Raw genomic sequence first — 101,487 nt, 5'->3', positions numbered from 1 at the left:
CCAACTATTATAGAGTCTTTTTCGATAAATCGCGATAGTGTCACTGTTAATTTAAGTTCTGCTACAATTTCCATCTAGATTTACTACCTTTATACAACTATCAGTAGTAGAATAAATAATAAATAACATAAAATAAGCTCCGTAAAGACTGACAAATCCTCAAAATTTCAAATCAAATTCAAATGTGTCAAATGAATCGTCAAACAGAACTGTCAAGGATCCCCACCCTAGAGAGTTATGGTCCTTTTTCCGCCCACCATGCATGAATACATGGATAGCATTATGCTCCTTCCTTAGTCTTCTTATTCAAAGTTCTAGTGCTAAGAGGACTCTAAAGAACAAAACTATAAATTTAAGTGCTTTATGAATGCGATATTATCACAGAATTATTTTTAATTTTTGTTTTGTTGCAACCAAAATTTTTCATAAAGGAATTTATACATCCGGCCTTTTCAGTGAAAAAAAAACTATTTTGAAGCGATAGCTCAAAATACGATAATTTTAAACCAGCCCTAGAGCTTAGTTGGATTTTCTGAGAAAAAAATATAGAGAACTGAATTTTTAGGAAATTTTGGCTGCTTTAATTTTGTACAGAGGTATTAATTCTGAAAAAAAAAGTTTGGGAGTTTCAAGCAAAAAAACCGCAAAAGCGGTTTCGAAAAATATTAAGGAAATATTAAGTTAGAACTACCTCAAAAAAATACAATTTGGCTAGACTATAAAGAGAACTTAGTTTTAAGAAATCACAATCAATTGCCATTTCTGAGTATCGTAAGCGCTATTGCACCGTTCCAACGTAATGCCCTTAATATCGTTATGGCGCGTATCTAAACATAAAGGTAATTTCGAATGCCTCAAGAGCCCGTCCGGGTTTATGAGCTGCCACATTTGCCATTCCGACCCGTCACACAATCTCATGACAGGCTGAGATCCTTTCATATAGTTCACCAACGTGAGGCAGAGGTCTTGATGCTTCAGTAGGCCCTCGTTGGTTAAAGTCCAGTCTTGGTTGCCTAGAATAGAAAAAATTAGTAAAAAAATAATGTAAAAAATATTCACCTATAGAGAAATTAATAAAAGTGGGCCTGCGCATCATCAAAACGTCGATATTATTACTAAATTAAATTTGTAATAAAAAAATTTACTCTAAAAAAGTCTCTTAGGTATTTGGCCACTTGCACTGTGAGAAAATCTACAAAATAAAATAGTTATTTTAAGATCGACAAAAAAAAGTTTTTTTAATTTCACTCAAAATGAGTTATTTGGGTCATAAATGACCTAAATACAAAATATTTTCATGGTGTCTGTCTGTCTGTCCGTCTGTAACACGATAACTCAAAAACCGCTAAACCGATTTTAACCAAATTTGGCACAAAAATACTGTGGCACACACGAATCTGGATACTAGTTTTTGGTGGGGGTAGAGGGTTGGTAAGGGGGTATGGGAGGGGGTTAAACATTTTAAAAATCGTAACTCCAAAATTACAGTAGCTAGCAAAACGCGGTTTTCAATTTAATATTGGGAATAATATTTGCAACAAAATTTGTAATAACATCAAAATCGGCCAAAGTCGCAGTTTTTGAGATAAAATAAATTGGAAAAATTCCTTTACTTTTAAACTAAAAGAACTGCCTACCAACTTTTTATTAACATATTTTAGTATGGGCCCCATATAATACACAATATCCGCAGGATATTCATAGAATATCGAAATATCCCACTACAAGATCATCCTATAAAAAACATCTATAGGATATCCTCTAGACATCCTGAAATCCTGTAGATGTCTTAGAATAGAATAACCTATAGATATATCTGTCTTATATCTTATGTACATCCAGCTGAGATATCCAATTATGCTCAAGATAATAAAATATCCTAACAATATCGTCTAGATATTTAGGAAAAAATAAATAATTTACTACTTTTTATGTTACATAAAATGCAATAAACCATACAAATACATATATATTATGTCAAGACAACAAGATCCTGTTGATATCTTCTGGATAATCTGGATATTCATGAGCTTGGCCACTCCCAGTAATACACAGAATTTAAAACGCCGGCGCAAATTATTTCCCACAATCCATCTTGACAGTTGTTTGTTGTTTGTATTTGCATTTTGCATTGTGTATTTAGCATTTTGATTTAATGAAATTCGAGGTGAATGGCGAATTCTGTTGTTTGTCGATGTTAAATGGGCTTTAAAATGACTAAAACGAACAAAACTGGTTGAGTTTGACTTAGTTTTTTTATACTCATACTTCTAGCCTTGTTATAGCAGCTGAAATTCTATTCTAACCTCAACTAATGTCGAAAAACGACTCAGGGTCTCGCAATGAAAAAATTGTAACAAAATTATACGTGAAAATTTGTCAAAAGCGCTTATTCTTTATCCCTGAACCCATTTTCGTGTTTGATCTATTCGAACAGAAATCCGATTTTTGTGTTTGAATGGTGAGTTTTTGGAATTTGTATTTGTGGTGTTAGAAATTATACCTGTGTCCCCTGTGTGCTAACTTTGATGTAAACTGTTGCTGCTAGATTCCATAAAGGGTAGGCCTCAGAGGTGGCTTTTGGAAATGAAGATCGCTGTTATATTTTGTATGTAAAATTATATGAGGAATAGCATCGATCGTAATTTCCAAGCTAACTGGACGCCTTTTTTTCAATCATACGGTATAACTTGAAAGCTCTTTGACGCAAAATTCAATGTCATAATATGTAGGTATTTTGCAGTGGTTAATAAATATATCCAATGAATAATTTCAAAATGTGGCTGAATAAAACTTGAATAAAAGAATTGCGAACGTTTTTACTACAAACTAAGAATGCAGTAAGTATTGTCAAACAACAGTCCTATTATAATCGAGTACAGAGGTACCTATAGACATTATTTTTAAATAAATATTAGTTTGAAACTTATTAGAGCGCAGTTTTTTCGTTTCCTTATAATTTTGTATCCTGGTAAACAAGGATTATATTAAGTAAACGAACTGGACAATAAAAAAGGTTTTGTGTTTTGTACACCAACCAAAACAAATAATAATTGTTGGCATGAGTTCATCATCATCATCAACCAGCCACTAAAGTCCACAGCTGGACGTAGGCCTCCTTCGTTTGCTTCCATAACTCCCTATCTTAAGCTATTTGTATCCAATTACTGTGGATACGCCTTGAGTCGTCATGCCATCTGGTTGGAGGATGGCCTCTGCTCCTGAATGCATCGTGTCTTGGTCTCCATTCTATCATTTTCTTCGTCCATGCCCAATTCCATTTCAATGTGGTTATTTTCTCTATGGCATCTGTGATTTTTGTTCTGCCTCTTACTTCGATATTGGGTAGTTTGTCTCTCAGAGATAGCCCCAACATTGATCTTTCCATTGCTCTTTGCGTTGTTCTGATTTTGCTTATAGTTTTCTTGGTTAATGTGAGCGTTTCCGCACCATACACGTTAGAATAGGTAGTACGCATTGATTGAATATTTTTCTCTTCAAACATGTCGTCAAATTTTTTATAAACTTTAGTATTTGGCATATTATACAGGGGTTGTTTTTTACCTTAATTTTAAAACACCCTAAAAAAGCAAGTATAGAAAAAAACTGACTACGCCATTGGATTGTGCTTAAAAAAGTGCCTTAAGAACGTTTTTACAGAATTTTATTATTCCGCGAAATACAAAAGTTATGGGCAATTTTCCAAATGGTAAAACATTCAAAAATACCCCGTATCTCAGTTGGCAGTGAAAATGTCAACAGGCGGTTTACACCATTAGACGTGTCTCAGAAATCGAGCCCATGACATCTATGTCGGTTTGCTCTATCCAGTCAGGAAATATGTTTTCTCTGTTAAAACAGCCCAATTTCGACCACCCTGTACACACGAAATTAATGCACAGGATGTTTTAAATTTAGGATAAAAAAACCCACGATTAACCCTGTATAATATGCCAAATACTAAAGTTTATAAAAAACTCAGTTTACGAATTAAAGTTGATATAATTATATACAATTTGCTAAAAAATTCATGAAAATAGGGCTAAAAATAACAAAAATATAACACTTTAAAAGTATTTGTAGATGTATTGCATCGAAAACTGAAGTGAAGGATCTGTGACAAAATTACAAATTTTATTTAAGACTTGTCAAAAGTCAGGGAAAAAAATTAGCCGTGGTAACATAGCGACGTGCATTTGTCAAATATTTTTATGATGTGCACGCCAACTTTAACCGAGTTTCCTATAGCTATTTTCCGATGTACATTTTTATTACCCTGCGAAATTGTTTTATTACCTGCTGTGTGATGACACTGGTAGATACCAACAGTGCCATCTAGTACATGGCCTAGAGTGTCCAGGCAGTAGGAACCCTGACGAATTTCTCCTGGACGAGGAATGGTGGAAGGAACTGTAAGCTCTGGATACACGTTATCCAGGTACCATCTGAAAGGCTTACATTGGAGCCTCCTCCTAATTTCCAATCTGTCGCTAATACTGAAACAATACATATTTACGTTATGAGTCCGGTAAATCACAACATTTACAGTATGAGTGAGATGTTTATTTCCTAGAATTTCGGAGTGAGTAATGACGTCACCAATCTCTTTCATCTGGTTGGCAAGTGATTGAGAGAGTTCGACAATTTCTGACGTGACGTTGAACGATGGCTGAACATTCTATAGCAGGGGATGTCAATGAAATTCTTGTAAATTTATTGTATGTGATATTAACGATGTAAATAAATTGTTAGAGAGTTACAAATATTACGAAATATTTGTCCATTTTCATTTTATTTTATTACTCACAATCTCTATTGTATTGGTTGTTACCAAACACATCTAAATAAAGGGAGACAAAACAAGTTCCGCAAAAATCGATGATGACAGATTTACGCGGTACCTATGTGATAGAATACGGTTCCAGTTCCAAATGCTATTATTGTTATTAATGTTTTTTGGGTACCTATAGAAACGTTAAACTAAATGTCTGTATAGGTATATAACTTTAATTAATATACATAGATTGTGCCAGGATTATACCTTTGAAATTATTTTTAGTTTTCTAATTAAATTATATTAGGGAAATTACAATGACAACTAGCGGCATCGCTGTGGATTCATCTTTACTACGAAATTGTCGAAATCTGTAGGAATTACGCTGACAGTTGACGTTTTCATTTGTTTTCATTCAAATTGTATTTGACAGCGCGCAGTTGTGAGTTTTCTGCGGTAGTTGAAAGTTTCTGTAGTTTTTGAACAACTGTCTAATAAGTATTAGTGTTTATTGCAAAGAAAACTATTTAAAGTAGTTTTTAACTATCTACGATGGTTCGCCAGTGCATAGTTTGTAAAAAGGTGGACTATTCTAACCCGGAATTGATATTTCGACGGTACTTAAGTGTCATTACGTTTTTTTGCCTTTAGCCATGCTTACACTGCTTACAGTAGTGTATTTAGATACTTTTAGTTATAAGTAGATTATTACAAAAATACCTCTCCTCAGGCAAAACTAGTTATAATGGAAAATTGGTCTGAGACAGTCCCAATCAATTTTTAATAAAATTCATCAATTTTTGATAAAAAAAACATCACGCCACGATAGAGCCAAATGACAGAAAGATAGACGAAACTCAACCGTGTTGTCATATTTATGTACCCATCTCTTTTTAACTCTCATAAAAGTGTCAAACCATGTATGATTCTAAAAAATTGAGTTTTATGAATGGAGTGTTCTGTCTACCCATTTAGATGTCTTTGGATGTTACCAATAAGAGGTAAAGGAAGTTATGACATCTTAATTCCCGTTAATAATGTCCCAAACCCTAAAGGGAGTTATAACTCTATGATTAGCGTAACCACGACGATATAAACTTATATTAATTCAGGAAGAAATTAAAGGAATTTACTTATTCTAAAACAGAAGATAAAATGGTGTCGATAAGTACTGAAAATTCGAGTCCAAAAAAGTTATGAAAAAATCTAACGGGAAATGGAAATATAAATCTTCGGATATGAAAAGTTCAGTTAGTCTTCAAAAATTTTTGTTAAACTTACTCTCCAAATGGTACATTCCTAGCTAATGGCACAGCCGAATAATAAAAGTTCTTGTATTCGTCCATCCATACTTCTGCAGCTCTTCTAGTGTTTTTTGCGAATACTGATCCACTCCCGCCAGGAAAAGTGTACGGATGCTTCTTCCTGAAAACATGCCCTACCTAAAAATAAGAAAACAGTTAATACAATAATTTAATAAATTTAGTGATTATTACCCTGCTGCATGGTATTATTTCTAGACTGCCACCGCACTGCCAAACCCTGAAAGATATTTCGAAGTTTTCTGCTCCCCAAATGTCCATCTGCATATCGTATTTGCCCAGTTTGTCGAAATAAGCTTTGTTGATCACGAACAAGCCACCAGCTATCATTGGAGTCTTAATTTCCTAAAAGGAACAGTTTTATTTAATACGCCTATATCTGAACACTCAAGAGAGAAGTGCGAAAGCGAAGAACTGATATACCGATATTATGAAATATGTTTAGCAAAATTTACACTTTTTCTGTAAATTTACAGTTTTTCTAAAAAAAATTACCGGTCGGATGTTTCTATGGTCCGGGATTTTCGGTATTTATTTTCCCAGCCAGCAAACACCGATAGAATTATTCGGTATGTTATTCCAAGCATATTTCATATATAGGGTTGTTCACCACATACGACACGGAGTATTGTAGCTAAACGATTAAATTTTTGCAAATTTAAGTTTTGGGTTTGTTGAAGGACTATTAGAGCTAAAATTTAAAAATATTTTTACAAGATTCAGAGTGTCCCAAATAAGTAAAAATTATTATAGTTGTATTTTTTTAAATGGAATATCCTGTATATTATTCTATTTTTACATTCTACGATTGAAATAAAGGTAAATTTCATTAAGGTTGATCACACTTCAACCTTACATTTTTTTAAATATTTTCAATTTTATGAAATTGCAGTAAAAATTTTAATGCTTCATTCTCCAAGGGTATCAAAGTTTTTAATACTAAATATATACTGAGGTTTATTTATTGATCATATATTGTTTTGCAATAATAACAATATTACTCCAAAAATTTATATTAAATAATTACTAGTTTTAAATGGCAATAACTTGTTTAATTTAAATGGGACACCCTGTATATTTTACGAGAATAAGATGCACAATTTAATTGTCTATCAAACTATATTATACTATTTTTTACCTATCTCTTCAAGTTTTCGTAGAAAATGCATTTTCTTATAATTTAGACCTCATTTAGCAATATATCCATGGAATATTGACATTTCAGATTATTTTTAAAGATGTAACAAATTTTTAAAGAGTTCAAATACTAATATTGTGGATATAGTTCGTTTATTTCTTTAAAAAATATAAAAACTGTTTAAAATTAATAATTAAATATTTGTTAAAGGGAAAAGTAACACCTTATAAATTTTATTTCATTTTTTGGCAAATGCTTATTTATAACAGCAGAGACGTTCATTTTCATAACGTATTATTGTATTGATTTCTGAGTCAAATCCACATTTATTTGGAATAATTTATTAATTAAAACAATTAAGTATGTAATTAACTAATTTTTGGGTGGAAATAATGGTGGTATATTAATAAATTAGTAATAATTGGTATGCTCTTTTACAAAGATTTAAATAGTTTTCTTTTTGTAAACAAATGGGCTTGCAATATTATTATTTTTACCATCTGTACATTTTGTGCATATGTCGCTTTAAAAAAAATCTGAAATGTCAATATTCCATGGGTATAGTGATAAATATGGTCTAAATTATAAGAAAATGCATTTTCTACGAAAACTTGAAGAGATAGGTAAAAGATGGTATAATACAATTTGATAGACAATTAAATTGTACATCTGATTAACGTAAAATATGCAGGGTGTTCTATTTAAATTAAACAAGTTATTGCCGTTTAAAGCTAGTAATTCTGTAATATAAATTTTTGGACATTCTCTATAAGGTAGTATAATTTTTATTATTGCCACACAATAACTGATCAATAAATAATATTCAGTAAATACTTAGTATTAAAATCTTTAATACCCTTGGAGAAATGAAGCCATACATCTTTTACTACAATTTCACCAAACTGAAAATATTTTAAAAACGGTTTAAGTGTGATAAACCTTTATGAAATTTACCTTTATTTCAATCGTAGAATCTAAAAATAGAATAATATACAGGGTGTTCCATTTAAAAAAATACAACTATAATAATTTTTACTTATTTGCGACACTCTGTATCTTGTAAAATTATTTTTAAATTGTACCTCTAATAGTTCTTCAAAGAACCCAAAACTTACAATTTGTAAAAATCTAATCGTTTAACTACAATACTCCATGTCGTATGTGGTGAACCACCCTGTATATGTAGGGGGAATTTTCCGATGTGTTAAGGCGGAAAATGCCCTTATTTTTCCAGCGATAAAAATATTTCTATTAGCGAGAGATGTTAATAATGTGCAGTTAAGAAAAAAATAGTTTAGCTGATATGTGAGAATGGGTAATAGTCTAACAGGTGAAAAATTGGATAAAAATTATTGAAACCATTATTGCCCTTAAAAAAATTCTATTATTCGCCCCTCTAAATTCGCATATATCAGGTTTTGGGGGGACGCGGACGGGCCGACTTCAATAAGTCAGGGCTCGTACGGAGAAGGGCGGCGGGGAGTTCCGATGGGTTGAGGCAGAAAATGCATTAGAAAATATACTGCACTTTTTTTAGTGAGATGTGTTGGTGCAGTTAAGAACAAAAAAATAGTCTGACTAATATGTGAGAGGGTCTGCCAGTTGAAAAATTGGATAAAAATTATTGAAACCATGGGCCTTGGTTTCGCAGTTCTAAAAATTGGTTGAAATATTCGTTTTGATACAATTACAGCTGCAAATATAGTCTGTTATAGTTATACATTTTATGACTTACTTTGGTTGGATCGCGTCGTCTGGCTTCCCTCTGAGCAAAACTTAAGAACTCCCATTTAAACACCATGGTCCAGTCGAATCCGCCTCGTAAATCGGCGGATGCACCGATATATTGAAAATTGTCCATACTAATAACGTCGATAACAGGCGATACCACCCTAGTTGGATCCTAGCAAAAATTACCAACTTAAACAACATTGATCAAGGACAAAAACAAATAAGAAACATATTTTAATAGCGATTCAATTGGTTTGGTTTGTATATTTTTGGAGGAATGTATAATAGGGTGGATCGAAAAATCGAAGTTTTGAAAATCGTTTCGGAATACTGCGCAAAAATTGCCAATTGGTATTAGAAAACTAATATCTTTTTAAAGTTTTTCAATTTTTTTTTTCATCTTTTGCCCTCTCCCGGGCTTCAAAAAAAGTAAAAAATATAATAGCCTAAATTTCAGGTAATAAGTTACTTTTGTAGTTAAAAATAATATATCTTATTGAAATATGACATTTTAACCCCCCTACTCAGTGTACCCTATGTACCAAGTTCAAACAATTTTTTTATAAATACCCAAATATTTACACACTTTAACAAAGAGTTAAAAATGTGTCGAGCAGAGCACTGCACTTAGAGCAGTTTTTCGCTTGTTTAACAATATTTTATGTAGGTATTCAGTATTGTTAAACAACCCAGAACTCACCACGGGGTGGTAATTGCTCGGCGAGTTCCATCCCACCCTCCCTCATCCATTTATTTTTGCTCACTTATTGATTGTACACTGAGAGAAAAAACGTTGTAAAATCAAAAATAATGCTAATGAATCAAATAAAATCAAACATGTTTTGGCCTCATTAATGGTCATAATTGAATTAATAAGATATCTATTGATTTTATGCATATACTCGTATATAAAACATACATGATCATTGTCATTGTTAGTGGTATATCAGATTTAGAATAAAAATGCTGCCTATTTGATTTAAAGAAATATACATTTGTTTATTAGTGTTTTCCTTTGTTTTTCAAATACATTCCTTTTATTTCAAGCTTTTCTCTTTATATTTTCAAATGCAATGCTTAATGATTTATTAATATGTCACTTTGTTTAAAACTTGAGTTGATTTTAATCGAATAGGATCAGTACTAACAATTTAAATGAAATAAATATCAAATTTATTAGGAAAATAACTTTATTTCGGAATTAATCTTTTGGTGATAAGTAGGTAAATACAATTGTATTGAATGTCTTCCAAAATAAAAAAAAATAATAGATATAAGGGTATCCTGGTGAATTTTGTCTAGTGACGAATGGTTTTTGTAATGTCCTGGAATTGATCTGTCTTTATTAGATTCCTTCAAAGGTCACAGAGATTCTAAAAAAGAAAGCAACGTTTACTTAAATATATGATATAATATTCTCCATCTTAAAACTGGAATTAACCTGAAACAGAAATGTTTCTATACAGGGTATACAGGATTTGCAGGTTTTCTGAATCGTATAATTGCAAAAAATAGTATTTTTTAGGTTCCTAACGCCTCTATAGATGAGAAAATCGCGCTATGTTGAATTTAAAAAGTGGGGTTCTTAAATTTCTTGAAAAAAAAATTCTTCATTCTTTCGCGAAAAAATATTGTCGTTGGGTAATACATTAAATTTTCCACCCTGTACAAATTTCTGTTCTGTACAGGATGAGTCAACGATAGAGTAAAGTCCATTATCTCAATAATTGTTTGGAAGTTTACAAATAAATGTTAAATACAAAAGTTATAGGGAAGGTTAAGATACACGTTTTAAATTATTGTAGAATATATTTGTATTGTATATTTTTTTGTATTGTATATTATTTGTATTGTTATATTGTAGAATATACTGGGTGCTTCATAAAGTAAAAAAAAATAAGGAAGGTTGGAAAAAATATATTTTTTATTTATTTATTAATATCTCTGATATTATCGAAATATATTTACTCATATATAATATATTATGTAAAGTGGTCCAAAAGGAAGCCAAAAATCCAATAATATACAAGGTGTTCCATTTAAAAAAAAACATACCGATCCACTTACACATTTTTGAGCCACCCTATAGAAGTTGAAATATTTTCCTGAAATACATCCTCGTATATACTTTAGGTCTGAACTAATCAAAATTGTGAAGTTTATTATTCTAGGAGCTACAGATGCCCGACGCACTACTGCCGGACCCTGTATATTATAAAAAAATATTATTAGATAAAAAAGTTATAGAATTTTACGTAGAATTTAAAAAATAAAATAAAAAATACGGTGTTGCATTTAACATGTTATATCCGCAACACTTTTTTGAAGCACTCTGTATATTCTACAATAATTTTAAAATGTGTATCTTAACCCTCCCTATAACTTTTATATTTAACATTTTTTATAAATCTCAAAACAAAGGAGATAATGACCTTACTCTATCGTTGACTCACCCTGTACATTCTGTAATGTAATAATCAATATATTTTTTTACCTTTTATACTGGTACGAGCTGTAGTAAGTTCCACCTTTTTAACAATTTTGCTAGCTTGACTTCGTATTCCTCTACATCTGAATTTTCATCATCTAGTGAAATATTACTTTGCAAATTTGAATTGTTGAATTCGTCCAGCGTTAAATTCAAAATCGCAATGCATCATTTCGGCCGGCGTCGTTTCCATCACTCTTCAAGAAAACCTTTGGCCGCCATAATGCTACTGAAATAATATTAACGTTTGATCATTCTAAACAACTACTTAAACAACACATTACCTGTAAACGATACAGTTCTCCTTTTTGTCACTAACAACTGTCATATACAATAAATATCATTGTAGGTACTATTCAAAATCATGGAACCCGACAAAAATCATACAACAACGTGTGGCCTAATCGGACTTATCCCGTCAATACCGCCAAACACCATCTTTCGATGTCCACCTCAAATGCATGACTTTCTATTGGAAAATATTAATCACGTGGCAAAAGCCTAACAGAAATGTTAGCAATTCTTATAGAAATAAAATACTCTCGTGTTTAAAATAAATTTATTATAAGGATGTCTTATCCCTGCGTTTTGGAATTCCATACAACGAGTTAATTATTTTAACGTGATTTATTGTGCATTTTAAAATGTATTTTTTTTCTGAGTGTAGTCTTTTTTGACTCAAATTGTGGCATAAGTTTGCGCGAATCTATTTTTGTCTTTATATATAAAACTGTCTCTCTTTTGTATGCCTGCAACTGATAAAGATGCGTCGGTTACAAGTTTTATGCATCTCTCTATTGATTGAGTGTGATAGGGAAAGGCAGCGATGGCGATGATTGTTTCAGAAGAACTAAAAATCATATTTTTTAAATCATCTACTTCCAAAGTTTGGAATAATGGGGGACAAGTTATTTCATTTTTTTGCCAATCAATTAGATCAACACAGTCATCTGCGTCAAAATTAATTTGTGGGATTTGTGGCAGACCAATCTTTGTAAAGGGCGTTCTAATTTTAATTCTAATTGAGAAATTGCACCATTTTTTTTCCTGTATTCACCACGGTTCCATCACATCCTACTGCTACTAGTTCTTCTAGGTTATATTCATTACTTTCGAAAAAGGTCACAATACTCTGACAAAATATAGAACCCGGCTCCTTAAATAAAGAAATATGTTCTTCAAGTACAGTTCTTCTGTGGGACTTGCCTTCAATATTTTCAATAACATAGGTTTTATCTTTCCTTCCGTCAAAATAAATGGCCTTCAAAGTTTCCGAGGAGTTTTGCTGAAAATTGTTTCTTGTGTGCTCTCTTGCTCTTCTCAGCTTACAACGATCTGTAATGTTTTTTTTATCGTCTTTGGTGACAATTCCAAGGTCGTGTAGCACTGCCGTTGCCACGTTGCCACTGCTTCTGCAGATCTATCTGATAGTCCATAGCGGTCACAAACTTTAGCCAGGGTAGGAAGTTTGACAAAAAATTTTGTACGCTGGATTTTTCTTTTGATACTGTCATAGGAAGTGGAAGGCTTTCTTGATAAATTGATGTTGCTTTCATGTTGGATGGATTATTGTAGTTCTTTCCGTTGCATATATTTTTCTCTTCTGCTGGCCTTGTTTATCAGCTTTGAGGTTTCCATTATATCAATTTTCCTAATAACCATTTTTCTAAGCCCCCTCTGATCTATCAAAAAATCCTGTTCATTTTTAGGTACCTTTTTTTTCTTTTCGCAAGAACATTGGTCAAAAAATTCGCATTTGCATGCGCTGTTATCAAACAGGCAAGTATTCTAGGTTTGAAATTCTTTTTTTTTTCAATTTTTAACAGCCGGTAGAGGGCAGACGACGTGATTTAATCAAAAATATTTAAATAAACTTTTTTATCAACATTACTAAAGGTAACTTTTGGTAGATATTCCAAATCGATCTTTCATTTTTTAAGGGCTGGTAGAGGGCAGAAGATGTGATTTTATTAAAAAGTTGCAGTAACACTTTTTTATCAACATTACCAAAGGCAACTTTTCGTAGGTATTCCAAGTCGATGTTTAAAAAATTTTAAAATTTTGAGATTTACGATCCACCCTAATGTATAAGCCTTGTATAACTAAACAGTTCAGAATATAAATTCTTGCAAATATTCCATACACCTATTTTAAAGCATGGCGCTAGATATTGACTATACAATGTGGTCCAGAAAGTTTAAAAATATATAACATTTATTTTATGTTTTATTTTTTAATGGGACACCCGGTATAAAATTATCCCGACTTTTTATTTGTATTTCGCATATCTGTAAATACATATATGTATTAATTAAACAAAATGTTCAAGACTGGAGTTTTTACTAATGGAATCCCTAGAACAACAAAAAGTACAGAAAGGATTAAATTGCAACAGAGATGCAATTTTAGGGGCTCAATATGAAAGTTGTGTAAAAATTATGAACTCTCCTGATATATTACAAAAAGAAAGCAACATAAAATTAAAAAATGAACGGTTTTAATAGACGTATGGTATAACTTCTGCAGTCGTCAGAAACAAAAAGACAAAAATATATATTTATGTCTAAAAACTATTCAGAGAACACTTTATATTTTAGCATTATTTTAGCATTTTTTCTGTGTTGTTTTTTTATGAGCGTCTCAAAGATGGCTCACCCCTATAACTTTTTTATTTTTTCAGATAAAAAAACGAGATTTGGTATGTTAGTATATGACATAAATTAGGATTGACTGACGTATTCAATTATTTTCGGCCACTTCTTGTTTCACCGGAAATGACTACAACTTTATTCGATAGAAAATGACACTGAATAGAATGGCATATATGGCAACTTTTGACATTTTTGCTTAAAAAGAAACCGAATTTTTAAAATTCAATCTAGAGTGTAATGGTGTAATGGTAATGTTAATTATAATCTAAAAACGCATGGCGCTAAAAACACTAATTTTTAATCAAAAGGCCTTGGAAAACTAGATTTGATCATCCAATGTTTTCAGTGTCTTGTCCTGGCAGATTAAAAGCTCCCTAAATCGTATTTTCAATTTTTTTCAAATGGAACGAGGGTAGCTCATTAGCATACATATTTGGAAAAAAAAAATTTTACGAATAATTAGGTACCACCATAGACTTAAAATAAAATATAGACTGAGCATCTCATTCATAAATAGCTGGAACATGCGGTCAGACAATGTCTTGTTATTGTTGTGTTATTGTTTTAGGTTATAACGAGTGCGACACGAGCGATAGATAGGTTGTCTCTGTCGTAACGGTCGTTCCCGAACGACTCTGACGAGAAACACAACACTGTCTTTCGTTTCTCAAGTACACCTGAACTCTCTGTATCATAGCCGGGTAATTTGTTTGTTTTAATGAAGCTATAATTAAATTAAAAATATATCGTATTTAAACTTTTTTATATTTTATTAAGATTTAGGACAGGTTTTTTTAAATAAAAGTTTAGAAAAAATGTCTTAGAGTCCAAAAAGGATAAAAATAATAAAATACACGTTATAGAAGAAATTTTATAATCGAAATTACGTAATTTTTGAAATTAATAATAAATTATTAATTTTAGTCAAACATTTACAACCCCTAATATTAATTAAAACAGGATCTATTCCACAGATATAATAGAATCGGCGACAGGGAGAGAAAAAGAAATATATGATTGTTGAAATTTTTTTTCTGGTTAAGTGATGTCTTATTATGTAAAATAGAGAAACTTGGTACTGTCTTTATTATACCGGGTGCGTCCCAAAAGTGGCTCGTCCCCATAATTTTTTTATATTTTCAAATAAAAAAACAAGATTTAGTATGTTAGTATATGACATAAATTAGGATTGATTGACGTATTCAATTGTTTTTGGTCACTTCTTGTTTCACCGGAAATGACTATAACTTTTAATTTTTAAACGGCACCCTCGGTATATTTCTACTTTATTCGATAGAAAATGACACTCTGAGTAGAATGACATATCATATGTCAACTTTTGACATTTTCGCATATGGTTTAATTGTAATTGCTAATGAGTCACCCTTGTTCCATTTGAAAAAACTGACATATGTATGATTAAAAAATCGATTTGTACATCTTTTAACCGGCCTAGACAAGACACGAAACCTATTAGACGATCAAAACTATTTTTCCAAGGCTCCTTGATTAAAACTTAGTGTTTTTAACAACGCCATGGCACCCTGGATTGAAATTTAAAATACGATTTGTTTTTAAGCGACAATGTCAAAAGTTGACATATGATATGTCATTCTATTCAGAGTGCCATTTTTTATCGAATAAAGTAGCAATATACCGAGGGTGCCTTTAAAAATCAAAAGATGTAATCATATCGGTGAAACAGGAAGAGACCAAAAACAATTGAATACGTCAATAAATCGTATAATCTAATTTATGTCCGGGGACATAGCGGCAACAAAGCTTTACCGCACACGTACGACGCGTACTACAAGGTAATAAATGAATGAATAGGCTCCCTCGCCTCTAATCGGTGTTGTCATATTGTAAAGAACTTATCCTTTTTAAACAGTATCCGACTTATAATTTAGTAGTATAAGGACTATTTAATACATCTATGTAATATTAAAACCTACTTTATTAAAATGTAGTATTAATATCTCAATATATGTGTATAACAAGAAAAAAAATAATATTAAAGACGTGACAACATAGGCTGGATGAGGAAGGCTCGGTCGACTGTACACAGAACTAAACATGTGTACAAAAAAGATTGTTTGACCGCGTTGAGATGTAAATAGTGTAGTCTATATTTTATTTTAAGTCTATGGGTACCACACACCACACACTTAGTATTTCTAGTCAAATTGTCGTTACGAACCGAATGTAACAATTTTAAATAAACCACATTCGAAAATGTTAAAAGTTGACATATGACACGTCATTCTATTTAGAGTGTCATTTTCTATCGAATAAAGTAGGAAAATACCGAAATCAAAAGTTGTAGTTATTTGTGGTGAAACAGGAAGTGAGTGAAAACAATAATTGAATACACCAATCAATCTGAATTTAGGTCGTATACTAACATGCCAAATCTCGTTTTTTATTTGAAAAAATAAAAAAGTTATAGGGGTGCGCCACTTTTGAGACGTATCCGGTATGTATTCCTTATAACAATCCATACATTAAGTTAGGACCGGCAGTAAAAAAAACTAAAAATATTGTTTTACAGACAGTTCTCGTGTTGTTTTACAGTTTTTTTTATTCTTAGGACAATTATATAAAAAGTAGATACCTTATTCCATAAACCCTTTAAATAAATATTTGCATGCGCAATCTTTTTGAAAGCAACGGTGCGAGTTATTAACGAAATAGATGTTGAAATTAATAAGGCCATTCTAAAAGTATACGTTATTGGTATAATGGATTGCCAATTCTCCAAATGTTAGAGATGATTCAGTGGTGAAGAATTACGCAAAGCATGAAAATACTTTTACCATTTTTTGCTAGCGCATCTTTTTGTTTCTGTTGAACTTTTAAATTAATAATACGTGATAATACGTTACCTCGGCCACTCTCTCCAGTAACGGTTCTAGCCAATTAGCGTTACATTCGCAATGGCTGTCTAAAAACGTCAAAACGGTAGCTGTTGCTGCATCCGCTCCCCGCACCCTTGATCTCATCAGCCCTTCTCTTTTTTCGTTTCGGATTATTCGCACTTTCTGTATCTTTGCTAATTCTTCACCGTCAGCAGCTGAAAATAGTTTTATTAAATGTTAAGATCAATGCAAAAATACAGCTTAAAAGTAAAATACAATGTGCGTTTATTAATATAAAAATAAACACATTTTTTCAGATATTTTAAGAGTCGGTATTTGAATAAAAATTTAGGTGTCTATATTTTGCCAAGTGCTTTAACATTTGACTTTCACAAAAATCAGGGAAGAGTACGGGAAGGGTGAAAACTACCCCCACTCAGTGGCGTAGCTACCTAGGGGCTAGGCGGGGCAGTGCACTCAGGGGGCCCTCGAATCCTTACCAGAAATCTCGATCGAGCAGAACTTTTGGAAATTTCTCCCATTTTCAAAATTAATATGACAAGTTGCAACCCCACTTTAATCATGACAATTCATGCAGTTGAGAGAAATTAAAAAGTTATGCCTAGGGAATTCCCCTAAATTCTTTCTGTAGGTTGGCAGTGTTGTCAATTTGACGGATAGTGATATGTGCGAATTCATGCACAGTGTATTGAACGACATCAATTATGCATCCAAAACTTTACAAAAATGCGGCATCAATTTGGACGAGGCGAGTAAAGTTTTAGCCAGAGACCAAAGCAAAGTTGCAAATTTATAGAAATGATTTCGAATTATTCAAGTGCAAAACCAGTGAATCTGCGAGAAAATATGGATACCCATTTTCAAGAAAAATGGCAAAGAAAAGTTAATAAACATTTCGATGAATTAGCTGCTTATCACCGATTTCCAAACCGAGAAAAAATATTTAAAATTGAGATTTTCAATAATGTACTAGACACAGTAATATCTCAATTAGATACACGTTTTATTGGTATAAGTGCAGTCTGTCATATATTCGATTTTCGAACATTCGATAACACCAACATTTTTATTACATGTTGATGAAGCAACTTTATTACAAAAATGTGACGAATTCCAAAGAAAATATTCAGATATAATAGGCCCTAGTTTTTCGCTTCTATTTACTAATACGAGGCATGTTTTTTAAGTAAGTACCGTTTTGGAATTAAAAAAAAACGTGCAAAGATATCGCAATAATTTTATTTTTACATGAAAGCCTGTACCTTAATCTACTTTTTTACATAATTTCCGTGAATATTGAGGTACTTGTCATAACGTGGCACCAGTTTTTCAATACCCTCCTCATAAAATTCTGCCGCCTGACTGGTTAACCACTGTATCACAACTGTTTTGACTTCGTTATCGTCTTGAAGACGCTGACCGCCCAGGTGTTTCTTCAAGTGCAGGAATAAATGGTAGTCACTGGGCGCCAGATCAGGGCTGTATGGTGGATGATCTAGAGTTTCCCATTTAAAAGATTTGATGAGATCTTTGGTCCGATTAGCCACATGTGGACGGGCATTGTCATGCAGCAAAACAATACCCTTACTCAACTTGCCACGTCTTTTGTTTTGGATTGCACGGCGCAGATTGTTCAATGTCTCACAATAAGATGCTGCATTGATTGTCTCATTACGAGGCAGAAACTCCACTAGCAATACTCCTTTTCTGTCCCAAAAAACTGTGAACATGATTTTCCGGGCAGAAATTGTTTGCTTAAACTTCACTGTTTTGGGTGATGATGAATGTCGCCATTCCATGGACTGTTGTTTCGATTCTGGTGTGACGTAGGAAACCCATGTTTCGTCACCAGTAACAATTTTGTCTAAAAAATCTTCACCTTCATTGTGGTACTGCTCAAGGAAAGTCAATGCACTGCCTAAACGTTGGGTTTTGTGCAAATCCGTCAACATTTTCGGAACCCAATTTCCGGTAATTCAAGTTCTCGGTCACAATGCGATACAAAACACTACGAGAACATTGAGGAAAGTAGTCGCACAATGATGAAATTGTAAAGCGTCTGTTTTCTTTCACCTTTTCGTCCACTTTCTGCACCAAATCTTCATTAACGACCGGAGGACGCCCACTCCGTTCTTCATCATGCACATTTGTGCGGCCATCTTTAAATGCTCTCACCCATTTCCTTACCATTCCATCACTCATAATGTTTTGTCCGTAAACTTCACAGATCTCACGATGAATATCGATCGGTTTTACGCCTTTAGCACTAAGAAATCGTATGACAGCCCGTACTTCACAATCGGCGGGGCTCACGATTGTTGGAGGCATCTTAAACACTCAATAAACAACGTATACAATGAAGAATCAGACTGTACTGGCGTCTGTGCATAGACAAGAGATGTAGGTAACCAGCGCGCATGCGCGGAACGCCGACCGTAGCGCTGCGGCGGCGGAATCGAAAAACGGTACTTACTTAAAAAACATGCCTCGTATTTACCACCTAGTTTTACCTCAGCTAACTCAAGCAACTGTTCACCAATTATGTAAGGAAATAATGAGCAAATATGGAGTGCTAGGATGCGACCTAACGGAAGTATTTACAGCAATGTTATTATTCTTTACAATTCCTGTCACTTCTGCAGTAGCTGAAAGGTCCTTTAGCAAATTAAAAATAATAAAAAATTATTTAAGAAATAATATGGGCCAAACTCGACTCCGACATTTATCGCTAATAGCAATTGAAGACAAAACGACATCAAGCCTGGATTTAAACGAAATCATTGATACTTTTACGAAAACTAATGCTAGGAAAAAATTATAAATATAATTGTTATTTAGTCAGTTGGTTAGGCCCGACCTTTATATAATGATCCCTTAATCTTCTCTATTTCGTTTTATTAGCCAAACCTACACCAAGTATTAATTGTAATTTATGTTGTTACTGTTTAATATTTTTATTACCTGCCCTGCAGCGCACAAAAAAGGGCTTAAGTAGCTTAGCAATTTTTAAAGTATTTTTAAAGTATATTTCATATTTATATTTGATAAAACCTAATCAGTTTACATAGAGGTGGGGCCCCATTTTTTAATTTGCCCCAGGGCCCTTGGTTACCTAGCTACGCCACTGCCCCCACTCTACACTAATACAAAACTCAACCGACGACCGATCTTTTTTTCGTAAAATGGCCCTTCTAGTGTTTACTAGATTTTTTTTCTCTTGTAAAAAAATGCCACCACGCATACTTTTTGAGGAAAAAATACATTTCCAAAGCTGACTTTAAGATAATGTTTTTTTGTCACAAGCTTTGGACGCGCATAAAATCTATTATTATGCTCTAATAATTTAGTTGGCGAAAATATATAATTTTATGTTAGTATCACAAATTATATTTAACAATAAGCTTCATAAAAAGCTTTAAAAAAATTGGCGCCGGGAGGCACGTGTAGCCGCCTATACTAAAATATGTTAATAAAAAGTTGGTAAGCAGTTCTTTTAGTTTCAAAGTAAAGGATTTTTCCAATTTTTTATTTATCTCAAAAACTGCGACTTTGGCTGATTTTTATGATATTATTACAAATACCGTATGATCGAAAAAAAACGGCGTCCAGTTGACTTGGAAATGACGATCGATGACATTTCCCATATAATTTTACATATAAAATGTCAGCGATCTTCATTTCATAGCCATCGTTGACGCCGTTTTTATTCGATCGTACGGTATTATTCCTAATCTTAAATTGAAAACCGCGTTTCGCTAGCTAGTGTAATTTTGGAGTTACGATTTTTTAAATTTTTAACCCCCTCCCATACCCCCTTACCAACCGCTCACCCCCACCAAAAACTAATGGCCAGGTTCTCGGGTGCCACAGCATTTTTGTGCCAAATTTGGTTAAAATCGGTTTAGCGGTTTTTGAGTTATCGTGTTACAGACGGACAGACAGACAGACAGACAGACACCATGAAAATATTTTGTATTTAGGTCATTTATGACCCAAATAACTCATTTTGAGTGAAATTAAAAAAATAAACTTTTCTTTTGCCGATCTTAGAATAAATTTTAAATAATTTAACGTTCGGATTTATTTTTTATTGGTGACCTCTAACGGACAAACGCAGCACTTTTGTATAAAGGTAAAGCATGTCCACGGAATATTGGAATTCCCTGTATATTTTATAGATCTGCTGTGGAAAAATAAATTCTCCAAATTTTTTTTCTCAAAAGCCATGCGATGTGGCGTTTTTCACAAGAGATAAAAATTGTAATAAATACTAGAGGGACCATTTTACAAAAAGAAAATATGTCGTCGGTGGAGTTGGAATATTTATACTGAAATTTATGTAGGGGTGGAGGTAGTTTTTACCCTTCCCATACTTTTTCTTGATTTTTATGAAAGTCAAGTGTTAAAGCCATAGACTTAAAATAAAATATAGACTGAGCATCTCATTCATAAATAGCTGGAACATGCGGTCAGGCAATGTCTTGTGATTGTTGTGTTATTGTTTTAGGTTATAACGAGTGCGACACGATCCGACTTATAATTTAGTAGTATAAGGACTATTTAATACATCTATGGAATATTAAAACCTACTTTATTAAACTGTAGTATTAATATCTCAATATATGTGTATAACAAGAAAAAAAATATTGATAATATTAAAGAAGTGACAACATAGGCTGGATGAGGAAGGCTCGGTCGACTGTACCCAGAAGTAAACATGTGTACAAAAAAGATTGTTTGACCGCGTTGAGATACGCGTTGTTTGACCGCGTACAGTACGTCTGTCCGTTCTGTAGCTACGGGGTATACGTGAGAGGGGAAACGATATTCTCTCGATGTTTTTCGTAAAAAAATAGGCGACGCGTCCCATCAATAAAAATTCAACAAATTTGCAAGTAGCCAATAAAATGAGTGGGCGGAGCGATTTGCGGTGACGCACTCGTCAAATCGACGTATAAAATATATTGTTGTTTATTTAAATGTTTTTTGTCCGCATTCCTTTCATAGACACAGATCCAGCAGATGTACTGTAAATAGTGTAGTCTATATTTTATTTTAAGTCTATGGTTAAAGCACTTATCAAAACATAGCCACCCAGAAACTCGTTCAAATCGGAATAACGGTTCTTAAAATATCTTAAAAAATGTGTTTATTTTTTTGAAGTTTGATGCCTCCGAAACACTTTTGTATAGAGGTAACTTGTGTCCAACGAACTTATTTTGGCCACCCTGTATTCTCTACAGTATTTCCCCTGATCGTCTTTACAAGATCAAAACTAAATTATGAAAATTTGGAGTAAAATACATTTCTCGTAAATGTTTTTGCTTGTCCTAAAATAGCCAATCTGGTTTATACTATATGATCGAAAAAAAAGCGTCCAGTTGGCTTAGAAATGAAGATCGATGACATTCACCATATAATTTTTATATATAAAATGACAACGATCTTCATTTTACAGCCATCGCTGACGCCGTTTTTTTCGGTCATATTTTACAAATAAAATCGCATTTTTAATAATAATTGAAAAATTTGATGGATAATATAATAAAAAAAATCCATTAAATTTGTAAGTATATCTAAACATCTATCTCTTAATCAGTTAAGTTCTCTATTCCTATTTTAATACAAGACAATATTCTACTTACGATTATCACTGAAATCGTCTACTAAAATTATTTCATGGATAAGATGCTCTGGACTTCTATTGAGTACACTGAAACAAAAAAAAAATAAACATTGAAAATTAATTTTAAGCCCATTGTATCCCTATATTATGTATTTCCTTTGAATAAGAAGACTAAGGAAGGAGCATAATGCTATCCACGTATTCATGTATGGTGGGCGGAAAAAGCACTCTAGGGTGGGGATCCTTGACAGTTCTGTTTGACGATTCATTTGACACATTTGAATTTGATTTGAAATTTTGTGGATTTGTCAGTCTTTACGGAGCTTATTTTATGTTATTTATTATTTATTCTACTAATGCTAGTTGTATAAAGGTAGTAAATCTAGATGGAAATTGTGGCAGAACTTAAATTAACAGTGACACTATCGCGATTTATCGAAAAAGACTCTAAAATAGTTGGTTGTGTAGCGTGCGGTAGATCTCGGCAAAAATTGAGTGAAATAATGGAACAACTTTTCGCTAGTAAGTGACTATATAATATACATACGTGTAGTAAACCGATCATTTATGAAATTCACTTAAATTAACAAAATTATATATTTTTCTTGCATTTTAGCTTTTATTTATTACTTGTCAAAGATGATGAGGTTCAAGTTAACGTCTCCTTTCTGCTGCAATGGCTAAACTGGACGGGACCTACTTGTTTACGCGGAATCCGAACCGCGGTCCTCGGCCATATCATGGTCAATGGCCTACCGACTTAGGAAGTGCCTAAATTAACTCTTACTCACGAGATATCCGATCTCATCCGGCCTTGAACCGGCGTGAATGAGCAGTGTGTATCAATAGATTTTACACTTTTCCCTTTTGGACAACAGCACGATGCAAAGTTTCGAACCGGTCACCCGTCCATCCACTAGCATCGCCTTACGTCGCTTAACTTCGGTGTTCTAATGGGAACCGGTGTTTCGACGTAGCTGGGCCGTTGCCCCTTGTCAAAGATTAGATGTCAAAGAATTTAGATACGTTATTTTGACTTACCTGCTTCAGTAGCGTATCGGATGTTTGTGTCAATAAATACTTATTATAACTTATCTATTTTTATTAGAATTATATATTTTTATAACAATTTTAATAACTACCAACATTTATTCACAACGTAAAATAAAACAACAAATTATTGAGTCTACCCCACGTCTACCCTACATCATAGTTTTACATTTTTTAAATAAAATTAGAACGACACTGATAAACCGGAATTTAAGTCGGCCATATTTGAGGCCCATCGCGGTGTACCTAAGATTTTTGATATGCTCCTTCCTTAGTCTTCTTATTCAAAGTGTATTTCTATATATACCGGGTGCGTCTCAAACGTGGCTCACCCATATAACTTTTTTATTTTTTCAGATAAAAAAAACGAGATTTGGTTTGTTAGTATATGACATAAATTAGGATTGATTGACGTATTCAATTGTTTTCGGTCACTTCCGGTTTCACTGGAAATGACTACAACTTTTGATTTTTAAACGGCACCTTCGGTATTTTTTTATTTTATTCGATAGAAAATGACACTCTGAACAGAATGACATATGATATGTCATCTTTTGACATTTTCGCATATTGTTTATTTGAAATTGTAACATGCGGTTCATAACGACAATTTGACTCGATATGCCAGGTATCAAATTATTCGTAAAAAAATAATTCCTTTCCAAATATGCTAATGACCCCCCTCGTTCCATTTGAAAAAAATTGAAATATGATAAAAAAATACGATTTGGACATCTTTTAACCGGTCAGGACAAGACACTAAAAACTTTAGGCGATCTAATCTATTTTTCCAAGGCTCCTTGACTAAAAATTAGTGTTTTTAACACATCCATGGCAATCTAGATTGAAATTTAGAATACAATATGTTTTTGAGCGAATATGTCAAATATTGGCATATATGTCATTCAATTCAGAGTGTCATTCTCTATCAAATAAAGTAAAAAAATACCGAGGGTACCCTTTCGGTTAAAATCAAAAGTTGTAGTAATTTCCGGTGAAACAGGAAGTGACTGAAAACAATTGAATACGTCAATCAATCCTAATTTATGCCATATACTAACATACCAAATCTCGTTTTTTTATCTGAAAAATTAAAAAAGTTATAAAGGTGAGCCACTTTCGAGACTCACCCGGTATATTAAAACAAAAAAAAATATTATCAAAAATAAAACTATTAACTTTAGCAATGTTCTTCATAAAACAAAAAGACCTACTAATTTATAACCAGAGGCAACTGAAAGAGTTTCTGTCCATTAAAATATGATTTTATGGCTTTGATTTTGATTCCCACAATGCTTGCTTGAGCGGATTATAATTGTCGCTAATAATTTCACTTCTCTTTAATATTATTGTCTGAGAAATGATAATCGTTTATTTTGAAGCCAGTGAAATGAGGCAAATCATACTTTAATCATTAGCGACAATTAAAAGAAAAAAAATGCGACAATTTGGAATAAATTATATATAGTAATCGTTACAGTTATAGTTAATACTTAATCGGAAATATATAGCACTTGACAGTGACTTATATATTATAAAAAGTGTTTGTTAATGATTTAGAAACATTTTGTAAAAGAAGTTTCTGTTCAATAAAATCATTACACATACATTACTTTTCAGAATTAATTCTTGTGCTGACTTTTAAGCCTGAGAAATAAACTTTATTAAAAATTTTATTGCTTCCTTAAATGTATACAGGGGTATCAAAAATTGTTGGTCTATTTTAAATATTTATTTTACATAAAAACACTCATGTATGTATTTTTTAAAATAAGTCGAAGCAAATTTATCTGCTTTTCATCAAACTATATTAGAGTTTTCAATAACTGTCTTATTCAGATATTTAACCTACTAAAAATTGTTTTAATCTTTTATAGATTTTATTCAAACTCTAATTAATGCTTTGACTTGGCAGTGAAGTTTGACAAATACCCTTGTACTCTTTCAAAGACCACTCACTACTGATTGAAAGATAAACAAATATATTTGATATTTCAGTAATTGAGGCGACGACGACTAAGTCAGAAACATCTACCTATTCTTTTATTAGTGTGACCTTCTGTGGCATTTCGTAATGCCAAATCGCGATTGCACCCAAGACCTTGACTTTTACAATAGCTTGCTGATTGAGATTTCATTACCTTATTCTTTATGATATTGAGTGTAATATTTAGAGGTTAAGAAATAAAAAAAAATATATCACTAGGTAATTTAATTATTTAAATTTAAAAAAAGGCGTCTATTATTCCCAAAGAGACCTGGTTTATAAATTCAAAAGAAGAAAAAAAGACGCAAGGTTTCAGTCTCAACATTTAAATTTATTAATTTAAATGTCTTACTACTAAATACCTACTTTTTACTACTAATTTCAATTGTACAGGGTGGTCGAAATTGGTCTGCTTTAACAGAGAAAACCTATTTCCTGACTAGATAGAGCAAAACCGACATAGATGTCATGGGCTCGATTTCTGAGAAACGTCTAATGGCGTAAACCGCCTGTTGATATTTTCACTGCTGACTGAGATATGGGGTCTTTTTTAATTTTTTGCCATTTGGAAAATTGCCCATAACTTTTGTATTTCGCGAAATGATAAACTTCTGTAAAAACGTTCTTAAGGCACTTTTTTAAGCACACTCCAGTGGCGTAGTCAGTTTTTTCTATACTTGCTTTTTTTGTCAGAAATAATAAAAAATATAATTTTTTAAATGGAAATCATAGTTGGCTATGAACTTAAAAAAATACTGGCGTTTAACCCTTTCCGACGACATAGAGTTATGTGTATTTATTTCTAAAAATGAGAGAAATATTACGTTTTTAATCTTCACCGCAAATCGCTCCGCCCACTCATTTTATTGGCTACTTGCAAATTTGTCGAATTCTTATTGATGGGACGCGTCGTCTATTTTTTTACGAAAAACATCGAGAGAATATTGTTTCCCCTCTCACGGATACCCCGTAGCCGCAGAACGGACAGAAGTACTGTACACTAGTTCGCGTAATAAATCGTTGTAACTCTGTGCGCAAAAGATGTTATTGTGTATTCAACAAGGAGATGCTCAGTTTGATTTTTTTAGAAAACTATATTCGCCACACAAAAAATACGTTTTTTTATAGTCTTGTTCTTTGTTTATTGTATATATTTCAATTTTCAATTGTAATTACTAATACTAATATAGAATGTTAATTTATATTTCCAAAAGTCTTTAATTATGCAGATAAACAATAATATTGAATATTATATTGTGATAAAAAATAATTAGGAACATAGGTTAACACAAAATCAAGGATTGCTTCGGTATAAAGATAAAAAGCTAATAATTCTCTCATTTTTAGAAATAGATACCCCTAACTTTATATCATTGAAAAGGGTCAAACGCCAGCATTTTTTTAAGTTTATAGCCAACTATGATTTTCATTTAAAAAATTATATTTTTTGATTATTTGTGACAAAAAGAGCAAGCAAAAAAACTGACTACGCCACTGGATTGTGCTTAATAATGTGCCCTAAGAACGTTTTTACAGAATTTTATTATTCCGCAAAATAAAAAAGTTATGAGCAATTTTCGAAATGGCAATAAATTCAAAAATACCCCGTATCTCAATTGGCAGTGAAAATATCAACAGGCGGTTTACGTCACTAAACGTGTCTCAGAAATCGAGCCCATGACATCTATATCGGTTTTGCTCTATCTAGTCAGGAAATAGGTTTTCTCTGTTAAAACAGACCAATTTCGACCACCCTGTATTTTAATGTACTGGGTGGTGCATCGTCGTTAAAAACACAGGAAATCGCATGCCAATTTTAAACTATTCAAATATTCGTTCCTCTATTTAATTTACAGCGAAATCGTATACCGGGTGTGTCTCAAAAGTGGCTCACCCCTGTGACTTTTTTATTTTTTTTTGATAAAAAAACCAGATTTGGTATGTTAGTATATGACATAAAGTAGGATTGATTGACGTATTCAATTGTTTTTGGTTACTTCTTGTTTCACCAGAAATGACTACAACTTTTAAATCCCAAATGGGATCCTTGGTATTTTTTTGCTTTATTCAATAGAAAATGACACTCTGAATAGAATGATATATCATACGTCACCTTTTGACATTTTCGCTTCAAAAAAAGCGTGTTTTAAATTTCAATCGTGTTCTAAATTTCAATCTTCTTCAATCAAGTAGTCTTGGAAAAATAGATTTGATCATCTAATGCTTTTCGTTCTTGTCCTGGTCGGTTAAACGATGCCCAAATCGTTTTTTTATCATATCTCAATTTTTTTCAAACGGAACAAGGATGGCTCATTAGCATATTTGGAAAAAGCATTTTTTTACGATTAATTTTGTACCACACGCTTGGTATTTGGAGTCAAATTGTAATGATCCGCATGTTACAATTTCAAATAAACCATATGTGAAAATGTCAAAAGTTGACATATGATATGTCATTCTATTCAGAGAGTCTATAGAGATGTCATCTTCTATCGAATAAAGGTCCAAAAAAAATACCGAGGGTGTCATTTAAAAATCAAAAGTTGTAGTTATTTCCGGTGAAACAGAAAGTGACCCAAAAAACAATTGAATTCGTCAATGAATTCTAATTTATGTCATATATGAACATACCAAATCTCGTTTTTTATCTTAAAATATAAAAAAGTTATAGAGGTGGGCCACTTTTGAGACGCACCTGGTATAGGTATTTTAAAGGTCTGCTTAGTGCTTATGCTGACCACAACAAGGCTACAACCCATATTTGAACAATTTTGGACAAGCAGATTTTGAGTAATTTAAGAAAAAAAAGCGCATCTATTTCTAAATTAAAAGTGAACAGGTAACAAAGCAAAACCAGGCAAATGCCAACGTACCTTAAGTCATCCTATAATATTGCCAATGTCTTATTATTGCTTATTGTCATCCTATAATATTGCCAATGGCAAAAGAATACTTTTCTATTTTATTAATTTCTTTTACAGTGGCGAAAACTCCAGACTCTTTCAAGAAATAATATTTTTTTCCATAGCAACTGTTAAAATTGCTTTATATCTATCAAAAATAGTACTTTAACCGCAAGGGTAGATTAAATGATACTTTAACAGCGAGGATAGGTTAAAAACTTCATTTCTTCTCGCACGTTTTTTAATTGCTTCCATTTTTGAAAATTTTTGTATTCCTTTTCATAAGTTATACGGGATTTAAATGGAAGTAGTTTGGATATGGCGTTTGTCGTCTCAGCCTGAATATCTGTTGGTAATTTACTTACTTCGTTTTGAGCCATTTCTGGCTCCAATTCAATCAGCAATCGACACGAAAGAGAATTAACAAATTATTGACTTAAAACCATAGACAAACAAATAAAAAGAGACTGACAAATACCATGGTAAAGAGTGGGACCGCGTTCCCGTAGCGCAACTCTGAATAACAATTTTGGAACCAATTAGCAGGACCATGGCAGGACGTACGTCTTTATTGCTATCTTTCTTTATTATGTGTGCTTCATATGAAAAAGAAAGAGATAGGTATAAAACGTATCGTAAGACATTATAGTACATTCTGGCTGGCGGAAAATTTAAATTAGCCTTTATTAGTAGTATTCTTTCATTCTGAAACTGAACATTTTCACTTAAACTGATTTATTGGTGGTGTAGGGAATAAATCAGTTTAAGTGAAGATTTGCAGTTTCCTTCAGAACGAAAGAGTACTACTATTATAAGAGAAATGATAAAAAAAGCAAAAATTGTACTGTTTTATAAACATATTTATTTATACATAAAAATAAATAAACTTTTTATAATATAATAACAAAAAATAACAGTGTTTATTCCACCCACCTACCAATTTTAAATGCAGAAGAACTGACTGTTGCAGGAAACGGTCGGCCAATTTTTTTAAAGGGCATTAAAAATCTAATTTTCGAAAAAACTGTTTAATTGCAATAACAAAGTGAATATCCAAGCAAAGAAGACTTTACGAGAATCATGATCCTGAACCATTTTCAAGTACAGTTTTAATCCTAAAACAAAAGTAAAATAGGTATATTAATAAAGTTTCTGGTTTGAACTATAAATCTGGTATTTTACTATAAACCAGCTATAAACCTACCCAAAAAATGAAAAAAATTAATTGTATTAATTTGTTACGTTAAGAGAGGTTCGAAATATTTTTGACACTACTACTTCTACTTTTTTCTTAATAAGATGATAAATATAACTACTTACTTTTATTTTACCGGGTGTCTAACATATCTATCAGAGAAAGGGGGCACCAATACATATAAAAAATAGATGATACTGGCTCCTGCAGCAAATAAAATAACAAATAGTATAACCGAAAATTATAAGTAACAAAATATAAATACCTATCTATATGGAACAAAGGAATTTGTTCCCTATCCATATTCATAAGTCAATAAAATCGAGAGTTTAGAAAAAAAAGGTAAATCACCAAAAGAAAAATTACGAATTGTCATGATGTTGTCATCTTGGTTGTCATGATGACGAAAACGAAAGGCGATTGTTCTGATTTCTATTTAGAAATTACGTTTTATATGGTTACTTCTTTCTCTCTTGTTATATTAGAATGAGATAGTGGGCCCAATAGACGCAATGCGCAGATCAACATAAATAGAACAAAATTTTGCGTTCTGAGTTGCGCTACGGGAACGTTGTCCCTCTCTTTGCCATTTAATTTGCCAGTCTCTTTTTATTTGTTTGCCTATGCTTAAAACTGACAACTAAAGAGTCAGTTTTATTTATTTGTCAAATTACATAGAAACCAACGCCAACCCAGCACAATATGTTTTTCTACTCGTAATAAATTCCTCGAAATAATAATTTCTGAATATTTTTTAAAACGTAACTCGCTATGGAAAAAACATATTGTTTTATACACGACGATAAAATTGCATTATCGTACCGACGATAAAATACCATTTTATCGTCTTTTATAAAAAAAATAACAATAAACCACCTATATACAATATTCATTATATATTAATCATGAAATAAACTTAAAGGAATTGAAAAGGTAAATAGCCATGAATCGATTATAATCGAAACAAGAACGTGACATAGCAGTATTAGATAAGATTACCTGACTACCGTCCTTAGTAATGTCGATCTGGCTTCGTTGTGGAATGTTACTATCACACTGGTTGGTGGTAAATCAGTTTTCCATTGTCTATGTTTACATCTGAAATAAAAACAATTGTTAATAACATACAGAAAGAAAAACGCGATCACGTTTTTTTGCTGAGGTAGCATATCTATACTAATATATAAAATCCTTAAGTGACTGACATACTGATTAATCACGATCCTGCACAAACCACTCAACAAGAAGCTCGATTCTAGGGTGTAGAGGTTCGATAGGAAGGGATTTTTTGAAATTCCAGTTCCAAGAGGGTGAAACCACCCCTCAAATATTACAATATTTTTTATTTAAAAAACGGTCAAGTTTCCGAAAAAACGCTTAAACACGTATATTTTATTTTGTTTCTTTACATATTTTAAGATTTTTTAAAAATGTATACAGGGTGTTTCGAAAAATCTGGTCATTGATTAATCACGATCCTGCTTAAAGCGCTTGACGTAAAAAGCTGATTTTTGGAAAACAGATTGACTTTAGGGTGTAGAGGTTCGATAATAAGGGATTTTTCGAAACTCGAATTGGAAGGGGGTGAAACTATCCCTCAAATATTAAAATATTTTTATTTAAAAACCGGTGAGTTTTTCGGAAAAACTCTTAAACACGTATATTTTATTTTGTTGTTTTACATATTTTAAGATTTTTTTATAAATATATACAGGGTGTTTCATAAAATATGACCATTGAGTAATCACGATTCTGCTTAAACTGCTTGACGTTTAAAGCTGATTTTTGGCAAACGGATTGACAGTGGGGTGTTCTGTAGAGGTTCGATAAGGAGCATTTGTTATTTAAAAAACGGTTAGTCTTTCGGGAAAACGTTTGGACAAGTATAATTTATTTAGTTTTTTACATATTTTGAAATTTTTTAAAAAATGATACAGGGTGTCCCAAAAAATTAGGTAATTTCTTAATACCTGTTCAGTCTGCAAGGCTGGAAGGCGATAAAGACACACATTACGGATGTCTATTACAAAACTAATTGGAATCCAATATATCATTAAAAGTCTTAAAATGCGAAACTTAAAATATTGCGACACATTGAAGACGCGTCTTCACGACAGATGCCATTGAAGAAAACGTAAACGAACGTTTTATAATATTATAAGTTTTTGCAATTAGAGCCCTCAGCTAATGATGCAATATTAGCTTCCGTATCACATTCTTTAAATGATGATAGAGTTCTTCTGTGATCATAGAGGAAGCCAAAAATGTAATAATATACAGGGTGTTCTATTTAAAAAAAATCCACCTGATCCACTCACACTTTTTTGAGTCACCCTGTAGAGGTTAAATTATTTTCCTGAAATACATCCTAATACATACTTTAGGTTTGCACTTAAACAAAATTGCTAAGTTTTTATTTTAGGAGCTCCAGATGCCCGACGCACTATTGCCGGACCCTGTATATTTTCTCAGATTTAGTATGTATTTTATTTTAATAAAATTATTTAGGAAAATACGTATTTTATATCCAGTACTTCAAATACCTTTTTCAAAAGTATCTTGTATCTAATATCTCAAATACATTGCTTGCTTTCTAAACACAGTAAGTTGTATTTCAGATATTTTTTATGAGGTATCTTGTACATCTCTGATTGAGCAATATTCCATTTTGTCCGATTTGCATGGATTTTGGCACGTTCTGATTATCGAGTCTCCACCGAGGTCTCCACTGTATTTTGTTAAGAACGTAATACCTGATAATATCATTATATTAAAAGTAATTCTGCTAATTTAGAAATTGAATGAAAGAATTCTTGGGGCGAAAGTACAAGCAGCTCAGCGTATCCTGAACGGTAAATTTCGATAAAAATAAATGCAAATATCAATAAATTTTCCTTTCAACTGCAAAAACCTATTACGGTATATATTGGCTATCGCGAAGACACAAGTCACGAGGACATGAAACGACGGTATTAGCCCATATTCTACCGACAATACGAGAGTAAAATTACGACCTTGCATCTCTCTCGGAATCCAGTGCAGAAACGAACTTTTTCTTCGTTGAACGAATAAGAACATCTTTGGAGACATCTAGAGACAGAAGATATCCTGGTTTTACTAGGTTTGCAAAATAATACCAAAAAATAGATTACCAAACATTAGTAGGTAACACAGTATATTAAAAAAATCCTATGAACATGAACATACTCGTATATACATGGTCCGGCAATATTGCGTCGGGCATCTGTAGCTCCTATACCGGGTGCGTCTCAAAAGTGGCTCACCCCTATAACTTTTTTATTTTTTCAGATAAAAAACGAGATTTGGTACGTTAGTATATGACATAAATTAGGATTAATTGACGTATTCAATTGTTTTTGGCCACTTCCTATTTCACCGGAAATGCCTACAATTTTTGATTTTTAAATTGTACCCTCTACATTTTTTTTACTTTATTCGATAGAAAATGACATTCTGAATACAATGACATATCATGTGTCAACTTTTGACATTCTCTCCTAATAAAAAATGGCAATCGTATTTTAAAATGCAATCTAGAGTGCCATGGCTATGTTTAAAATATCAATTCTTAATCAAGGAGCCTTGGAAAAATAGATTTGATCATCTAATGTTTTTAATGGCTTGTCGTGGCCATGTTAGCAAATGCTCAAATCGTATTTTTAATCATATCTCTAATTGTTTTTGGTCACTTCCTGTTTCACCGGAAATAACTACAACTTTTGGTTTTTAAATGGCACCTTCGGTATATTTCTACTTTATTCGATAGAAAATAACACTCTGAATAGAATGACATATCATATATCAACTTTTGACATTTTCGCATATGGTTTATTTGAAATTGTAACATGCGGTTCATAACGACAATTTGACTCGAAATACCAAGTGTGTGGTACCAAATTATTCGTAAAAAATTGCTTTTTACAATACGAGCCCTAACAACTATATGTTGGGACAAGGTCTTTTTTCAATAAAAATAGTAATTTGTTAAAACGACGCAATTTAATTTGTTTACTATTCTAAATTCAAACATTACAATATGATCTAGACAATTTTACTATATTTTTATAACTTTGCAAACAAATCACTTTTGATAATAGCTTATTTTGCCAAAATCAAGCCAAATTTGCTGACAACTATATATTGGGACCGCATAACAAGAAATTTGTTTAATACGGAGTTAAATCACCTTTCGCCTTAACAACTGCCTGCACTCTTAATGGCATTGTATTTACCAAAGATTGGCACATTTGAGAAGAAAAATTATCCCAAATTTCCTGCAGTTTTGTCCGCAAATCAAAAATTGTTCGTTGAGGGTGGTTTCTTAAATATTGCTTTATTTTATGCCACACAGTTTCTATAACATTGAGGTCCGGACTACTTGCAGGATGGAATAGGGGGGGCTTTTATATTATTATTACCAAACCAATTTTTAGTTGATTTTGCTGAATGGCACGATGCTCGATCTTGTTGGAAAATATAGTCTTCGTTTAGAAACAATTCTTGAGCACTAGGCAAAAGTGAGGTCTCAAGTATATGTTGATATTTTTGGGCGTTCTATAAAACAGTGCCATCTATAAAATTTAATTTGCCCAAACCTCTTGCTGACAAGCAACCCCGAACCATAATTCTTTTAAGAAATTTAACAACCCTCTTTAAGCAATCTTTATGAAAGGCTTCTGCTTTATTTCGTTTTCGATGATCTCCAACGCAAACATCAAATTTAGACTCATCGCTAAATATGACCTTACTTCAATCATTTTGTGTCCACGATAATTTAGATTTTGCCCAATTGTAGCGATTTTTCTTTTGAATTTCTGTCAGTAGCGGTTTTTCTTTGGCCTAAATAAGAATTTGTATCAATAATCTTCATCGGTAAATGATTATCCACACAATAAAGTTTACCTTGTAAAACCCCAGACCGCATTTATGGATCTATTTTCGCCAACATTCTCTTGATATATTTAAACTATTATTTACTTATATTCCATTAAATTGTTACTTCGCGAAGAGTGCTTCTTATCGCAGACTTGCAATATTTTACTAAATTTCGTAAATCTCTCTGAGCTACAACTTTTGGCCTTCCCGAACTTTTACCTCTAACGTCTACGTTGACAGATTCGCCGTATTTTTTTATTATATAATTATTATTATAATTGCCGTATTATAATTGTACATTATGTACCTATATGGTCCGGATACGAAAAAGTAAAGTAAAGTAAGTTTGAATTTTTCGTGTCTACAATGACCACGTTTATATTGAGTGTTTCAAGCAAGTTTCAGTTCCCATTAACATAGTCTACTAAGTTCCAATCCGCAACCGTTTATTTCACATTAATTGCAGAAAGATTTGATCCATATTATATTCGATTCCAATATATTCGGTTCCAAACCAGCTTCACCCAAGTATATCTCAGAAAATAGTGGGACTGACTTGAAGGTTCAAGCGCGCTTTAAAAGTCAATCGTATGTGTTTATACGGTATTCCAAGTCAGCTTAGCTTTTTTTTTTTTTTTTTTTTTTTGTGGGGGAAAATCTGCAAACCAGAGACCGTAAGTGGTACTGTCGGGGTGGTTGAGGTACCTTACCGACTAAAAACCTCCACAAACCGCTTTGAGTATCTCCCCAAGGAACTACCTTTCGGCATTACTTCTGGGAGGCAGTTTTATTGTGATGTTACAGGTAATTGAGCACTTCAGTCAAAGTTGGACACTAGCGAGTGTGGTAAGTACAAAGCAGTACTAGAGCAGTATGGTAAGTACACTCAAATTATTCTTCTTTTTTTTACTTTCCAAACCTTTTGGCTTCGTTTTCCTTTGCAGATATCAGCGCCTCCATATATTCCCGGACTGCTTTCCAGTTCTCATTTGACTTAAGCATCGTTGGAACCAAGTTAGTGTAAGTTAGTTTCTCTGTATTTAGACTCTCCATTAATTTATTTCTTTCATAGGTCCACCTTTTGCATTCCAGGATTGTGTGCTCTGCTGTGTCGTTATCGTGGTCACCGTAGATGCATTTTGGACTATCGGTAAGTTTCAGTTAGCTATTCAAGCGTATTTGAATATATATATATATATATATATATATATATATATATATATATATATATATATATATATATATATATATATATATATATATATATATATATATATATATATATATATATATATATATATATATATATATATATATATATATATATATATATATATATATATATATATATATATATGTATAAACGTGGCCCATGTCTATAATACTAATAATATTTACACAAGAATGATACTTACGCTGGATCGCTTGTATCTGGAATGTCTCTGTTACTTGGTAAACTGTCACTAGCCTGTTGATTAAATCTATTCCTAATGTAAGGATCTTCTCCTTTTCTTAATCCTCCTCTTGATATATACCTTTTTTCGTCGAAATAGTTCCAAGCCACTCTGAAAATAAAACAAATTTTAAACACAGGTCTTCTTCATTCATTACCCTTTAACCGCTAATGTGCGGTCTGACATACCGTTATGGTAATGTTCAACTTGAGTAAACCATCGGAAATAATATGATTACTTTCAGCACATAATCGCTAACGAGAGGTCTCGGTGACATCTACGACATATTTTTGCTATAATACTATACCGGGCGCGTCTCAAAAGTGACTCACCCCTATAACTTTTTTATTTTTTTAAATAAAAAACGGGATTTGGTATGTTACGTATATGACATAAATTAGGATTGATTGACGTATTCAATTGTTTTTGGCCACTTCCTATTTCACCGGAAATGCCTACAACTTTTGATTTTTAAATTGTACCCTCGATATTTTTTTACTTTATTCGATAGAAAATGACATTCTGAATACAATGACATATCATGTCAACTTTTGACATTCTCGCTTAATAAAAAATCGTAATCGTATTTTAAAATGCAATCTAGAGTGCCACGGCTATGTTTAAAATATCAATTCTTAATCAAGGAGCCTTGGAAAAATAGATTTGATCGTCTAATGTTTTAATGTCTTGTCCTGGCCAGTTAGAATATGCTGAAATCGTATTTTTAATCATATCCCAATTTTTTCAAATTAGCATATTTGGAAAAAGCATTTTTTACGAATAATTTGATACCACACACTTTTGGTATTTCGAGTCAAATTGTCGTTACGAACCGCAAGTTATAATTTTAAATAAACCATATGCGAAAATGTCAAAAGTTGACATATGATATGTCATTCTATTCAGAGTGTTAGTGTGAATCTATCATATTTTTAAAAATTTTTGAGTGGGTTAACCACTTTTTTGTTATGGAATTCATTTATTGATAGATTTTGATGTCAAATTAATCAAATAAAGTTTACACCCATATAACACACAATATCCGCAGGATATTCATAGAATGTCGGAATGTCCCATTATAAGATCATCTTATAAAGACATCTATAGAATATCCTCCAGACATCCTGAAATCCTGTAGATGTCTCAGAATAGAATATCCTATGGATATCTCTGTCGTATATCTAATGTACATCCAGCTGAGATATCCAAACATGCTCATGATAATAAAATATCCTAACAATATCGTCTAGATATTTAGGAAAAATAAATAATGTACTACTTTTTATATTACATAAAATGCAATAAACCATACAGATAGATATATATTACGTCAAGGCAACAAAATATCCTGTTGGTATCTTCTGGATAATCTAGATATTTATGAGCTTGGCCACTCCCAGTAATACAGAGAATTTAAAACGCCCGCGCAAAAAATTTCCCACAATCCATCTCGACAGTTGTTTGTTTTTGCATGGTGTATTATTCAGTTCTTTGATTTAGTGAAATTCGAGGTGAATTCTACGAAAGCGTAGAGCTGCCATCGCAACAATGAAATATAATTTTAGCAAAATTTACACTTTTTCTGTAAATTTACAGATTTTCTGTAAATTTATACTTTTTCTGTATGTGTTAAATTTACACTTTTTCTGTAAATTTACACATTTTCTGCAAATTTACAGATTTTCTGTAAATTTACACTTTTTCTGTAAATTTACACTTTTTCTGTAAATTTACAGATTTTCTGTAAATTTACACTTTTTCTGTAAATTTACACTTTTTCTGTAAATTGCATGCGAAATTTACTACCCAGCAGAATGACGTCTCGGCATCGACCTGCTCGTTACTGACGTTACAAGTGAGCATTGTTCTCCGCTGATTAAGTTGCTATTGTGCCTAAGTAGTACAGATATTCATCAGAGATTATGGACGAATACATTAAAAACCTACTTTCATATCGGATTAAGTCCCAAAGAAATTTTGACATGTCTGCTAGAGGATGGTTATGCCCTAAGTTTACATCATTTGCAGACGACAGTTTACGTCATCCCAGAGGTGGAGGCCATCAGATCCTCTTGCAAACAGTAATGCATCGGAAAGGGTGAAAATACTTTCCGGGTCGATTAAAAGCATATTAGAAAACATATTAAACAAAAAAATGCCATACTATTATATCACACACATTCGAAATTTAATACATAATCCCTAAAATAAGAGATCACCCGATTTTCTGTGCTATGTTAGACCCAGGTTCAGTATAGACGATGAGGAATAATTCTTCAAGTATTTTTGAAGAGGGTGTGGTTTCAGAACAAAATATATCTTTGAATATACTGGGATATTGCTTAATCTTTTCATATAGTCCGCATGTCTTCAATCCTTCAATTAATTGCCGCAATGGTTCCCTAATTCTGTCTTTACTAGTAAAGACTTTTGTGAATAAACTGGCGTAGAACAGAATTCGATGGGAACTACTCGTAGAATAACGCACCACAGTTGCCACTAACGCATAAATTAACAGAAAAAGTGTAAATTTACAGAAAATCTGTAAATTTACAGGAAAAGTGTAAATTTACAGAAAATCTGTAAATTTACAGAAAATCTGTAAATTTACAGAAAAAGTGTAAATTTTGCTAAAAATATTTTTCAATGTTGCGATGGCAGCTCTACGCTTTCGTAGAATTCGGTCGTTTGTCGATATTGAATGGGCTTAAAAACGACTGAAACTAACAAAACTGGTTGAGTTTGACTTAGTTTTTTCTTATACTCATAGTTCTAGCCTTGTTCTAGCAGAAATTCTATCCTAACCTCAACTAATGTCGAAAAACGACGATACGACTCAGGGTCTCACAATGAAAAATTTGTGACAAAATTATAGGTGAAAATTTGTTGAAAAGCGCTTGTTCTTTATCCCTAAACCCATTTTCGTGTTTGATCTATTCAAACAGAAATCCTATTTTTGTGTTTAAATTGTGAGTTTCCGGAATGTGTGGTGTTAGAAATTATACCTGTATCCTGTGAGCTAACTTTGATTTAAACTGTTGCTGCTAGACATAAACTGCTAGACTCCATAAAAGGGTAGTATAATCTGGTATAATACCATACGATCGAAAAAAACGGCGTCAGAGGTGGCTTGGAAATGAAGATTGCTGTTATTTTCTATGTAAAATTATATGGGGAATGTCATCGATCGAAATTTTGAAGCCAATTGAACGCTGTTTTTTTTTCGATGGTACACTATAAATTGAAAGCTCTTATCTCATACAAATAAACTTCTAAATTTTGACGCAAAAATCATTGTAGGTATATTTTAGAACTGTTAATAAAAATATCCAATGAATAACGTCAAAATGTGGCTAAATAAAACTAAATCGCGAACGTTTTTACTATAAACTAAGGATATTTACTATATCCTTGGTGGATATCCTCAAAATATCTATAGGATTGTGTTGTGTTATATGGGCACTAATTTTAATAGATATACAGAAAAGCACAAATTTTTAATTTCATCCATCGATAATTTTGTCATTTTTCGTGCATTTTATTTATATAAATATTTAATTAATCAGGCATTTAAAAAAATTATATATAACACATATAATTTTAAAATCAAACAATTAAAATGTTTATATTTTTAAAATTGGATATTAAATGGAACCGCTGTTTACTCTAAAGGAAAAGTAAAATATGCTACTGCAATTTAAGCAAACACTCTAAAATACGTTTAAAACAAATATTTAACATAGTCTACTAAACATTTTACTACAGGCATTAGCGCAAATTTGATTTTCCATATTTTTAACGGTGCTAATTAGAAAAACAAATAAAAATATTAGCACATCGTAAACCAAAGAATGCATTATTTAAACTGTAGAAAGTGATTTGCATAACGCCTAAACAAACTGAAACTTAAGATGATTTCTATCATATGTGGAAGCTATCATATTTAAAAAAAAATTGAGTAGGTTAAGCACGTTTTTGTTATGGAATTCATTTATTTGTAGATTTTAATGTCAAATTATAATTATTTTTTATACAAGACTATAAAATGATATTTAATCGTCGACCAAAAAAATTTTCAAAAATGGAAGCAATTATTAAAAAACGTGCCAGAAGAAAGATCAAGTGAAAACATACTTTTAGCATATTTTTCTGAAAAATCTAAGAAAATACAGCCGTCCAGTTTATGGTCGTACTATTTATGCTAAAAAGTACAATACTGGTCAAACATTGATATTTCAAGGTTTAAGGATAAGCTATACCGTTTAAATTTACGTAGTAGTATAGTAACATCTAAACTTTGTAGATATAGCAAGCTCATAGCTTTCTTGAAGCAGTCATGTAGCGGTTACTAGTGATGTTAATATTTCAGAAATTGTTGCAGGAAATTTCTGAAACTTTCGGAAATTTTCGGAAATTTATGAAATATTTTACAAGGAAATTGGAAAATTTTTCAATTGTCGATACAATAAAGGTATAAATTAGATAGATATTTGATATCAACATGTAAGTGGAAAAAAAACAATAAACATAATATTAGTTCTTATATTTTTAATAAACAATACATAACCCATAAAAGTCATAAACATAACCCATAACAAAAATCATTTTGTAACATTTGTATTTTGTGCATAAACCACGAACGATGACTATGAATTTAAAAAAACAAAAAAGCACGAAATATAGATTTAAAAAACATAAAACACAAATAACTGAATTATTCTATTCCGGAATATCAGGCGCCGAGCTGGTCCCATCTTCATAGGGTATTATAGTAGTAGTAGTACTGTCTTCGTCAGTTTCTATTTCCAAATCAGATATATTTGATGTATCATCTGGTTCTGATTCTGAAGGATGGACCTCTACCTCCACGAGTTCTAATGGTTCTGGAGGAATTTCATGTTGTTGAATATCATGCTCCATATCCACTTTTTGTTTTCGTAGTAATAATTTATTGTTATGAGCTACGAACATTGTTTTACCGGCTCTTTGTGCAGTTAAGCGATTCCTTTTTTTAGTATGGATAAAACTGTAAGTACTGAAACTTCTCTCTGTGGCTGCAGATGACGCTGGTAAAGACAGCAGAGCAACAGCTAAATATTTCAACTGAGTATTTTTACACATTGCTTGCCACCAACTTAGACAGTCTACATTTTTAACTGACATCCAAACGTAGTCGAGAGCCCATAAACCCGATTTGGCGCAATAATTTGTTACATCTGTAAAAATGGCTTATTATTGACAAACTGAGGATGATTGTTGGTGATATTGTTGATAAATTCCATAGTGGCTATGTGTTCTTCATTGTTAAGGTGCTCTCCCAGGAAACAGGGGTCCAAGAGATTCGCGGCAAAATGCATGCGATACACATTCGTTAAATTTTTGGTCAATGTCTTGAATTTTGAAAAGAAATTTCTTGCAAAATTCGGATTTTTGCGAATATTCGCGATTTTGGGACCGAATATTTCGGAGAAAAACAAATAAAGTTTTACACTCAATTTAACATTACAGGGTGGTCCGAGCTGTATTCCGGAAACTTCGGCAGCATATTTTGCAGATAAAAATAAGTAAAAATGTTGGTATAAATGTATGTCCTAAAATGCTTAGTTTTGAAGATACAGGGTATAGAAGTTACAATTTTATTTCGATTTTTTCCAAATAATTTCTGAAGTAACGTAAATATTTGGATGAAAATTGGTGTCTGGGATTTTTTTGACACGACAAATTTGATTTTCATGTCAATATGACTCCTACTTGTAGAGGGCGCCACCTACATATTTTTAACTGTTTTGAAGAGTAATAACTTTTTTAAAAAATATGCATTTACAACGATTTTTACGTAAAAAACGTCTCTTAGTAAAAATCGCTACGAGTAATGGTTCTCGAGATATTTGGAATCGAAATTATCAAAACCTGTCATCTTTGTCATAAATTAAGCATGTTGACTAAATAATTATTAGGCTAAAATCATAAATTTTAAATGTTTTTGTTTACTCAACGTGCCTATTTTTTGTCAATAATGACATGTATTGACTATTTCCATTCTAAATATCTTGAGAACGGTTGTTAGTAGCGACTTCTTCCGACGACCCAAACCAAACCAAGGGACATTTTTTACGTAAAAACTCACAGAAATATATATATTTTTTCACTCAGTAGTTTTATACAGGTACGGACGAAAAGTTATTACTCTCCAAAACAGTTAAAACATATGTAGATGGCGCCCTGTACAAATAGGAGTCATATTGACATCAAAATCAAATTTATCATGTCAAAAAACTCCCAGACACCAATTTTCATCCAAATGTTGAGGTTACTTCAGAAATTATTTGGAAAAAATCGAAATAAAAATGAAACTTCTACACCCTGTATCTTCGAAACTAAGCATTTTAGGGCACACATTTATATGAACTTTTTTACTTATTTTTATCTGCAAAATATGCTGCCGAAGTTTCCGGAATACAGTTCGGACCACCCTGTATATGTTACGGTTAAAGTCCGACGTCCGGTTAATGTCGACATTAACATGTTAATGGGTTAGGTTATATTTTTGGTTGTTTTGTTGTGTGTTATTCTCGAGATTAACCGGGTAATATCGACATTAACCAGACATCGGACCTTAACCGTAACATATATACAGAAAAGAACAAATTTTTAATTGTTCAACTCCGTCTATCGATAGTTTGTGATTTCTTGTGTATTTTATTTATATTTTTTATTGAAAGGAGGCTTAGTATTTGGTAGCTTAGCTTTTAATAAGTAAAGAAATAAAAGCAAACAAAAAATCATATACTTACATATTTACAGAAAGTTTAAGCTTTTTGGTTTTGCCTCTAAGGTAATTGTAATCCGGTAGTAAGTAATTACGTTGAAGTTTAACTTCATATAATGCCATTTTAACAGAATGTCAACAGTTTATACTTAATAGACGCATCTGTTAAACACTAAGGTGTTGTTAAATGTTGTATCTAGATATTTAAATAGCATTTCTTTGTATTTTTTGCTTCGGCCGTTGGGATGATCGGATCCTGAAGACCTATGCACTGTTGAGGTCGTCAATACATTAAAATAAATATCACGTACAATTTCCTAAACTAACTAACGAATCGCATAGATAAACCACATCATACTGGCTGTTCGACGCATCAGTGCATAGTGAATATGAGCGTTGATTGCAGAAATAAGAAGATGCACAACTCTATGGGCGATTTCGTGCCACAAAACCTGTCCGCGAATTCCGAGATTTAGTTTAGCTCTGCGCCGCTGCGCGCTGATTTTACAACGCAGCGGATAAGAATACTGTACCGTAGTTCTGCTTTCAGTCGACAGAGTGAGCGGTTGCCGTAGACAGGGTTGCCGGAACTAATGGTTAATCCGTAATTCGTAGATATATGGATTTTGGGTACAGTACAGATGGATCAAACACTTTGATATAATATTATATGATTAAAGAAAGAATTTTTATCTTTGTTGTTTATTCTATGTTTATCACGAATACATTTTCAATACATAAACGCGCATATTTTCGTCAATAAGTACAGATATTACACATATGACAACATTCTCGCTTTCAGATCCACACCACCGTCTTCGTATTTGCCTTTGCTGGTCGAATTAGAGGAAATAATTGTTTTATCCGTTGACCACAGAACCAGTGGTGTCACCACCGTACGCATTTATATATTCAGTATATGTATATGGCACCTAGCATCCCATTGGTCAGGTTTTAATTTTAAACCAATTAAACTCCGAGTGCCATATGCACTTACTGAATGTAAGACAGTGCCATATGCAGAATGTACCTTAGACATTGCTATTAACGCTTTGTTATAGAGCATTTCAACCAAACCAACCTCACCAAATAGCTAACCTAACCAACGCAATCAACCCCACCAAATAACAAATAACCATCTTAACCATCGCAACTAATTCCACCAAATAATCAATCTAACCCCACCAAAAAGAGTGAAACCAACGCAATCCGTATTTTCATTGTTATTAAATATTTACAGCTTTAAAAAAAAAAAATAAATAAAAAAGTTATGGTCCGGCGTAAGATTTGAACCAAGGACCTCTCGTTCATGAAGAGATGAGCATCCGGAATACATTTATACATTCCGTACATGTACGGCACCTAGCACAATCCCATTGGTCAGATTTTAATTTTAAACCAATTAAACTCCGAGTGCCATAAGCGAGTATGGAATGTAAGACAGTGCCATGCGCACTTACGGAATGTACCTGGTAATTATACTTGCAGCAGTAACGTCTGGCTATAGCTAATCTTGCAAGAGTAGCTGTGGCTCAGTGAGTGAGGTCATCGCTTCGTGAACGAGAGGTCCGTGGTTCAAATCTCACGCCGGACCATAACTTTATTATTTTTTACAATTGTTTTTATTTTTTAAAAAAAGCTGTAAATATTTAAAGCAATCAAAATACGGATTGCGTTGGTTTCACTCTTTTTGGTAGGGTTAGATTGATTATTTGATGGTTAGTTGCGTTGGTTAAGATTGTTATTTGGTGGGGTTGATTGCGTTGGTTAGGTTAGCTATTTGGTGGGGTTGGTTTGGTTTTGGTTGGAATGCTCTATAACAAAGCGTTAATAGTAATGTCTAAGGTACATTCCGTAAGTTCATATGGCACTGTCTTACATTCCATACTCGCGTATGGCACTCGGAGTTTAATTGGTTTAAAATTCAAATCTAGCACAATGGGGTTGTGCTGGTGCCGTATACCTGTACGGAATGTATATATGCCCACCGTACAGCACTTGAGCCGTAAGGGGAAATCAAATCAGCCTTATCACGAATTCCCCCATTAGGTTGCGTATCTTCCCAATTCTTTCAATCAACGGTATGAGGCTTTAAACGTTAGACATTTTTTGTCGGTTGGGCAAATTAGTTTTACTACAAAAAAATCCACTGACAAACGGGTTTTATTCCAGTAGCGGAAAAAAAAACAGACTGTCTTAAAAATAGAATTACGTTTTAAAAATCTATCGAATGTTTTAACTTAAGTAGACAGTTTTCAAAATACATTTTTTAGCAAGAACTGCGCTTATGGAACAGTTCATTCGCAATTAATTGGCTAGCACAGCCGACTGAATCTGTCAAAACCAGCTCCCTTAGTAAATTAACGTTTGGATTGACATAATGGTATGGTAAAGTAGCATTTTTAAACGGATATTTTAATGACGAAATGTAAATGTTCTATAAAAATTCTATTTCTAATTTTCGCATTGACCTTAATCCCACTGACCGCAGGTTTCCACTTGAAAAAAATTATTTATGATAATTTTTTATCTCTCAATTCCATGACAGCTACGACCAATATTATAATATGACATTTAACAATTATTTAGTTTTTGAAATAGATAACCAAATGTCTTCTCTTTATGCTACAGTAGTTGTGGTAATCACTAAATTTGACGTAATCACTAATTTGACGAAAAACTGCCTGTCAAAAAAATTTGTATGTCCTAAAATACAATTTTTTTTGGCAGGCAGTTTTTTTCCTCCAAAAATTTTAAATATTTTTTTCTCAAAAACGATTAACGTTAGGTAAATATGTTTGAGATCAAAATTCATGAAATTTTCAAGAGAATTTAAGCATATAATAAAAAATGCGAGTACCCGTTTAAAATAAGAAAGTTGTCAACTTCCGGTATTTCCAGAAGTGCCTCCATATTGAAAATATTTTTAATTGATAGATCTCACTGTAAAACGTGTGCAAACGATGTGCAAAAAAAATCCGATCTAGATATTTTAGTTCTCTAGAAACTTCTAATGCACGCTCAGTTTGCAACACCCTGTATACACATATCAGTAATTTACGTACCTTCCGTCTGTTGTTTCTGAGTACGGTAATGCAATGGGATAGCCTGAATCTGCTGAAACCTCGTTGTTGCTGTTGATATTGTAGGAAGGAACGGAAGGGCTTATACTTTCTAAAGGCAGGTATTCCTCTTTCAGTCTCAAAGCTCGGTTTTCAGTCTAAAAATTAAGAAAAACGAACTTTATATACTTCAACACGCTTTGTTTTCTTTTTAATTTTAGTATGATGGATTAAAAAATTCAACTGATGATATATTTTTTGTAAAATAGGGTGGTGTGGAGGCAATATCTAATTTTGTTGGCGCAACTGTTAAGCCAACTAAGTTGTGTGTAGGTCGAAGTAATATTTTTAATATTAAAAAAATAATTTTGTATAGGTATTATATTGTAAATAGACTTTAAACATTGTCTATCGAAGAGGAAAACTTTTTTTATAATTTAATAATTTTAAAACTACAAAAAATATGACGTTAATTCAAATTTTATCAATAACAATCATCAACGAATGAAATTACAACCAAAAAAAAACGCGTTTTGATTTTTAGGACTTACTAAAAAATTATTTTTTTTTAATTTTCCCTAATTATTGGTTTAACCATACAAGCTAACATTTTTACGAAGAATTCATTTCAAAATGTCAATAATAAAAAAAATTCACTTGTAAAGACAATCTGGGAACCTATAGGACATATCTACTGTAGATTTTTTATGATTTAATTACATTTTTATAGTTTCCAGATTCTTTCTTATACTTTCTAAATTTAATAGCTCTAGGATAACGGAAAATCTAGTATATAGAATGCTCGTGTCACAGTTTTTGTTTACTCCTCCGAAACGGCTTGTATATTCCGTAGGTATGAGAATAGGTTGTTATCGATTTTTGTACCCCTAAGTGATAAAAGTGGTCCACCCCATTTTTTTATTTTTTAGGACATTTTTTTTTATTTTCTTTTATGATTTAGCAATAAAAATACATACAACCCTAAATTTTCACCATTTTCACCCTTCTATCATCAACCCCTGTTTTTAATATTTTTTTTTATTTTTGTTACCGTACTCCTCTCAGCCTGAATGTACCTTAGCGATAAGGGTGGCCCAACCCAATTCTTTTTCCGTTTTGGACAACATTTTTTATTTTTTTTATGATTTATGAATAAAAAATACATACAACCCTAAATTTTCAACCATCTACCATCAACCCCTATTTTTATAAGGGGTTGTTTTTTTGTTACCATACTCCTCTGAAACGACCTGAGCGATTTTGATGAAATTTTATATGTATATTCAGTAGGCGCGAGACTAGGGTGTTATCTATTCTTTTACCCCTAATTGATAAGGGTAGCCCAACCCATTTTTTTTACTTTTTGGACAATTTTTTTATGACGTGGCATTAAAAAATACATACAACCCTAAATTTTCACTCTTCTACCATCAACCCCAATTTTTTAAATAGTTTTTTTATTAGAAGTTTCATTTTTTTCACAACTTCAAGGGAGTGTAAACCTGAGTACCTGAGTATATGATTTTAATTTCAACTCGATATCTCCACGCGTTCTCGAGATAAAGAGTCTTGACAGACAGATAGACGGACAGTAGTGGAACTCTATAAACCAAATAGCGATCGAGAATACGGTCGCTTGGCCGTTTGGCACTCTCTAATGCAATTCGGATGATTCCGGGCATAATACGAGAGACCCGAACGTACTAGAGATAAAGACAAATGAATAGGTGTTTCTTCCAAAGCGATAGTAGTTCTATTTCACTTCAACTTATTAAATCAGAACTGAAATCGAATTGAAATGAACAGCAATTTTTGGGATTTTTTAATTAACTATACGAAGTAATGAAAGCAAAAAAATCAAGCGCTCTGTTTTGGGAATATTTACAATCAACTAAAAAAAAGAACTAGGTATGTCTTTTTGAAGAATATTTTCATGGGACATACATTTTAATTTTCCCGTTACATTCTTTGTTTTATTTTTTGAACATCGGGCTAGTGCACGTTAATTGATTTTAATCTATTATTTTGTTACAATTCAATGATAGAATCGTTTCATGCAAGTTAAATTAATTTTGAACTCTGTAATATGATATGTAATGTAATATGCAGTGTAGACAAATCCTTTCTTTTTTTTATTGCATTCAAAATTAAATAATTGTTACAAATTGAATTTTAATAGCAGAACTATATACCGAATGAACGAAAAACTTGAAATACCATATTTTGAATCTAAATTAAATAAAACAAAGTCTGATTTTGCACCATTATTAAAGACGGTCCCATACGATGTGTCAAACAGCTTCCAACGTTGGACATATGCCACATCATATATAAATATAACATTTGCCACATCATGTAGGAGACACACTTGTGAATTGCAATATTGTCGAAGCATATGACAAATGATGCGTTCAACGTTGGTTTCAACGTTGAAAGTATCGTGTAGGACCGGCTTAAAGTCAAGAACGGCGATTTTAATATTCTCTGGTTTGTTGGGTTCGTCTTAAGGAGGGCGCGCACTACATCGGATCGGACCAAATACGTTTAAATAAAATATACGACGGCCTCCCCATAAGAGCAATGAGAGGATTTACGTCCCAGTATTTAAGGAGGACAGAAAATCGTGTCGAATGGTTCCAAGACATAGGTTCATCCTTGTTTAGTCAAACCTCCTACAAACCAAGGATAGACTTATGTAGGAAATGCATTGAAATTCTATAGCCATCCTTCAATATCGGGACAGGAATTTAAGCGGTACCCTCCGTATACTTTATTTTAAACGTATTTGGATCGGACCGACCAGCAAAAGCGACTGCGACCATCGTACATATAGACGGCGCCGGCGTCCACTAAAACATTTCGGCCTGTAGAGGCCAGATTCCTACCTCTACCTATCTACGATAGTCGAGTCACCGCCTTCGCCGTTTCTCGCCGGACTGGTACCGAGTCAGTGCGCGTACACCTTTAAGGACACCAGTCGCTTTTGCTGGTCGGTCCGATCCGATGCAGTGCGCGCGGAGCCTTAAGGTGCGTATTCATTATCGGAACGAACGAACGAATGAAAGTGCGGTATATTTAGACGGGACCGAACGCATGCGGCCGTTCGTTCGCTCGACTATCCGTTTCGAGTCGGTACATCAAAGGCGTTCGCGTCCGGTCCTCTCGTGCGGTTCTATCGTGCGGTCCCCGTCCATACCACTAGCGAACGTTCGTTCGTGCGCATAATGAATACGCACCTTTATGGTGCGTTTAGACTTGAGCACGCACGAGCTGGCCGCTCTCGGCTCCGTTCAAATTAAAAACTTCTTTTTCGACGAATGAAGTGATCCATTTGTGCGCGAACAGCAGAGTTGTGTTGGCGAAAATAATGGACGACCAAGAAATATTCGAGGCTGCAGTCATTGTTATGCACAGCTTAATTATTAAAAAGAAGAAAAATCGAAAACATCGTCGCTGGTGGCAAACCCAAATTTTTAGAAATCGATATAATTTACTGCAACAACTTAGTGTCTGAGGAGGGCTATGATCAGTTCAAAAACTTTACAAGAATGACCAGGCCCGACTTTGAAAATTACAAAATTTAATAACACCAAAACCAAAAATTATGAACAAAAGATACAAATTTTAGAATAGCAATTTCATTAACATCGACATATTCAATATTAATCTTATTTACAAGGTTTTGCCATGTGTTATATTTTTTTTTAATTTTTTAATAATACAAAGAATGTTTAACATCGCATAATATAGGCTACTTTTCATATTTTTCAATTAATAATAACGAAGATAAGATCCACTCCATAATTTTAATAAAGAAAACGAAAAAAAATCACACACGCACGCACGAACGCAGACAAAACAAATTGCCGGTCCAAATTGAGCGTTCGCGCACACATAAAATCCCTTTGAGCACGGACCAAAAACCGACACCAGACGGCTCACGTTCGCGGCTGCTCGCGCACAGACAGATTCAGAGTGAGCGTGCGCGCACAGCCGTTTACACTTGAGCATTCGCGGAGGATCAGTGCGTGCGTGCTCAAGTCTAAACGCACCATTAGAATAGCAAAGCAACTATTAAAATATCTGAAAAATTCACGGAAAAAACTTATATGCAGACATTTATTTTAAAATTATTTTTAATATAAATTATTTAATTTAATTTTAATATAAATTATTGGGAACACCGACAGATTATGTTAAGGTTTGTTCTCACAGCGTGTTCCCAACATGTTTGTGACTTCTTCCAAACCGGTGTTTCTGATCGATTTCAAACTGTCTGTGAGAACAGCGAATCCCCTACTCTTCTTTTTTGATCTAATAATACAATTAATTTTAACTCATACGTAATACCGAATAAAGAAGAAAACAAACAGGGAATTAACCAAAGACATCTTTTAATGTTCTTGGTTTTGTTCTTTTTAATGTTTTAATGTTTTGTAATTTTGATTCTTGGGCCTGACCTGTTCCTCCATCAGCTCTTCTAGGTCTGTGTCTGTATCCAAAAATTCGGACGCCTCAGATTCTTCGGAAGATTCAAAATCGCTCATTTCTTTTCTTTATTTTTTGAAGAAAAAAACACTAAACAAAAACAACACACGTTTTGTAGGTTCAGTTTACCAAGTAATGACGTTGGGTCGCAATACGCATGCGCCGGACACTTTACTTGCAAAAGATCCGCAAACAGGTGTGACTGTCAGCTAACAATCAGAATTTTCTGTGTGAACAGCGTACTGTTGGTTGGAAACCAATCAAAAATTTCTGTGCGAACGCGTTTTACCCTATTGCGCATGATTATCTGTTGGAAATATAGCTTACTTCGGGTTTCTCTTATTACCGATTCTGAACCGTCCTAGAACTGTGATGCGTATGCGCAGAGGGAAATATAAAGACATTTCATTTGCGCATGCGCTGCAGAGTTCTAGGACCGTTCAGAATCGGTAATAACAAGAATCCGAACAAAGCTTATGTTTCTTACGGCTGTGAGAACAAACCTATTGATGTCCAATGCAAATCAAATTAAGATATTCAATGGAAAATAGCATAATATTCAAATCTATAGAGATAATTAAACATGGAAAATCGAAAGGTAAACATAATAATATATAGAACAAATGACAATAACTATCAAATCGATTGGTCTCAGTTATTCCAGATCATTGGGCTAATCAGTCGTCCGTACCAAAAGACAAAAAACACTCACTTTAGTGTAAATATGTCGACACTTTTTTAGCATTAAAATATGTCCCATTTATAGTAACTTATTCCCTCCAAATTTTATTCAAATCGCTAAAAGTACTTGGAAGAAAATTATAATAAATCGAAAAGCAGAATCGGACCAATGCTAATATGAAAAATAAACATTGGCGTAACTACAGTGGCCTGGGTGCACCCCCAGGTACTGTTGGGCACCCCCCAGAGAAATCCTGAATTATACGACTCTTGGCTACGTATTAATTTTTATTTGCTTCTGATGCAGTAAAAATGACGTTTTCTAGTTTTGTTTAGTTGATATTATTTTGTTGTGTTCAAAAATGTGTTAATTTTTATTTTTTTTTGAAAATTTGTAGGTATTTCAGTAATCTACGGGATCACGGTTTGATAACCAAGTATATGAAATTTATCGATAGAGAAATTCATATAAACGTTTTATTCAAAAAATGTGCTTTTTAAAATTATTTTTCATTTAAAAAAAACAAAAGCCCCAGGCCCCCCCCTGAGCTCAACATCGGGCCCCCCACCCCAGGCCCACCCCAAGATAAATTGCTAGTTACGCTAATGAAAATAAATCTTATCTCTCTCTTATCTATAAAATGAGGAATCTCCCCACGAGAGATGGCACCTGTTTTTTAGAAACACCCTGTATAACTTTATTTTACACAAATGAAAAAGTTATTAGGTAATAGTTAATAAAGTGTGCAAATTTATTAAAAGACTCTTATTGTCCCGTTCACGAAAAATGTTAACCATTAAAATACACTAGGCAAGTCTCATTATTTATTAACGACAGAACTGAATAGCACTTTATTGATTTTGTTGATCTCTTTACTGTATAATTATATACTGTTTCAGTTCCTCGTTTCTTCTTCTAATTGCACTTAATGCATCACTTACGTGCCAAATGCAGTAATAATGTGAAAGTGTTTTCGTAATTAAAATTTTTCACCATCGTTCTCGCTCGCATTCAATTACAGTAACAAATATAATTCTCTAGGTGATACTCCATTGAAAATATGGACCTGCTTTCTATGGTCGCAACAAGCATTAAAAGTTTAATATTATAATTACGAGATCTAACTAGATACCATTAATAGTAATACTTTTATTTAAAGTAATGTAATTAATTTAAGCACTTGAAACACTCTATTCTTCACTTTAATTAAGTAAAATCTTGTTTCAAATTGATTTTATGGGAATAGTAAATCTCTTTAATAGAAAACACTATTTATAATGCAACAAGGAACTATATTGAAAATATAGATTGTACTGTGCATGGTACGACTGTAAATCAGTTCAACGTTAGGTAATGGCTACATCTCGGCGATCACGATTGTTTCCCATACTGAACCGCCTAACATAATCTTGAACTCTTGCCTGCTAAAATTGTTATTTCATCAAGAAATATACAATTACTCTCCTTTCACTGGTTTCGGTCTATCTTTCTGCATCCCCTCACTTATGCAAAATTTTATTACGTATTACTTGTACAATGTACTACATCAGGGCTATGGGAAATAATCACAAGAAACAGCTCTATATAGAACTTCTTTGTTATATATAGCATCTTAATTAGGCAAAGAAAATAAAGTCCTCCTATTCGGGGTGCCCTCTCGCCAAGGGACAGGAGGAAATAAAAAAGCAAACGATCTAGCTAGAAAAGGAGCAAACCCTCCACTAACTGAACCAGAACTGTTGTGCTTTCTCAACGGAAACCAGAACCTGGAAGACTCCATCCGTAACCTAGAATGGGTATCCTCCAAAGGTCTAAGACACTCGAAGAAGTTTCTGAGGACTTACGACTAAGAATCAAAATCAAAATTAATTAATCAAAAATCTTCTTTGGTTTAAGCTATGAAAAAACGGTGAATGCAGATTCTGTGGGGTAAATGAGGAAACACCAGAACACCTCATCACTAAGTGCGCCGAGACGACAACCATTCGTGCCATAAATTTTGGTACGATTGAATATTGGAGATGGAGAACTACCCTCTGTAAAACCGTCCCAGATACTGGCTTTTGTCAAAGCCCTGGAACTGTATGATGAGTTATAACTCCAGAAAGGGGGACACAACAGATATGTAAGAGAGAGAGGTTGCGGTGATTAACTCTCTTTAAATTGTCTTTAAGAGGAAAAACTTTTATATTATTGCATTAATATTATATAAATACGCATTCTTTATTACAAATTTTGCTTGTTCTAAAACGGTTAATCCCGTTTACACTATTCCAAATTTCCATACCGTTTTAGAGGAAATTAAAAAAAAAACATGAAAATATGGTTGAATTTTTTCTACAAAAGTCCTACCAGGCCTACAAATCAAAAGGCGTTTCTATGGTCATTGATAGATGGATATAATTAATTTTGATTAACGTCATATTTTTTGGTGTTGTTAAAGTATGATATTTTCCAATAACTATTATCAGACTTTCCGTATCACTCAACAAAATATTTTGTGCTTCTTTAATATTTTAAAACAGCAAAAAATATAACTTTAATTAAAATTCTATAACAATAACAATTTATCAAAGAATATGAAAATGAAATTATATTATGCATTTTAATTTTTAAGACTTAGAGAAATTTCATGTTTTTTTTTAATTCTCTCTAAAACGGTATGGAAATTTGGAGGAGTATAAACGGGATTAACCATTTTAGAAAAAGCAATTTTTTTATGAAGAATGCCAGTTTTCTTAAAATCTCAATAATATATTTTTTTTCTCTTGTAAAGACATTCGGGGATATACTGCATATGAAGCTAATAAACATGGAAATCAGTAAATATTAAAAGAATAAAAATAGCTATTTTATGAGAGCGACAAAATATATTAAGTTCATACCTTAACCGAAAAACGTAATGTATTTACTTCGTTGTGGGAAAAAGTAAAGGTACATTCATCTGATATCTTACTCTAATAACTTAACGGAAGTTTAATAGTAAACGGTAATTAGTCATTTGTCGAACTACAATGTTTACAGGAAGTTATTACCTAATAATTTAAGAGAATGGAAGTAATTAACCATTTCAGCACCCAGGGTTGAATATTGAATCAACGTTTCGCTAATGGCTTGTCACATTCATGTATACGTGTTATATGAAAATAATTGGTGTGTCTATCAGTGGTACACAAGTTCAGATTTAACTAGAAAGAACCTTTAGAATAATTTAATTAGTTTTAAACTACTTTATTATAATAAATAATACTCCATGATTTACCCGGCCACTTTAGTTGTTAATTATTTGATAACAGCTCTTCTTGTAGTAACCGTAGTAATAAATACCTGTAATTTACTTAATAACTATTGCAGTTTTTAGTTTACTATAACAGGCTATAACTGAATATATCTGAGTTCTACCAACGTAGTTAAAAGAATGTTTATTTTAGAAAAAAAAACAGTGGTATTTCTGTGAATCACTAAACATCTCAAGACAAAATACATCTGAGGAAGAAACGACAGAACCATTTTATAACTGTGCGACAGTCTGACAAGTGTGCGATTCTTTGTACTAGACAATAATAGGCCATTGAAAAGAGCTATACCGGTTGCGTCTCAAAAGTGGCTCACCTCTATAACATTTTTATTTTTTAGAAAAAAAACGAGATTTGGTATGTTAGTATATGACATAAATTAGGATTGATTGACGTATTCAACTGTTCTTGGTCACTTCCTGTTTTACCGGAAATGACTACAACGTTTGTTTTTAAAAGGCACCCTAGGTATATTTTAACTCTATTAGATAGAAAATGACACTTTGAATAAAATGACATATATCATAAGTCAACTTTTAACATTTTCGCTTAAAAAAATATATTTTGAATTTCAGTCTACGACTTCAGTGCTATGGCTATCTTAAAAACACTAATTTTTAATCAAGGAACCTTGAAAAAATATATTTGATCGTGTAATGTTTTTCGTGTCTTGTCCTGATCAGTCAAAAGATGCTCAAAGCGTATTTTTAATCATATCTCAATTTTTTCAAACGGAACAAGAGTGGTTCGTTAGCATATTTGGAAAAAGCTTAAATATCTTTTACGTGTAACGTGGTACCAGGGGGGTGACAGTGAAATAGGAAAATTGGAAACAGTCATTAGTGTCATTCCTGTCATCTCCTGACAAGTACGGCCGCCTAGACAAGGACAGCAATGTTTCTGTCTAACTATTGTCTAACTTCACAGTTTAGAATTGACAGATTTCAGAGACAATTTCAGATTTGTTCTAGAACAAATTTCGACGCCATTTTAATTCTCTCCGGTTAGTTTTGTTTTGTAAATTGAATTTGATATTTCGGCAGAAATTTATAAATATAAAGGTAATCAAGCATATACAATATATATTACATGAAAAATCTTGTAGAAGAAGACGTTTCTGCAGTACCAGGTATGTCCCATTTATATTAAAAATAGGTAGTAAATAAACAATATTTCTGTATTTTTTAGATGCAAGAAAATTTTGTTATGTTTATTTATAATCGACGATTTTTTTGAAAATGGAAACAATTTACAGCAAGGTAAGATCATTTTTAACTATAGCCAACATTAGTTATCTCCAGTATGTGCGATTTATTGTCAATAAGGCACAGTAAATCTGACTGATACAATCTCATTGTTATTCGACTAAAAGTCTCTTTTTGCTTCTTTTTGATTTATAAACCAGGGCTCTTTGGGAATAATGGACGCTTTTTTTAAACAGCATATTTATATTTTATACCTATTGATATTTTTACATTGTTAATTTTAGTATAAAAAATTTGTTTTTCTGTTTTCAGGTTTTTGTATGAGGCTCTCGTTTTCATGTACCTGCCCCCGTTTTCTGTCCCTGATGGCTGTGAGTACGTGTATTTATTTACAAATGACTGTAAGTCATGCTTATACCTTACTAATTTACGTTAAAATTGCATATAATTAAGTAATTGCTGTAGAAATCATTCAATTCTTTATTTTTTATATTTATTTAGTCCCGTTGTCTCATATTTCAAATAAATATGTTTGAATAAAATTTTGTTTTGTTTTATTTATAAGAAAGAGTACAAAATACATTTAAACTGAAAGAGGGCCCGCCATTGAATAACCGAAAACGGAAATAAAAATGAAGCCATCATGTCAACCTGTCAATTGAAAAATTAGTTCTCCAGACGACAACGAAGGCTTTCGGTGGCGTATCGTGTTTCCACGATTTAACACAGAGTTGACACTTCTTTCTAGTTAATTATTTTATGTGTGGTACCACACACTTGGTATTTCGAGTCATATTGTCGTTATGAACCGCATGTTACAATTTCAAATAAACCATATGCGAAATTGCCAAATGTCGACATATGAGATTTTATTCTATTTAGATTGTCATTTTCTATCGAATAAAATACCGAGATTATCATTTAAAAATCAAAAGTTGTAGTCATTTCCCTTGAAACAGGAAGTGATCAAAAACAATTGGATACGTCAAATCAATCCTAATTTATGTCGTGTACTAACATAACAAATCTGTTTTTTTTAATTTGAAAAAATAAAAAAGTTATAGGAGTGAGTCACTTTGTTGATGCACCCGGTATAGAGAGTTCAGTTTACAAAATAGATCTGAAAAAGTCGCAGTGGAACAGGTCAATAGCCACTTCAAAAATCTAATTTAATCTAACATGCAAGAAGTTCCAACGCAAATTTTATAGGCCCAGAAATAATCATCGGTATTGAATTCGGGTCTTAAGAACTCAAAAACCAGAACTTCGTGATTTTAATATAATAGCTGTGATAATAGACCAAGAAAAAAAACATTAGAGCTGCAGTAATATAACGAGAAAATAGTCAGACCGGTTTGAAAAAAAAAGAACATATATATTTTTAATGTAAAGTATTACCAAAGGTATTACATTAAAAATGGATTTAACCGGGATTAGATTTTGAATTTAAATACCTTATTCAAATAAAGGCACATCAAGCGTATCAAAATTCGACGGAAGTCACCAGATATAATTTAAATAACAACAAGACCATAAATAATAAAGTCATCTATCAATCACCGGGCATTCGTTGCTTTTCGCGCCTGGTTTTTAAATTCCGTTACTTCAGAGTAACAAAACAAGTAGGATCATAATTTACACAAACCAAAACACAATTTTTTTATCCCAAACTATTTTAATGTTTTTTTCTTTCAGTTTTCCGAGTTTTGAGGAAATAAAGAGTTAACATCCAAAACTATTTTTTCGATACAGTTTCTATTTTTTTTAAAGATGTATTTAATTATATGAATAAATTTACTGAGAATTTTAATTTATTATAGGAGATCTCAGAGACTTTTTTTAAATAATAACTTATTACAATATTTGCGACGCATCACCCGCTTCAATGGAAGCTTCGCCGCTGGACTAAGGATTTGATATTGAAGAAAAATGTGTTTCGTCTCGTAAAGCCTCGAACCGATGCCTCTAAATGGACGAAATCGTCAGGATTTTTCTTAATTATGGGTCGATTGGAACTAAACTCGGCACGTGGATAGGGGTACCCGAATGGAGTCCTCACTCGGACAGACGGTCATTTTAATACAAATTTTGTAAAAGTGAATCAAATTATTTATTAACTTTTAACATTTTTTTTTACTTTTTAGGACATGTTTGAAAAAGTGTTGTTTGAGATTTTTTCAAATCCTTAAATTTAATAACTGTCAGTAAGAAGTCTCACTTCAAATATGCGCACATAGTGCACGCAGTTTTTTTACCAACTAAATGTACTGAACTAGCAAAATGAAACGAAGAGGTTAGTAATGTATGGCTATCGGGACACTCCAATGCGAATTGGAGTGATTTCAGGTCTGTTGTGGTCCTCTTCTGAATTTTAGGGTACATTCTCCAATCACGTCCTTTTCAAAACGTTTAGCAACTTGGAGACTGAACCCTCCATATAGCTCTTTGTCAATGACCATCATTGCCTAGTACAAAGAACTGCACATTTGCCAGGCCATAAAATGTGTTCTGTAGTTTCTTCTTCAGATTGACACCACCTGCATATTGCTTCTTCCGCCAATCCCATCAGTTTGGATGGCTATTCAGCTTACGATACCCTGTTAGTAGACCCACCACAGCTTTGACTGTCTTTCCCAGGGTTTTTCTATCTTCGCTCATTAAGTCTGCCGTACATTTTTGCAAATGTTCTACTATAGTTTCTCGCCTATCTCTGCCCTAGCAAATTCTCTACCCACTGTTTTCTGGTCATTTTCGTTATTGCTTTGGCAATGCCGAAAAAGAGTTGTGGGTCTATGGGCGGTATTGATGAATCTTTAGCCATTTCATCTCCTTTGTGACATTCGCGCCGTGCTACCCAAGCTATCGTAATATTGCTATGCTCACATATAGTATGTAGATCACGCACACAATCCCACACCAGTCGAAAATAGACTTTTGTGGAACCGAGCGCTTTTATCACTGCTTGACTATAAAGATGGCCACCTTCCCCTAGGAGATGCAAGACCTTGTCGTTGGTGGGAAAGCTCCTTGTCAGGTGCTGGAGGAATCTCCTCTAGCACTTTGCCTCGCTCTAAGAAGCATCTCATTGTCTTATCCCTGGCTGTAGTGTCGTGGCCAGGGAATTGCACCAAGACATATAACGATGCCGGACGGGGCTACCCCTGTCCGTCATACCAGGCACCCTCTACTGACTCGCGCGTAGAGGGTGTGGGGGGGTCTTGGCTTAACCGCCTGGACCAAGAGGAGACAACCTCACCAAAAACCTAAATCTTACGATGGTGGGACCAGGTCAAAGGGATGCGTGGCTAGATAGAGGACTAGCCATTACTGGTTACAACCTTGGGGCATCTGGGTATTTACCCCTTACTTCTGTATGCGGGGCTCTGTAGAAGTCGACCGACTATCCCTAGCGACTCGTGGGAATACTATGAGATCTAGTATTAAAAACACCACCGGTGAAGCTGTGGGGAAACCCCCTAGCGACACTGGGAACATTAGGTACAAATGAAAGTCCCAAGGGACCAAATCCAAAGGACACTTGCTTGGAACAGGACCTACAGGACACTTGCTTGGGATCATCCTCCACAAATGGCACACAAGCTACCACCTTCTCCAGCAAGGGTCGGGAGCCTACCTCTAGGCCCAATAAGCGACATAAGCTACCGTTTCGTCCACCCGGCCTGGGTCAACCAGGCGGGCTAGACGATCCTCTGAGAGTAGGTCTTAGTGGAGCAGAAGCACGGAGATACCTCCGACTGATCCACGAAGGACTTGCTCCAGAGTAAGCAAAAGCGAAAACACTCCTCCGAAAAGGGGAGAGTAAAGAAACCAAGAAACAACCTGACTTATCTCCATCAAAGGGCAAGATAGGGAGAACCTCTCACCTATTCTCCGGCAGGGAGAGAAAAAAAGCCAGGATGGAAAGCCGTCCAACACCGGGAGGCAAGTAGGGACGTATCACTAGCTTTGCCGCTATTGCTGGACAAGTGAAAATTGCGGTGCTGCCAAAGGGTTTCCCAGAGGTTGGACTGACCACCAGCAAACGTCTCTAGAAGAGGCTATACTGGACGAAGTAGTGGCGATCGGATCGCAACACAATGATTTACAAAATGTGGGCCAGCTGCGGTTTGCGGGGATACACTTTCGGGTGGGCATGATCCTCATAAATTGTGTATCTCAAGAATCGGCGAATTGGTTGGTGGAAATCGTACCAAAGCTTAAAAATTGGCAAGGACTGGAACTGGTTGCAGTGAAGGGAGAAAACATCTCTAAAGGGCCGGCCATAACGGTCTTTCTGCCGAGGAGCAAGGGGAAAGACACCACCTACCTGCTGAGCCTTATCCAAGGTCAGAACTTCAATCTAAGGACATCGAGTTGGCGAGTCATCAAGGGAGGAGGGAGGAGGGTCATGGTCAGGTCCTCACAATAGAAATTGACCTCAAATCCAAGGAGACAATAGAGAAAGAGGGACATATCCTCTATTATAGATACGGGACAACACCGGTATCAGATCTAAGGAGAGACCAAGTTAAAGAGGTGAAGAAAATGGAGACAGATCCTCCAGCCTCCACCTCACGGGTTCCTCAGCCGGAGGCAAGCTCCTCGACTGAGAAGAGCGGCACGGAGGGCCAAACTCCAACCGTGAAAGGATGTGTTCACTCGGAGGAAGAACTGTTGTCAGAAGAAGATGGGAAATACTCTGTCCCCTCTACAACATGGGTATGATGGGTTATAGATTGTGTGATGACTCAAGGAAGGGGGGTACAATAGATCTTTAAGGTCGCAGTGATTAACCCCCCTCTTACTCATTCTACATTCTACAAAGATGGCCACTGAACGATGTGTTCTTTGTTACCTTATTATTTATATACAGTAATGGATGATGGATATTTCCGCCTGGAAAATTGTGACATCCATAGATAGGTTTACGGGGAAAGCTGTTCCTTGTTTCGGTACTATTATTCCAGCTCCTAAGCCTTCAAGCGTTCTTGAGCCATCTGTATTACCAGGCAATGCCCTCTATAAAAGATCAGCCTCCGGGCGGACTTTTGTTTACTTCATCAGCTGTACATACTTAGATATTGGGTTAGATTCTGTATTCATATTTTGTCGGTTGATTTTTGGTATTATTTGTTATTGTAGTGCAAAAAACTAATTATTTTGGTGTTTAAGTGACATAAAGTACTACCAGATATATGGTCACTATGATGGTCACTCTGTTTCTCATAAAAAAACACGAAATATTACACGTTTTGTTAAGTGCCTTAACCATGCTTTAACCTAAAAGTGCCCATAAATTTTTTATTTATCGTGATTTTTGTGTGTGTTTTTTAAGACTCTAACAATTCATCAATAAAGCTTAAGTGGAGTGTGTTTTTGTTCCTGGTGGAAAGGATAGTTATACTAGGCAGCTTAAAGTATCCGGAAGAGCAAGAAAAGTGGGTACGAGTTATAAATCAAGACAATTCTATTGAAAATATCTTTAATAAATTTAAAAATAATATTCTCCCAGGATGGTATTAAAGAAAACTGGACAATTATGTTTATTTTATTCATATTGTGGAATCTCCACTCCAAGTGTTGTTGGTTCAGCTTCGATAGATTCAAACACGTAAGATAAACATGTAAGTAGGTATTATGATCTAGGGAAAAATAAAGAATATGTGTATTAAAGATCATGAAAAAGATTATTATTTTGAGTTCAAAATTAAAAAAGATTTTTGTAAAGACAAGAATGATAAAGTTTAAAAGAAGAATGTGTTTTTGTTTGATAATATAATGTATGTAAAGCATAACATATATTTGTTCAGTAATTTTTACTGAATAGTGTTGATTATTTATAATACCAAATTAATATCAAATATTTAAGTGATGGCTGAATAAATATGAATAAAATAACAATAAAATTGGTATATTTGCAATACAAAATTAAGTTTTAAGAATAAAGGTGTTACTAAAAATATACTAAGAAATTCATATTTCTTTGTTTTAATTGGTCGAATGTTATTTACATTTTATGTAAGAATTATACCGTATCATCGAAAAAAATCGGCGTCTACTTGGCTTGGAAATGAACATCGATGACATTCCCTAAATAATTGTACACATAAAATAATTAACTAGAATTTTACAATCTTGGAAAATTTGATATTCTTGAACCTTGTTTCTAAATATTCTAAATTTTTTGATTTTCTTGGGATTTAGGTTCGGGAAAAACGCTGATTAAGTTTTCATTTGGTTTTTCATAATTTTTATTTGGTTTAAAAAAAACCTTTCGGCTAACATTATAGCCTTCATCAGTGTTGTGTCATATGAAAAAAATAATGTCGAATATAATCCAAAAAATTACATATAAAATATTCACACCACGTACCACATAATGTTTACTGCGTACTCCATAGTCAATGTAGATAGTTTTACTGTTAAGAATAATAATTCTAAAAAATATGTGGTCATCTTTTGATAAGTTTATATTAGTTTATTAATTGCAGTAAACATTATGTGGTGTGAATATTTTATATGTAATTTTTTGGATTATATTCGACACTATTTTTTTCATATGACACAACACTGATGAAGGCTATAGTTAGCCAAAGCGTTTTTTTTTAAACAAATAAAAATAATGAAAACCCAAATGAAAACTTAAATCAGCGTTTTTCCCGAACCTAAAAACCCCAAGAAAATCAAAAATTTTAGAATAATTTTACATATAAAATGCAAGCGATCTTCATTTCATAGCCATCGCTGACGCCTTTTTTTAGATGATATTGTATTAGTTGTAAATATAATTTTTCGAACATTGATACTTGCAAAATATACATATAAATTTTGTGAATGCAAATAATAATACATCACTATTAGTAGATATTGAATGTTTTTTCTTAAATTAGATCGATTTTCAAACCCTAAAATTTAAAATATATTTACATTTTACCCAATATATTATGTAATACATTATTTGTATATTGTAAAACATTTGCTGCATTTGTATGGTTCATAGTTTATTTGCCAAAGTATTTATTACTATAAATAAGTATATATGTTGTAGTTATTAACTGTATATTATGTATATTTCATGTAAACTATATAATTTTTAAAATACAAACCAAAAATCTGAGGAATAATTATGTTTTCCATGTATTCTAAAACATATTTATTAATCCGTAGTATCTAACTAGCGTGACGTCATAAATCTCGCCCCAAGGCTGTTCTATTAGAGACGGCATTGTACCAGGTTGTCCAGTCTCTAATCTTGAAAAATCTAGTAGTATATCATATTATAGTCTCAGATCAAAATCAAAATTAACAAATCAAAATCTCTGAGTCTCTAGAATTTACATATTGATAGAAACGTGGACTAAATACAAACTTGCAAATTCTACAGGGTTCTATTAGCCTACATTTAAGTAAAATAAGCCGTACCACAGGTGGACTTGATGTTGTAAATATTAAGATAAACACACTCCCGGTTAAACGACTAGCACGTAAGTTTTTTTATTGCTCTGGGCACGCGACCTTCATACGAAAACACCTTCAATGGCACTCATTTCTTTTGAAACGACCTATCGTTACGTCACACCCCTCTCTTTTATAAGCTACGTTAACTTGCCTGGTGTATTTGAAGATGTGCTCCTTTTACTTTGCATTTTTTTTTTGATTTATGGCCTCGGTTTAGAAGGTATAATTAGATAACGAAAGATGCTAGCTTTTTTCGTCATTGCTGTTACTGTTTCGGAATGCGGAACTAGATTCATAAACCGAAAAGCTCAAGATGATCTATTTCGACTCACATGAATTTGTCTCTATTTTAAATAAGAGCACTTTGTCACAGTTGGGCTTTGTTAATAAAGATAACGCTACCATTCGCGAATTTATGTATTACTTGCCAAATTTCATAGTTCTGTCAACGGAAAATACCATAATACATTTTGATTCCTTTGAGAGTGTAGAAATATACGTTTTTTGCGGCATAAGCGGCCGTATCTTTTTGTTACGTTAACTTAAAAGTTTGATTTTCTTAGAGCTGCAAGGGACTGTAGACTAGGCCGGGGCGAAAAAGGCCAAAAACATTTTTTTTTCGAAAAATGATATGTCATAGAGATAAAAAGTTGCGTAGTAGATCAAAAATCTTTGTGATTTTTAAAATGATTTTTAGCCGCGCCCCTGGGGGATGAAAGGGGTATTTTTTATTTCCATATTTTTTGACGTCATATCGAAAAAACGATTTTATTAATGATAAAAATAAACCAGATTTCTTTTTATTCAGTTTACTTAATTTTTAACCGCGCCCCGCTAAGGTAAAATTGCCAAGAAGCACCTATTTTGGCCATACAAGCATGAATACTTCCGGCACTACTTTGAATATATCAAAAAGTATCTGAAATGTCTAACAGTTGTTGGATGTGACGGTAACAAACGTGAATACTAGTTGGAAGAGTGGTATTATACGGCTGCTGGAAATTCATATTAAAAGACCCCTGCAATGGTTGATTTGCTTGCATCACACCAACGAACTACCGCTGAGCCATCTCCTTTCAGACGGACACACTAAAGGACCTTATTCTTACTCTGAGCCTATTGGATCTAAGCTGGCAACATGTGAATCGAGACCAGTTATAAAATTTCAGAAAATAGACACAACTTTATGTCATGTCGATGAAAAAGATCTTAGCACAGACCAGCAATATCTATACCGTATATGTGTTGCTGTCCGAGATGGAATCTGCCCTGACAGTCTATCTGAGAAAGATCCGGGAAAGATGAGTCATGCAAGTTGGCTAAGAACGGCAAACCGTTTACTGCGATTATATATTTCCACAGACTTGCCTTCAGAAAACCTTGTTTTACTGGCTAAGTTTGTCATGCAAGTTTATGCTCCTATCTGGTTTTCTATAAAGACACAGCCCGGCTCTCAGAATGGCTCTGTGCATTTGTTACAATTAGTACACAAATCAAGACAGTTTCCTGATAAAATGAAAACTATCATCAACCGGGTAACTTCTACAAATGGCTATTTTGCCCACCCCGAAAACATTCTTCTAGCGATGATATCCGATGAGATCACATATCAGAGAACTCGGAATCAGACGAATTTTGAAAGCAAAAGAAACACCTCCCAGACCAGGTATTTAGAGTTCCCAAAATAAATTTCGAGGCCCTGGAATATACAGAGTTGATCGATTGACAAAGCACATAAGTGATCACGATTTGGGAGAGGCGATTCAAAGCAAGGCCTTCATAATTTCCAAAACAATCAAATTTCCATGTCACACTCAGGCGGTAGAGCGCTCTTTGAAATTAGTGACTGAGGCATCTAGTAAGGTATGTGGTAAAGAATCAAGAGATAGCTACATTCGTGTCAAACTAGAAGCAAGAAGTTTTTTACCAGAATTTGAACCCAAACAGCAGTAGGTATTTTTCAAGTAAGAGACAGAAAACAGATTAATAGATCTAAATTTGTATAAAGGGTGGAGGAAGGGGGCGTGGGGGGTGGAACTCGACATACAGTTACCTCCCCGTGGTGAGTTCTGGGTTCAAAAAGCGATGAATAAAATTTTATAAATAAATTAATTTATTATACTAAATCATCTTTTTTCCAAGCGAAAAACTGCATATTAATTTTTGAGTAAACAGGGGCGCAAGTAAAAGATAAATATATATTTTTTTAATTCTGAGTCATTCAAAAGTACAATGGATAAGTTTTAACACTATTACGGCCATTAATTTTGAGTTTGATATTTTGACATTTTCAGAGGGGGAGGGGCGCGGTCAAACTCAATTTTTTTGTCAAAACCAAAAAATTTAAGTTTTAATCAAATCCACACACTTTTAAAAGTATGACAAGATAAAAATCCAAAATTTTTTTTTTTTCGCCCCGGCCTACTGTAGACAGTATAATCGTTATAATCTCAACTCGAAACTCGATAACTCCCGAAATAAAAGCTCTTGACCGACAGGCGGAGGGTCGGATGGACAAAAGTTCCGTTTTTTTCCTTTTGAATTGCGGAACCCTAAAAAACGAGACCAATTCGGACTAAATTTTAAAAAAGTAATACACTGTTTGACTTTCCAATTTATATTTTCATTTCGCTAATTATAAGTTTTCGACATTTGCTCCTTTTTGCTGGTTTATTCTCGTTAGTTCTCGAGAAACGTTAAGTAATTAAAATAAATCTTTCTTCAGATTTAACCAGTACCTAGTTTATTCTGTTTCTGAAAATTAGAACTTTTTAGGAATTAATTAATGCAACAGCGCTATTTAATAATTATCAGAGCTGCAAATTAAAATAAGTAAAAATAGTCAGTTGTCGCATTTTATCCAGTGAATGAGACTGTTTAGTAGTAGGCGTAATATTTAATCAAAGCATAAAATTAATATCTATGAAAGTATATAGCGTGTAAGTCTTAAATAAATGTAACTATTTTTAGTTCGGATAGATCTTATATTTCACGACTTGATTATAACCTCTTTTTTTATAAAACAATAGAAACTGAATGCTGGTTTTTAGGGTATTCAGTCGAATTTCCTAGATATAATTTAGTATAATTACCTTCCGCGTAACCGTAATTACGAAAGAAAGAAGAAAATACGATACAATCGTGAAATTTCATTGTGAATTGAATCGAAATTATTTATATAATAACTTAATGCGTGTAGGACGGATATCTTCTCAACATACAAGATTCCTATTTTATTTAATTAAGCCTAATTCAACAGAAATGTGGTAAGAATGGAAAGAACGAAATCTTCGTCGAATATCTAATTAAGGAACCAACTCTCTTACCGGAAACAGCAAACAAATATGAGAAAATGAAGTAGTAAAAATAAAAATGTGTTCAGACGATCTTAATTATGTTGTATTTAGAAAATAATTTACGAATAACCAGTTGAACAAATAAATATACTCAAAAGTAAAAAAAACGCAGCGAAAGTACATATTATATATTTTTATTTTTAACCCTATTTTCGTGATTTTTTTGGCAATTGATATACTAGTATATTGACTTTAATTGCAAATTATGAATATGTGGCTATGGTACTACTAGGGTTTTCAATTTTCGGGATGGGGGTCCCGTTTTGAAATCCCGGGATTAGAACCTATAATCGGAATCCTACCTTGGCCCAGAGCTAGCACTAGAAATGCCCATATTATGTCTGACCCGTAGTGCAGAAAAACTCTGGATCAGGAAAATGCAGCCAGTCAACTGGAGAAACAGACAAGGGCACAGGCATAGCAAAACATCTAATTTTAAAATTACAAAAGATCTGCTAATGCTCAGCAAGAATAAAGTGCGGATTACATTAGGTCTCTTGACAGGATATACAACTGTCAAATGTTACCTGAACAAGCTCAATCTGTATCAAGAAAGTCTTTGCCGCAAACTTTGCTATAAAGATACTGAAATAGAGCCCTTAATACGTGACTGCAAAGCTCTCGATTGCAAGCGCCACTTTCTATTTGGGAAAGCAAGGCTAGAACGGAGGTCCTATCCTATCAACGACCCGCACAAGCTAGTGCAGTGTGCAGGGATAGAAAAGTGTGTGCAGACGTTGAAATCGGACTAAGCCAATAGGCCTTAAAGTCGCAAAAATACTAAAATTATCACATTTAATTTGTAACATAATTTTTTTATTAAAGCAACTTTATGATTTTTCCCCTTATATTTTACTATTGGAAGAATCGTATATAATATAATACACCTCGAATATTTGCAAAACCTTTAAAAATTTAGAAACACTAAATAAAAAAAAATGTTCATTTCTTAATTCTGCAAAAACACTCACTTAACTTCATCATTATTAGGCGGCAGTTGTTCTTAAAATTTACTGTAATAAAATGAGTTTCTTGCTGCAATTTGCTACAACTTAAACAGAATATAACCATTACAGTAACTAGCAAGTTATCCTGGGGTAGGCCTGGGGTTGAGCCCAGGGGGGCCTAGGGCCTTTGTTTTCTTAAAAATGAAAAATAATTTTAAAAAACACATTTTTTGAATAAAACGTTTACATGAATTTCTCTATCAATAAATTTCATAGACTTGGTTATCAAAACGTGGTCCCGTATATTATTCAAATACCTACAAATTTTCTAAAAAAATAAAAATTAACACATTTTTTGAACACAACAAAATAATATTAACTAAACAAAACTAGAAAACGTAATTTTTACTGCATCACAAGCAAATCAAAATTAATACGTAGCCAAGAGTCATAATTGAGGATTCCTCTGGGGGGTGCCCAGCAGTACCTAAGGGGGGCATCCTTGTAGTTACGCCAATAAATATAACTTGAAGATAATCTATCAATAAGAAATGCATACAACTTACAATATCACCATTCAGTAAATAAGATCGCATATAATTATATATGAATTTTTGAATAAAAGTTTTATTCTAGATGAATTTCAGAATAAACTCGATGTGAATAGATATGTCATACCAAATAAAGTTTCTAGATGTGTTATTTGAGCCCCACATGCCATTTCATAAACATTATAAATATGTATAAGCATGATATATTAAACTCAGTATATTTTTCTCTATATTTAGTTTACAAAATACACTTGACATGCATGCTCTTTCTTCTATCTGCGTACTTTTCAATTGTTTTCTTTATTTGACATTTATTATTTTATATTGGGCAAAATTGTCCTTAGGCCAGTCAGTTACCTGTGCGTTTTTATTTATTATGTTACATGTAATTTATGTTTCCTTGTTTCTCTATAACAATATTCCAATAAAAAATTCCGTAAGGATTGTTTATCTGGATCTGAAAGTTGACTGCACTTTGAATTGAAACTAGAAAGTTTTATTTCCATTTCAATTTACTACATATTCATTAGCGAAAATATATTCTGCTTAAGTGCTACAGTCGATATTTGGTCTGGAAACGATCTCCGTGCATAAGTAGATTGTGAATTGATTAATTATTCAATATATCAACTCATCAGTCTCTTCTTTTAGTAATATTTAAAATATTTTCTTTGGGAACAGTGGCGGAACCACTCGGAGGGCTTGGAGGCTCAAAATTTGAAGGTAATGTTTGAAAAAGTGTAGTTTGAAATGTTGAAAAAGTAATAAATTAAAGAATATTTTCTTACGGGTAAAAAATCGTTTTCTAATGTGTTAAAAGTGTTTTTTTCTGCGTAAAAGGTTTTTTTAACAGAATCAAATAGTTTTTGACGCGTAAAAAATAGTTTTTACGTGTAACAAACAGTTTTTTTACACGTAAAACATATTTTTTTTTGGGTAAAAGAGTTTTTTACTAGAAACAATAAGTTTTTGATGCGTAAAAATTAGTTTTTTACGTGTAATAAATAGTTTTTTTACACGTAAATTTTTTTTGCGCAACAAAAGGTTTTTTACCAGAAACAATAAGTTTTTGACGAGTAAAAAAATAATTTTTTACGTGTAACACATAGTTTTTTACAGGTAAATTTTTTTTTTTGATAAAAAAGTTTTTTTACCAGAAACAAAATTAGTTTTTTTCGTGTAACATATAGTTTTTTACACGTAATTTTTTTTGCGTGAGAAAGGTTTTCTACCAGAAACAATAAGTTTTTGACGCGTTTGACGCGTAAAAAATAGTTTTTACGTGTAACAAATAGATTTTTACACGTAACAAATAGTTTTATACGCGTAAAAATTAGTTTTCTACCAGTAACAAATAGTTTTATACGCGTAAAAAATAGTTATTTACGTGTGACAGTTTTATTCGCGTAAAATAATAAATATAATTTTTTACGTGTAACAAATGTTTTTGTACACGTAATAATTTGATTCACTTTTACAAAATTTGTATTAAAATATCAATATTTTTGATAAACACGTGGACTGCCCGCAAATACACGTCGCGTCACTACGTATTTCTAAGCCGTTAACACGTTTTGTTCCAACGAGCTCGTGTGTCAGGGCCGTCTCACTAGCTAGTATGTCACGGCTTTGAATTTTTACTCCCAGCGCGCGTAAACAAGTTTCACTCCAAAATATTTCACAAATCATGTCCTAAAATTGCATTAGCAACTAGAAATATTTACTATTCTATTATATAATTATAATTATTTATTATATTATATTATAATAATTATAACAAGTACTAACCACAACACTACAACATAAAAAAAACTATACACATATAAACTAAAATTCCTAAAATAAATCGCAAATATTAATTATTATTTTTACACACACCACTGGTACTAGCAGTAGATTGTGTTTGTCTCCGAATATATGCCCCGGCCCGTCCACAATTCAATCCCAGCATCTTTTATCTTCGTCTCTTCAACGCTAACGGCGCCGATCTCGCTTATCTCTTTCTCACAGGATTGATTGTTGGACGGGCCGGGAATCCACGAGCTTGCGACGTTACTAATTGACATCTTGATAGAAACTGCAGACCTGCCGCGTCTTTTGCCTGTTTTTAATGGACACAAATCGAAAAAACCGCTTAAAACGGTAAAATCGCAAAAAGCGCTTGAGACGCAAAAAACGCAAAACGCTAAAAACGCTTTCTATGTCGAATCGAAGGAATTTCTCAGGACTTATGACCGATAAAAATCAAAGATTTTCTTTGAATGTAGTAAAAATAATCTTCTGGTTGTCAAGGGATTTTTAACAGGTCTTCTCTATGAACATCTCAGTAGATTGAAGCTAACAAACAACGGCGAATGCAGATTCTCTGGGAACATGGTGAAACACCGGAATACCTCATCACTGAGTGCGCCGAGACAACAACCATTTATGTCATGGTACGTCTGATATCGGAGATGGCGAACTAACATCTGGAAAACTGTCTCTCTTTTGTCAAAGCTCTGAGACTGCAGGATGAGACTGCATCTTTAAAAATAATCTAAAATGTCAATATTCCATGGGTATAGTGATAAATAAGGTTTAAATTATAAGAAAATGCATTTTCTACGAAAACTTGAAGAGATAGGTAAAAAATGGTATAATAAAATTTGATAGACAATACATAGGTTGATTTTCACCTTATTCTCACTATACCTTCCGTTTCCATTCCATATCCATTCCATATCCGTTCCGTATCAGTTCCATACTTTTTATTGTACAATTTATATCATTATGAAAGTTTTATTTTATAAATTTGTATCTTTTCAAAAAGGTAATAGATTTAGTTAAGAGGTGAAAGAATAAATAAATACCAGCAAAATTTTAACCGAGCTGGTACAAATATAAGAACTTGACAATGCTATTTCCGATACGCTTCAGTCCGTCCGGGTCCGTCAAAAAAAAATATATGGAAGGAAAAGATATGGAACGGAAGGGAAACGAAACGGATAGTGGTGCATTGTCCTATTCATTTACATGATATAATATTTTATGTAAACGGAAGGGAAACGGAAGGGAGCTGATATGGAAGGTGTAGTGAGAATCAACCTTTATAAGTCGTTATAGTTCATGAAACAGGGATATATAGATATACAAAGTTACGGTGATTAACTTCCTCCCTCCCATACAATCTACATCTACATTTCTACATATAGGTACAAGTACAAGTACTTGACTAGTGTGGGATAACTGGGGAAGAAATATGTGTTATAAATATGTCTAATAAATATTATTGAAATTTATTATGAAAGAGTTATTAAATAATGTTGTAATAAATAAACGATTGTGGGTGAAGAAACAAACGTAGATTGAAAGTTCTGTAATAATGATAATTACGTGCATACCGTATTTATTCAAATCGGATCGAGGCTGTGTAACATCTTCAGTGAGAGGCAATGTTAGTGAACGGCATAACCGAAACGCATAAAGGATAATTATATATTACATTGGCATAATACAAACACTACGCTTTGAGATAAGAACTGGACATCGTTTTTTATAAAAAATATTTTTAATAATGTTGAAATTTGTTTTTAATACTTTTTTACATTCTAGATAAAGGCGCGTTGTCATAAGCCAAGTGAACTGATCAAGTCACAGGAATTCAAAATTGTTCGTGATTAAACATCAACAAAAAACCTCTCCAGTATGTATGATTTCAGAGCTTTGCGAAATACGGGAAAGAATGAAAGCGACTTGATATTCAAAGGCAGATGATTGTACATTTTTTGGCATTGTACAGTATTGAGCCTTTAACTAGTTCTGAGCTCGAGGATGGCAGATAAAGATCGTGCTCCGCATTCCTAAGTGGATAGTTGTAAGATGGCCTTTCGGGAATAGCAGATATGTGCTTGCGGATTAAGCAAACGGTTTCAAAAATGAATAAAGAAGGAAGAGTCAGTATTTTGAAATTTTTAAAGAAATTCTGGCAGTGAGTTCTACTGTTCAGTCCCAATAAATATCTAACTGCTCTCTTTTGAAGTTTGAAAATACGATCAAATTTTGTTACGCAGCAAGTACCCCAGAATGATATAAATCACATAACGAAGATGTGACTCAAAAAGGGCATAATAGGCTATTCTAGAGGTTGATAAGTTAAGTTCCTTAGAAACTGATTTTAGCGCAAAACAGGCAGCGCTTAGTTTCTTTGATAAAGCTTCGATGTGCAAGTCTCATTTTAACGAGTTGTCTACAACAAGTCCTAAGAATTTCACAGAGTCAACTGCGTCAATAGTGGTGTTATTAAGTACAAAAGGTTGTATAGTACTTTTATATGACAAAACTTTAGTTTTTGATAGGTTGAGGCATAGGAGATTAGAATCGCCATTATATTATGGTGCATCTATTAATTTAATATCCAAGCCATAGTTTGGAGACCCTAGAGATTACAGAAATAAATTTAGGGTGGATCTCGGGATCCACCCTGGAGGAGTGGAGAGATCATGTGGACCGAATGCCAAACGACCGGTTAGCGAAATTTGACAAGGAGAAACGACCTACACACCTCGATCGCGACGACCACCTATAAGATGGTATGAAAGCTGGTCTTCATCCCAATTGTTCGTAGAGAACCATTGAAGAAAACACAGGACTTGGTCGTACGAAGAAGAAGAAAATTATAAAACAAGACGCTAATTGAACTCGGCTTAACCTAGAAATTGCTCTTTTTTAACTGGATTTTATATGCTCCATATTACACTCATATTTTTCATAAATATTAATAAACTTATCATCGGTCGTCGAGCCGACTGGTCTGACGATTACATTTATTCTAATGTATACCAAAACCTGGCGATAGCTTTTAGTCGAGTTGCCCGATCCATTCAGTGTGCGTTCTCCTTTATTCAGACGCGATGACCCCCAAAGATTTGTCCCTCTTAGAGTCTGTCATTGAACATTTCAATTTGAATTTTGAAATGATTAGATTCAATTGACACATTTCCTTAGCAGCAAAAGGAGACGTTCACTGAAAATACTTTACCACTTCTTTTCTGTGCTTCATATCAACAAATAGTCGCTGGTAATGCACTAATTTACTATTATTAACAATATAACAGTTTTTTTCCTGGTTACAAACCTGGAATACACGATACGATCGGTCAAGCAAAAAGAAACAGCTGTTTTTCGGTCGAGTTAACAAGAAGACAATACTTGTGTTTATTGAAATTACTGTGTCGCTCTCTAGTTTTAAGTACTGCGTACTTAGATGGTAGTTAGCGAGGGCAATTTGTCCCACATCGAGTGTTTGTACCGTATTAGCAGGCTTTAAAAATGTAAACTATTACGAAAATACTACCAATAGACGACTAAGTCAGTTAATGTCAGGCTGTGCTTTAATTCCATATACACTGACCGACATGAAAAACGGACAACTAGGAATTTGAAAGCAGCTTTATCATCAAAATGCCTGTTTTCTGATGATAGCTTGTTTTTTGATCCATTTAAAACGTCATCCCTCAATTTAGTTTTAGTCATCAATTTAGTTTTTGTTGAAGATATTCGCTTTTCAAGAAGACGTAACAATTAATTACAATATTAACATTAAAAGCATGCCTAGCCTTAGGTCCTAATCAATACACATATGAAATAGTGTTTAATGATTTTGTAATGCCATTGCGACTCAAAAGGAGTATTATTGTATATTGACATTGTATATTATTATATACCGGATGTTGCATCGTCAAGCGGGACATAGGAAATCCCATGTAAATTTTAATGGGGTCAATTATTGGCTTCCCTAATTTACTTATGAGCACCAGTTAAGGTAAAAGATAACTGTCAAATGAAGTTGTCATTTCAGAAATTTATCTATTTAGTGCTTTATTATTATTATTATTAAAAACTCCTACCATCGAAAATATTAGCCATGAATTACACTACCGAAGAAAAAGTATTGATGATTAAATGGTATTATCAAGGAAATAGTTATCAAAAGGTGTCGGACATGTTTGCTGCTCTGTATCCGAATAGACCGATACCTGGAAAATCTACAATTGCAAGGAATATCCAGAGATTTGAGACCAAAGGTACCCTAATAAATAACTGCAGATGTGAAGCAAGGCAGGAACAAAGAGAAGCTGATACCGACTTGGAAGTTTTATTGTGCGTGGAAGAAAACGATGGAAAGATCAGCACAAGGAAACTTGATGAAATAGGAATAGATCACACTACAGCGTTTCGAATTTTGAAACGACATAAATACTATTCCTTCAAATATGAAAAGCACCAAGAGCTATGAGATGGGGACGAAATACGGCGGCAGGCGTTTTGTTTTGATATGATGGAAAGAGCAAACACGGATAGGGAATTTTTAAAAAACATATGTTTCACTGACGAATGCACGTTTACCTTAAATAATAAACCCAATGTTCAAAATTATCGATATTGGAACAAAGAAAACCAACACAGGTTTGTCGAAACAAGGACGCAATATCCACAGAAAGTAAATGTTTGGATAGGGATATTCGGACACAATATTATCGGGCCATTATTTCTTACGCGAAATTTAAATGCAGAATATTATTTGGAACTACTCGAAAATCATATTTTTCCTGCTTTACATGATGCCGCTAGGGAAAATCAGGAAGTTTGGTACCAAATGAACGGCTGCCCGGCATATAGTACCCTGGCTGTTCGGGAATATTTAGACAATAGTTTTAACGGAAACGTTATTTGCCTAAATCATACAGTAAATTGGCCAGCAAGGCCTCCTGATATTTCGCCAAATGATTTCTTTCTCTGGGGCCATTTAAAAAAAAAACAGGATTATACAAGGATAAAAAATACCCAAATCTAGACGAGTTAAAAAATGCTATTTCTGCCGAATGCAATAGAATTTCAGTTTACCAACTAGCTAATGTAAGAAGAGAATTTTATGATCGCCTGGGTTATTGCCTAGCAGTCGATGGAGGAATATTTGAACATCTTAAATCCTAAAGTTCCAACAATTTAATAGTACCTAAATTAATAAGTTATTGAATATTGTAATAATACTATAATTAACCTTGCAATTGATTACTTTATTTTACTTTAATTCATACTAATTTGTATTTATAAATACATCTTTAAGATTTCCGATGTAGGAATGAGTTTTCAATAATAATAAAGCACTAAACAGAGAGAACACTAATATTGGTTTCTCTCTGGCACTAAATAGGTAAATTTCTGAAATGACAACTTCATTTGACACTTATCTTTTACCTTGACTGGTGCTCATAAGTTAATACAGGGCCATAAGAAAGGAGAAATATTTAAAAAGAAATCGGCGATAACTCGTGAACGAGCTAATCAAAAATATCTAAAGTTATTCTTTTGAAGGTGGGTTTTAGTGCTCTTCAATATAATTACGGAAGTCAATAATTGACCCCATTAAAATTTACATGGGATTTCCTATGTCCCGTCCGACAATGCAACACCCGGTATACTAGTAGGGATGGTTTAAGCTCAGAAGTTATATCTGCTGGTATAGATCAACCTCTGGACTCTGATAGAGTAACTACCAACAAACAATAATAATATGACTTTCCAGTGACAGTCGGACCTCCTCTGCTACATTTCTAACATGTTCCAAAAATTGTCAAAATGTGAAGATTAGATCTAACAATGGAATGGAGAGGCTGTGGCCGATGATCCACCACCTGTGACGGTCAACACACTGAGGGAAGCTATAGAAACTAGTAATAGAAACTACCATCAAGGCCAAGCAGCAAGAGACGTGGCAACACCATGAGGATTGCGCCACAGCTTGAAGACTGGCCAGTGGTAAATAGCAAAAAGACAAAACAACTCCTATAGCACAAAAAGAACCTAGTACGCATAAATGTAGGTGTCGTAACTGGAAACTGAACTACGTGAGAGTAAACTTCGTGAGATAAACTTTCAACGACGACTTCTGCAGAGAATGTGGAGAGGGAGAAGAAACCACGGAGCACCACGCTTTCTTTAGGGCACCGTTTTTTGGAGGGACTAGAAGAAGCAGTAGAAGCCAACATCAGCGACATCGGGAGCTTTGTAAAGAGTTGCAAGCGCTTTAACGCAAAGAAAGAATGAGATGAAGGTTTGGTATACAATAATACAGGGGTATCACAATAGGCCCAAGGCCTCCGAGTTAGGGTCAAACAAGATCCCAAACACCAAAAACCTAACTTAACCTAGTGTGTTATCTGCCTCCATTAATGGATAATACCAAGCCAACATTTTTGTTCTTTACTATCAAAACCAGATAAATTTTTGTGAACCCTCACTTACAACTTGTGAACCCTCATTTTTTTTCAAGCCAACGCGCAAAGTAGACCCCCATCGAATCTCCCGTGGACCTCTGGGGGTCCACTTGGACTACTTTGGGAATCAATGGTGTATTAGTAATTAAAACTCTTTGGTCAAATACTTAAAATGGTTGTTTTTAAATAAACAATTTCTAAAATATACGAGACATTCAATTTTCAGGACTAAGTAAAACGTATCCATAGTGTCCTGCATTGAAATTAGATAATTGGGAAATTGACATGAGACATTATCTCGATAGCTTCATGAGGAAAATCTAATATGTCGGTTTAAGTCAGTTTATGGTCAGTTTCCATAGTTTCCATTTTTAACTCGAGTTAAACTGTCTCTCTTCATTTAGCCGATATTTGAAGTTAAGCATTCAGGCAAAATTGGAAAGCCATGTCAGTGGCCACCAGAGAGCTGAAAATAAAGCATTAAACATTTCCTCATTGAATGGAAATATAGTGTAGCGTGCATAGGTTTTTAAAAAGCACCGGAAAAATGAAACATTTTAGTATGAAGATGAATATTTACAGTTTTAAAAAGAAAAACGACTGGAGCTCTAATTGTTGTAAATGAATATTGAAAAGAAAAAGAACGTTTAAATCTATTAAAAGTTGAAATATTTTAATATATTTATTAATACACTAATATAATATTTAGTAAAATTAATAAATAATTACATCTTTACGTCTTTATTTATTTTAACCTCAATTTTAACTAATACCGTTGACGATTATCAAGTGTGAACTGTTGTGATTTGTGATCAGATTATCACTTCTATCAGTTCCGTTTTGGTGATAAAACTACTGAGTAGGGAATACAATCCCGCAAATGCGGGATCCCTCTGAGATTCCGCGGGATCAAAGTTACGGGATTTACCGTGCGGGATCCGCGGGATTGACCCATTACTACTGGGTAACCGAATCGATCTCGATCAGGGTCAAACCGTTTCGTTCCGGGCCGATGCGTCGACGGTCGGAACCCGGGGGATTCCCCTTACGGCTTGGCCATTAAAAATAAGCGAAACAAACAGGTTACTTGTTAGATTTCTTTCTGGCGTATGTGCATAAGTGAAGAAAAGCGTTTAACTAGTACCTGTGGACAATTTCGTCAAATAAACTGCCGGACATATGTAATTATCGGGACAAGCAAAATTTTAGAGTAAATTTAAAGTTGAATAGGTATCTCTTGAACTAAAAAAGATTTTGGGATGCGGTTTGGACCAGGTCTTAGATGCATCTATTGTGATTAAGATGCTATATGATTTTCGAAAATATATTTAGCGAATTCTCGTATAAAGGGTCTTTTATAAGAGTGTGAAAATTTGGTTAAGAATCTTTTTTACCGCAAATTTACAATTTTTAAAAAATCTAAATTTTTACCAACTACGACTAATCTGTATTGAAATTAGAAAAAACAATTTGATAGGTTTTTTAATTTTTTGTTTTAAAGAAAATACGACGTTTTTTTTAAAATATGCATTAGGCATACGTATGGTCCTAAATGGTATAAAAAGCTTTGTAGCATCAGCATTCTGCATATGCCAAAAAATGATTGATATAGAGTGTATCTAAAAGCAGATAACCAACACAAGTTAAAAAAAACTTCAACATCAGAATAATATTTTTATTTATAAAATAAGTAGATAAATTATAATAAAATTTAAGTTTATTTAATATTAAATATATTTTTTGACCACCCTGTATATATCGGTCCAAATTTCTGTACAGCTAGTTTAAGATACACGCTATATCAATATATTGTGGGCCTATGCAAAATGTACAATGTCTTTTGTACTATTTAGGACCAAATGTATGACTATTGTTTACAGTCCCGCAATTTTGCGGATCCGCGGGATTGACTGCTTTAATCTCGCGGGTTTGCGGGATTGAGATTTTGGTGCGGGATTGCATTCCCTACTACTGAGTAAAAAAATATACATTTACGACGATTTTAATGTAAAAAAGGTCTCTTGGTAAAAATCGCCACGAGTAGTGGTTCTCGAGATAATCGAAATTATCAATACCTGTCACCATTGACATAAATTAAACATGTTGACTAAATAGTTATCAGGTATATGATCCATTAATTTTATTTTCATTTTATTGTTTTAATTGTGATTAATAAAATTGCGTGTATCTCATCAAGGAGGCCGAATTCGACAAAATATCAAGAGATAACTTTTAACTCGCATTAAACGGCCTAGTCAACTGTGTATATCAAAAGAAAAAAGTCAGTGGCGCACATGTTTTTTTTAAATATTCCTGTGATAACCCATATGCACGTCCCTGATGCAGATATCGATACTTTTTTAGCATTAAAATGTGTAGCACCTCAAAATTTCATTCGAATCACTAAAAGTACTTGGAAGAAAATTATAATAAATCGAAAAAAATATTAAAAATTTAACACCCTGTCGCTACGAAACAAAGCAGAATCAAAAAATAAATAAATCTTATTTTTACGTGTGGAAACTCCCCACTAGAGATGGCACATGTTTTTTGAGACACCCTGTATAAAAAGTAATCGGGCATAACGGATTCTTCTCAGCGATTTCATTATCGCCCGGTACATGACATGATGAGGCTTAATTAACAATAAAAAGAGAAACAGACTTTAAAGAATGTTAATGGGCGGAAAGACACTTTTTAACAATTCGGCAAATACGATTGTTCCGAATCATGGCCACAAATTTTGAAGAAAAAAACATTATCTCAATTGTCAAATTAAAATACCAATACATAACACACACGCGTACAATCTCACATGTTAATTGATTTAAAACTCGATCAATGGGCAGTTAAATTGTGATATTACAAAGGAAGAATTCACCAATGGATACTTTAAAGTGATGGGTATACTTTCGAAACTATACAGAGAAAGCAGATCGTGATATACTTACATGGTGTTTTAAAACGTCAATATAAATTACGTGAAAATGTTTCTTTAAGTTATAAGTATATTTAAACCGAGTATGTATATGTTAATAAATAAGTAAATAAATATGAATTAAAAATTTCTTCTTCTTAATACTACGTTATCGTTAATATATATGGTATAATCACATTCTGTTTATGCCAATATACTTTCTAAAAAAGATTGTATCAAACGTTAATTTCCATAAAAACTGTAATAAAAGGCAAAATAAGAGTAGGTGTATAGCAGGCAAAGTATTACAATTTCTTTTCCATAGCAACTGTGAAAATTGCCTTACATCTATCAAAAATAGTAGATAAAATAGTACTTTAACCCGCAAGTGTAGATTAAATGATACTTTAATAGCGAGGATAGGTTAAAAACTTAATTTCTTCTCGCATGTTTTTTAATTGCTTCCATCACAGATTAGGTATCCTATAAGTATACAGATAAAAATCTTGTCCCTAATTCGTGGTACGAAAATTGTTTTTTATGACGATGTGCAAACGAGTAAAATTTCCTGTGCGCAAAAATAAACTCGCCTAAAATAACAATAAACAGCGTAATAGAGAGATATCGCTAAACCGAATAGCGTGCATGGACGTTAATAAGGCCAGGTGTTATTTCCTTTACGTGAGGTGGTATTAGCTCTCTTCATTTATAGTTATCGGATCGGAAAGAATTCTGTTCGCGTCGCGTCCGCGATTTAAACTTAACCTAACTTTGAATTTAAAACTTTGAAATTGTTTTGTTTACTAGGTATTTTAAAACTAAAGGGCTAAAGTGCTTATTTCCAGTGCTTTATTGTTCAACGTCTGCCAGTGGGTTTAGGGCAACAAGCAACAAATTCTCTTAGAAGGGCTAAGTCGTCATCTGCTGTAAACCTAAGCCTCTTTATAGGTTCTTTAATATTGGAAGAGAATCCATATTTTGGGCCATATTTATTTAATTAAAACTAATCCCAGCTACTTAAATATCAAATTACCTAATAAAACTAAAGTGATAATTCAAAACAATTCAAACATAACCTAAAATAAAAGATCTCGCCGGCCGGCCCCGGTTGTCAAATACCAGCACATGCCCATTTAAGCAATTTTTAAACGTTATTTAGAAAGAGCGCTTGGCGGAATTGATCCGCAAATTACGTCAGGCGGTAACGTTATTAGCGGGTGTTGCGTTAAAAATTGACTCTCGCATATCGTAACCATGATAAGGTACGCGTAAATACTGCATGACGCTAGTCGGTTTTCCGATATCTCTCTAATAAATGTGCCGGTCAGGCGCTGTGCACAATTTTAGAGGCCATAAGTGGACGTGCTATGTGCGCAAACTAGTAACCTAACTAGTGCCCGATTAAAGAAAAAACAAAGTTTATAATCTGTATAATATGTGCTTCCATTCTTGAAAATTTTTGTATTCCTTTTCATAGCTTATTCGGGATTTAAATGGAAGTAAAGCTACGTTTACACGATGCAAGTTTTGCTTGCGCAAGAACTTGATTGCAAGTACTTGCTTAATGTAAACTCTGTTTCAAGTAATTGCTCAACTGATTGTACAAGAAAAATTACTTTGCAAGTAAAGTTGATCGATGGTCTACTTTTCTTGCACGCTAGTACTTGCAGAGCAAAAATTTGACATGTAAACACATTGTCAAGTTCTTGCAGTAGCAGTTGCACGAAAAAATGGCACCAAGCTGGTTGTCTGACGACCAAATTATGAGGTTGTTAAATTTCCGAAAAGCATCAATATTTGTAAAATGTTGAAGTGTACACCTTAGTGTACACTATAAAAATCAAAATATGAGAGATGCTGTCTCTGAAAGCGTTTTGGAATAAATAATTTTTTCTTAGATTTATCCATGGTTTTACCCATACTCTTGCTTTTTGATTTGTCTTACAAAGTACGTAAATCATTACTTAAGGTACGACATTAAATATTTACACCATATTTAACAATCTCTGTGGTATCCATAGTTCTTGCGCAATAACTTGACTAGTGTAAACATACAATTTTAAAATGTTCAATTGCAAGTACTTGCAATCAAGTATTTGCGCAAGCAAAACTTGCATCGTGTAAACGCCGCTTTACACGATGCAAGTTTTGCTTGCGCAAGAACTTGATTGCAAGTACTTGCTTAATGTAAACTGTGTTTCAAGGAATTGCTCAACTGATTGTACAAGAAAAATTACTTTGCAAGTAAAGTTGATCGACGGTCTACTTTTCTTGCACGCTAGTACTTGCAGAGCGAAAATTTTACATGTAAACACGTTGTCAAGTTCTTGCAGTGGCCCCAAGTAGGTTGTCTCACGACCAAATTATGAGGTTTTTGACAATTTACAAAAAGTACGAATGTTTGTAGATCGTTAGAAGAGTACACCTTAGCAAAGACCTTAGTGTACACTATAGAAATAAAATTATGAGATGCTGCCTCTGAAAGAGTTTTGGAATAAACAGTTTTTCCTCAGATTTATCCATGGTTTTACCCATAGGTACTCTTCTTTTTTGATTTTTTTCTAACAAAGTACGCAATTCATCACTTAACGTATGACATAAAATATTTACACCACATTTAACAATCTCTGTGGTTTGGTTTGGATACAATTGATTCAATTTTAAAATGTTCAGTTGCAAGTACTGGCAAACAAGTATTTGCGCAAGCAAAACTTGCATCGTGTAAACGCCGTTTTACTTGGATATGGCGTTTGTTGCCTCAGCCTGAATATCTGTTGGGAATTTACTTATTTTATTTTGAGCCATTTCTGGTTCTAATTCAATCAGCAGTCCACACGAAAGAGAATTAAAAAATATTGACTCAAAACTGACAACTAAAGAAACAGCTTTATTTATTTGTTAAATTACATAGAAACCAACGCCAACAAGGCACGATATTTTTTCTGCTCGTAATAAATTCCTCAAAATAATAATTTCTGAATATTTTTTAAAACGTAACTCGCTATGGAAAAAATATTGTTTTATACACGACGATAAAATTGCATTATCGTCTCCCGAAATTAATCTTTTCGGTAAAATACAATAAAATGGTATTTTATCGTCTTGCATAAAAATAAACTATTATGACTAAATTTTAAGTGGGTAATAATTATAAACTTTAATTGAGAAATATTTTTTATGACTGAAACTTTTATACGAAATCGAAGAAATTTAGTTCAATTTTATATTGTACTTATACAGGACAATCAACGTGGTACAATTCTTTCCTTGAAACTAAATTTAAATTTTACTCTAAAACATCGAGGATATCACAAGTATATTGCATCCAGACCAATCAGCTATACATATTTTCTAGAAAGCAAGTAATATGATGAGCGATAGTGATGAGCAATAGTGATGAGCGATGGTCTTGGTTTTGCACAAAAAGCAAGACCAAGATTAGGGTTAGATCTGCAAGACAAATACCAAGGCCGACCAGTCCAACACTAACGCCAGACCAAGATCAAGACAAAGCATGAAAGAAAGTAGCAGTCGAGGAGTTTGCATTTTTTTTCAACATATACAGGGTGTTTTAAAAAACATGTGCTATCTCACGTGAGAAAATTTCTCAAGTAAAAGTAAAATTTATTTCTTGTATCAACATAGGTATGTTTCATATCTTTGTTTCGTAACTACTATTTTTTTTTCGATTTATTGTAGTTTTCTTCCAAGCGCTTTTTGCGATTGGGATGAAATTTTGAGTGTAAAACTTACTGTAACTAACTGTAATTTAAGTACTAAAAATGTGACGACAGATTCACCAGGGACGTGCATACGCGTTATCACTGGAATATTTTTCTAAAAAAAACATGTGCTCTACTGAATTTTTTTTCTCTTGCTAAATTGTATAGGCCGTTTAATGACGATTAAAAGGATTAAAAATTAAATAAAAAAATTGGCGCCGGGAGGCACGTATAGCCGCCCATACTAAAATATGTTAATATCTCAAAAACTGCGACTTTGACTGATTTTGATGTTATTACAAATTTTGTTGCAAATATTTTTCCTAATCTTAATTTGAAAACCGCGTTTCGCTAGCTACTGTAATTTTGGAGTTACGATTTTTTTAAAATTTTAACCCCCTCCCATAACCCCTTACCAACCCCCCACCCCCACCAGAAATTAATAGCCAGATTCTCGGGTGCCACAGTATTTTTGTGCCAAATTTGGTTAAAATCGGTTTAGCTGTTTTTGAGTTATCGTGTGTGACGGACAGACAGACGGACAGATAGACAGACAGACACCATGAAAATATTTTGTATTAAGGTCATTTATGACCGAAATAACTCATTTTGAGTGAAATTAAAAAAAACTTTTTTTTTGCCGATCTTAATAGCCTACCATACCTATTGGTATGATGGTCGGCTAATAAGACTAATAAGTTAAATTATATTTAATGTATTTTATTATTAGGTTTGTTCCAACCCGCCGCAGAACCGTCACCGAACGATCACGCTCGTGCGCAGTAATTCAAATGTGTTCCAACCGAGATTTGACGGTTATCGGACGATCCTATTTGCGTACCAACCTACCTTGGGATCGTTTAGTTACGATTTCAGAACGGTAATTTCGATACATGGTCAAAATTGAGAACTGTTTGGGTTGACTTGCGCATTAAAGCATATTGACAGGGATTATCGATTTTTAACAGCTGATTCTGCTCTGGCGTCCGGCTGATACTTCTGTCTTGGTTATTTTTTACGATATCGGATACGTGTGCGTTATACTTTTGCTTGTGAGTTTGTGTGGAGTAAATCGTTCGGAAATTTAAATTATTTTTTTATTTATAAAATAATGTTCAAAGATTCTACCACTGCAATGAAATAACAGGAAACTACGCATAACAGGATCATAAAAGAGAGGATAGGTAAGTGAGTTAGTGAGTATACAGTTTTGAAACAACACTTACCAACAATTACTGGATTCTGATTCTCCATTTTAAGAATAATAATGATTATTATTAAAAATTGCAAACAAAAATAATAGGGTTATGTTCTTCGAAAAAAAATCGAAACAAAAACATTTGGGAAATTCTAAACAAAAACAAAAACCGATCGATACATGCACGCTTGACACTTTTGACAGTCCCGAAAACAATACACAAAGCGTTCCAACGTTGATACTTTTTGCACCGTCGCGAAGCTATTCGAAGACCGCGCATGCCAACAAAGTGCAAGAAAACCGATTCGAGTACGATTTCGAAACGATCCCGAAATGCTGGTTGGAACGAACCTATTATATTTTATTAAAATTTATAACACTGATGTTCAGTGCTATCTACAGCAAATTTAAGAAAAAAATAACGCTATTTAAGATAATTACAAAAGACCTATTTTTTAAAGTTTTAACATCCTGTAACTTCCTTTTAACATCCAGTAACTTCCAATTCAAACTATGAATTTCCGCACCTATGTTTAGAGCACCTTTTTTCATATTTTTTGATGAGGAATCAATGAGTGCAGACCAAAACTGTGGACCCTACAAGACTAATTCTCTCTTGGTCATGGCATTGTCTATAAGGGTCATGGTTAAGCATTAACTCATCACTTCTTGCATGGATTTTGACTTAAATTTCTTACTATAATTCTATACTATACTTTCTTTATTATGGTCAACACTTTTTTTTCGATTTTGACTGTTATACAAGAATAATTAATAAAATTAAATTAAGGAAAATAAAAAAAAATAATGAAGTATAATCATTATCGACGTTCAATGTTGGATTTTAAATAGATTAAATGCAGAAATGTGAAACATTTCAATTTTACCTACTCCTTTTATAATTAGTTTTAGTTTTTAGTTTTATATTAAAAACTCGCAGAGAGGAAAATAATTAGTTTTCAGCAACCCAAGATTCTTTAAAGAATTTGCGTTGATTTTCTTTTTGAAGGAAGTTTAAAGTTTGCCTTACAATTTTATAACAGGGTAAAGAAGATATAAAAAAGGCAAACTTATAAAAACTCGTTTCTCTCCATTTTAATTGTCTCCTTGATTTAATTGGGTTCTGATTTAATTGGTTTCTGAATCTAATTAGAGAAAACACTATTTGCAATAAATTAAAACAATCGTTTTGAAAAGATAACTAACTTTTTATATTAGATTTATTTATTTAAATGATTCAAAAAACGTTAGGGACTAAAATAATACGGCAGTATTCGGTATGTGTCCACAAAAATCTTTTATACGAATATTGCTTATTGTTGGTGACTACCATAAATCACATATTCGCTATAAATAGTTTCGAAAGAAACATTTTTTGAAGTGAAACTCCTTCATTCTTCACGCGCGCTGGGAGTGAAAATTCAAGGCCTTGACAAGACACCAAGAGAAGACACATGACACAAAAGACGAGAGGAAAAGTGGTAAGGGCAGTGGTAGAAAAAATCGGCCGATTTAAATGAAATTTAGTATATCGCAAATTTCTGATATCTTTCTAATATGGATTGGACCAAGGCCAACATGACCGTGTACGATACGTGTCACTGTGACAGCTAGTTTTGACGTAAGAAACGTCAAAATTTGATGTCGTCCGATCGCGACCAAATCTGGTGGGCAGGCTATGTGAGCAACGGTGTAAGTACACGGTCCTGCTCTGCAAAGTTGGATACGACGCCGACGTTTCATTTACATCTTCATCAGCGTGTGACTAAGAATTTGATAGTGGAGAAAAATGTGGGTCGACAATAATTGGGGACGGGCTACAGGATGACGCCCTCGACGTTTCGATCTTATGAAGCCTCTAAATGAACGAAATCATCAGGATTTTTCTTAATTATCGGCCGATTGGAACCAAACTCGTCACGTGGATAGAGGTACCCGAATGGAGTCCTCGGACGGACAGATCATTTTAATACATCATCAATTTTTTTTGTCAGATCATATATTAATTTTTAATTTATTACTTTTTCAACATTTCAAACTATATTTTTTCAAAAATGTCCTTCAAATCCTTCAATTTAATAGCTGTTAGTAAGAATAAGTTTCATTTCACCACCATTTTTATTTTATTTTTTTTTTAATTTTACGGCCGAGAGGTACGTAATTAAATTTTTTTTTTTATTTTTTTCTTAATTAATATCTAAGAAAAATGAGATTTAAAAAATGTGCAGAAAAATGCAAGACCGCAAGAATCTTGCATATTGGGTCTTGGTTTTGGACTCGCTATTTATGTAAGATCGAGACCAAGACCAGACTAGATCATCACTAAATCTTAGAGCTATGCAGTTAAGTTCGTGAAAAAATAACTCATCTGAAAAAAAATGTAATATTTATACAAAATGTATAAAAATATTATTTGTGATAACTTTACTGCTAATAGTAAAAGTTATATTAATGACCAACAATCAAAAATAAACTGTTGGCATCATTTGAATCTCCCGGTACATACCAGTAATTTGTTGAACCAGATCCAGTCTTAATTTTGTATTCGAATCTCGAATGAGCTTCCGGTTCAATAAATTAAAAAAATGTAATGTGTTTCAAAATGTATGCCAGCTGAACGAAGCCTTACATGTTTTTTTAATTATAATCAATTTTCGTTTCGTACTTTCATCGATAACTTAATGTGTTTTAATTAGTGTGAAATTGGTCACATTCATACCACTGATTAATTAACATCAAAGTTAGGGTTAGTTACACCATTTATATCTCAAGAACGGCTAGACCGATTTTAATGATCTCTGATTTGTTGGGTTCGTCTTATAGCTGAATAACTATTGAAATAACGCAAAAATTCACAAACTATTAAAACATCGGAAAAATACACAGAAAATTAATTTTTTATATAAATTATACAGTAGACGCTCGGTTGTGTGAACATCCTTTTATATGAACTATCCATTACAATGAACAGTAAAAAGGTAACATTACAGATTCTATAGAGTGAACAGCGGCAACCTCGACTAAGTGAACAACTTTTTTGGCAATTCTCAGGCTTGTCGGTGTATGCCCAGCTTATTATCATCAGTTTTTTTTATTAGAATTAAATGTTCATTGCTATTACGATGAACTAGGCATGTGTTAGCGATTGTTAAGATTTTTTTTTTGTTCAAAAAGGAAAATATGAAACAAAAAGCTTGACGTTGTATGTTGTATTATAAAAAGTTTAAAAAATGGAAAGAGTGCTACTTACCTCGTAAAAAAGTATGTCATCGCTAAGTCTACTGTGTGTGCAATAAAAGAAATAAAGTGAATATCCTAAGTTTAACGATGAGTTGTGGGGGTAATAGTATTAAAAGAAAAACTTTGAAATCGGGAGAAAATCCCTGGATGGAAAAGAAACTGTGCGAATGGTTTTGTACACAAAGATCGCATAATCTTCCAGTGACTTCTGAACTATTAAAGGCTAAAGCAAAATCTTTAAATGTGATTTTGAAGTAAATGACGGATTTTCTGCAAGCGACGCGACGCGGCGACGGACGGTTGCTTACAGAAATTTAAACGCAGATTTAACATTAGATATCTGTTTTTCCAAATAATTTCTGAAGTAACGTATATTTAGATGAATATTGGTGTCTGGGAGTTTTTTGACATGAAAATTTGACTTTAATGTAAATATGTATATGACTTCTATGGGGAACCACTTCCATAGCTTTTTACGTAAAAAATGTCTCTTGGCAAAAATCGCTACGAGCAGCTATTCCCAAGATACTTAGAATGGAAATAATCAATACATGTCATTATTGAGAAAAAATAAACATGTATGTATATTGACATTACTTCAGAAATTATTTGGAAAAAATCGAAATATAAATAAAACTTCTACACCCTGTATCCCCGAAAGTAAGCATATAGGACATACATTTATACGGACTTTTTTACTTATTTTTATCTGCAGAATATGCTGCCGAAGCTTCCGGAATACAGTTTGGGCCACCCTGTTTAGGAGATCGCGATGCATCACCCGCATCATTGAAAGCTTCGCTGCTGGATAAGAAGCCACTGGTTTAAATCCATTGGCGAAGTTAGCTCTCTGATTTTGGGGGGGCTTAAGCCCCGGAATCTTTTGATCATAACATTAGGTAAGATTAGGATGAAAACACAGTATTTAATACTAAATGCTTTAGTGGCAATATCGAATAAACATGGACTAAACAGAACTAAGTATAACTGATATATACATTTTAATAATAAACATACAGATATTAAATATGACTAAAAAATAAAATAAGAAACACCCAGACCTTCGCATTAAAATATATACATCACAATATCACAATATATTGTTTTCGCAGAATTATTTCTAGGTTAAACTTTAAACTATCGAGTGACATATTAACACTGACAGACCAGGGACCGACTGTAATCGAGCTTGTATTGCATAGAGCGTCAAACATTTTGGGAGGGCTAATTCTACATTTGGGGGGGCTAAGCCCCCCCATAACTTCGCCACTGTTTAAATCTGAACTCAATCTATATTATTTAACCTGTATATCACCATATGTATATCTGATGCTGTAGCCTCTAATAATTCTAACCGGTTTGAGTTTGTTTAATCAATTAGTTTATTGTGTAAAAACTATTCTTTCTGTATTTTGCAATCGACCTTACAAACCTGACCTTCCTATTATATATCGTAGCCAATTTTCACCTACTAGCCGGACAAATTAAAAAAAAATGAAAGTATTTCTGACCCAATCCGAATCACTTAAGTAGAACTATCGTAACATTGAAAGAAAATTTATTTTCACGTGACACAAGATTGCTTAAATTATATTTATATTAAGTATTTCCTTGCATATTACAGAACCTTACTAAAATCTATTTGTGTGGTCGTACAAATAATTATTAATATCATGAAATAATTTATTGCCATTAACATATTTGAAGTAACTTTTTAAAAAATCTACTATAGTATAGCGCAAAACTTGTCTGTGATACGTCATAATTAGTAAGAGACAGTTTTAACTATACGTCTAGTTACTAGGTCAGGGTTCCTAAAAATAATTGAAGATATTGACCTGGATTGTTAACTCTCGTTTAAAACATTCTTTTAGATGTTCATTAACACTAAAAATATCTCGAAAAATATGTTCTGAACGCTTAGATCGAATAATTCTAAAAATATAACCGTTTTATTAATGAGTCAGAAAAATAAACTACCTATATATTTAAATTCGTACTAATTATAAAGTACTGCCACTTAAATAAAACAATTATAGTAGTTTCATGATATGATATTTACATTTGATATGAATCAAATGTAATCACAGACTCAAAATAAAATATTTTAAGTCTATGAATGTAATAATATTATAGTTTAATTATACAGGGTGTTTCAAAAAACATGTTTCATCTCTCGTGGGGAGATTCCCCACGTAAAAATAAGACTAATTTTTTATATCAACATAGGTCCAATTCTGCTATGTTTCGTAGCTACAGAGGATTAAAGTCTTAATTTATTTTCGATTTATTATAATTATCTTTCAGGTGCTTTTAGTAATTCGAATGAAATGTTGAAGGTTAAAGTTACTATAAGTGCGACATAATGCTAAAAAAGTGTCGACAGATTCATCAGGGACGTGCATTTGGATAGTCACTGGAATATTTTTTTCTCTTGCAAAACCGTGTTGGCCATTTAATTCCGAGTAAAAGATGTCTCTAGAGTCTCTTGATATTTTGTCGATTTCGGTGCCTCGCTGAGATAAACGCAATATGTAATTACACACACCGGAAAAGTCTAGGGATATTACAATTTTATCCAGCCATCATCAGTAATTTTATTATTTGCATTTCTGATATAATAAAATTAAAATAAACAAATAGTTTACAGGACGTATTGGAAATAAAAATGCGAAATTTACCGAATTTTTCAAATTCACCTTGATTTTTGTTGAACTCAAAAAAATATACACATTTTTTTTAATTCTAAACTGTGAATTAAAAAAAAAAGATAAAACCATTTTTACTTAATAAAGGGTATGGCCTCCTCTACTGTTCATTACAGCCCTACATCGTCTCTCCATGCTCCTGATCAGGTTGTCGATTTCTTCTTGAGGTACAGCCTGCCACGCTGCATTCACGGCCCGAACCAGATCCCTACGAGTTTCACGAGGCATACCCATTCTCAAAATTCTTCTTTGGACCGCGTCCCATACGTGCTCGATAGGGTTGAGGTCAGGAGATTGTGCCGGCCAGGGTAAGATGTTTAATTGATGAGCATTGATAAACTCACTTACCACTCTGGCTGTACGAGGCCGTGCATTGTCATGCATGAGAATGAAGTTTCTCCCAAAATCATTGGCATATGGTAACACGACAGGCTCAAGAATTAAATCACGATATGTGATTCCTGTTAGAAACCTTTCAAGAAAAACGAGATCGGTTTTTCGGCCTAATTGGACTGCTCCCCAGACCATAACTGTTCCACCTTGATAAGGGTGCACTTCCTGAACATGATCCAACCGAATAAGATTTCCCGGTTCTCTCCATACCCTAAGCCTTCTCGAATCCGGATGTAATCCAAAGCGTGACTCATCCGTGAAGAGAACATTGGCCCAATGTTCATTCGACCACTGAACATGATCTTGAGCCCACAAATATTGTACCTCTCGATTTCCTCTCGTTAAGGGTTGAGCTCTCCAGGGGCGTCTGCTTCTTAAGTTGACCTCTCTTAATCTATTGCGAACAGTGTCAGGACTAACGGTTACATTATGTGTTTCCTGGAGAATTAAACTAAGCTCTGGTGCTGTAAGAGTCGGTCGGCGTCGAGCATTTAATTGTAAAAAATGATCTTGCTGAGGGGTAGTAATGCGATGTCGCCCTGTGTGCCTTTCAGCAACATCAGCATTTTCACGGTCACGTGCACTTAATCGCGATATTACACTTTGCGTTGTATTTAATGCTCTAGCTACGTCGATTTGGCGCATTCCAGCTTCGAGCATACCCATGGCCCTTAGCATTTCGTCTCTGTTAAGATGTCTACGCTCCATAATGTCGTTTAATACTAAACAGAGTTATTTGAATGAATTTTGGCCAGTTATCATAAAAACATAACCAGTACAGGTTAAATTCGAACAATTGATGCTAGGTGCTTTTTATACATTTGACAAAAAATGCACAAACACTTCTGCAAATATCCCAAATTTAGAAATAACTAGTCTGACTGCTTCGTTTCAATCGAAGTAGAAAGAATCGGCCTACAAATATGTGGTTGTTTATTCAAAACATTTATTTTTAACTTTAATAAAATGATATCCCTAGATTTTTCCGATGTGTGTAATTTGCCTTAATCCAAATCTAATAGCAACTTTTAAGATTTTCTAATGTCATTAACACCCTGTAGAGGCACTAGATACTTAACTATCTACTAACAAATCGTCACCTGAATGCAAGAAATGGATAACCCGGAATTTTTATGTTTTAAGTTAACTAAATTCTACACGCTCTTTTACATCATTTCGAGTAGGTAACTTAAAACATTCGAAATACCCATTTCTTGCATTCAAATGATATGCAAAGTTGGTTCTAAATCCTAAATAATATAATCCAAGTAACAAAATTCCCTTACTAGTTATCCTCTGCAATAATACCTACTTAAAACCTACAAACCAATGATATCTAGCTAGCCATAAATCTATTAAATGCAAATGAACGGCCATAAAAATTATAATTTCTTAATATGTAGCAGGGGAGCCCAAGATGGTCAAATGGAGATTTACTCGAGCGTCGTGATTCTATTGAATTGTAAAATTAGATACGAAAAAGAAAAAAAAAGTTGGTGGGGAAGCAAAAATTTTAAAAAGTCATAAAAAACTACTTGGGCGTTTCAGATATTAATAGTTGAGGGGTGCGAACAGAATGCCTTTTGGTTGTGTTTTGGCATTATGTGGACATTGTGAGCATTGTATGGGCATGGTAAAGGCATTTTTGGGCACTTTGTATATGCGACGGCTTTAATAAAATATCTTATTCCGATTTTATTTTATTATACTTTTATTGAGAGTCTAATGTAGGTATAATGCGAATTTAATGATATTTTTTGTTGTCTTCTGTTGTTTGTTATGAATGCAATTATGAAGTTTATAAACAATATTAGGTTAAATAAATTTAGAAGCTATATAAGTTTATAGTTTTTAGTTTGGGAGAATAGGGGCATAAATATCGATGGTGAGAGGTTGACACATCTCAGATTCGCAGATGACATCGTCCTTGTCTCAGATAACATCGGAGATTCAAAGCAGATGCTCGAAGAATTAGTACAGGCCTCATTAAAAGTCGGTCTCCGGATAAATAAGAGTAAAACGCAAATAATGACAAACTTAGTGCTGCTACAGAACATCAGAATAGGTGACGCCGACATAAAAGAAACACATATATACAAATATCTCGGGCACGAAATACAAAAATCGGAAAGAACAACCAAGCACACGAGATACAGCGCAGAATAGGTTTGGGTTGGGCTGCTTTTGGCAAACTGCGGGAGACCTTTAAAAGTGATATACCCATATGCTTGAAGAGGAAAGTTTATGAACAATGCGTCTTGCCGGTAATTACCTATGGAGCGGAAACTCTAACATTAACGAAAAAGTCAGCAGAAAATTTAAGAGTAGCCCAGAGAGCCATGGAGAGAGCCATTATCCTTTTTTTAGATGGCCTCCCAAGTAGCATTTTATTAGCAAGAGGTTTCGGTTAAGTTGCAAGATTATTTAAAAATACATAAGTCTCCAAATACATAAGCACCAAGAACTTTAGTGACGATTTTAGCTACATATATTATTCCCGTGATTTTTGAATTATTTCCTTCATAGTAAACAAATAACCACGCTCGAAAATGTCCCGATGATTTTTTTTGCAACTCTCTGTGACTCTCCCATTTCCTTCACGCTTGAATCATCAGAATATTTAAATGCACACTTTTCTGTATATTGTAATTAACCCATCTTGCCTTAACCTGCCCCATTAGAGTTTTTCTAAGGATTGATTATTTCTATTACTCTGATCGACCCAGTGTAAAAGAGTCATGTGGGGTGGGGGTACTTAACAGGGTGCAAGGGTTCTCCCCTTATGTTATTCTGTCGCGTTTGAGTAAATCATGAGTAAATCCCCAAATCCCAGCTTGGGCCCGCCTACTATAATGAAAGTACCTAATATATACCTGAAGTGTTAAACAATATTCTAACTACAATATTCGGTAAATACGCTGCAATAAAAACCTAATTTAAATTGAATTTCCACAAACCGATATAATCTTAAATTACTAATTAATTCTTCGTTTATTCGGGTAAAGCAAGATCGTTGAACAAGATTTCATTCAATTGTTTACAGTCTGATAATCAGCAATTGTAATGTCGGATAACTTTTTATTTTTTTAATTACGTAAATATTGAATAATTCATTAATGGAGAATTAATCGAGTAATAACACAGTTTAGTGTGGTAATTCGGATTATTTTTTTATTTTATCTAATTCCTAATTAAATAGTAAATAAAGTAAGTATTTATCGTAATTTAGATATATCTGAACTACTAAGAAATTGTTTGAAAAGAAAAAATATCGTATAACAACAACTAAAGAAAGTTTACTAACAATCTCAAATTGCTTTTAATTTTATTATAAACGCAAGTAAACTTATGTTTACATTGACATTAACACGCCTACATAACATAATAAAACAGAAGCGGACGGAAAATGTTATTACGGGAAAAAGCGGGAAACAAGTATAATTTTCATTAGCTGGATGATATACAGGGTGGTCCGAACTGTATTCGGGAAACTTCGGCAGCATATTCTGCAAATAAAAATAAGTAAAAAAGCTCGTATAAATGTCCTAAAATGCTTAGTTTCGTAGATACAGGGTGTAGAAGTTCCATTTTTATTTCGATTTTTTCCAAATATTTTCTGAAGTAACGTCAATATTTGGATGAAAAGTGGTGTCTGGGTGTTTTTTGATATTGGAAATTTAATTTTTATATCAATAAAACTTCTATTTGTAGGGGGCGCTACCTACATGTGTTTTAACTGCTTTAAAGAGTAATAGTTTTTCGTCCGTACCTGTATAAAACTACCGATTGAAAAAATATACATACATTCATTTACACGAACTTTTTTACTTATTTTTATCTGCAGAATATGCTGCCGAAGTTTCCGGAATACAGTTCGGACCACTCTGTATATGTGTTACTCCGGTGTCCCAGGAATAAGTGCAAGTATTTTAACTGGAAGTATAGTTCAACCCCAGAAACACACCTATGAGGTGTTTTTCGCGAAAAAAAAGATTGAAAATTCGAAATTTAAAAAAAAAATGTTGGAATTTTTTTCAGTTTTTAATTCTTTTAAGTCAAGTTTTTAAAAAAAACATAATTTCTTGATAATATGGCAACATATGTAGGTATTAGATTAAATTTACAAGAAAGAAAAATAATGAAACTGCTACAAGTTTTAATAATAATACGAGTACTAATGTTTTTGTACCTACTATATAGGTTCTTTAAATTTCAATTCAAATTCAGCATCTTCAAGTACCGCAATGGAATCTAAATATAATAATTCCTATAACTGTGTTTCTCACTGCAATTCTTCATGTAATTTTTAATTTCTAATATATAAGTTCTGTTTCATTTTATTGCTTCATTTTTAAATGAACAAACGGACGCAAGTAATCTTAAAGTATTTATACTCCACTTAAATATTACCACAAGTCAGTCTTGGTATCACATTTGCTCATCACTAGTTATGTTATTAGATGGTAGATGTCTTTGAATTTTTTTTTTTTTTTAATACAAATAATGTTTACATTACCTTATTACTACTATTTGAAACACCCGGAAGATAGTAAATAATAACAAACATCCAGACCAGCGTGAAAACCAGCATTATTTTCACGTTCCTCCGCATTTTCCACAGATTTTTGCTTGACGATTTTCTTCGAAAACCACACAATTTTATTTGTGAATTCGCGACATTAATCGCGAATTATTCGCATCGGCCGCATAGCAGGACACCGCAATTGCACTATCGCGTACCGAAACCCCACTGCATAGTCCGTCAAACCGACATTACTGCTGGCCACTGTCACTTTGCCGGCGAGTGTGTGCCTGCTTTAGTAGGGTGTTGGAAAAGTGTCGATGATTCAGATGCTCTGTCCTCGTCTGTTGTTCGTTGTAAACTGCGCTGGAGTGAAAGAGATGGAGAACGTTAGCCGGACGCGAACTAGATCAGCCGGAGCGATGCCTTTTATTTTATTGAGCGACGCGCGACGTCGCCTGACAGTGGCGTCGGGTGGCGCTAACACCTTAAACTGTAAAAAGTACTAGATATGGGGGTTTCCTGAACTGGAACTGGGAATTTCAACACCATGCCTCTAAGGGACAGCAATTCTCCGATAAGCGAAAAAAATATAATTAACTTATATCAAACAACATACCAACTTAACCAAATTTGAAAATGCCTATAAAAACATAAAGAGTGTTCCAGAAATAAGTGCAAGTATTTTAAGGGGCGGAATATCTGGTCAAAAGAAACACTTTTTCTCTTTACCATTTTTCAAATAAGTCCAAAATAACCAAGTTATTTTACTTTGAAAATTTAAACAAAAAATGCTTTTTAACTATTTTAGAGTCTTTTTCGATAAATCGCGATAGTGTCACTGTTAATTTAAGTTCTGCCACAATTTCCATCTAGATTTACTACCTTTATACAACTATCAGCAGTGGAATAAATAATAAATAACATAAAATAAGCTCCGTAAAGACTGACAAATCCACAAAATTTCAAATCAAATTCAAATGTGTCAAATGAATTGTCAAACAGAACTGTCAAGGATCCCCACCCTAGAGTCCTTTTTCCGCCCACCATGCATGAATACATGGATAGCATTATGCTCCTTCCTTAATCTTCTTATTCAAAGCGAGTAATGGTTCTCGAGATATTTGAGCTTTGTTCGGGTTCTTGAGGTTCGGCAGCGCATGCGCAAATGAAATAATGTCTTCATATTTCCTTCTGCGCATACGCATCACAGTTCTAGGACGGTTCAGAATCGGTAACAAGAGAAACCCGAAGTAACCTTTGGAATCAAAATTATCAATACCTGTCATCATTGACATATGATTGACATAAATTAAACGACATGTTGACTAAATAGCTATCAGACGGAAATCATATATTTGAAATGTTTTTGTGTAAAAAGTTCAACAGAGACTGTCTTATTCTTGTCTATTATTAATTTAAAAAAATAAAAATTTCCCAAATTTATTATTTCAGTCAAATAATTATCCACTCAACGTGTTTATTTTTTTCTCAATAATGACATGTATTGGTTATTTCCATTCTAAATATCTTGAGAACGGTTGCTCGTAACGATTTTTACCAAGAGACATTTTTAAGTAAAAAATCACCGAAATGTACATTTTTTCACTTAGTAGTTTTATACAGGTATACAGGTACGCATGAAAAGTTATAACTCTTCAAACCAGTTAAGACACATATAGGTGGCCCATACAAATAGGAGTCATATTGACATCGAAATCAAATTTCTATTTTCAAAAAACTTCCAGACACGAATTTTCATCCAAATATTGACTTTTCATCAGAAATTATTTGGAAAAAATCGAAATAAAACTGAAACTTCTACAGCCTGTATCTCCGAAACTAAGCATTTTAGGACATACATTGATACGAACTTTTTTACTTATTTTTATCTGCGGAATATGCTGCTGAAGTTTCCGGAATACAGTTCGGACCACCCTGTATAATACATGGCAACATAGACATAGGTAGTAGATTAAATTTACAAGAAAAAAAAACAGAAAAAAATCCAGTGGTTCTCAAAATGTAAGCAAAAAATCTTTTTATTTTAATTTTCAAAGTGAAAAAACTCGGTTATTTTGGACTTATACCGTATGATCGAATAAAAACGGCGTCAGCGATGGCTATGAAATAAAGATCGCTGTCATTTTATATGAAAAATTATATAGGGAATGTCATCTCCAAGCCAACTGCATGCCGTTTATTTTCAAAGAAAAAAAAAAGCTTTTGGTTACAAAAATACAAATTGCAAGTCAGTGGCGTACGTATTTTCTGATAAAGTATCTCCTGGGACGCCACTGAAGTTAATAATTTTATTTTATTTAGACCTCAATTAGGTCATTATTACTAGAAATAACAATGATAAATTTCAAGATACAGAGTACTTTTAAAATAATAAAAAAAAAATATTTTATACAGGGTGTTCCTTCATAACATGCTAATATTTAAGGGGGCGATTCTTAGACCCACTCTAAGAGAAAAATGTCATATGAATGTATGTCCAAAACATCTTAATTTCTGAGATACAGGGTGGTAAAATTTTCTAAAAAAAATTTTCATAATTACTCTGATTTTATTAGATATCTTTATGAAACTTGATACACGTGTTCTATGCATCAAAATACCTTTTTTAGTATACAAAGAATTTTATTTGTTTCAACCAGTGTCATCTATATGAGTTTTACATTGAATCTTTTGGGAGAAAAAAATAATACACCACTCACTTCTCTTAAAATAAAGATTATTTTCAAAATCTTCATACATTTCTAAACATTTTTTATCTCCCGATTTTTTTTAAAAATATAAAAGTCAGTTTACTTCAGGGTCACATCTCTGAAAATCTGATGCGTGGAAATCATTTCTACATCGGCTGGAAGAAAATTAAGAAATACAACAATTTTTTCCATATCAAAATTAGCATTTTGATGTATGGAAGGCGTGTATCAAATATAACCACAGATTATACAGATTATAATCTTTGTTTTTTCTTTATTGTTGTTCGTGGTTCCAATTTTCGGAATCGGGCACTAGTTAGGTGACTAGTTTGCGCACATACCACGCCCACTTATGGCCTCTAAAATTGTGCACAGCGCCTGACCGGCACAGTTATTAGAGAGATATCGGAAAACCGAATAGCGTCATCCAGTATTTACGCGTACCTTCTCATGGTTACGATATGCGCGAGTCAACGCAACACCCGCTAATAACGTTACCGCCTGACGTAATTTGCGGATCAATTACACCCAAGCGCTCTTTCTAAATAACCTCTGATAACATTTAAAAATTGCTTAAATGGGCATGTGCGGGTATTTGACAACCGGTGCCGGCCGGCGAGATCTTTTATTTTAGGTTATGTTTGAATTGTTTTGAATTATTGCTTTAGTTTTATTAGGTAATTTGATATTTAAGTAGCTGGGATTAGTTTTAATTAAATAAATATGGCCCAAAATATGGATTTCACCTCTTCCAATACTAAAGAACCTATAAAGAGTCTTAGGTTTACAGCAGCTGACGACTTAGCCCTCCTAGGAGAATTTGTGGCTTGTTGTCCTAAACCCATTGGCAGACGTTGAACAATAAAGCACTGGAAATAAGCACTTTAGCCCTTTAGTTTTAAAATACCTAGTAAACGAAACAATTTCAAAGTTTTAAATTCAAAGTTAGGTTAAGTTTAAATAGCGGACGCGACGCGATCAGAATTCTTTCCGATCCGATAACTATAAATTAAGAGAGTAATACCACCTCACATAAAGGAAATAACACCTGGGGCGCTATTCTGTACAATCGTCGGAATCGGTGAGTTACCGATAGCTATCGGTTCGTATTTGCATATAGTGAATATGTGTTAATTGTTGTTGTCATAGTTACCGATCGGCCCTATGACAGATATCGTAAATTTGTACCGACGACTCTCGGTATCTCTACCGTGAGGTTGACAAGGGCACGGTAGAGATACCGATTTTCGTAGGTACAAATTTGCGATATCTGCCATAGGACCGATCGGTAACTATGGCAACAACAATTAACACATTTTTACTATATACAAATACGTATCGAAAGCTGTCGTAACTTGCCGATACCGACGATTTTACAGAATAGCGCCCCTGGCCTTATTAACGTCCTATTCGGTTTAGCGATATCTCTCTATTACGCTGTTTATTGTTATTTTACGCGAGTTTATTTTTGCGCACAGGAAATTTGACTCGTTTCCACATCGTCATAAAAAACAATTTTCGCACCACGAATTAGGGACAAGATTTTTATCTGTATACTTATAGGATACCTAATCTGTGATATAACATTAGAGATATTTCGAAAAAAAAATAGAAAATTTTACCACCCTGTATCTGAAAAGTTAAAAGGTTTACGAGATATATTCATATGAAGTTTTTTTCTTAGAATAGGTCCAAGCAATAAGGGGTGTCTCACTATTAGAATTACATGTACAGGGTGGGTCAAATTCGACGCTTTTAAATGGAAACACCCTTTTCTATAGGAGATAGGCGAAAACTAATATCGGTGTCTGGAGCTCAATTTTCATCAAAAACATGATGGTGAAAACCGTACATCAATATCTCTTACCGTTTCGGAGTTACAGGGTGTTTTTCAAAAATGTGCATTTTTAACAAATCGCTGTAACTTTTTTGATATGGAAAATTTTGTATTTCTATGAAAACATTTCCAAAGCACCTTTTTACGTAGAATTTAATGGTTTAAGTATAATTTTTTTAAAATTAATAATTTAAGAGTTATCAACAGAAAAATTTATTTTTTATTTGGGACACCCCCTATATTTTTAATTAACTGAAAAGAATTTAAAATTACCTTTTCAAAAATATAGCACACTTGATATTTTGTTATAATCCCCTTCGAAATACAGAATTTTTAAAAGTTCGCCACTTTTAACTGGTAGGCTTTAGACCCCTTATTGACGATATGTGGATGTTTCGATATGGAACTCGAAAACATATTTTTCCAGCAAGACAACAGCACCGCCTCTGAAAGCTGAAGTTAGCAGCAATTTTTTGCAGCCAATTTCAAGAATAATTGGATAGCTAACCAAGATTCCAGCCGTTGGCCGTCGAGGCCGCCTGACTTAGTGCCCATGGATCTAATCTTATGGATATATTTGCGGGAGAATAAAGGTTCCTTATTCTTGCGTATAATCTAGACAAGAATTAGAAATACTTAGCAGTTATGAGAGGGTATCTTTCACCCCCACTGAGTTAATGAATTCCGCGAGAAATGTTCAAAAACTGCCCGGTCTGTCCATAACAGAAGACTGTCGATAAGTCAAACACCTGTAGCAAAATCTCATGTCTTGGTTTGCTATTTATTTTTATTGTTATTAGATATAGTTTAAATGTGTTGATGTTGGTTAAAATTGTTTTAAAATGTTATAAATTGTTATAGAATTCTGCGTCTCTCATAGCAAATATTATTTTCGTTTTAATTGATGCTCACAGCTAGATTTTTTTTGCATTACAGCCGGTGCCGTTCAAAGCCTACTTATTTAAAGCGGGCGAATTTTTATATACTCTATATCTCGAAGAGGAATCGAGCAAAATATCAAGTGTGTTATATTTTTGGAAAGGTAATTTTAAATTATTTTCAATAAATTAAAAATATACAGGGTGTCACGTATAAAAAATCAAATTTTCTGTTGATAATTCTTAAACTATTAATTTTAAAAAAATTATACTTAAACCATTAAATTCTACGTAAAAAGGTGCTTTGGAAATGTTTTCATAGAAATACAAAATTTTCCATAGTAAAAAAGTTACAGCGATTTGTTAAAAATGCACATTTTTGAAAAACACCCCGTAACTCCGAAACAGTAACAGATATTGATGTGCGGTTTTCACAATCATGTTTTTGATGAAAATTGAGCTCCAGACACCGATCTTAGTTTTCGTCTATCTCCTATAGAAAAGGGTGTTTCCATTTAAAAGCGTCGAATTTGACCCACCCTGTGTACATTTTATTGGCAGTTGCTAGCAGTCATTGGCAGTCTTCTTTGGCAGTCACTTGACAGTAAAATTATATTTTGGCAGTACATGTACATTTTTTACCCATGTTATTAAGGAACACCCTGTATTTTTAAAATATTTTTTTAAACATCTTGTATTTTTAAACCTATATGCTACGCGTTTCCGTACCCACGTTTATAGAACTTTTTTCCATATGTTTTCATGAAGAATCACCTACCGAAATTCCAAACTTCATTCTTCAAACTTCGTTTTATTAAATATTTTAGTTTTATTTTTTTGAAATAAAACGAGGGTAATTTAGGTATTAATTTTTTAATACTTATATTAAATAATTTAGTATATAAATTGATATATAAATACATACTAACTTCTAGTATAAATATACAGGGTTGTTCACCACATACGACACGGGATATTGTAGCTAAACGACTAGATTTTAACAAATTGTAAGATTTGGGTTCGTCGAAGGACTATTAGAGCTACAATTTAAAAATATTTTTACAAGATACAGAGTGTCCCAAATAAGAAAAAATATTAGTTTTATTTTTTTAAACGGAACACCCTGTATATTATTCTATTTTTACATTCTGCGATTGAAATAAAGATAAATTTGATTAAGGTTTATTACACTTAA

General features: G+C 33.3%; 1 protein-coding gene across 1 annotated transcript; it reads right to left on the bottom strand.

The window, feature by feature from the left end:
• Positions 1 to 246: 246 nt before the first annotated feature.
• LOC115886920 (polypeptide N-acetylgalactosaminyltransferase 2) lies at positions 247 to 95,119 on the bottom strand. The gene is made up of 11 exons (XM_030906247.1): positions 94,858 to 95,119; positions 45,929 to 46,083; positions 36,056 to 36,205; positions 30,744 to 30,842; positions 22,629 to 22,696; positions 16,990 to 17,177; positions 8,970 to 9,137; positions 6,271 to 6,441; positions 6,056 to 6,216; positions 4,297 to 4,496; positions 247 to 1,013 (listed from the first exon to the last, which is right to left on the bottom strand). The coding sequence occupies exons 1-11, from the start codon at positions 94,951 to 94,953 to the stop codon at positions 736 to 738; spliced, it is 1,734 nt and encodes a 577-aa protein (XP_030762107.1). The 5' UTR covers positions 94,954 to 95,119; the 3' UTR covers positions 247 to 735.
• Positions 95,120 to 101,487: the final 6,368 nt, after the last annotated feature.

Source organism: Sitophilus oryzae, unplaced genomic scaffold (genome assembly GCF_002938485.1).
Source record: "Sitophilus oryzae breed Bouriz unplaced genomic scaffold, Soryzae_2.0 scaffold_535_pilon_pilon, whole genome shotgun sequence".
Classification (NCBI taxonomy): domain Eukaryota; kingdom Metazoa; phylum Arthropoda; class Insecta; order Coleoptera; family Curculionidae; genus Sitophilus; species Sitophilus oryzae.
The sequence above is the reverse complement of the archived record's forward strand: the minus strand, read 5'-3'. Positions and strand labels throughout refer to the sequence as shown.

Excerpts from the sequence above, each read along its gene's own strand:
- LOC115886920 (XM_030906247.1), bottom strand. The coding sequence starts at position 94,953 with ATGCGGAGGAACGTGAAAATAATGCTGGTTTTCACGCTGGTCTGGATG. Across the intron at positions 36,206-45,928 it reads TCAGAAACAACAGACGGAAG|AGTGGCTTGGAACTATTTCG; the intron begins GTACGTAAATTA and ends TTTTATTTTCAG. Across the intron at positions 6,442-8,969 it reads GACGACGCGATCCAACCAAA|GAAATTAAGACTCCAATGAT; the intron begins GTAAGTCATAAA and ends TGTTCCTTTTAG.